This window comes from Staurois parvus, unplaced genomic scaffold (assembly GCF_062004578.1).
Source record: "Staurois parvus isolate SC_StPar_1 unplaced genomic scaffold, SC_StPar_1.0 ptg000054l, whole genome shotgun sequence".
Taxonomy (NCBI): domain Eukaryota; kingdom Metazoa; phylum Chordata; class Amphibia; order Anura; family Ranidae; genus Staurois; species Staurois parvus.
In genome coordinates, this window is record NW_028317850.1 from 5083257 (window position 1) to 5225000 (window position 141744).

The 141744-nt window shown below is 43.2% G+C and overlaps 2 protein-coding genes across 6 annotated transcripts in view; one reads left to right on the forward strand and one right to left on the reverse strand.

Moving 5' to 3' along the window:
* Positions 1 to 13302: 13302 nt before the first annotated feature.
* MNS1 (meiosis specific nuclear structural 1) lies at positions 13303 to 60220 on the reverse strand. Its single transcript, XM_089667994.1, has 10 exons — positions 60105 to 60220; positions 51614 to 51829; positions 46420 to 46547; positions 45589 to 45691; positions 40788 to 41017; positions 26228 to 26444; positions 24794 to 24901; positions 21933 to 22190; positions 17404 to 17529; positions 13303 to 14635 (listed from the first exon to the last, which is right to left on the reverse strand). Exons 1-10 carry the CDS (start codon positions 60108 to 60110, stop codon positions 14528 to 14530), a joined length of 1500 nt encoding a protein of 499 aa, XP_089524120.1. The 5' UTR covers positions 60111 to 60220; the 3' UTR covers positions 13303 to 14527.
* A 25503-nt stretch (positions 60221 to 85723) lies between these two features.
* The window catches only part of RAB27A (RAB27A, member RAS oncogene family), a 115706-nt gene continuing 59685 nt past the window's right edge, over positions 85724 to 141744 (forward strand). For 2 of the 5 annotated variants that reach the window (XM_089668031.1, XM_089668010.1), the window contains exons 1-2: positions 85724 to 85839; positions 108308 to 108420. Coding sequence is in view for 1 of the 5 variants with exons in the window: in XM_089668004.1 (XP_089524130.1) it covers positions 85785 to 85839 (55 nt within the window). In the remaining 4 variants the exon portion in view is untranslated. Of the gene's footprint in view, positions 85840 to 97885; positions 97933 to 99757; positions 99871 to 108307; positions 108421 to 141744 lie in introns of those variants that run through there. The other 3 variants (XM_089668014.1, XM_089668021.1, XM_089668004.1) reach the window with 3 other exon arrangements.

A 141744-nucleotide genomic window follows, 5' to 3' on the forward strand; every position in this document is an offset into this window, starting at 1 on the left:
TATGGGAGTTTCCTTGTCCTTACCCCCTGGGGGAGCTCTTTAAACCAGCAGACCCACTACTCTAGGACGGATTGCCATACCCTGAGGGTTGATCTACATATCCAGAGAGTTACTTCAGGTTGAATGTAAAGGAGCTTTAAAGGACGAGGACCATCTTTACCAACCCCATAACATCTAATCTGACGACCCACCATCTCTGAGAGGGAAGTCCATGTACTTAATACCTATCTGATGACATCTGGATTTTAACATAAGGCGCGATAATTATGTGCGTCCGGTGAGTGCGCATTACCTTTACCACTACTGCACTGATACCGGATCCAGAGTCATTAAGCACGAGAGTCACTGTATATACTATTTACATTGGAACTTTTTGACTTTACCTTTTTTATTTCAGATTGAATTATTTTATTATGTGGTTTTAGTGATTATATACACAGAGTCATTTGGATATTATATTTATTCTAGCGCTGCACTTTCTTGTTTATTAGCTATGTTTTAGGGTGCTATTGGTTACCTTTCTTGTGCACAGCAGCTTTTTTGTTTTATTTAAGGCGCTCGCACCTCCTTTGTTATATATATCTGGTGAACTGTCAACAGCAGTAAATGGCAGACAAAATTCCACTGAGGTTAAACATTGGTCTTGAGGCATAGAAGATCAACATTCCCCATAAATTCAGCATGTAGAACTAGGTGGAAAATAGAGAAATGAGAAAAAGGAAAAGAAAGGGAAGGGAGAAGAAAGAGTCTAGAGGTGGAAATGGAATAAAGGAAAAAAAAGAAGCGCAAATCAGAGAGACAGGTTGAGCTTCCGGCTTGACCCAATTGGGTCTATAACAGGTAGAGAATCTTTGTGTCAGCTGAATTAATTGAGCCACCTTGTAGTATCTCTAAGGCTAGATTCACACCTATGCAGTTTGCGTTTGTCCCGTTTCTGCGTTGCGTTATTGCACCTGCATTTTTTTACGTTTTTTTGCCATGTTTTTTCTGCGTTTTGCGTTTTTTTTCGTGTTGCTAGGCAGATTTAAAACGCATCAAAAATGTGGCAAAAATGCATTACATGCTTTTCTGCAGCATTTCCAAGGAAGTCTATAAAATCAAAAACACAACTTTGGTGTTCAAAAAAGTCCCTGACCCTTTCCAAAAAATGCACCGGGTGAAAACGCGGAGATGTGACCGTGTCCCATAGGAAATCATGTTAAATGGACTGTACTGCGTTTCTGCAAAACGCTGCGGATAACGCTTAGGTGTGAACCTAGGGTAAAGCTGTGGAACCCCCCCAACCACCAGACAATTTTGTAGCGTACAGAGCTTTGCGTGCCACTCTGCAACCCTCTGAGCCCCAAATACATATGAAAACAAGAGATTGGAATATTTTTAGACATAAAGCAAGAATAACAGAGGCAGAGTGAAAGTAGTATAACATTTTTGGAAGTTTTATAGCAGCAATTCTACCCATCCAAGAGAGCAAATACAAAGACTACATCCTTGTGTCCCTTTCCAAGGAATTAAAGAGGAGAGTATAGTTAGCCTGCTACAATGTAGATATATCTGAAGTGAGCTTAATGCCCAAGTAGTAAGGGAAGTTAATGTTAAGTGCTTCCGATTTTTGCAGCAGGCATAAGGCGTTGCTGCAAACAGTGGGTGTGGCTAACTCCTGAAACATATTGAGTGTTTTTTGTCTGATTAGAAATTTTAATTTTATTTTGTACAATTTTTACATTTTCTAATTTATATTTTTAATTAAATTTAATTTAATAATTTTTCTTTACATTTTTTTTTTACAATGTTTTTTGTTGGCTTTGGTGAGATGTCAGGGATTTAAACAGACCCCTGAAGTCTCACTTGTGAGGTAGAGGAAAGGACTGAGGACACATTCTCCAGTCCAGGGGCAGACTGAAAACTCATGGGGCCCCCTGGCATTAGGAGATCATGGGGCCTCCAGGTTTAAAGATGGCAGTCACATGGCAGCCATCCTTATAACGCAACATTAATGCGGCAGGCCTGCATTGAGGGGCACAGAGCTCGGCAACCTGCAGAGTGGCAGGAGACTTAAAGCTGGCAACCCACTAAAGTTACCAGGAGCCTCTCATGGGCAGTGCCACCTTAACAGCATCATGGGCCCCATGGCAAAGTAAAGCGCTGGGGCCCCTACCAGGGAGATGGTGACCTATGTTGCGCATAGAGTCCCATGGCACACGGTGGGTGTGAAAGCTGGCACATCCCTTAGTAACAGCACCACACAGTAAATACTTTGCGCTTGTGAAGCACACCGTTATCCTTTGATTGCCCAAGGTTTTAACCCCTTCCCAGCCAGTGTCAGTATATATTATTAGCACTGTTTTAGTGTCACTGGAGATGTACGTGTCATTTAACCAGTTCCCACAAAGTGTCAGCATCTGAATGCATGTTGTACTATCACAGTCCCACTATAATTTGCTGATCATCACCAGTACTAGTAAAAAATAAAGAAATAAATGCATAAATAAAAATTCCAGTATATGCCCCATAGTTTGCAGACACTAGAACTTTCACATAAACCAATTACTATACGCTTATTGGGATTTTTTTTTACCAGAAATAAGTAGCAGAATACATTTTGGCCTAAATTTATGAAGGAAGGTTATTATATAATTTTTTTTTTTATTGGATATGTTTTATAGCAGAAAGTAAAAAATAATGTTTTTTTTCATTTATATAATACAGAATAAAAACTCAGTGGTGATCAAATACCATCAAAAGAAAGCTCTATTTGTAGTAAAAATGTCATATAAATTTTGTTTGAGTACAGCATTGCATGACTGTGCAATTACCAGTTAAAGTAACGCAGTGCTGAATAGCAAAAAATGGCCTGGTCATAAAGGGGGTAAAACCTTCCGGAGGTCAAGCGGTTACGTTTTTAGGGCTGTGTTGCAGTGGATAACACAATTCTTTGAAAAGGTTGTATGCTATCAACGAAAGGCACACACCTGTGTGACTTAATCTGTTTTCGAAACTTCAGCAGAAGCACTTCCCATGCTCGCCTGTTATATTCAGTGGTGCTCATTCACACCAGAGTGTAGCATCATTTGAAAATCATTGCTCAAAAAAGGGCACGAGCTTCATTTAGAACAGAGTTGCACATCTTGGCTCTAATAGATGTCAATAGAAGCGCCTGAAAAACGTGTGTAAAGTGTTATTTTTTGCATGTTTTCTTGCCTAGTAACCAGCTTTACATTGGCTAAAAAAACTCAAGCCTGAACTGTCTGAAAAACGCCTGTATAAACTCTGAAAATAATTAAAAACAAAACTACCAAAACATTCTCAGGTATGAATAGGGCCAAAAGTCTTAATGACTTCACCGCGATACATCTCAATATTCCGCAAAGCATTTGGAAAGTGTATTACATGCATTCCAAAGCTTAAAGCGGTTGTAAAGGATTCCTTGTTTAAAATAATAAACATGTCTATACAGTACTTACCTGCTCTGTGCAATGGTATTGCACAGAGCAGCTCTGATCCTCCTCTTCTGTGGTACCCCCCCCCCCCACTGGTGCTCTCAGCAACTCCTTTATGTGTGTCCCCTAAGCAAGCTTCTTGCTATGGGGGCACACCTGTGGGCTTGCTCCCAAGCTGGGCTCTGCCCCCACTCCTTCCGCACTGGATCTGATTGACTATTGGCTCCTGCTGCTGCCTCTGTGTCTTGTGAGGAGAGGTACAGAAGCCAGCACCGCTGCAGATGGGCACTGGCTTGAGATAGGACTCAGGTAAGTAAATAGGTGGTGAGGGGTTGATACAGCTACTGGGACATATTTTACCTTCATGCAGGGAATGCATGAAGGTAAAAAATGTCTAGCCTTTAGAACCACTTTAAAATAACTTCCTATTACCACCTGTATAAATTAGTAGAATTAAAAGGCAAAACCTTTTTCTTTTCAGTTTGGATAGAGTAAGGGAGGGTTTATAGCCCCTGTAAGGTTTATTTTTACCATTTGTGTCCCATTGGGGAGATTTCATCTCACTTCCTGTCCCATAGCCATAACAGGAAGTGAAAGAAAATCCTTCCTTTTTGTTATACCTCTAAGGGTTTAGTCATATTATGGTTTAATAAGTATAAGCTCATGCAGGACAGCTGCAGTTTACGTCTAGGGTGATCCACGCTTATGCCAGTACATTTTTATAGGGGCTACAATTTGCTCATGGTTTATTTACCTTCTAAAATGTATTTCTAGGGAAGACTACAATAATGAAATAGTGAGGTTTTATCTCTTTACTTTGAGAATAGACATGAGATCATGCAAACTTGAAAAGTGGTCTGTGGGCAGTCTAAACAGCTGTCAGCCCTTATTTTATTTGTTTTTTTTTACCGGTTTACATAATATAAGGAGTTGGAGAACATTTAGGGTGATTTTCAAATAAAATGGCACTGGGGTGCCATTTTTTCTGCAGCCCAGTTCCAATGTTTTCCTGCATAGGACATGGAAACAAGGCTAAGCAACTCAACAATCCACAAAAACATAGGAACTGGGGTGAAAAAAATGGCAGGGGGTGCTATGGACTGATGAGTCAAAATTTTAAATATTGGCAGTTGGTTCTCAAAGGGCTGGAGAGTGGTACTATAATTCATTTTGCACATGGACACAAACAGCTACAGTGGGGAAAATAATTATTTGATCCCCTGCAGATTTTGTACGTTTGACCACTTACAAAGAAATGAAGGGTCTATAATTTTTATCATAGGTGTATTTTAAATGATAGAGACAGAATATTTACCAAAAATTCAGAAAAAACACACGATACAAATGTTATAAATTGAATTGCAGTTTAGTGAGTAAAAAAAGTATTTGATCCCCTACCAACCAACAACAATTCTGGCTCCCACAGACTGGCTATGTACTCATGTGGTATACAGATTAGTCCAGTCAATTTAAGAAGGTGCTCCTAACGACAACTCATTATGTGTATAAAAGACATCTGTCCACAGAATCTCTTGCTTCTATTCAAACCTCATCATCATGGGCAAGACCAAAGAGCTGTCAAAGGACGTCAAGGACAAGACTGTAGACCTGCACAATGCTGGAACAGGCTACAAAAACATCAGCAAGAAGCTTGGTGAGAAGGGGACAATTATTGGAATGATAATTCACAAATGGAAGGAATACAAAATAACCAACAATCACCCTCGGTCTGGAGCTCCATGCAGGATTTTGCCTCATGGGGTAAGGATGATCATGAGAAAAGTGAGAACGACATAAATATTAATTTTCACAAAGTTTGCTGCTTCACTTGTCAGATGTTACTATGGTATAATGAAGTATAATTACAAGCATTTCATAAGTCACAAAGCCTTTTATTGACAATTACATTAAGTTTATGCAAACTGTCAATATTTACAGTGTTGACCCTTCTTATTCGCCCTGGTATGCTGTAAATCAACTTCTGGGCCACGTCCTGACTGATGGCAGCCCATTCTTGCATAATCAATGCTGGAGTTTGTCAGAATTTGTGGGGGGGTTTTTTGTTCACCTGTCTCTTGAGGATTGACCACAAGCTCTCAATGGGATAAGGTCTGGGTAGTTTCCTGGCCAGGGCCCCAAAATTGTGATGTTTTGCTCCCCAAGCCACTTAAATATCACTTTTGCCTTCACAACAATTGAACCTCTCTCCTTGAAGTTCTTGATGATCCAATAAATGATTGATTTAGGTGCGATCTTAGTAGCAACAATATCCTTGCCTGTGAATCCCTTTTTGCGCAAAGCAATAATGACTGCACGTTTCCTTGCAGGTAACCATGGTTAACAGAGGATGAACAATGATTTCAAGCACCACCCTCCTTTTAAAGGATAAATTCACCTTTGGAACATGTTACATGTTCCACCCCTGTTAGGGTGGAACATATAACATATTCCCATAGCTGCAGCTGCTGCCCGCAGCCCCCCTCCCTCTGACAGATAGTACAGGGAAACTTCTTCCTGTACTGCCAGATTTAAAACAGTGTGGCCGTGCGGGGCTCCGCCCACAAGGCCGCGTCATTCTTTCACGGACTTCCATGAATTAATGAACTCCAAGTCCCGACAGCCATAGCAGTTGTCAGCTTGTAGTTTTCAAAGAACTACCACAGTGCTGTGGAGCACCTTTGTAGTTCATTGAAGCTTCCTGTCAGTATATCTGCTTGTACGTACATCCCATACAGCAAGCAGATATTCCTACAGGTCTGCAGGAGACCTGCATGGCATCACCGATCTACTGATCTCCGGTGCAATGCTCTACAGGCTCCTTTGGACAAAAAAAATAAATGCACATTTTTACCTGCAAAAAAAGTGCATTTATTATTTTTGTCCAAAAGGTGAACTTATCCTTTAAAGCTAACTCAATCAGCATGACAGAGTGATCTCCAATCTTGTCCTCGTCAACACTGACACCTGTATTAACGAGAGAATCACTGACATGATGTCAGCTGGCCCTTTTGTGGCACGGCTGAATGCAGTGGAAATGTTTTTTTTTTTTTGTATTAAGATTATTTTCATGGCAGAGAGGCACTTTGCAATTCATCTGATCACTCTTCATAACATTCTGGAGTATATGCAAATTGCCATCATAATAAACTGAGGCAGCAGACTTTGTGAAAATTATTATTTGTGTCATTCTCAAAACTTTTAAACCAGGGTTGTATATTTCTAAAAGTGCTATTGATGTGAAATTTTCACCACGTCAGTAACAACCCATGTAATCCATACATACAAAGAAACCAAAACAAATCAGTTCAGAAATGAAGTTATGTGTATAAACAGTTCCCTGATCGAATATGACATGTCCGCTCAGCTACACGTGCTGTATTCTATTTTACTATTTTTTACTTCTTTTTCTATCTTGTATTATTAACCACTAGCCTACAGGGCACTTATACCCCCTTCTTGCCCAAGCCAATTTCCAGCTTTCAGCGCTGTCACAATTTGAATGACAATTGCGCAGTCATGCAACACTGTACCCATATGAAATTTTTATCATTTTTTTTGTGACAGATAGAGCTTTATTTTGGTCGTATTTAATCATCTCTGGGTTTTTTATTTTTTCTTAAACAAACCAAAAATCACTGAAAATTTTGAAAAAAAAAAGTTTTCTTAGTTTGTGTTATAAAATTTTGTAAATAAGTGATTTTTCTCCTTCACTGATGTGCGCTAATGAGGCTGCAGTGATGGACACTAATAGGTGGCACTGGTAGGTGGCACTGATGGGCATTGACAGGCATCACTGATGGGCACTGAAAGGCAGCACTCATATATGGCACTGATAGGTGGCACTGACTGGCACTGATAGGTGGCACTGATAGGCAGCTCAGATGGGCACTCATATGTGGCATTGATGTGCACTGGTAGGCACTGAAATATGGCACTGATGTGGCACTGGCAGGTGGTATGGATGAGCACTGAGAGCTGGCATTGATGGACACTGACAGGTGGCACTGCTGGGGCTACACAGATCATCAGGGCACACTGATCTCTGATGATCAGTGCACATGTCCCCTCCGAAGAATGCCGACCGGCTCTCCTCTCCTCTCGAGCTGTCAACGTGACAGCTCGTGAGGAGAGAAATGCCGATAACCGGCATTTCCCTGTTTACATGCGATCAGCTGTGATTGGACACAGCTGATCACATGACCGAGCCGACATCTTCGGCTCTTTCCGTTGAACACAGCGCACCACTGATCACCACGTGCTCCCGGAGCCGTGCATGCACGGTTAGAATGGGAGGACGTCCTCCCAGAACGAGAGAACCGCCTTGCGCCCGTCATTGTACTATATGGCGGGCGGGAGGTGGTTAAAGTGCCATCTAGTGGCTAAAATACAGTATTTGTTTTTGAATGCCTCAATCCAGCACAAAAAGGATTTTCGGCCATGAAATGGAGTTTCAATCATATGACATTCATGACAACTTGCCTACTGCATATTGTGATCTGTGATTGGCTAAAGTTAATCACATGGTACAGGCTTCTGTGACGGAATCACAGCATCACTATAATAAGCAACCTCCGTTATTTTCTGAATCATGTCTACTATTTTTCCCCCAATACTCTTGAATGTTAGGACACTCCCTGAACGATGTGTGTATATTCACACACACATGGACTTGATAGAATAGATTGTGCTATATAATGTTGTGATACAATCAGAACCATTACAAGGAAACTGCAAGATTTTCAAGGATCTAAAATTACTGTTTAGGTTTTAAAAGGAACAATTAAAAAAAGTAAAACATTCTATAGTTATCGGTGGCGGAGCTTTTTTAGATATCTAAATGTAAATGAATAGAAATGTCCTTATTTCTGGAGTTGGGTAGCTCCTAATATACAAGTCAGCTGTTCTTTCAAACTATTACCTTTAGGCAACGGCTAGTTTAAAGCAGTGTACTAATGTACACTAGCAAATTCACAGAATATACACTGTAGATATGAATGGTTTTACCTGCCAAAAAGGTGAAATATTTTTCAACCAGCCTTATGATGCAGCCACCCCTGCTACATAGCAAAGCCAGGTCAGTAATCTCACTTTTCACAACTACAGTACAATTGAATCTGTAACTAGAGAAATAACAGAGCTGCTATTACTAACTTGTTTTTAGTCCTCATCAGGGGCGGACTGACCATTTGGAAACTCTGGCACTGCTCGAGGACCCGGGGTCAGTAGGGGGCCCTATGAGATGCCCCTGGTACCTTTTTAATAGGCTTTTTTGAGTTTGGGCAAGGACACATGGGCCCCATGTATTGTCAGTCTGCCCCTGGTCCTCATGCACATTTGACATTTTTACAGTTGCTGTTTTTGGCTTTTGATGTTTTTTTTCTACAGCTAGTAAACCCCCCAGCATGTTATCCTATGTGTCCATACATACATAGACTGTAACCAATGTTTTTTGGCTGGAAAAAAACCCAGGACTAGTGGGTTTCTAGAGGTTTTTTTAAACGCTCTAACGCTGAAAACCGCCACACAACTGGCGTTTTTGGATGTTTTTTTACCAAGAAAAAATTTTTTGGTAAAAAAATGCTTCAAAACACAAACACAGAAAAATGCTGCTAAAGGCAGCAAAATGCCTCTAAACACCAATGCAAAAAACGCTAAAAAAAACCCAAAAAACTGAAAAACTCACTTTTTTAACGTGACTTTACACAGCTAACATTACCAGCGTTATCAAAACGTCCCGTGTGTATGGGGGCTTAAAGTCATAGGCTTTGGAGCTTTATCCTTCCCTACACACTTAACCAACTACCCAGAATACAGTTCTACCTTAACAAAACAGGTCTCAACCTACTAGAATTCTTCAGTAAAATGTATCTGTAGCTGGAACATTTTGCTCATATTTCACCATAAAACATAGAACTTGTTAAATCGGGGCCATATTTCTCATTAAGCACATTAGGCCTTCTCCTATACTGTAGCAGGCAAAAGAAAAAGTTCTGCTGTAAAAAAAACTGTAAGCAGACAGGCTTTTACTGCAGAAGAGACATACACGGGTTTATTTACTAAAGCTGGTTCGCTCAGAATCTCGTGCACATTTGCATGGAAACCAATCAATGAAATTGCTAACTTCTCCAATACTTTTCTTCATCTTTAAATTTTCAGTTAAAAAAAATGCATGAAAAATGCTTCCCTTTAAATCCTATGGAATTCTTCACACTGGTCAGTTGTGTTTCAGTTGCATTTTTGGCTGTTTTCACACTGCTCTGTTGCAAAAACGCCTAATCTTCCACTTTATTGTAAGCGCTTGACCTATGGAAGACTTTACCCCCCCTTCATTATCAAAGGATGTTTTAGAGGTTTGGCACTGTGCTACTTTAACTGGCAATTGCGTGGTCATGCAACACTGTATGCAAATTACATTTTTATAATTTTTTTTTTTCATAGAAACCGTGCTCTCTTTTGGTGGTATTTGATCACCACTGGGTTTTTTTTCTTGCAATATACGTAATTGAAATAGGACAAAAAATTAAAAAATATATATATTTTTTACTTTGTTATAGAACATATCCAATAAAAAAATCAAGTTTGTTCATGAATTTAGGCCAAAATGTATTCTGCTACATGTCTTGGGTTAAAAAAAAATCCAAATAAGTGTATATTATTTGGTTTGCATCAATGTTATAGCATCTGGTAGAATATATATGAATTTTTTTTTTAATACTATTTGGCAGTGATCAGCAACTTATAGTGGGACTGTGATGGCGGGCAATCTGACACTAGCTGACTTGGACTGTGGGGGTGGGTACACTAACTGTCCCCACAATCTCTCTTCCCAATATAATGTCCACATAACTACCTTTGACAAATCCAAGGCTTTGAATACTACACCGTCTCCTCAATCAGCTCTCCATATCCAACAAAACATCAACTTCCAATCGCATCCCCTGTACCTCCCTTATCCAAGTATTAATTTAACTGCTAACTATGATTGTTTATATTTCGCCAACTATCCTCATAAAGAAACTAATCTCCTTTTTTACTTGAATGGGACATTGGTAAGGTTGAATAATGACACTGGACCAGCTTGTTCAGAGTGTGCTCCTGTGTCTACCATTTTACATATCCCTGTATATTGTGTTCGCTAAGATGCTCATCTAAAAGTGATTTAAAATTAACAACATCCCCTGTTAAAACCACCAATTGTGAAATGGAGTTCCACATTCTTACTGCTCTGGCAGAAAATAGCGCCCCACGCAGTTTAAGGTTAAACCACTTCTTGTCCAATTTCTATGAGAGTCTACGTCTTGTTAAGAGGCCTGATACTGAATAATTTTCTCCTTATGCTAGAATCACCATTTAGATATTTGTAAATTGTGATCTACTGGGACCCCCAGATTCTTTTCCATCCTTGATTCCCTTAGAGGATGTTCCCCTAGCAAGTATCTTCTTGCATTCGTATTTTTAGTCCCCAAGTGCATTACATTATATTTGTCAATATTAATCCTCATTTGCCCACTCCTCTGTTTTATCAAGGTTTTCCTGTAAACTTGATATATCCTGTTGTGGGATTACAAAAATCCTTTATCTTGGCTTGGTAGAATCTCAGCAGTTAAAAAGACTTGAATTCTTGAAATGAATTCTCCTCAAAATTTTTGTTCAATATTTGTTATTAACAAGAGAAGCGTAGAAAAGTATAACACATTGTTGAAAGATAGTGCTCCAGAGTGTAGTGATAAGCAGCGCAGTGTCCATTAACAAACCATGCATGTAATAGTTGGCATGGAAGGCTGTGTACATAGGATGTAAAACAATAGCTTCGAGGAGAAAAACAGCAGCTGCTAATCATAAATTAGGGCATCTGTAAGGCAAAGTCAACATAAAGGACACCTACTGAGCAAAATAATTTAAGGCAACCATTGTTGATGGATTCCTCTGAAAATTCTTCACTATTTCCACGTCTTATTCCAATCCTTTCCCATATCTTGAGAATGCTGCAACGCTGGATTGTTAACTTTATATGACACAACGCTAGGCCCAAATTTAATGAAGACGCTCTTGTGTGTAATAAATATCCTAGTGGTCTTAGTTTAACGTACCTCTCAAAATATTACTACACTGCCCTAAATATCATGCTACAGCTGAGATACTGCTATGGGTGGTAATTGAGGCAGCTGACTGTGGTCCCCTCCAGATAAATAACCTCTTTTGGCTTAACCTTGGCAATAAATGCCATCTCTCCAAACCTATCACTAAATTTACATTGCCGATATGGGATGCGGTCATATACCCCATGATTGCCCAGTAAACTCCTTTTGTTTTTTACTTATAATCCTGCTTTTGCACCCGGATCAGTCTTCTATCTTCTTTAAGGAATGAGCATATAGGAACCTAACCAAACTTAGACATTTTCTCACTAAAGATGGAGTCAAATCCTTCCAGTCTTTGCAACAAGCAACAGAGCTCCCTAATATTGAACTCTTCCATTACTTCCAAATAAAACTTTTTACAATCTAGTGTTTTCAAACCTGATGATTGTTCTTGGCTTACCATGGATGATCTCGCAACTCTGCTCCACCCTTTTCTCTCCTCAATCACAACAGCCCCTTACTGATAAAGAGACCTGGGTCTAAATTTGGATGTACAAGAATGCTCCTACATATTGAAAACAACCAAATCCTGCTCCCGAAATGTTCTGGCAGTAGAAACTAATTATAAAGTCCTAACACACGGTACCTTCTAGAATTGCCCACTGGATGCATGGATATCTACTATAATGTTTTAGGAGATGTGGACAAAGGGGAACTTTTCTCAATATATAGTGGACGTGCCCTATAGTAAGATAATTTCGCTACAAGTATTCTAGCTGATCCCCAAACTAACAGACTTCTCAATCTCCTTTTTTGGCCCAGCATGCTCTACTAAATCTCAAATCCTCCTGGCCTTTCTATAAAATAGTTTTACACTTCTCCTTCACATTTTTCAAAGCCTGGAAAGCACCTATTCTCTCCCTTAATGAAACAAAAGAAAAAAAAAAAAAAAAAAAAAAAAGACTCAACTCAGGTATGTTACATGAGAAAACTGAAGCCAAACTCAAATGATAACATGAATACATTTCTGGCCATTTGGCAACCCTAGAGCTCTAAATTTCACCATACTTGTTTCAACGGGAACATCCTTGAAATCTGGTCGGGAAGGTGTGTCTCCTCTCCCTTTTTTTTTTTTTTGCTCTCCCCTTTCCTCCATTCTTTTCCTTCCCTCGTCTATCCTCTTTGCCCAATCTACTTCTCTGACCTCTCCCATTATGGATGATGACCTCATTTATAGGTTTCTATCAGCAATTCATCCCTTACCTAACGTGTACTTCTTTATGAATGGCCTTTATTGTTCCTCACATAGTCCTTTGTGGGTAAAAAAAAAACCCTGTGTGCAGCAGCCCACCCTAATATTTACCCGAGCCCAATCTCAATCCAACGATGTGCATGAGAGCAGTGGCTCTCCAGGGTTTTCTCCTCCTGTTACAGCAGCAAGAGCCATTGGCTCCCGTTACTGTTAATCAAACCCAGTAAGCCAATGAGGAGAGAGCAGGGAGTGGGGCCGAATAGCAGTCCCTGTGTGAATGGACACAGAGCAGTGGCTCAGGTGTGCCCATGGCAAGCAGCTTGCTCTGGGGGTACTCGGCAGGGTGGAGGGGCCAGGAGCACTGGCGGGAGACCCAAGAAGAGGAGGATCAGAGCTGCTCTGTGCAAAACCATTACACAGAGCAGGCAAGTATAACATATTTGTAATTTAAAAGAAAATATCTGCCTTTAATATCACTTTAAGTTATCAATACCTTTTTTTGCTTTCATTCTCTTCAATTAACTCACAAGACTTGTATGTCATCTTTAAATTCTTGGTTTATTATCAATTGTACTTATCCCCTTGTGCAAACTCAAACATATTTAAACAAGAAAAAGATATGGTCAGCTTCAGAGTACATTAAGTTGCTATGTTAAATTATGCAGGTGTGCAAACCTGTTCTTTGTTACTGAACAATGTATACAGGAGGTGACCTACTCACCCTTTGTCTAAAACAGGGGTCTCCAAACTTTCTAAACAGAGGGCCAGTTTACTGGCTTTCAGACTTTAGGAGGGCCAGACTGTGGCCATTGGGAGTAGAAATTGTCCTGCTTCATTGGGAGGAAACAATGCATCTTTGGCATCAGGCATTAGGGGAGGAATAGTGCCCTATTCTTGGTATAAGTTAGATAGTTCCCCATCGTTGGTGTCAGTGGGTAGAATAGTGCCGTTGTTGGTGTCAGTGGGAGGAATAATGCCCCATGGTTTGTTTCAGTGAGAGGAATAGTGCCCAATTGTTGGTGTGAATGGGAGGAATAGTGACTGTTGTTGATGTCAGTAGCAGGAATTATGCCCCCTTGTTGGTGTCAAAGGAAGGAATAGTGTCTTGTATAAGTGAGAGAAAAAAAAGTGCCCCAAGGGCCGAATAAGGGCAAGAAAAGGGCCGCATCCGGCCCCCGGACCATAGTTTGGAGACCACTGGTCTAAAATAATAAAAATAGATTTCTATAGTTTTTAATGTATTTGCAAATAAACTTCTGGTTTCATTTGCCCTGATGCATTTTAATTTCAGTATCATGAAGCCTGAGAAGATGATTGGGATATAATATTACATTATATTATAGGTTTTTGCTATTGTTAACAAATGTATAGGGGGTTATTCTGTGCTTTAGCCTTTACAAAATCTAAAAAAATACATAGTAAACATTCTATGGATATTATGGAGCTTATTTACTAAAATTAGAGAGTGCAAAATCTGGTGCAGCTGTGCATGGTAACCAATCAGCTTCTAACTTCAGCTTGTTCAGTCAAGCTTTGGCAAAAATACCTGGAAGCTGATTGGTTTCTCTGCAGAGCTGCACCAGATTTTGCACTTTCCAGTTATAGCAAATCAACTCCCCTGTATCTGCAGGAAGATCTAGCGAATGGTCTTCATATAAATGTTCACACATCAACTATAAATCCATAAATGAACTCAAATAGAACATGGTTTATACAGCAATCGATTGCCATCTGCTGGCAGAAAAGTGAAGAACAATTTATGGATCCCAGCCATCATCTGCAAACATGTCTACACTCCTCTTCTGAAAAGTCTTGCGAAACTCTTCATCAAACATATTGAGATCTTCTTCACCTTTAAATATTCCCTGAAATGAATAAAGACAAGAAGTTAACATCTTAAAGCTGAACTCTGAGGTAAGCACATAATGTCTAAAAACAAGAGCCCTGTATTCTTATCTGAACCTTGGTGTGCTTTGTGTATTTCTTGCAGATCTGTGTAGTAATCCAGTGTGAAACTTTGCCTTTTTCTTTGCAGGAACCTCCTGTAATAAAGACCAGTCTCTGCTTCTCTATCTCCTTGTGCAGGGTGACTGGTCTTGTATCCACCCCCCTCCTGTAGTCTTCAGCATGCAGTCAGCAATGGATCGGTCTTCTGGGTCCTTTCCAAAGATCTGCTCAGACTATGCTATACTATGATCATTACGCTGTTACTTCTACAAGGTAATATTTGCATTTGCAAAGGCATTTGGTGCACATAAAGTGAATGTATATCCTTTGTGACTATTGAGGAAATATTTAAAAAAAAACAAACCAATTGTTGAGCTTTAGACCATATTTGGCAGGTTTGTAAATCTGGATGTAAGAAAACGGTTTCACACCTAGCAATTAAATTCTGGTACTCCTGCAGAGCAAACTAGAAAGAAACCACACACACAATACAGGCCATAGTGTTTTAAAGGATAAGTTCACCTTCTATAACATGTTATATGTTACACCTAGATTCAAGCTGTAACATGTTACTGATGCAGCAGCCCCCCTTGCAAGTCCCCATTGTCACAGTGGGACAATGATCTTCTCCCCACACCGGCTGTCACAATTTAAAATAGTTCTGTGAATGGGAGAACTACAACTACCATCAGCCATTGCCGCTGATGGCTTGTAGTTTTCAATTATTATTATTATACAGGATTTATACAGGATTTATATAGCGCCAACAGTTTGCACAGCACTTTACAATATAAGGGAGACAATTACAATACATTTCAGTACAGAAGGAATAGGAGGGCCCTGCTCGTGGAGCTTACAATCTAAAGGAAGAGGGAGGTGATACAAAAGGTGATAGCTGCAGGGGATGATCTGGTGGAGGTGATTCAAGTACAGTTCTTAGGTGGAGGTGGCATAGGCTTCCCTGTATAAGTGAGTTTTCAGAGATCGCCTAAAGGCAGACAGGGTGGGGGCTGACCGGACATACTGTGGTAGGGAGTTCCAGAGGATGGGAGACTCTGGAGAAGTCCCGGAGGCGAGCGTGGGAGGAGGTGATGAGGGAGCTAGAGAGGAAGATATCTTGGGAGGAGCGGAGTGGGCGATATCTGCGGATGAGGTTGGCGATGTAGCTAGGGGCAGTGTTGTGGATGGGTTTGTAAGCTGAACTACCAACTTACAAAGCCATACAATTTATTATTATTATTATACCGTATTTATATAGCGCTAAAAGGTTTGCTCAGCGCTGTACATTATAGTGGGGGACAGAACATGAGACAATACAGTAACAAAACAATACACGAGGGGGTCAAGGGCCCTGCTCTTTCAAGCTTACAATCTAGGTCAAAATGTATTCTGCTATGTATACTGCTTTATTGAACATAACCCAAATCAGTGTTTATTATTTAGTTGGTAGGAAAGTTATAGAGTCCACAAACTATGAAAAATGAAGAAATTAAAAATGTTTTTTAAAATTTTTTTTTTAAAATTTACAAACTGTCACCAATGCAGTATAGTGTTATCACATAACTGGTGTGGCGGTGATCATTGACACTGACTGCTGACAGTATGTAAAAAGATAATTATTATTTTTCTAAATTTTTTTTATTGCTTTTTTTTTTTTTTTTTTTTTAACTCCTGTAACCAGAGCAATACAATGTTACTATAATAACACTGTACTACTCTGGGCAAGTGATCAAGATTCAATCACATTATGATTGCTTATACCAGTGGATTTCAATGGTATAATTAACCATTTTTACTGAATGAAACAGATTCATTCAGTAGTTATTGTTGTGATTAGCCATGTCTGTATCATGTGATCACTGTGACCAATCACAGCTAGCAACAGAATTGTAAGCACTAAATGGCATGAAAGGAAGCCAATCATTGTTTACAACTGCAGTGTGATCTACTATGATTGGTCAGAATGATACAATATTCAGTCATCGGCTTTGTCCAGTGGACACAGCCGGTGACAGATCACGCCGGAGTGCGGCCCGTGGAGGGCACGTGAGGAGGAATCCTGGGGACATTAAATAAAGATGTTAAAAATGGCACAGAAAGTGGTTTACAGAGTGAAGTAGGTTATCAAGTTCTGCCTATTTTTAAAGGGGATTGCCAGTGACAACCTGACATTTTTGTGGGACACCATCTTCTTGCCATCTTGTCCCCTAAAAATAAAATCTGCTAGAAGCAAAAACACAGCGAAGGGCACAAACCATATGAGGACAGCAAACACCAAATTCTGTGATGTCCTGATCCACATATTGGGCATACCTACACAAAGGCGGACATTACATCATTAATTTTCGGTATGTATAGTGTCACAGCAGGATAAGGTGTACTTCTGTAGTAACTCTGCCTTCATTTTAGTGCAGAGTAACACCTTCTGCTTTGCTGCTCACTGTTTGCAGGACAATGGCAAACTTCTGCACTCCCTAAACTATGTGAAGCATTTAGACCAGAAGTGTGTAAGCCGAGGGTTCAAACTGCCCAAAACTACTCATACGGTTTTACTGATTTAGAAAACAAAAAAAAAACACACAAACACTTTTCTGGGTGTGAGAGAAGAGTGGCAAATAGATATTAGAAGACACATAAAATAGCATACATGAAAGTGCAAACCAGATCATAAGAGACAGGCACTTACTTTTGGAAGGTAGCCCAGTAACTGGGTAGCATGTTGCCTGAGAAGTTTCTGTCTCTCCTCCTCAATGATGGCCCGGCGAAATGCTTCCCTTTTCTCTTCCTCCTGTTTTTCCAGGAGCTCACGTTCCTGCACACAGTTAGTTATTAGTATATTTTGTATGTTTCTCAAGTATTATTGTTAGTAGGTAATACGTTGCATCAAGATTTTATTCTAAAGCTGGCCAATACAGAAAAGGATTATTTACAGATTTGGTACTTGCTTATGGATAAGGTCCCTTTCCCATGGGGTGGACTCCGTCCGACCAGCAACTGTTCAGAACACAGATCCCCTGATGATCAGAGAAGTGCAGGTGGATGATGCATCCGTGTCAGATCAGTCCCCTTCCTTTTTTAGCGGACCGGGGGTAGGCAGGTGTAAACAGACACAAGTTTGGTTACTCCCGCCTGTCCTTAGGAATGAATGGACCTTCCATTCAAAAAACTGGCGGACCCAATTAAAAATGCAATCTGAAAGAGGCCCAAATCTGAAATATCTAATATTTGTTCATCAAACCAGAAACCTGGAGTGAATAGAGGATAGTAAAAAAGGGGAAATATATACCTAATATCTTTCTAAGAGATTAACTGCCATTTATGAACAACCTAAACAACCTATGCAACAGTCTATTTGACGACAATAAACATCCTGTGTATGGGCATCTAGAGTACTTTAGCCCATTTGATAACAATGCACGGAACTTATAAATAGTGCATGTTTAATCTCCTCCCTACCGCATGGTCCAACGTTTATTGCCAAAAGCGAGCATGAACTTAATGCCCCCACTGAGGACTTTGACTGGGACAAAATACTGACATTTACTTATTCCATCTCTTCTGGAGCACAGGAGCGTAGCTATAAAATTCTCTCCAGGTGGTATCATTGCCCTACTTCTCTGCATAAAATCAACCCATCCTTCCCAAACACCTACTGGAGATGTCTGCAGACCCCTGGCACCATGACTCATATTTGGAGCTCTTGTCCACTCATAAATCCTTTCTGGGACAAAATACTCCACCTCTACTATGATTTAGTTGGGGACAGAATCGCTAATTCTCCACTTATTACTCCGCTGTCAATGGTGCCTGTCCCCAATATGACATTTGTTTTCACACAAATAGAGCTTTATTTTGGTGGTATTTAACCGCCTCCCACCCGCCATATAAGGTAATGATGGGAGGGCGGCGGTTCTCTTGTTCTGGGAGGACGTCAACTCTAACTGCGCAGCGATCGATGGTGCGCTGTGTCCCTGGGACACAGTGGATCATCGATCACTGTAAAGAGCAGATGACATCGGCTCTGTCATGTGATGAGCTGTGTCCAATCAAAGCTGATCACATGTAAATTGGAAATGCCAGTTATTGGCAGTCCTCTCCTCCCGCTGACAGCTCGTGAGGAGAGGAGAGCCGGTAATTGGCATTACTCAGAGCGGACATCTACACTAATCATCAGAGTACTGATGATCAGTGTAGCCCCATCAGTGTCACCTGTCAGTGCCCATCAATGCCACATATCAGTGCCTACCAGTGCACATCAATAACTTACATTCATTCATACACATACTAGGGCCAATTTAGACAGGATCCAATTAACCTACCAGCATGTCTTTGGAGTGTCCATTATTTACAATTGTCATGTGACCTGTTATGATTGGTCATAGTGGCCACATAGTACTGGCAACAGGCTGCTACACAGATCAGTCATCTGACGTCTGCCTGGATCAACGAAAGCCCCACCAATATTCTATTATGAGTGTAAGATTTTGATATATTTTTTAATAATAATTTTATGTATATTGGATTTTAGTATATATCATATAGGGAGCTCATTCTTTTAAGTACCTGGCTATCAGATTGGGCTGCATGATTTTTCAAAAGACTAATTGCACCCTATATTGATCTAATTTACCCATATCTCGTATATGTATTGTCTATAACTTCCATTTTTAATAGAGAAACAGAGAGGTGTTTTTTTTTTTCCCTTCCTCTCTATGTATCCAGGAAGTCCCCAATACAGGTCTGATCAGAACTGAGCTTCCAGAAAATGGCCGCCATTCGCATGTTTCACGCATGCGCGAACGGGCGGATATGACGTCAATGTCTGGTATTGCGCATGTGCGCAGTACACTATTTATGAGCTGTCACTGAGGGAGGCACGCTTCCTTTGAGAACGTGCTATTGCACGAAACATGTCAGGAGGCTGCCCTCAGTGACATACCACGTGGTTTCCTCGTATATGGCCGGCGGCCATCTTTAATACTGATATTCTACAACAAAGTGTGAGTTTATTTACTTATGTTTATATTGGTCATATCCTGATCCTATTAAAGCAATATTGCACTATGGAAATCTTTGTGCTTGGGCTCATTTTGTTATGAGCCTGCCTTTCTAAGGAGACCTTTGACGACATCTGCAAGTGTTGGCTCCCCCTGGTGTTCATTTGATTGTACTTCTGGTACCTGGAAACCCTGATGGTGCGCTGTAGATCCTGCTGATGCCCACCAGATGACCCGGTGCTCCAGATGCTTAGATGCGGATGACCAGGAGTTGGTTTAATCACTCAAATGCACATTACTGTGCGCTATCTGGTTAGTGCAATCTACATTTGTTCACCTATGTCACAGATGTCAACTAAATACTGATGATTGATTTTCACTTCACTATATGCACCTGTTCTAATCCCAGTGTGGCCGTTTATTAGACTTACTTGCTTAACGCTTTATTACGGTTTTGGGATATCTCACTCACCATAGAGACTACGATGCATTTGTGATATATTATCAATATCGCACTGAGATGTTTTGCTCTTTTTTTACATGGTTTTTAACATTGTCCTCTTTAGCGCTGCATGCTGAATATATATGTTTTCTAGAAGATTTAGGGGTTTGCCTTTCATGCCAGCTGCTTTCGCCATATACATCCAGCGCTCGTTCTACATCTGAACCATACATCTAATTATAGACCTGTTAGTTTAACTTCTATAGTTGGGAAGATACTGGAGAGTTTAATAAAAGACAACATAGATGAGGTCTTGCTGGAAAAAAAAATATTTTAAGCAACAGACAGCATGGATTCATGAAAGACAGAAGTTGTCAAACAAATCTGATTTCTTTTTATGAGGGGATGAGCAAAACCTTGGACAGAGGGGTGGCGGTGGACGTGGTATACTTGGATTTTGCAAAAGCATTTGACACGGTTCCCTACACACGGCTGATGTGTAAAGTAAAGTCTACAGGCTTGGAAAAATCTGTATGTAAATGGATAGAAAACTGGCTAAAAGATTGTATTCAGAGAGTAGTGGTTAATGATTCATACTCTGAATGGTCTAGGGTTGTCAGTGGTGTACCTCAAGGTTCAGTGTTGGGACCCTTACTTTTTTAATATATATAGGGTCTGAGATTATGAATACCATTTCAGTCTTTGCAGATGACAACAAGCTGTGCAGTGGAATAACGTCCTTACAGGATGTCTCCAATTTACAAGCCAACCTCAATGCACTGTTTAATTGGCCAACTATGTGGCAAATGAGGTTTAATGTTGATAAATGTAAGGTTATGCACTTGGGGGCTAAGAATATGCATGCATCATATAAACTAGGGGGTACACCTGGGGGAATCAATGGTGGAGAAGGATCTGGGAGTTCTGGTAGATCACAAGCTTAATAATGGCATGCAATGCCAAGCTGCGGTTTCTAAAGTGAGCAAAATCCTCTCTTGTATTAAAAGGAGGTATAGACTCCAGAGAGAGAGATATCATATTACCCCGGTACAAATCATTAGTAACACCTCGTCTGGAATATGCAATTCAGTTTTGGGCACCAATTCACAAATAAACATTGGGGAGCTGGAGAAAGTACAGAGAAGGGCAACCAAACTGATAAGAGGCATGGAGGAGCTCAGCTATGAGGAAAGATTAGAGGAACTGAATTTATTCTCTCTTGAGAAGAGGAGATTAAGGGGGGATATGATCAACATGTATAAATACATCAGTGGTTCATATAGTGAACTCGGTGTAGAGTTATTCACCCTGAGGTCATCACAGAGGACAAGGGGACACTCTTTACATCTGGAGGAAAAGAATTTTAATCTCCAAAACATGGAAAGGTTTCTTCACAGTGAGAGCTGTGAACATGTGGAATAGACTCCCTCAAGAGTTGGTTCTGGCCAGCTCAGTGGATTTCTTTAGAAAAGTCCTGGATTCTTTCCTTGATACACAGAATATAACTGGATACTAGCATTTATAGATAAAATTGATCCAGGGAATATCCGATTGCCTCACGGGGATCAGGAAGGAATTTTTTCCCCTGCAAGAGCAAATTGGATCATGCTTTGCTGTTTTTTTTTACTTCCTCTGGATCAACTGTGGGTATAGGATTATAACTTTTTTTTTATTATTTTAATGGTGGAAATGGATGGACGTTTGTATTTTTTCAGCCAAACTATGTAAATATGTAAATAAATTCTGCAATGAATGATTTAAAAAATGTTTTGTCACCTTATCAGCAATGAACTGTTGGCGGCGATCCTCAAGCAGTTTCTCCACTGCTCTTTTGTGCTCCAGCTGTTTCATCCTCCTCTTCTGAGCATTCATCTGCTCAATCCTGTCATCTTCAGCAAACTTTGCAAGCATAGCTTGTCTGAAAACCTCCTCTTCCTCTTTTGCTGCTTGTTGAACAATTTGCTTAAAAGCCATTTGTTCTTCAAAGGTTCTCTGCAACTCAAGACGCTGGCGAATTTTCTTTTCCAACTCTTCCTACAAAATATTAAGCAAATGGTTATCAGAAAATCTGGGTTCGTGTAAAAAAAAAAATTTTTTCTTTTTAAAAATCATGTATTAACATGCTGCAGAAATTAATGGAAACACTAAAAGATGTAGGAAGACTTTTTTTTCAGATTATGACTGATATTTTTTTCCATCCTTAAAGCGGAGTTCCACTCACCCTGTCAAAAAATAAAAGTCAGCAGCTACAAAAGCTGCAGCTGCTGACTTTTAAAAAAACAGCCACTTACCTGTCCCTCGGTCCTGCGGTATGTCCCCCGCAACCAGTTTTACCAGCCGTCCTGTATTCCAGGAGGCCGGCATCTTCAGTGTGGGCTCCTGGCTGTGACAGCTGGAATGGCTATGAATAAGGGTTTTTACCGAAACGCGTAATGTACTGTAACTTGCACACTGTACCCTTTATGAATAAAGTACTTTTTTGCCAGCTCTTCATCTTATACTCCTATGCAGTAACAAAAAGGACTCTCTTTGGCTTCCATCAAAGATTGGGTTTTGCCAGACTTAGCTCTAGGATTATTTTGGTAAGGTAGATGGGCATTCTTGCCATTGTTAACACCCTTAATGAGGACACTTAGGGTGGCCCCTAATAGAAGTTGTCCCTCAAAATGGCATACAGAGCAAGTGCTTTTTGCATGGGACCTCTCCAGACCAACACTGATTCTTCTTATGTTCAGTGACAGGGGCTCCTAAGGCAAGGTGGGAGACCTAACAACCTGTCCATACTGAAGCTTAAAGCTGTGGACATGGATTTCAAATGCTCTGTCACCAAGCGATCAACTACCATAGTGGTCAGGTCCCTTCTAATAGGCTTAGACCAGTCAGCTTGAGTTTGACAACTTAAGCTCACAGCCAAGACAGGTTGCAGTGCTGGGCTGCTAATGAGAACAGGAGTTCTGGGAAGGGTCTCCAGCCATCTGTCAGTAGGGTCCTTAAGGATAGTTGCACTCTCTATGGAGATGGTAGATGATTCGTTAAGACAGGATATTATTATTATACAGGATTTATATAGCGCCAACAGTGTGCTCAGCGCTTTACAATATAACGGGAGACAATACAGCAACAATACAGTTCAATACAAGAGGGATAGGAGGGCCTGATCCTGGGAGCTTACAATCTAGGAGACTATTGGATTTACAGAAGTGTCAGACCATGTTTTAACTAAGTTACCCTAAAATGGGCGCAAGGCTGGTGAATGCTTACTTGGGAGGTACAAAGCTTGTCAAGATTTTTTCAGTCAGATAAAAGAAGACTGCAAAAAGCAGGTGAAGCAGAAATGTTTAGGTGGTCTTAGGAGCACTAAAGGATCCTAAACTGCAGGCAGGACTGTTAATAGGCTACAGGAGTGGTGAGCTCCATGTCACCAAGAGCCGAGACAAATCGCTTTAAGTTTGGGAGTAATGACTGAAGGCTGCAACTGTTCAGGTGCAGGTTCGTGTTTGAGGAACATGAATGATTCAGCATTAGAGTCTTGGCAGATGAGCACTCAAAGGCTGCTAAACCAGTGGAAGATTTGAAATTCTGCAGGGGAAGGTGCAGCAGTATAATTATGGCCTCTGCGGACAGGGTCAGTAATTAGTAGCACTTCTTGATCATGTTTTAACACATTAAAAAGTGTTGTAGGAAATATAGTTTTTACTGTTGAAAAGTATGTTTTTAGTCCACCTAAAAGAGCCAGGAGAAGGTTCTGTCCAGCAGAATCTACTGGTGATTAAACTATGTAATTGAACTCACGTGGCAAAATTCCTAAATTAGAATTCCTTTTCTTTCCCCTTTTTTTAAACAAAGCCATTTAGTCTCACTTCTCCTGAATTTGCTTAATGAACAGTAAATAAAAACTCTGGCACACTGTATGACATTCCCTGCAGCACATGGGTATTGAGGTGCAAAGATATTTCCACAGGATCACGAGATGGATAAGAAGCAGATGGCCCATTCCTGTTTAAGTACCCATGCTTTGGAATGACATAAGTACAGACTTCCATAAATAATCTTGCCAAGGACTGTTACTGGGAATTTAAATGAACATGTTAGAAGATACACAAGATACAGTCTTGTTACCGGGCATAAAGGCAGCATTTGCACTATCCTCTTAAAGTGTATTACCTCCTTCAAGGCAAACATCCCTGAACAATAAATGCTTTAATCCCCTATTAGGCCTCGCTAATCTGAAATGGGTTGTTCACCAGGCAAGATCTTTAAATGTAGCAGATTTCTGCTACAAACTATCACTTAAAAAGAAAAATCAATGGATTCTTGCACAAATTAACAATGCACTACAGTAAAGAGGCCCATAAACATTTAAAGACATTTTCAGATGTTCTGAAACAATCTGATGACTGAAAGATATCCCTCAACTGACACTTATATTGCTAGTAGGCCTATAATAAGATAGCCTAGAATCACTATTATTGCTCACAGAGATGAGAAAAAGGTAAGCAAATGTCAGAAAACTACAAAAACAACATTTTTTCCCCAACAGTGGGAGCCTAGGGATGTCTGCCATGTCCCACAGATAGATTGCTGATAGCCTGCTCCAATTTACAGAAGGAGGTAATATCGTAATATCTGTCACTTACGATTTCCCGCTGTCTGGCCTGCTCAGCTTGTTCTTCCAGGTACAACTCTTCTCGCATTTGATCCAGTTCTTCTCTCTGCTGCTGTTCTTTATGAATGTGCTCTGCAAGCTGTTAATAAAACACAGTAAATGGTTAATATAAAAAAAGTACACAAGTATGAATTGATAAAATATCAGTCTCTTCTGTCATAAATGCTTCCCCTGCCTGTCAGCCGTAATGTACGCTGAGCCACGCATGTGCAGCTTAGTGTGCAATAATAGCATCCGATCTGTGCGCGTGTGCAAAAGGGATGTCATCACAGCTTGGCTTTTCAAGCGGCTGAAGAAATGGAACCCAAAAGCACCCAAGACACATGAGACTGGTGACACTGCAGCAATTGGGGGGGCACTTTATGAGAGGGAAGTCTGTCATAATGGGCTAAGGTATGGCGCATACAAGTACATTATGACTTAAACCTCAGGGAGACCAAATGTTTGTTCATGAGTTTACTACCGCTTTAAGGTAAGTGAAATGCTTATTTTAGCACTTGTGCACAATGGCACCAGAAAGTGCCTATACCATTAGGCAAGCAGTGATTACTTGTTTATTTTCAGGGTTAAATGACAGAGTTTTTACTAGTTTCCCATCTTAGTGATGGTGGTCACTGTGTACTCTCCAGCAGGGGTACAGACAGAAAAAAAATTAAGATTTAACCCTCAGTTTTGGCTGAAGTGACAGTTTGGTTCAGTCCCATCTCCTTAGTGTGCACACACCAATTTCTGAATTCCATATTAATTTGGTAACCTCTGGCTTATTATTTGACAAATCTTGTCTAATGACATCCTAAGCCAACATTCCTATGTGTTATGAAAAAAATCCCATTGAAAGTTTTTACTGTCTGATAAACAAAAATTCCAGCAAATTTTAAAGTGCTTTCTGTGCTTTGTAGCTATACATTCAGAGGCCTTTATCAAAACTGGAGCAATCAGAATCTACAGCATCTACACAAGCAACCAATTAGCTTCAATGTTTCATTTTCAGATTGTAAAGTGGAACTTCCCAGCGATGTGGCATTCTGGAGCTCCCTGCCATCTGCGGACATCTTTAAGCGGCTGGTTTCCAGGTTTCAGTTGCTGGCTGCTTTTATTGCCCGGGCCCATATGATTTTACCCCTGCCCATGTGTGAAAGTTCAGCTGGCTTTGGCCTTACCACATGAGCAGCTCACTGTACCGGGCAGACAGGCTGGTAGGTAACTTTAATGCAGAAGAAGAGACAAAGCATGTCACCTTTGCATTAAAAATCCTGTCTTCTGTTTTTACCTAAAGCTCCATTTTAACTGAACAAGCTGAAGAGAGAAGCTGATTGGTTTTCATGCCCAGCTGCTCCAGTTTTGATAAACTCCCTTCATTGTGCACTGTTAAATGGTTTTAAAAAGGTACGTCAGTAATTAATACCATGTCCTGGATAGCTTTCTTCTTCTCCTCCCGCTCTCTGATCTCGGCCACGCGATCTTCTTCTCTTCTCTGCTGCATGTTTGCAAAGGCCAGAATTCTCCGATTTTCTGCCTCCATTTTCTCTTTTTCCAATTTTCTCCAAGTCTTCTGCTGATCCTTGAATTCGTCAATGTATCTTTTAGTAGCATTCATTTTTTCCAGCTTTAACTGTCTTTCCCTGATATAGCAAATAAGTAAACACTGAAATGCTGGTCATTTAGCATAAAATCCATGTTAACTTGTTAATAAGTGCAATGTAATTTCATGCGGATTAATAAATGCAGAAAAAGTGTAGCAGGGCTGTCTCAGCAAAAGAACTATGAAATGTTGGACATGAGTGCAATGTTTAACCACTTGATTTACCCCTCTTCATGACCAGGCCATTTTTTGCAATATGGCGCTGTGCTATTTTAATTGACAATTGCGCAGTCATGCAACACTGCAAACAAAATAAATGTATATCATGTTTTTCACACAAATGGAGCTTTCTTTTGGTGGTGGTATTTGATCACCACTGGGTTTTTTATGCTATAAACAAAAAACAGAAAAAAATAAAGTAATATATATATATATTTTTTTACTATAAAACATAGATTAATTAATACAAATATAAGTATGCGGGAGGTGGAAATGAATTATAAATGTTTAGTAAGATGGTATATTACACTGAATGTGGCACATAGGCTGAGTGGGGAGAATTCACCATTGTGTTGGCGGGGTTGTGGAGGGAGAGGCACGATGTATCATATATGGTGGGAGTGCCCAAAAATACAAGAATTTGGGGAGAAAATAGTGCACCTGATTCGGAAGATTACAGAAGTTGACGTTATATTAGATCCAGAGATTTGCCTTTTTCACAGTACAGAGTTGTCAGTGAATAAATATAAGGAATCTGGTATATGGTATTATTTAAATGCAGCAAAGGGTCTGATACCCAAGTTTTGGCGGAGATGGGAGGTGCCGAAAGTAGAGGATTGGGTGGATAGAGTGGACCAGATATGTAGGATGGAGAAACTTTACCATATGAATGAAGATAGGATGGGGAGATATTATGTGAGATGGAACAAATGGGAAGAATTTAAGTTAAATGTGGAAAATATGGGGGTATAATGTAAAATATTATGAGTACACCTCTCTCTGTTATATGGAAGATGTAGGAAAACGCAGAGTGGGGAGGGGGGGATAGGAAAGGGGGGGTGGAGGGTAGATAGGAGGTTGGGGGGGTTTGGGGGGGTAGAGACAATTAGGGGAATGATAATTGTACTATAAATGTGCTAATGTTTTTAAGAGAACAAGGTTGTATAATTTGTTTGAAAATCAATAAATAAAAAAAAAAACATCTGGGGAAAATCAAAGGGTTAACTTTGTGCCTAACTATATGTGAGGTGTGTGCTGTTTTACTAGGGGACGTGACAGTTTTTCTCTCCCTGCCTCTGCGGGGAGACAAAAATTGCCACATCCCCGCTGTCAGTACAGAGAGCTGTGGTGCTTACCAACACAGACCTCTCTCCTGTCACTAGCTCCGATGATTGGTGGGTACCAGCCATGAATCACTGGTGGGGACCCCTGCGGGTGCCAATGATAGCAAGGAATGACAGGTGTGTGTGTGTGTGTGTGTGTGTGTGTGTATCTGTATACATATATATATATATATATATATATATCACACACACACACAGTATATATACACACAACACTGTATGACACCTAGCCTTGAAATGGAGTTTTAAAGCAGCACACCATAGACTGCTAGAGTGCAGTGAAGAAGAGGCTGCAGGGGAGCACCTAGCAGTGAAAAGAAGCCTGCAGGAGTGGAGGAGCAGGTACATTAAACTGCTGAACCTGGTCCCCTAGGCATAAACAAGCAGTTAACCCTAGCCATGCAAGCAGAGATCCACTGCAAGAAAGGACTTTTAGTTTTCTGAGTTTGCGTTCAGCTTTAAGTAATAGCAATCATGATAACTTTCAAAACTGTGTTCTCTTTATGGCAGGTGGTAAATGTAATGCTATAGGCTAATTCACAATTAGGCTACATTAATACTTTTTTTTTATTTGCACTAACATACAATTTTGCGGACAAGCTTTCGGGGGTAAGTCCCCTTCTTCAAGGTCCAGGCAGTACTATTTCACAAAGTTTTAGCAGAATGTTAGAAGAGATGTTGAAAGGGGTAGAAAAAAAAAAACAGTAAGAAACACACACAAACAAATGTACACAGCAATGGTTATTAGACTAGCGATAAGACACAGCAAAAGCAAAGACTGGGGGGGGGGGTCGTAACAGAGGGGGTCGTAAAACTGTTGGATAATGATTGAGGAATCCCATGTCCAAATTAAGGCCGTTATCTCTTGTATCAAATAGAAATATCATTCTTAGTTCAAAAGCTTTCATTTCCTGAATAGTTTTGAAATTTCCTGTAAGAACTAAAACATTGAGGTCTTCCATAGTGTGGTCCGGTTGTGTGAAATGGTGTCCCACAGGTGTGCAAAAGTCATCTTCTTTATGTTCCTTGATGGTATGTCTGTGCAAATTCATCCTTGTTTGCAACTTCTGTTCTGTCCAACCTCCTAGACACCACAGTATACATCAGGGATGATACGTTTCACACCTCAATATACAGGAAACCCACTGACAGATGCAACTACCTCCACAGTTCTAGCTTCCACCCCCAACACACGAAACGTGCCATCATACACAGTCAGGCCATGAGATACCACTGAATATGTTCTGACCCAAGAGACAGAGATGAACATCTCGGGACACTAGCAGACTCCTTCCATAAGAAAGGTTACAAAGGACAAAACAATCAACAACAGCATAAACACAGCCTTGAGAACCCGAAGAGAAAATCTACTTCAGTATAAAGAGAAAAAAACAAACAACCGTGTACCTCTAGTAACCACATACAACCCAGCACTAGAAGGAATAAGAAAAATAATCAAAGATTTACAACCCATCATAACAGGGGATGGAACTCTGAAAGAAATATTCCAGCAACCCCCAATACTGGCCTTCAGAGAACCCCCCAACCTCAGAAATAAACTAATCAGTAGGAAACTTCCTTCTGATTATGAGGTCACAAATAATGGATGCAAACCCTGCAATAAGAAACGCTGCAAACTATGCAACCAAATCAATCCATCAAAGTGTCAGACACTCAAAAGGGATCTTCAATATCTTCGGATCATACAGCTGCACCTCCAGTAATGTTGTGTACCTTATCCAGTGCAGAAAATGCAGCAAAGGATCTTATGTTGGCAAAACAGGACAGAAGTTGCAAACAAGGATGAATTTGCACAGACATACCATCAAGGAACATAAAGAAGATGACTTTTACACACCTGTGGGGCACCATTTCGCACAACCGGACCACACTATAGGAGACCTCAATATTTTAGTTCTTAAAGGAAATTTCAAAACTATTCAGGAAATGAAAACTTTTACGACCCCCTCTGTGAATGTTGTTCCCCCCCCCCCCTCAGTCTTTGCTTTTTATCTCTAGTCTAATAACCATTGTTGTGTACATTTGTTTGTGTGTGTGTTTCTTTCTGTTTTTTTTTTTGTCCCCCTTTCAACATCTCTTCTAACATTCTGCTAAAACTTTGTGAAATAGTACTGCTTGGACCTTGAAGAAGGGGACTTACCCCGAAAGCTTGTCCTCAAAATTGTATGTTAATGCAAATAAAAAAAATATCACATCAGTACTCAATTGTTTCTGTTGCAAGTGCACTAATACGGCTACAATCACTTCAAGCTACATTAATACACAATTTTGTGTATTGAGGCGTCAATTTATTAAAAAATGGGCACTCAACCCACCTCAGTGCACAAAAAAAAATAAAAACCCACACATTATTTTTGATAATGCAGTACACCACAGCACAATGACATCTGTGCATAGCGGTGTGCTATGGCACAGGTATGTTTTTGAACGGCAGAGCACCACAACTCATACACAGTACATAACAATGAATTGTAGTAAAGCCGGTATGAATCCAGCCTAAATTTATAGTTAATAATCTGGGTGATGGTCAATTTTCTTTTTCCCTGTTAATATGAACTAAGCTACATGATTGCTGCACATTTGATAATACAAATTAAAAAAAAAACCAAAAAAAAAAAACTTACCTTTTTTTTTTTTTTTAACATGCTCCATACATTTAACATGTGTTTTTATGCACTCAACACAGAGAGATTAATTTTTTTTTTTAAGGGTCATGTTTAACATCTAAATAAAGAGAAGAATATATTGTTGCCCCAAGATGCTAATTAGGTTACAGGCAACAGCTTTTTTGGAACTGGATTATTTTTATATAACGTTTTAGTATTTGAAAGTATACATGTAATAAAATCTAGAATAAAAACGCCACATGTGCCTGCTGCACTTGTGAATGAGCCCTTAGTTGCATTTGGCAGCAGCACCATTAGGGCTCGGTCAGACCACGTAAAGTTGGGGGCTGGTAAGACCTTATGGTTGGGTCACAGTTTTACCACCCCATTGCCTACTCCCTTTAGCTGCTGAGGCAGCAGCCAAAAGGTGTACACATGCCACAGCAGGAATTAACCCCCCTGTTGCTTTTGGTGGGTGCTGCTGCTTGCCAATCGCGATTCATTCAAGTAAATGGGGTCACTCTTCAAGCGCCCCGCAACTCCATGCTTCTGTGGGGTCCAAGGGGTTAAAGCAGGTGGTGAGAAAGAAACACAACGCTCTCATCGTGCATTACCGTGGTACACCACATATTTATTGTGTAAACAAAAAGATGTATACTCACAAACCAAAGGTAAAATAAAAAGCAGAATATGTAATCCGCAATGGCAGTCCATACAACGCTGTGCCCTAATTAGGGATAAGCGACACGTTTCGGGAGACGAATCCCCTTCTTCAGAGCTAAAGTGTGTGCCTGCTGGTCCCATGCTTATATACCAAAGAATGCCAAAGTGGTCAAAAAACCCTCTCCCCAACCACTCGTTAAGGACCAATCACAAGAAAGGCTGACTAGCTGGGATAAGAGGTGGAGTGCAGTTGGTATCACTCCGCATGGGACAGGAGCCAGCACTACATGGGAGGCATCGGCTTATGCGGCTCTTGCTCCCTACTACAGCTTTACAAGTACAACCAACTTTACAAGTAGTCCCTCTGCATTGCACTCTGTTTGATGCTTTGGCATGGCGGGACAGCAAGCCCAGACTGCAATATACCAGTCACCTGGCCACAATCTATGGGTAGATCACGATCTACAGGTTGCTGACCCCCGCACTATATCACAATTTTGGTTTTTCATAAGTAACTGCATTTTATCAGCTTTGTTTGGCAGAGCTATGACATTTGTTAATATGCATTTTATATTTTTACTGCTGCAAACTGGGGCAAAAAGCACTTCAGATGTAGCACTTATTAGTCACAGAAATGTTCTACGCTGTTGGGAAATCTCTAAAATTCAAGTCTGCCAGCAAACTGCAGGCAAAACAGTCGCAGGTCTACAAATGATAGGCAGGTCATTCTTTGGGACATCTACCTGTCTCGTTAGCCTTAAGCCAACCATAGAAGGTTTTCTATCCTGCTATTTCTTATTTTCTTTCCTGCAACCACAGCAAGGTCTCATTCACACCTGAGCGATTTGTAGCTCGAAGCTAAAAGAAAAATCAATTATTCTCAATGGAGAGGGCTTACATCTCCACTCCAAGTCACCTGAAGCCAAACAAGTTCTGGAGCTTTTTTTGTCCCTCAAATTGGGCAGATTAGTGGGTTTTGGAGTGTTTTTATTTCCATAGAAATGATGGCAAACTCGTGATTTGCGCATTTTGTTGTGCGTCTTAGCACGATTTCCTGCTCAAATGAAAAAAAATAAAATGAATAGAAATTATATATGAATACATGTAAAATAAATACACAAATAAAACATAAATAATATGTAATAAATAAAAATTAACCCCTAGCCTTAACCCCCTAAAAATATTTTTATATATATATTTATTAAACAAATTATTATTATTATTATTATTATTATTATTATTATTATTATTAATAAGCACCCAAACAAAATAGAAAACATTTATAATAATGCTTTTTAGTATTATCAATAATAATAAATGGATTTATTTTGTGTTTGGGTGTTTATTATAATTATTAATAATTTATTATTATTTTCAAGAGGTTAAGCTTAGGGTTTAGTTATTATATATTATTCATGTTTTGTATTTATTTATTATTTATGACTATATTTGTGTATTTATTTTACATTTCTTCATTTTTTTAATTATTATTATTAATAAAACACCCTAACAATAAATACAAATAATAATAAAAAATAATAACACAATAAATCAAATATTAACCCCTAACCCAAACCCCAACATAACCTAAACTCTAACCCCTTAACCTAAAAAAAAAAAAAAAAAAAAAAAAAAACACACACCACATGAATAATAATAATAAAAAAAAAATAAAGAAAAATATTAACAGCAAAGCTCAAAAATACCTGAACAAAGCTGTATGAACATGCATGAAAATCACATGAGAAAACGTTCAAGTGTGAATCTAGCCTCAGTGTGGATAGAGGAATCTCTCCTGAAGAGCTATTGTGTTCTCCTGGCAGGGACAGCTCCCGCAGGGAGAACACCATGATTACTGCTAGTGGGTAGAATAGCCACTAGCAATAACTGCATGTAAACCTGACAGGCTGGTTGTACCAAAGATGATGTATTCAGCCTTTGAACCCCAAAAATGGGGTTCAAATCTCAGCCGGTCCCTGCTGAACTTGCTGAGATTCGAACCATCTATGGCAGTGGTTCTCAACCTTTCTAATGCCGCGACCCTTTAATACAGTTCCTCATGTTGTGGTGACCCCCAATCATAAAATGATTTTCGTTGCTACTTCATAACTGTAATTTTGCAGTGGGAGGAGTAGTGCCACGTCATTGGTGTCAGTGGGAGGAATAGTGTCCCATCACTGATGTCAGTGGGAGGAATAGTGCCCCATCGTTGGTGTCAGTGGGAGGAATAGTGCCCCATCGTTGGTGTCAGTGGGGGGAATAGTGCCCCATCGTTGGTGCCAGTGGGGGGAAAAGTGCCCCATCGTTGGTGCCAGTGGGGGGAAAAGTGCCCCATCGTTGGTGCCAGTGGGGGGAAAAGTGCCCCATCGTTGGTGCCAGTGGGAGGAATAGTGCCCCATCGTTGGTGCCAGTGGGAGGAATAGTGCCCCATCGTTGGTGCCAGTGGGGGTAATAGTGCCCCATCGTTGGTGCCAGTGGGGGGAAAAGTGCCCCATCGTTGGTGCCAGTGGGGGGAAAAGTGCCCCATCGTTGGTGCCAGTGGGGGGAATAGTGCCCCATCGTTGGTGCCAGTGGGGGGAATAGTGCCCCATCGTTGGTGCCAGTGGGGGGAATAGTGCCCCATCGTTGGTGCCAGTGGGGGGAATAGTGCCCCATCGTTGGTGCCAGTGGGGGGAATAGTGCCCCATCGTTGGTGCCAGTGGGGGGAATAGTGCCCCATCGTTGGTGCCAGTGGGGGGAATAGTGCCCCATCGTTGGTGCCAGTGGGGGGAATAGTGCCCCATCGTTGGTGCCAGTGGGGGGAATAGTGCCCCATCGTTGGTGCCAGTGGGGGGAATAGTGCCCCATCGTTGGTGCCAGTGGGGGGAATAGTGCCCCATCGTTGGTGCCAGTGGGGGGAATAGTGCCCCATCGTTGGTGCCAGTGGGGGGAATAGTGCCCCATCGTTGGTGCCAGTGGGGGGAATAGTGCCCCATCGTTGGTGCCAGTGGGGGGAATAGTGCCCCATCGTTGGTGCCAGTGGGGGGAATAGTGCCCCATCGTTGGTGCCAGTGGGGGGAATAGTGCCCCATCGTTGGTGCCAGTGGGGGGAATAGTGCCCCATCGTTGGTGCCAGTGGGGGGAATAGTGCCCCATCGTTGGTGCCAGTGGGGGGAATAGTGCCCCATCGTTGGTGCCAGTGGGGGGAATAGTGCCCCATCGTTGGTGCCAGTGGGGGGAATAGTGCCCCATCGTTGGTGCCAGTGGGGGGAATAGTGCCCCATCGTTGGTGCCAGTGGGGGGAATAGTGCCCCATCGTTGGTGCCAGTGGGGGGAATAGTGCCCCATCGTTGGTGCCAGTGGGGGGAATAGTGCCCCATCGTTGGTGCCAGTGGGGGGAATAGTGCCCCATCGTTGGTGCCAGTGGGGGGAATAGTGCCCCATCGTTGGTGCCAGTGGGGGGAATAGTGCCCCATCGTTGGTGCCAGTGGGGGGAATAGTGCCCCATCGTTGGTGCCAGTGGGGGGAATAGTGCCCCATCGTTGGTGCCAGTGGGGGGAATAGTGCCCCATCGTTGGTGCCAGTGGGGGGAATAGTGCCCCATCGTTGGTGCCAGTGGGGGGAATAGTGCCCCATCGTTGGTGCCAGTGGGGGGAATAGTGCCCCATCGTTGGTGCCAGTGGGGGGAATAGTGCCCCATCGTTGGTGCCAGTGGGGGGAATAGTGCCCCATCGTTGGTGCCAGTGGGGGGAATAGTGCCCCATCGTTGGTGCCAGTGGGGGGAATAGTGCCCCATCGTTGGTGCCAGTGGGGGGGAATAGTGCCCCATCGTTGGTGCCAGTGGGGGGAATAGTGCCCCATCGTTGGTGCCAGTGGGGGGAATAGTGCCCCATCGTTGGTGCCAGTGGGGGGAATAGTGCCCCATCGTTGGTGCCAGTGGGGGGAATAGTGCCCCATCGTTGGTGCCAGTGGGGGGAATAGTGCCCCATCGTTGGTGCCAGTGGGGGGAATAGTGCCCCATCGTTGGTGCCAGTGGGGGGAATAGTGCCCCATCGTTGGTGCCAGTGGGGGGAATAGTGCCCCATCGTTGGTGCCAGTGGGGGGAATAGTGCCCCATCGTTGGTGCCAGTGGGGGGAATAGTGCCCCATCGTTGGTGCCAGTGGGGGGAATAGTGCCCCATCGTTGGTGCCAGTGGGGGGAATAGTGCCCCATCGTTGGTGCCAGTGGGGGGAATAGTGCCCCATCGTTGGTGCCAGTGGGGGGAATAGTGCCCCATCGTTGGTGCCAGTGGGGGGAATAGTGCCCCATCGTTGGTGCCAGTGGGGGGAATAGTGCCCCATCGTTGGTGCCAGTGGGGGGAATAGTGCCCCATCGTTGGTGCCAGTGGGGGGAATAGTGCCCCATCGTTGGTGCCAGTGGGGGGAATAGTGCCCCATCGTTGGTGCCAGTGGGGGGAATAGTGCCCCATCGTTGGTGCCAGTGGGGGGAATAGTGCCCCATCGTTGGTGCCAGTGGGGGGAATAGTGCCCCATCGTTGGTGCCAGTGGGGGGAATAGTGCCCCATCGTTGGTGCCAGTGGGGGGAATAGTGCCCCATCGTTGGTGCCAGTGGGGGGAATAGTGCCCCATCGTTGGTGCCAGTGGGGGGAATAGTGCCCCATCGTTGGTGCCAGTGGGGGGAATAGTGCCCCATCGTTGGTGCCAGTGGGGGGAATAGTGCCCCATCGTTGGTGCCAGTGGGGGGAATAGTGCCCCATCGTTGGTGCCAGTGGGGGGAATAGTGCCCCATCGTTGGTGCCAGTGGGGGGAATAGTGCCCCATCGTTGGTGCCAGTGGGGGGAATAGTGCCCCATCGTTGGTGCCAGTGGGGGGAATAGTGCCCCATCGTTGGTGCCAGTGGGGGGAATAGTGCCCCATCGTTGGTGCCAGTGGGGGGAATAGTGCCCCATCGTTGGTGCCAGTGGGGGGAATAGTGCCCCATCGTTGGTGCCAGTGGGGGGAATAGTGCCCCATCGTTGGTGCCAGTGGGGGGAATAGTGCCCCATCGTTGGTGCCAGTGGGGGGAATAGTGCCCCATCGTTGGTGCCAGTGGGGGGAATAGTGCCCCATCGTTGGTGCCAGTGGGGGGAATAGTGCCCCATCGTTGGTGCCAGTGGGGGGAATAGTGCCCCATCGTTGGTGCCAGTGGGGGGAATAGTGCCCCATCGTTGGTGCCAGTGGGGGGAATAGTGCCCCATCGTTGGTGCCAGTGGGGGGAATAGTGCCCCATCGTTGGTGCCAGTGGGGGGAATAGTGCCCCATCGTTGGTGCCAGTGGGGGGAATAGTGCCCCATCGTTGGTGCCAGTGGGGGGAATAGTGCCCCATCGTTGGTGCCAGTGGGGGGAATAGTGCCCCATCGTTGGTGCCAGTGGGGGGAATAGTGCCCCATCGTTGGTGCCAGTGGGGGGAATAGTGCCCCATCGTTGGTGCCAGTGGGGGGAATAGTGCCCCATCGTTGGTGCCAGTGGGGGGAATAGTGCCCCATCGTTGGTGCCAGTGGGGGGAATAGTGCCCCATCGTTGGTGCCAGTGGGGGGAATAGTGCCCCATCGTTGGTGCCAGTGGGGGGAATAGTGCCCCATCGTTGGTGCCAGTGGGGGGAATAGTGCCCCATCGTTGGTGCCAGTGGGGGGAATAGTGCCCCATCGTTGGTGCCAGTGGGGGGAATAGTGCCCCATCGTTGGTGCCAGTGGGGGGAATAGTGCCCCATCGTTGGTGCCAGTGGGGGGAATAGTGCCCCATCGTTGGTGCCAGTGGGGGGAATAGTGCCCCATCGTTGGTGCCAGTGGGGGGAATAGTGCCCCATCGTTGGTGCCAGTGGGGGGAATAGTGCCCCATCGTTGGTGCCAGTGGGGGGAATAGTGCCCCATCGTTGGTGCCAGTGGGGGGAATAGTGCCCCATCGTTGGTGCCAGTGGGGGGAATAGTGCCCCATCGTTGGTGCCAGTGGGGGGAATAGTGCCCCATCGTTGGTGCCAGTGGGGGGAATAGTGCCCCATCGTTGGTGCCAGTGGGGGGAATAGTGCCCCATCGTTGGTGCCAGTGGGGGGAATAGTGCCCCATCGTTGGTGCCAGTGGGGGGAATAGTGCCCCATCGTTGGTGCCAGTGGGGGGAATAGTGCCCCATCGTTGGTGCCAGTGGGGGGAATAGTGCCCCATCGTTGGTGCCAGTGGGGGGAATAGTGCCCCATCGTTGGTGCCAGTGGGGGGAATAGTGCCCCATCGTTGGTGCCAGTGGGGGGAATAGTGCCCCATCGTTGGTGCCAGTGGGGGGAATAGTGCCCCATCGTTGGTGCCAGTGGGGGGAATAGTGCCCCATCGTTGGTGCCAGTGGGGGGAATAGTGCCCCATCGTTGGTGCCAGTGGGAGGAATAGTGCCCCATCGTTGGTGCCAGTGGGAGGAATAGTGCCCCATCGTTGGTGCCAGTGGGAGGAATAGTGCCCCATCGTTGGTGCCAGTGGGAGGAATAGTGCCCCATCGTTGGTGCCAGTGGGAGGAATAGTGCCCCATCGTTGGTGCCAGTGGGAGGAATAGTGCCCCATCGTTGGTGCCAGTGGGGGGAATAGTGCCCCATCGTTGGTGCCAGTGGCGGGAATAGTGCCCCAACGTTGGTGCCAGTGGGAGGAATAGTGCCCCATCGTTGGTGCCAGTGGGAAGAATAGTGCCCCATCGTTGGTGCCAGTGGGAAGAATAGTGCCCCATCATTGGTGCCAGTGGGAAGAATAGTGCCCCATCATTGGTGCCAGTGGGAGGAATAGTGCCCCATCATTGGTGCCAGTGGGAGGAATAGTGCCCCATCATTGGTGCCAGTGGGAGGAATAGTGCCCCATCGTTGGTACCAGTGGGAGGAATAGTGCCCCATCGTTGGTGCCAGTGGGAGGAATAGTGCCCCATCGTTGGTGCCAGTGGGAGGAATAGTGCCCCATCGTTGGTGCCAGTGGGAGGAATAGTGCCCCATCGTTGGTGCCAGTGGGAGGAATAGTGCCCCATCGTTGGTGCCAGTGGGAGGAATAGTGCCCCATCGTTGGTGCCAGTGGGAGGAATAGTGCCCCATCGTTGGTGCCAGTGGGAGGAATAGTGCCCCATCGTTGGTGCCAGTGGGGGGAATAGTGCCCCATCGTTGGTGCCAGTGGGAGGAATAGTGCCCCAACATTGGTGCCAGTGGGAGGAATAGTGCCCCATCATAGGTGTCAGTGGGGGGAATAGTGCCCCATCATAGGTGTCAGTGGGGGGAATAGTGCCCCATCATAGGTGTCAGTGGGGGGAATAGTGCCCCATCATTGGTGTTAGTGGGAGTAATAGTGCCCCATCATTGGTGTCAGTGGGGGGAATAGTGCCCCATCATTGGTGTCAGTGGGGGGGAATAGTGCCCCATTATTGGTGTCAGTGGGGGGGAATAGTGCCCCATCATTGGTATTAGTGACACCAATGATTGGGCACTATTCCTCCCACTGACACCAATGATACTTACCTTGCTGACCCCTGCTCCAGCCTGGGCTCACTCGCTCCCTCCCTCTCCCTCTGGTACAGACACTTACCGGCAGCTGTCTTCTTTCTCCAGCCGCTCTCCTCCTCTTCACTGGCTCGATCTTCGTGGTGCCGCTCGGCTCCTTCTCTCCAAGCTCCACCTCCTCGCCGGTGATTGGCCGCCTGTGTGCCTCTCCTGAGCTACAGTTCCAGCGGCCAATCACCGGCGAGGATTGATCCCGGGGGTGTGTCCAGATGACAGGGGCGGCATGTCATCCTGCCCACACCTGGAGACGGATAGAGGAGCGGTGTCTCGGTTCCTAAGACCATCGGAAATATGTGTTTTCCGATGGTCTTAGGCGACCCCTGTGAAAGGGTCGTTCGACCCCCAAAGGGGTCGCGACCCACAGGTTGAGAACCGCTGATCTATGGCCTTCTTAAGTCAAATTAGATCAGCCTTTCTCAACCAGAGTTCCTCCGGAGGTTTCTAAAGGATCCTTGAGCAGTAAACTGAACTCCACCTACATTGACCACCAATGCAGAAGGGCAATTTTCCAACTTTCCACCAAAGCAAGGTGTTAACCATTAATGCTGGCTATTGTTTAATTTTGTTACAATTTACTGATTTTATTAATGTAACATGGGCTGTAATGGTGATCATTTTTAGTAGGGGTTACCAAAGACCTTATTTGTTGAGGGGTTCCTCAGGTGTGGAAACCATGTATGGTCAAAATGAAAAATCATATTAATTTCCACATTGTATTTCTAGCCTACTTCTTTTACTCTGAACAATCATGAAGTTGGTAAATGCACTTTGTGAAGATCCCCACACATTTACCGAATTCTGTGACGCATTTTTCCTATGCCCAGTTTATAGGCTCTGCTGTGTTACATTTCACAGAGTCCATCTTCTGAACTACAGAGGTGTTGAGGGGAGGAGCATCAGGAGGCAAAGTCAGTACAGGAATCACAGCTTGCAAGGTACTATGGGTTATGTAGTCCTTAGAAATTGTATGTATGCAGCAGAGGAGAAGTTGCAAAGCATGCAGGGAATCCAGGAAGTTATGGCAGAAGATGGCCAGAAAACAGTCATAACTCACAACATAAAAGAACAATTTTAAAGTAAGCTTATATTGGATTGTCAAAAATAACTATTGTTTGTATTGCTATTACAATGTTAATGCTAGAATATAAAAGTGTACACTGGAACCATTTAAAGTGGTTATAAAAGCTAAAAGGTTTTTTCTACCTTAATGCATTCTCTGCATTAAAAAGGTAAAAAAACTTTTTGTGCAGCTCCACATCCCCTGCCCACCCAAAATACTTGCCTGAGCCTGATCTTGATCCAACGCTGTGTCCAAGAGTAAGTGCTGCTCTCTCTGTCCCTCCTCACTGGACTTAATGAGAGCAGTGGGAGCCATTGGTTCCTGCTGCTATCAATCAAAACGAGGGAGCAGAGGGCGAGGCCCACATGAGTGCCCCCATAGCAAGAGGCAATGTTGTTTTTGTGGTTTGGAAATTTACATGACCTACACACCTACAAGGGATGGGGGGGATATGTAGGGGTTTCACTGGACAGAACTAGGTACCCCAGACAACCACATTTACTCTTCTGCCTAGAAATCAAACAACTGGCTATTATAATTTAGATTTATATTACTAATGAGGGCAACATGATACCTTGCAGTATTATTCAATTTGTCATAACTCTAGCACTTAGATACTAACAATCCAAGTGTGAGGGGGGTTGGGGGGGGGGGGGACATAAATGATTGAGGTGAATGTTTGTAAACATGTAAATGCTTGCTTGTAATAAGACAGCAATACCTATTTCTAAAAGGTTCTTTTTAGCTAAAATATATCAGAGACTAGTAAGGAATTGATTTGTAAATTATTTAGGATGCCAGGCAATAAAAGATAAAATTACACGTAAAATAGGTCAGTAAAAACCAAATTAGAGCCAGACCTGTAAATAAGATGCTAGCTGCTTGCTATAAATCAATCAAGGACAAGATTACCTCTCGTAAAAACAAAAATTAGCCTATCTTACCTATTTCCCTAATCCAAGTTAGAAACCCCCCACAGGATTTTTTTTCTAAAATAAGAGCTGATCCATGTTATATGGGCAGAAGAGGTGCATCTATTGCTTACCGTAGCGGTTCTTTACAGATAAGGTCATATACAATAATTTGTGAAGTTAGAAAATTCTACACATACACATAGAGTTCCTTTGGAAGGACCATCACACAATTCTTTTACACTTACGTTTGATCTTCTTCATAAATCTTCCTGACAATTGCATCTACCAGGATTTTCTCCCTCAGGAATTCCTGATAAGCTTCCTGCCTCTTCATCTCCTTTTCTTCCAGCTGTGTTTCCAGCTCCTTCTGGTAATGGAGCTTCTCATGATAGCGCCTGGTCTCAGTGGCCAGTTCCTCCTCTGAAGCCCTTTCATGTTCCTCCTTCATTTTGCGAGCTATTTCAGCTTCACGTTTCTATTCAATATGCAAATGTTTTGTAAGTGACAGGTTAGAGAAATAAAATCTCAATGACAAAAAACAAGATTTTTGTGCCCACTGTAAAAAACCTTTTCTTGGATTCCTTTGCAAGATACAGGGATTCAGATACTGTCAGACTATACTGCTGCCTACAGGTTTGCAAATTGGCAAACAAAAAATGAAGGTCAGCCCCAGAATAACCTATTCTCCTTTCAGCATGCCTCAGTTTGTAGTGATCAGCACCAAGAGAATGAACATAAGCACAGAGGGGTGGGACCTGCGTCCCATAATGAACTCACAGAAAAGGATTTTACAACACAACAAATCCTATTTTCTCTTTCTCGTCCACTGAAGGAGATAGGAAATGGGATAATGTCAGGAAGTAGTCCAACTGAGGGGTGGCCTAAACAGCAACATCCGCTAACATGCCAAAAAATGAGAGCTGGGGACCGCTTACAGCCCAGCGGCCACCTGAAGAAGCAAATGTCATTCACAGTATGCCTTAACTATAACTGATCTGGCAAACTTAAATTGATGGGTTTAGTTCCGCTCTAAGGGAATGAGTACAAGCGAGGCTCAGAATCATGGTATCATCCAGCTCAGGAACCTAACTACCTCTCTTGTCGCCTAAATAGCTTCTATTCACACTCACTTTCTTGGTGGTAAAAGGCACAGCAACACCTTGATGGTGTCAAATGGAGTATAAACCAGGAGACTTTCCCAGGTAAAGATTCCACAATACAGAAGGAACCACTTCTTCTGGAAGGCCATATAATAGCGCCATGGATGATAGTTCTCCAATAGGGGTAACTGCCCAATATGGGGAGAGGCATCAATTCCAGCTTCCGAGAGATGCTGTGTGATCACACCAGGGACTGCTTAGTCTATACAGACAAAGCCATTAGACTGCACAAGAAAAAGTCTGGGAAGAGCAGAGAAGGGGACTGAAACAGACAGACAACCCTAAAAGGAGGGTCACCCACAGGTATCAGACAGCTTCCAGTGCTGAAACCTGATGAAGCCAGATCCATCCAGGTGTTAGGCTGTTTGAGGAGATGCTGACCTCAAAGATCAAGAAAGCTGACTCCCTTTAAACAGAAGGTTGTCTGAGTGTCCCACAGTGGGGATGCCAGGAAAAGGCACTAGGCAAGAATCAATGCTCCCAGTAGTATCAGGTGTGCATGAGCAACAATAAGGATCCAGATTCTTATCCTGACAGAGAACAGTCAGAACTGGTCCCAGTCAAACTAATAGGTCAGGGGTCCCTTTGGAGAACAGAAACACTGAGGGATACCATGTACCATTAAAGGTTTTATATGTCCCAAGGACAGGGGATTTCCCTGAGAGGTAGTTTTGGCCTGCATGGGACACAGCTCCAGAGACCGGGTTGACACATGGACAGGAGTAAGAAGTGGGTGAAACTCATGTGAAAGGTACATTAATGTGTCCAATAGCACAGGGGAGATAAGAGGAAACAGATGGAGTGGGCACCAGAAGCAAGGGATTAGTCTGTGATCCTAACAGGGTGCTCTCTGCACCGGAATGCAACATAATCCAAGGACCTGCCAGGGTTCAGACTCAGTCCCCCACTTTTAGAAGTGGGAGCACACCTTCAAGCAGAAGGCTTTTTAAAGGGCCTAGAATGGGGGAAATATGGGACTACCTCCTTCATTGAGGCAGGAGTTCAAATTGTCCTTCCTTGGAATTCCCGATATAGACTATCATTTAACAAAAAAGGGGAACATCCAACACACCCTCTGGTGAGGCCAAGGACTCTTCACAGTGCTTCCTGTCCGCACAAAGATATACCCTGAATAGCGGGTGTAATGAAAAGGTCTTTGTGTACTGCATCAATAAGAGGCTAAACAATCCCTTGTAATTCTGAGGTGAAAGCAAAAAACTGCAGTGCTTCATAAACAGTCTCTTCGCAGATAAATTGTTGGAACTTTGGATGTGAGTCAGAGGTGGTCACAGCGACCGGTGGCCCAGCCTGTCCTAACCTCATAAATGGCAGACAAAGACTCTGCAGAGAACAGTGTTGGTTCATGCTCCGAGCCTCGGCAATCAGTACCTGCGAGAGATTGGGTGTATTTGGCCACAATATCTTCAGTGACTGCAGTAGAGGTCCCTGATGTCAGGGTAGGGGATTCAGCCTCATCTCACTGTATTCCAGATGACAGAGATGGTGCTTTCAGAGAACACAATGTGGATGCCCTGTAAGCTGTTTGCAAAGTTTTGGTCACCATAGCAGCAGGACTCCCCCCATTGTGTACAAACATGTTGTACCCACATGGAGGTGATGCATCTAGGACCAAAGTGTGAGGTAAGGCTTTAGGTACTCATAAAGCCAGGCAGCTGATGAGGGATAGACGGCTGGAGTAGACCAGGTTACTGTAGGCAGGTAGCAGGAACAGAATGGAAACTAGAGTTCTATGAGGTGCTTTGCAAAACAAGAGCAGCAGTGGACTGTTGCTTTCTCTACACTGAATGGCAAGAACTCAGTCCCTCAGCTTTAACTCTCTCCGCAATTGAACAAACAGTAGCAGGAAATCTGAAAAGGTGCCCAGCGGTCATACATACTGAAGTACCTCCCAGAGCTTAGCTTGATCAGCCTTCTCAACAGAATGAGCCTTCGTAAACAAGGCAAGTGCAGAGGAACTGCTACGGCTCTCACCCTGAAAACACTCTATGGCTACCTTTTACCAGCTTGTGATGTTTGTAAAGCGCCATAAGCAGAACTCAGCACATGATAGTCACATTACGGGATTGCCCTACAATGTGCAGTGTTCAACAGACTATGGCACAAAAGGCAAAGTGCCTAAATAGAGACCAGCTCGAGCAGGTATGTAGTGACAAATCCTGTTTGAAGGTAATAGACGTTAATAAAAGAAGAATCCAATAAATAAATAAAGGCTAGCAAAATTTTTTTGACTTTTCTCAGCACAGCTGAAGAAAAGATGTCTATCCTTCTAGGCCAAAAATTTTTTTTCCAGTGTCCAATCCTCCTGTACGTGACAGTATAGTCCAATAGTATCTGAATTCCTGAGTCCCTCAATGGATGAGAAGAAAAAAAAATATAAACATCCACATGGGTTCATTAATTCACATGTATGCTTAAAGTGTATTTAAATCCTAAACAATGAACTTTTCTTCTTCGCTCCATTTTGATCTGCTGAATATACAATTGAAAGCGTTACATTATGTTGGTTAAATAGGTGCAAAGAATACCCATTGATTTTGCAGGAATCTCATGAGCAGAGAACCTCCTGTGTTCTCTGCCAGTGCAGTAGGAGGGATCATAAAGTTGAGAGGAGACCTATATTCTTGGTAATCCATCATAAATTAAATGGGGAGGGCTGACAACATGCGCTTTGGTATTCAGAGCAAAAAAATACATGGTTGTCAGATCAATGAGGATGGTAGGAGCACAGTATTTTTCTGGCACATCAAGTTATTTTTCTTTGTACTTGCAGCATGGGAGGCAATGCTGAGGAATGTGCATGCATTGCAGATATGTATAAAACATGTTTTTTTTTTTTCTTGATACATGCTTCATGTATTTTTACAGGGCCGCTTACAGTTCTGTGTAGGAACAGTACATATGTTCAGGTTATTCTTCAGGTATGGGCAAGCCTCTGCACCACCACACTCACTAAAGGCTGGAAGCATTGCCATTGTGCAACAAGTGCTTCACAAAGGGCTTTTTACTAGTTTAGCAGTGGCTGAATTGATTTCTTCTGTGTTTGCCTTTAGCTAGGTTCTTTCACTGGTAGCAGCCATTTCTACTCCACTGAGAAATTTACAGCTGAAGGCAAAATATAGTGTTGATCAGACTGAGCTGCTCTGTAATATTATGTCAAGGGTCAAAAGATAAATGTAGCATTCAGGACCACCAGAAGGAAAAACGTCCTTCTTTTGATAAGCTGATAAAAATTGCCAGGAAAAAAATGTACAAGTACATTGGATATGTTGATCCAGAAATATGTCTAACTTTGTATTATAGTGTTACATATAGTCTGTGCACTGTATATACATTTCTATGTACTGTCTGCTTCTAGTCTTTACTTGCACACTGTACTAAAATGTTTTTCTTTGATTTCATTATCTTTGGATTTAATAAAATTGGACAACATTTGTTTTGTACGAAGTATAATGTTTTTCTCTTAGCAATCTAGGAGACAAAGGTAATCTTCAAAGTGAACAGGACAGGAAAATCTTTAAAGTGAACAGGAGATTATATGTAAAGTAAAAGTAAGGCTGTAGAGCAGGCACCCTAACATGATTTTACTGCACTTATTTTAACAATCTCAACCCCATCAAAATGCAGGACTCTTTTGCAAGCATTTTTGTTTAAATCTGTCTGGAGTTCAATTTTAAACCAGCAGTGCTGCTCTTATGAACACAACCTCTGGGTTCCCAGACTTAATCTTTGGAATTAATGACTTTCTAGAATAACTAACAAAAAGCAAAAAGTAAGAGTAATGTCTTTTAAATAGCCAATCATAGATTAGTGTTGTTCTTATCAAAAGGTAAAAAAAAAAGCAAAAAACAAAACAAAAAAAACATACCATTTTCTCATATCTGAAGACCTCTTTTTCTGCTATTTGTGCAGCCCGCTCCCTAGTTAAATAGGCAGACTTCAGCTTTTGCTCTAATTCTCGGAGCTCCAGGCTGGGAAAACAGTACAGTCATTATGAACAAGATAAGTGTAGGCATACAAAATGCAATTCTTATGCTTAAGCAGGTTTTTTAACCACTATCCCTCTCTCCCACCTGTATACCCCTATGGAAGACAGAGGTTTTTAGATTTCTGCTATGGGCCTGTGTATTCTACAACAACTTTGGATAACAAAGTAATACATAAATTGTTTTTCTAACCGACAAACAAGGCTTTCCTTTGCGATATTGTCTTGCAAATATTTTTATTTAATTCTAAAAAAAAACAAAGTAACAAAACTCAAAAAAGGCACTTTTTTTGCAAGTGTTCATTTAAAATAGTGTTACTGTAGAATAAAAATATACTTTTTATAACTTGTCCCATTTAAAAATGAGACAAATTTATGATTATGGTACAAGGCATTGTTAATTTATTTATACATGAAATAGATATATTTAAAAAAAAAAAAAAAAAAAAAAAAAAAAAAAGCATCCACAGATGGAAGTTTATATGAACGGTGTTGATAAACATGTCAGACAGTTCTTTCTTGACATCTGCAGCTGCTATGTATACAGCAACGCCTGGCGTTATGTTCAGAGCTGAAAATTGCAGCCAATCGGGAAGAGGAAGGCAGTAGCAAAGGTTCAAAAAGGACTGGAATTGCTACTCAACTCAAGAAAAAAAAAAAAAACACTTCTAGAAGTAGAGAATAAAATGGTTTGCCTTTAATTCAATGAACTACCTGTTCTCACGTATCTGTTGCCTTAGTTTTTCATCTTTCAGCTTTTCTTGGTTGATCCTAGCCAGTTCCTTAGCCATTCTTTCTTCTTGTTCCAACTGTAATTCCTTAAGTCTTTTGGTTTCCTCTGTCTATATTTAAAATAGAAATACATTGTGAAATGATGTATACATTTCATTTTGCAAAGTAACTTGGACATATTATTCACAACTTTACACTACAGAAAGTGTAAAGACATTCATTTTTGCCAACAAATCTGACAACTGAACATTTGTTGAAAATTGAGAAAAAAGAAAAAAAAAAATGGCATGTCTCAGCTGTCTACGGTGGAAGCAGACACAATCCACCTCCCAGTAATTGGCACACAAAATGCTCTTTGTGCTAGTGCATTCTACCACACTGTAAAACGCTAGTCACTGATGGGACACAGAAAACAATTGTTTTCTATGTGCCCTATTCAAACAGAAACACAGCCAAGAACTTTGCTGCAGTGATCTGCGATAAAATGCAGGAATGCTATATTTTATTACAGCGCACTGGATAGGATTGCATGCCACTGAACAGAAGTACAGAGCATCAAGCTGGTGTATAGCGACAAGAATGAAGTGTCACTTTTGTACAGTTCAAATAACATTAGTACAAAAAAAAAGTGAGCTGTGTGATGAGCTGAATTGAGCACCATACCGCCTCCTACTGCCGGCTCACTGCAACTGGAGCAGACAGCTGTTAGTCTAAACTGCTGCAGCTTACCTGTGCAACATCTGTCTGTTCAATGTGAATGGGCCCTAATGACATTAGATTATCAGCCAATTTACATACTGGAAGCTTATCAAGATCCAAAAATTGGACAAAATGTTTTCACTTTAAAACTGGACTTTAGTCAAATCAGCTAAATTCACAAATGAAGTACAAAATATGGGAAGCATTTTCGTATTTACAAAAACTGTATTGTGATCCAGGAATCCCTTACAGACAGTACAGCTAGATCTTAACCCTCCACTGCAGCATCAGCTTTGTCAAAACACCCCCCCCAACATGCTGAATGGACAATGAAACCAAAGAAGCTCACTGAGGAGGTTATACCTCTACTCACTGCTGGCACTGCAACAGTTCCTGGCTAGTTCCTAGTGCTGGTATCTTACTAAATATAAATATCTTCCTGTCCTTGTGTCATCAAGCAAACAGACAAACAAAAAAAAAAAAATTGAGAGGCCCTAACTATTTTTTTCATATTTCTACAAATGTCCTGACACAAAGTGAGGTGAAATCATCTCAACAAGGTCACAGATGGCAATAAACTAACTGATGAAAATGGCAAAATTTTACATTACATAAACTTGGGTGAACCATTTTATGACTCGCAATTTGACCGCCGGCTCCTTCATATATAGAATACCCCAACTTCCTATTCTTATTTGTGGTGATGGAGATTGTGAGTCCCGTGAATTAAGCCCCAGTTCACATATATGCAGCCATGCGGGCCGCGTTTTGCATGCGCATGAGAGCCTATTTATTTGAATGGACTCCCATGTCCGTGACACACATGGAAGAAGTCCCTGCACCTCTTCCGAAAACACAGCCCGCACGGGAACCTTGGTTCCCAGTACAGTTGCGTTTTCCAGTGAGAGCGGCGTGCCGTTAGAACTAATGGCACCCGCCCACGCGTCCGCATTTCTCTGTGCGGGTGGGGCGGCTGCACGGATTTTCGTGCGGATCCTCAGTGGCACCACTTGCACATATGTGAACCTAGCCTTCAAGTGAATCAGCTGCCATTATCTAAGGAGATCTAAAAGGGACCTGCTGCCACCTGCAGTCCTGTCTGGGAGATACATGCTGCTGTTCGACAGTCATGCTTTTAAGGCTACGTTCACACTAGCCTTGTGTGCAGGCGGCAGAGAGGCGTTTGGGAAGCGTTTTTACCGCTTCCCAAACGCCTCTGCCAATTCTGCACATTACAGCACATGGTGCTGTTCTAACGGGAGCGTTTGCGTCGCGTCGCGGCAAAACGGACGCCTCTGGACGAGTCAAGAGGCTTTGAAGCCTCCTATTCTCGTCTATGGTGCCGCTCCGCAAACGCCCGGCCGGCGTTTGCGGTGCGGTTGCGGGGCGTTTGCGGAGCGGTAACACCACTCAAACTGCATTATAGGCGTTTGTGGGGCGTTATTAACGCCCGGCAAACGCCTAGCAACCGCCGCTAAACCGCGCATGCGGTGTTTGCGGAGCGTTAAAAAACGCTCCGCAAACGCCGGACCAACGCTTGCCAAACGCTATAGGGGCGTTTGGCAAGCGTTGGCAAAACAGCCTAGTGTGAACGAGCCCTAAGACCTGTATATTTATATAGGTCCATTAGTTCAGGTGAGCGGCTACTTGTTCTGGTGGTGGTACACTTTTAAAGTTTGGTGAAGCACGTGAATATTGGTGGAGCACTTTCACAGGCAAGATGGGAGTGTAAATTACAAACGACTGTTATTTTGTTATATTTTTTTTTTTTTTTTAATTCACCTACTCTTTTTGATATATGGAACTGTGATTATTTTTGTGTATATGTATTTTACATTTCATTTTGTGTATTGATTTTGATTGTCACAGAGCAGCGCAACACTATTTATCTGATTCCTCCTGTATTCAATCATATTGTAACAGTACTGCTTGCCCTCACATTGTAAAGTGCTGCGCAAACTGTTGGCGCTATATAAATGCTGTATAATAATTATTATTATATAGTATTTATTATTGAGAATACCCCATCCTTTCCCTAGCCTTCCCTGTTAAAATTCATACCCCCAAACTTGCTCTGCTGCTTAACTGAACCTTCTGTCTTCATAGAAAATAGTTAAAAGTGTACAGTGCAGTCTGAATTAGATCTTAACTTGAAAAAGGGATGGGTGGGAAGAGGAGGGAGAATCAGGAGTGTCTTGCCATTCTAAACATCGCTTGGTATTTCTATTAATGCCATGCATGCAAGGGTGACTCCACAACACACTGCAAGATAAAGGAGCCACCCTGGAACAGGAAACCTGGGGCAGGGTGCATGGCACCAGTTTACACAGAAAAATAGGCAAGGATTAAATGATACAGAAGCTGCATACTCTGTATGTGATTATATCACCTGCTGAAAGTGATTAAAAACTGATGGTTTAATATCACTTTAAAGCAGAACTACACTGCATCTGAGCCCCACAAACCAAAAATGCTATTTAACCCTATTGCTGCCAGAGCCTTGTTTTGCACACCATATTACCACAAAGGTCTAGGAAATGCAAAAAAATTTAGAAAATAAAAAAATAAAAAAAAACACACAAAAGTGAATTGTAGGGGGCACAAATGCCCCCTTTTTTTGTAAAATATAAAAGACGAGGTTGCACCGAGTAAACAGATACCAAACATGTCAAACCATCTGTGAAATGGCAATGAACTTTAGTACCCTATATTTTCTATAGGCGACGCTTCAAAGTGCCCTATAGGTCATCAGTTTAGTGTTACGAATGAGGTCTTGTGCTAGAAATATTGCTCTCACTCTGGCGTGCGCGGTGATATGTAACGTGTATCTCAATCAATGTTTTCACATGTAGGTGCCCCCGACACATGAGTTTACGTTCATACATGCGTATTTTTTTGCTTAACCACTTGCCCTCCAGAGGATTTACCCCCCTTTCCTGACCAGGCCTTTTTTTTGCATTACAACACTGCGTTCGTTTAACTGACAATTACGCGGTCATGCAAGGATGCACCCAAATTAAATTTAGGTCATTTTTTCCCCACAAATACAGCTTTATTTCTATGGTATTTGATCACCTGTGCAGTTTATTTTTTTGTGCTGTAAAAAAAAAAAAAAAAAGACCAACGATTTTGAGAAAAAAAAAACAATATTTTTGACTTTTTGCTATTAAACATTTTTTTAAAAAAACAAAATTTCATCATAAATTTAGGCCAAAATGTATTCTGCTCCATGTCTTTGCTAAAAAAAATCCCAATATGTGTGAATTAATTGGTTTACATGAAAGTTATAGCATTTACAAATGGCGGTATATATACTGGGATTGTTTTTAACTTTTACTAATAATGGTGGCGATCTGCAACTTATAGCAGGACTGCTGCGGGCATTCTGACACTGGGGGGAAACTGACTTGGTGTCACTGACATCCCCACTGACACCAATACAGTGATCAGTGCTAATAAAAAGCACTGACACTGTACCAAAGGCACTGGGAAGGAAGGGGTGATCAAAGAGTTAAGTGTGTGCTATGTGCGTGTGTGCTTCACTGTGCAGGAGCTGACAGGGCTGAGAACTGTATTGTTTACATACAGTTCTCTCCCTCCATCGGTAAAGCTCCTCGATCCCTGGGTGTCAGCGAATAACCACCAGCTGGGACCCAGTGATTGACAGCCGAGGCCACGAGCAGCAGCGCGGGTAGGGCACGCCCCATACCCGGAAATGCAAAATCACGCATATACGTGATTTTGCGCACCCCTGCCGCCCTGTAGCAATATATCTACTATAGGGTGGCGGGAAAGCGGTTAACTTTTTTTTTTTCTTCATCACAAGGGAGACAAAAAGTCCCATATGTGATGACTTTTTGCGCTGTTACTAGGGGGTGTGTGGAAGCAATTGGGTGGACCTGGCAGCAAAAGGGATAATTCAGTTTTAATATTCAAAGCAAACTCACTCATCCATCCATGTCTCTATTCTTTATTTTGCTGAGAAAACACTTTGAAAAACACGCCCTAGCATTTCTGACCATGGCCATCTTGAGTAAGGGCAGATGATTCATGTAGCATTTACTTCCTGGAATCCATTCGCCCTTAGCTCAGGAATAAAGATAGGAGGGTGTACTTTGCCGAGACAGCCCCTCCTCCTCTCCTGAAGACTCTTGGGTTGCATGCCATCATTTGCCTAGGCCTGGAAACCAGGAAGTAACTGAAGAAATTAAAAAAAAATAAAAAAAAAAAAGAGAAAAAAAAAAGTTTGTTATGATATAATTTTCTATCTATTTACTAATGCTAGCAACAGAAGGATTAAAAATAGTCAATGTTGCTTGAGAGTGTGAAGTTCCGATTTAAGTCACAAAACCTAGAATAAATGTAATGCTTTTTAGATCTTACTAATTGTAAACAAAAAGAATACAGATTCCATCCAATCACAATCCTAAGCCACATGGTTATCCAAGTATGAAATAAAAGGTCAGCAGATTCTTACTTGCTGAATGGCATCCTCCATTTGTCTCTCCTGTTCTTCATCTTGCAGTCTTCTAAGATAGCGTTTCTTCTCCACACGCTCCTCACTTTTTAGACATGCTTCCAGCTGCTGCTCTTGGCTCAGTCTTTTTATCTGGTCTTCCCGAATAAATTCATGACGTCGAGCTTCAGCTATCTGCTTTTCCCTCTGACTGTACGTCATTCCCCTCTTTGAAACCTAATCAAAAAGATCAAAATTCACCAAAATTCACCAAGAGAATGCTAAGGAGGAGATAAAGTGTAAACCCCATCAATGATCTTCTCGAATGATCTAACTTTAGGTCTGTTAAAAATATACCATATGTGCCAAATCTGTTGATCCTGCCAGAAATCTAGTGACATAGGGAAGAAGTACCCTCTGCTGCACTGTTATCGGTTACCATTATTCCCTGCTGATTCTATGGACAACAGAATACTTCCTCCCTATGTTATGCAGAAATGGAGAGGGGTAAGTATTCTGTAGTCCTAATATACTTGCTGTCCTTCGGGGACAATACTGTTTCTCTATAGATACAGTACAGTCAGGGGAAGTCATAAAGAGTATCTATGACGCTCTTTAGTATTTCCTTTTGCCTCCATGTAACAAATGCTGGTGTGTGCGACAGATTCAAGTACCTGTTAGAAAAGGTACATGAATCTGGGGCAAGCACCATGTGCAGAGGCATACCAAGACTAGGGTGTCCCTACAGCACTCCCTTTGCTGCAGCCATCACACAGACATGAACTTTGCAGCTGGGTGTGGAAGGCCTGATGGGGATGTACACACACTTATGCAGGCCATACATGGTTCAAATTCCGAACGATTTTTCATCGGAAAATTGAAACACTGTTCGTTTTGTAATCTGATGGTGCCACCAATGATTTAAAAAATCTGTATTTTTTTCACAAATTTTCCAGCATGCCTGATAAACGAAATGGGGAGGAACCACCAAAAATCGTCCGATGTCATTGCCTCACTAACAGAGCTAACATCGGCCGATTATTCTTAGGTCCGATTTTTGTATGAAAATCGTTTGGAATTTGAACCATGTATGGCTTGCATAAAGCTGACCATACATGGGTCGAATTTTGAAAGAATTTTCTTTCGAAAATCTTTACTAAGAATTTTTGTTGGAATTTTACACCATTAGTTGGCCACAGCAACGGACGATTTTCAAGTGACCATCCAATTTGAGTGATTGGGCATGTTGCAAATTTTTTGGAAAAAAAACGTACAAATTTCTAATCAACGATGGGAGAATTGTGTGAGAAATGTAATTGAAAAAAGAAATGAGCATGAGCTGTGACCTGGAAAGAAAAGAAAATTATTGGCCACGAAAATTCTTTCCTGTAGCAACATGAGTTGATATTAAAGGCTTGGTTGGTCGAATTTCGAAATCAATGGTGGCATCATTGGATTACAAAATGCAGGAAATGTCTGATTTTCTAAAGCAAATTTGTTCAGAATTATTATTATTATATAGTGTTTATAAAGCGCCAACAGTTCGCTCAGCGCTGTACATTACAATGGGAGACAGAACATGCGACAGTAGAATACCAATACAATGCGATACACGAGGGGTTCGAGGGCCCTGCTCCTTGAAGCTTACCATCTAGGAGGGAGGGGATAGTGGTACAGGAGGAAATAGCTGTGGGGGATGGAGTGGTAGGAAGAGAGGAGGAGGTCGGGAATTAGCAGGGGGTGGGGTAGGCTTCCCTGAAGAGATGGGTTTTCAGGGTGCGCCTAAAGGAGAGGAGAGTAGGTGATAGTCTGATGGATTGGGGTAGGGAGTTCCATAGTATGGGTGACGCCCTGGAGAAGTCCTGGAGGCGGGCATGGGAGGAGGAGACCAGGGAACTAGAGAGAAGGAGGTCTTGTGAGGAGCGGAGAGTGTGTGTTGGGCGGTACTTGAATATTAGGTCGGTGATGTAGTTTGGGACAGTATGATGGACAGCTTTGTACGTCAGTGTTAGGATTTTGAATTTGATCCGTTGGGCAATCGGAAGCCAGTGGAGGGATTGGCAGAGGGGGGTGGCGGAAACGGAGCGGTTGGTAAGGTGGATGAGTCTGGCTGCCATATTCAGGATCGACTGAAGCGGGGATAGCCTGTGGCGCGGCAGGCCAGTGAGGAGGGAATTCAACCCATGTGTGGCCTGAATAAGTCCCCATCAGATTTGCTCCTCCTCCTTGTGATTGACAGCAGACAGATCCATAGCCAATGGAATCCACCCACTGCCTGCTGTCATTCACATGGAGACAGCAAACCTGATGGGGGACTATTGTCCATGAATCATCCTCAGGCTTCACTCACTGTCAGCATCACAGGTTGCTAGAAGCCTATTGGTTGTGAAGGTGACAGCGTCCTCAACAACCAGTTACAGGTGGGAAGGGGATAGTGGTGGCAAATATGCCGCTCTGCTACACAGCATACAGAGACAGACACCTTGCATGCAGGTGTGACACAGGGGTGCAAGACTTACAGGGTTAAAAAAGGCAGTGAGGTGGAGACACATCGCCTCTCAACTGCCTATCAAATACCTTCTGAAAATCAAGGCAGTGGGGCATGGCATGATCACCCTCTGAAAAGAAGGGCGATGATGCCATGCCCTGCCGCCTACTGAGATTCATCATTGTTTAAACGCTTCCGCTGCCAGAGCTGTTTTTGTGTTTTCTTTGCACGTTTAAAAAATGGTTTTAGGCCTGAAGATTGCATAAACCCCAAAACATGATGGATTTTCTGAAAGCAGAAACCCTGGAGAATAAAATAGTGATAGTCCCAATTGTTTATGCCACATGGTATTGCAGCAAAGGTCTAGGAAACAAAATTTCAGTAAAAAATACACTAAAGTTAATTTTATGGCACACAAATGCAATAAATTACCCATTTTTGGTAAAATATAAAAGATGAGCTTGCGCCGGGTAAATAGATACCCAACATGTCCAACCTTAAATATGTGTGTGTGTTGAAATAGCAAAAAACCTCAGTACCTTACAGGGGTGGACTGACAACTCATGGGGCCCCCGGGCAATAGGGGATCATGGGGCCCCTTTGTCCTTGCCCACACTCAAAGCACACCCAAAAAAGCCTATAAAAGGTACCAGGGGCATTTCATGGGGCCCCCTACTGACCCCGGGCCCTCGGGCAGTGCCCGAGTGCTCAAATGGTCAGTCCACCGCTGGTACCTTATATTTTCTATAGTAAACACTTTAAAAGTCCCCCATAGGTAATCAGTTTAGCATTATGGAGGAGGTCTGGTGCTAGAAATATTGCTCCTGCTCCGGCGTGCGTGGTGATATTTAACATGTATATCACAATCAACGGTTTCATGCATAGGCGTCCCCGAATCGTGCGTTTACATTTGTATGTGCATAAATGTGCAAGTGGAGAGGCTTCCAACCTTTTTTTGGTGGGGGATTTTATATGTTTGGGTGTAACTTTTATTTTTTACAATTAAAACATTTTTTTTTCTTAACTTTGATGAGATGAATTTTAGGTGACAGGTTCTGCTTAAGGAGACATCCGGGGTCTAGTTATGCAGAGGTCCTAGAGAATAAATTAGTGGGTGTTGCAATTTTTTATGTCACATAGCATTTGCGCAGCAGTTTTTCAAACGCAAATTTTTTGTATAACAAAAAAAAACACTTTAGTAAATCAACCCCATTGTGTTTTTTGCATTAAAATTCATTAAAGGTAAATAGTCTGTGTACTGCAAATGCAGTTGCTCTGTCTGAGGAGAAGCTCTGAAATGAAAGGCAGCGCTGCTGATTTCCATCATCTAATCATGTGCAAGCAAAAATTCAGTTTTTTTTATTTTCCTTGCATGTGATTGGGTATTCTTTTCAAAGAGAAGCTTTACTTCATTACTAAGCTCTGGAGCAACTGCACTTGCAGTGCACAGTATACAGGTGAAACTTGAAGAATTAGAATATCGAGCAAAAGTTCATTTATTTCAGTAATGCAACTTAAAAGTTGAAACTAATATATGAGATAGACTCATTACATGCAAAGCAAGATAGTTCAAGCTGTGATTTGTCATAATTGTGATGATTATGGCTTACAGCTCATGAAAACCCCAAATCCACAATCTCAGAAAATGAGAATATTACATGCAATCAATAAAACAAGGATTGTACATAGAACAATATCGGACCTCTGAAAAGTATAAGCATGCATATGTACTCAGTACTTGGTTTGGGCTCCTTTTGCAGCAATTACTGCCTCAATGCGGCGTGGCATGGAAGCTATCAGCCTGTGGCACTGCTGAGGTGTTATGGAAGACCAGGATGCTTCAATAACGGCCTTCAGCTCTTCTGCATTGTTCGGTCTCATGTCTCTCATTTTTCTCTTGGCAATGCCCCATAGATTCTCTATGGGGTTCAGGTCAGGCGAGTTTGCTGGCCAATCAAGCACAGTAATCCTACGGTCATTGAACCAGGTTTTGGTGCTTTTGGCAGTGTGGGCAGGTGCCAAGTCCTGCTGGAAAATGAAGTCAGCATCCCCATAAAGCTTGTCTGCAGAAGGAAGCATGAAGTGCTACAAAAGCTCCTGGTAGGCGGCTGCGTTGACCCTGGACTTAATGAAGCACAGTGGACCAACACCAACAGATGACATGGCTCCCCAAATCAACAAAGACTGTGGAAACTTCACACTGGACTTCAAGCATCTTGCAGTGTGTGCCTCTCCATTCTTCCTCCATACTCTGGGTCCTTGGTTTCCAAATGAGATGCAAAAGTTGCTCTCATCAAAAAAAAAGGACTTTGGACCACTGAGCAACAGAACAGGTCTGTTTTTCTTTAGTCCAGGTAAGATGCTTCTGACGTTGTTTGTTGTTCAGGAGTGGCTTGACAAGAGGAAAACGACATTTGAAGCCCATGTCCAGGATCCATCTGTGTGTGTGGTGGCTCTTGATGCACTGACTCCAGCCTCAGTCAACTCCTTGTGAAAGTCCCCAACACTTTTGAATGGCCTTTTCCTGACAATCCTCTCCAGGCTGCGGTCATCCCTGCTGCTTGTGCACCTTTTTCTTCCACACTTTTCCCTTCCACATAACTTTCTATTAATGTGCTTTGATACAGCACTTTGGGAACATCACCTTCTTTTGCAATTACCTTTTGAGGCTTTCCCTCCTTATGGAGGGTGTCAATGATGATTTTCTGCACAACTGTCAGGTCAGCAGTCTTTCCCATGATTGTGATTCCTACTGAACCAGACTGAGAGACCATTTAAAGGCTCAGGAACCCTTTGCAGGTGTTATGGCTTAATTAGCTGATTAGAGTGGGACACTTTGAGCCGAGAATATTGCACCTTTTCACAATATTCTCATTTTCTGAGATTGTGGATTTGGGGTTTTCATGAGCTGTAAGCCATAATCATCACAATTCTGACAAATCACGGCTTGAACTATCTTGCTTTGCATGTAATGAGTCTATCTCATATATTAGTTTCACCTTTAAGTTGCATTACTGAAATAAATGAACTTTTGCACGATATTCAAATTTGAGTTTCACCTGTATTTGCCTTTAGTAAATAAACCCCACTATAATATCCAATTGTTTGGTAAAATATAAAAGATGACGTTAAGCCAAGTAAATGGATACCTATCATGTCACGCTTTTAAATTGTGCACGCTCATGGAATGGTAACGAATCTCCAGAGGTGACGTTTTAAAAGCCTTTACTGGTTATCGGTTTAGAGTTACACAGGAGGTCTGGTGGTTGAATTATTGCTTTGACATTCGAGACAACATCTCGCATTTGTGGTATGATCACCATTTACATATGCGAGCGGGACTTACGTATGCGTTCACATTTGTGTGTGAGCTTGGAGGGACAGGGGGTGCTTTAAATTTTTTTAAATATACATTTTATTAAAACCTTTTTTTGCCCCCTGGGAGAGCCCGGGAAAGGCAGCAGCAGTGGAGGTGGGGGCACCCCCTTCCACCGCCTGAAGAAGTAATCGAGTGACTGCATAGCCACTTCTACAGAAAACAGCATTATCAGCAGTAAAGTTTGATACTGGGATGAGGTAGCTGCAGGCATCATCCTGGCATAACCACTTAAACCCCTGGACATATGATTACCACCCAGGGAAAGTGGTTTGGGGCAGTAAAAACAGAGCTAAACCATGTGTTTTCACTGCATCCCCCCCCCACACCTACCCCACAAGTTGCAAGTGTGATCAAAGCCTAAATGAGCTATTAGGCTGCATTCACACTTCATGATTTTGAATTGCAGACAGATACACCGCAATTCTCCCCGTGATCCCAAAATACACTGCAATCGTGGCAAAACGCAACATGTGTGTTTATCTGCCATTCATTTTTAATGGCACCTCAAAACGCAATCACTGCAAACCACATCGTGCACCGCTTGTCGCCTCAAGGAACTCCTTTTTGGGCCACAAGCATCACACACCATGTTTGTGTTTGAGGCGCCATTAAAAATGAATGGCACCTAAACACGCGTGTTGCACTTTGCCAGGACTGCAGTGATTTGGAATGACAGGCAGAATCACAGCAATTCTGCCCACAATTCAATATCACAAAGTGTGAATGCAGCCTAAAGGTCAATTCACACGGCATGCAAATGCACATGCGCTGACATGCATTTGCATGCTGCACTGCATTTTAAAATGCTTTTCAATACTTTTTTTCAGCTTCACAATTAACTGACTGGTTTGACTTGTGCATTTATGCGTTTTGTGTTTACATGCGTTGTGTTAGAAAAAAAGTAGTACATGTTCTGCTTGTTGTTAAGCACAGGACACTGTTGAAATATATTGAATTTTCTGGTGGAAATTTGCACTGACTTCCCATGGCGTCTCCAGGACAGGAAGTGATGGGAAATCTACCAGGGAGAGGAATGCGGGGTGTATGGCGGCGGTGGGTAGCATGCGAAGGGAGAGGAGTGCGGTGGGTATGTGTAGGGAGAGGAGTGCAGAGTGTATGGCGGCAGTGGGTAGTATGTGTAGGGAGAGGAGTGCGGAGTGTATGGCGGCGGTGGGTAGTATGTGAAGGGAGAGGAGTGCGGTGGGTAGTATGTGAAGGGAGAGGAGTGCGGGGTGTATGGCAGCGGTGGGTAGCATGCAAAGGGAGAGGAGTGCGGTGGGTAGTATGTGAAGGGAGAGGAGTGCGGGGTGTATGGCGGCGGTGGGTAGTATGTGTAGGGAGAGGAGTGCGGGGTGTATGGCGGCGGTGGGTAGTATGTGTAGGGAGAGGAGTGCGGGGTGTATGGCGGAGGTGGGTAGTATGTGTAGGGACAGGAGTGCGGGGTGTATGGCGGAGGTGGGTAGTATGTGTAGGGACAGGAGTGCGGGGTGTATGGCGGAGGTGGGTAGTATGTGTAGGGACAGGAGTGCGGGGTGTATGGCGGAGGTGGGTACTATGTGTAGGGATTGGAGTGCGGAGTGTATGGCGGCAGTGGGTAGTATGTGAAGGGAGAGGAGTGCGGGGTGTATGGCGGCGGTGGGTAGTATCTGTAGGGAGAGGAGTGCGGGGTGTATGGCGGAGGTGGGTACTATGTGTAGGGATCGGAGTGCGGAGTGTATGGCGGCAGTGGGTATGTGAAGGGAGAGGAGTGCGGGGTGCATGGCGGCGGTGGGTAGCATGTGAAGGGAGGAGTGCGGTGGGTATGTGTAGGGAGAGGAGTGCAGAGTGTATGGCAGCGGTGGGTAGTATGTGTAGGGAGAGGAGTGCGGAGTGTATGGGGGTGGGTAGTATGTGTAGGGAGAGGAGTGCAGAGTGTATTGCGGCGGTGAGTAGTATGTGAAGGGAGAGGAGTGCGGAATGTATGGCGGCGGTGGGTAGTATGTGAAGGGAGAGGAGAGCGGAGTGTATGGCGGCGGTGAGTAGTATGTGAAGGGAGAGGAGTGCGGGGTGTATGGCGGTGGCGGCGGTGGGTAGTATGTGTAGGGAGAGGAGTGCGGGGTGTATGGCGGCGGTGGGTAGTATGTGTAGGGAGAGGAGTGCGGGGTGTATGGCGGCGGTGGGTAGTATGTGTAGGGAGAGGAGTGCGGGGTGTATGGCGGTGGTGGGTAGTACCCTCTGCACCAAGAATATGCCCCCCCCCCATACCCCTTTGCACCCTCCTTCCTTCCTATCCATCCTATTCCCTCCTGCACCCAGCACTCCACATTCACAGCTCTCACATTCAGTGCTGGACGTCCCAAATCCCCTGTCAGGGCCCTGCTTGTCCTCCGTACAGAAGCCATCACGGCTCTGCATTGCCTGTTGTAAGGTGCAGGACCCAGATCCTAGATCCAGCTGTGGTAACAGCAGGAAATCGGGGCACACAGAGGGGAGGGGGCCGGGCACACAGGGGAAGATCGGGGCACACAGAGGAAAGGGGGCACTTCCAGAACGATGCCCTGTTTGTGTCTCTCCCTGCAGCAGCTATAATCCGGCGGGAGGGAAGAACTCAGCTGCTGCAGAGAGAGCCACAAATACACCACAAGTCTGGCTGTCGTCTTCTTTACCATCATGGCTCCGCAGACCCCGCGATTCCTCTGATCCTCTATACCGATCCTGTTTGCCCGCGTTACTCCGGTAACCAGGTTACCAAGGATGTGTCCAGCACCTTCCCGCCCACAGTCCCCCATGTGACCGCACTCGCCGCGCCCATCCCAGTACACCTATGCAGACTGGATGGTCGCTACACGGGTGCGGCCATCTTTTTGGTTTTCATGGTCATAAAATCACAGTGTCTGCATACAGAAGGCGATACTTCCAGTGTGTGGAATAAATGAAATCACTTACTAGTTATAACATAAAGCATGAGCCATCCTCCCAGAATGGGGCTGTATATATGTAGCCCGTCTATATGTATTTCTTTAAATTCGTGCCACACAATGTTGGTTAAGTTTCCCTACAGTAAATTGCAGTGTAAACAGAAAAAAAACACACTTTTTGTACAGGTAAAAAAATGTGCATTAATTATATTTTGTTGCAGGAGCCTGGAAAGCTTAGCAGAGATCAGCAGTTCGCTGGGGCCATGCAGGTCTCCTGCAGACCCGTCAGTATATCTGTTTGTCGTACAGGATGTACGGGTAAGCAGTTATACTAACAGGGAGAATCAATGAACTACCACACTGCTCACAGCACCATGGTAGTTCATTGAGAATGTAGCGCTACCCCCCAAGGAGCTGCTTGGCGATTTGGGTTTACTGTTCTGGTCCTCGATTCCAAGAACATCGTCAGCCCCTCAGGCACACCTAATTGAATAAATCACTACCAGAAAGTAAACTCACACATGGATTGGAGTAAACTGTTATGAAGTTTATAGCGAACTTCAATGAGACTTGGTTACACTGCATAAACAGGATAGGCATGTGCAGTCAGTTGTTACTTGTATCAGCTTCAACATCTTGCCCGCCCCCTATATTAGAAGTACTGCTATAGGGCAGCAGGCCTGCGCAAAATTATCTATATACATGATTTGACATTTCCGGGTAGGGGGTGCGCACAAGCTGCCTTACCTGCGCCACCATTGGCAGCTAGAGATGACAATCACCGGGTCCTGGCTGGCAGTTTCCCGCCAACACTCTGTGATCATCGGGGAAAGCTGACAGGGGAGAGCCCTGTATGTAAACAACACAGGTCTCTCTCCTTTCATCAAGGACATGCTGCTTTTGTATTTCTCTGCACAGCAGAGAAATACAAAGCAGCAAGTCTCCGTTGTAAAACAGCACACAGCACATAATGTGAAACACACACAGCACACAGTTAACCCTTTGATCGCCCCAGATGTTAACCTCTTCCTGCCCAGTGTCATTAGTACAGTTTCTTGATTAGCACTGATCACTGTATTAATGTCACTGGGGATGTCAGTGGCAGTTAGTTAGTTCCCCCCAGTGTCAGAATGCCCACCGCAGTCCCGCTATAAGTCACTGATCGCCTCCATTACTAGTAAAAGAAAAATTAAAATTCCATTATCTATACTGCCATTTGTAGACGCTATAACTTTCACGTAAACCAATTAATTTCCATGCATTGAGTTTTTTTTTTAGCAAAGACATGTAGAAGAATACATTTTGGCCAAAATTTATGACAAAATCTGATTTTTAAAATATTTTTATTGGATATGTTTTATAGCAAAAAGTAAAAAATATAGTTTTTTTTTCAAAATCATTGGTCTTTTTTTGATTATAGCACAAAAAATAAAAAATGCAGAGGTGATCAAATACCAATGAAAGCTCTATTTGTGGGAAAAAATTTCATTTGGGTGCAGCGTTACATGACCACACAATTGTCAGTTAAGTAACGCAGCACCGTAACACAAAATATGGAATGGTCAGGAAAATCCTCTGGAGGGCAACAAGAAAAAAAACAATACTTATCACAGAGTCTCAATTAGTGTTAGCAGGCCTGCTTTTCAGAAACTAACCCAATACCTTCAACCTGAGGTGGCTTTACAGTCCCCAGTGAGCAGTGAGAACTATCAAACAGGTAGACTAGCTCACTTCGGGCCCTCAGGAACCTGATGGCAGGGAGGTAGCCTGAAAAAAGAAAAGAGCTCTTTACCCCAAAACAACCAATGTTCTCTTGAAGAGTCTTCTGTGCACTTGATGGGGCCCAGTTGGTGCACAATGAAAGGAAGTGTAAATAATGGTTCTCTGAAGAACAATGCAATAAAAAAAGGAAAGAACAGCACTCCCCCTGAAAGCAGCAATTGACTGGTGTAATGTACCTTTAAAGTACTGGTCACTAATAGATCTAAAGCAATAAAATGATAAGCTGGCAGAAGTGATCGTTGACACAGGGCAACTCCTCTCTAGACTGCAAGACTATTGGCACATTAGGAAAAGGTCTCTTTAAATGGGTCAGTTGATGATGGTGGCGACTTAATTGTGGTTTGGCCTGCAGAATGGTTGTCCTGCTATCAGTGCAGATGATAAGGCTGTGTTGAGTGTGGTCAAACAATAGCGGCTGGAGGAACTAGGCTGCAACTTATAGTAATGTAGCGCCCTCCTAGTTTAGCTAGGGGGGAGCTATATCCTACTGGACAGGAACTGAATAGCAGCTCAGCTGTAACAGCCAGAGGGGTCAAATTGTGGTCAGGGCTGAGAGGCTCTGCAGGCCAACCCCTCTGGAATTTCCCCCTGCTCTGAAGCTTTTGGAAAAGGCCTTGTAGGCAGTGGGTGGATCTAAGGAGTGGTTAGATGCACTCTTGAGGGATCTCAGCCAATCCCCAACAGAAGGCTGGCTTGGCAAGTGACTGGGACTCCCTTAAAATTGTTGGAGCCTGCTCAGTAGCAGGAGAGGAAGGAGTGTGGAGAGTCTAGAGGTAGATATGAGGCTGTGAGGATGAAGGCTGCCAGGAGGCCTAGTGGGATGGAGCCTGCTTGTGAACCTGGAGCTGGAAAGGAGGAAAATTTGGAATTCACTGGCCCCCTGAGCAAAGACCACCTGTATAGCAGGGAAGGAGCAACCCAGCTGATAGGCCTGGTAGCAGCAGCCAACCCACAAGCGGTACAGGAGAGGATCTGAGTAAGTACACCTGTACCCCCTGGGTGGTTAGGGGAAGGAGCACTCTGGTGGGAAACCAGATTATCCCCCCAGCTAGTGACTGATCACCTATTTAAAGGGACAGGAGCCATATCCCCTGCTCAGGGAAATCTTCAGATTGCTGGGTGAAGAGAAGAGTTTCATCTAGGGTCTGGGGTGGTACATCAAGAAGATGCTGGCTAGCTCTCCAACAGAGACTGTGTTGTGGAACAGAAACCTGTGAATAGTTCCAGAAAGTTTGTCATCAGTTATCGGTTCTCTAGGGCATCCTAAACCCCCCTTACCCTATCCCAGTTCAAAATCCCCTCCATAAAACAACATAACAAAAGCTCAAAGACTGATTTCTGACTCTGGATGCAAGCTTGTGTGGAGAATGCAGATTGCTTGGCAGTGCAGGACTATAAGGGGACCCAAATCAACAGCAACTCCTAAGGGGGTAGTGCTACAGTAACATGTACAATGTGGAGCTAGTGTCAGTGTTCCCTTTGCTTATGTAACCCATTGAAATGGTGTTAGATGCAGTACTTTAAAATGGACACTATATGGCGTTGGCCTGCCATTCAGGGTCATTCACATTTTTCAGAACAGCCCTCTGGAACTTGTATGCTGAACAGCAGGAGTTGAATGGTGTGGTGTGCAGGATGCCCGGGGACCGCATTTCCCAAGGGAGGTAGCGTTTGGGCGGGCACATACTGTATAAATATTAAAGCCCGTGAGACTGGCCAGGAGAGTGAGGGGAAAGGCTGAGAGAGGAGGAAGTGTTGAACTAGGCTGTAGAGCCAGAGTTGGAGAAGGAGAAGGAGCAGATAGAGCCTACTGATAGCTGTCCAGCGAGCTCATCTGCCGGAGAAGACGGATCGCTATCATCTGCCAGACCACAACAATTGGGTGAGAGAGTCCAAAGTATCCACTAACTAAGAGAACACTGACATGGTTGTGAATATTACATATAGTTGCCCAGGTTGTGGCCTAGTTCCCCCAGCCGCCTCTGTTGGAATACATCTGCATTATAGTCTCATCATCCAAGATGACCACAGGACATACAGTTGTAGGCCAGAATACAGCAGTGCTAACTGAGACAAGTTTCCTTTTTCAGCAGATCGGGATTCCTACTACTGTTGCCTTTGGTCTTTGAAATTTGGAGAGAGAGTTGCCCTTGTTCATAGACACTTATGCCAGTTGTTACCCTCCACCACTTCAAGTCTGTCTTTTGTCCAGTGCTTTAAATGGAACCCTGCACTAATTTACCACCAGCAAAAGGAAAAGTGTTACATTCTTTCTTTCCTCCTCATAATTTATGTGTTACAGGAACTATTATCTACACCTTGATCCAATTTCATACCAACTTGGCCCCAAGGAGCACACAGAAGACTCTATAGTATTCTTAAAGGGACATTGATCAATTATAAATGAGAGCTCTCTTCATTTCACATTTAATCCCTGCTGTCTAGTTCTGAGGACCCACAGTGATCTTACCAGTTGATAGTTGTTCTTGCTCACTGGGGATTCAATAGTCTCCTCAGATTGGAGGCATTGGATTACTTCTCAAAGCAGGCCTGCTACCACTTATGGGTATTTCACTGCACATGCTGTTACTTTTATTTAAAATTGACAAAAGTGATTATCTTTGCTGCATATTCCCATGTTATTCTGTTCTTTTTGACCAAGTTATATTCAGTGCCAATATAAACTTCACATTAGTTTATACTGCCTTGTGTGTGAGTCCATTTGACAATCATGGTTTATTGTGATCACAAGAGTACGGTGGTGTCAACAGAGGGTGGGTCTGCAACAGGAGGTCCAGATTGACAGGGAACTCAAAAATTACTAAGCAAACCTTAAGGGGATAGTGCTACACCTGGTCAATTCTGGTGGTCTTTCTCTCCCTCCAGATGGGGCCACCACGCACATTTTTGGTCCTGCTCTTTTTCAGGCCCATAGGCTTTCATTATTACACTGGACCTCCCAGTCTCCCCCTACACCACAGATGTGGATTGAGCACATGGGCACAATGTTAAGGTATGAGACATCGACATATTAACACAGGGGCAGCTCCTCTAAGTATGACAAGGTTTGGGGAGGATGGCTGGCCACTCCAAATTTGGCCTCTGCCGACTTAGTGCTGAATAGGCTCCTAAAATGGTGCCTGTAGCGAAAAGAGAAAAAATAGAAGAATAACGGAGGGCAGACATTACTAGGTGAAGAGGGGTAGGAAAGACAGAAAAGGGTTAAGTTAAGATGGGATGGTCGTAAAACATGTAGGTCACCTGATTGGTAATGGGTAGTGTGGGGTGGGGTCTTCGGCATTTTTGGGAGTGGTGGGGGGTTGGACGATCCAGTGCAGGAGTTGCAGCTGAAGGGGAAACTTCACGGCCCCCCTTTGTGTGAAAACCAGTGGTGGCAGGGGTCTCTGCTTGGAAGATGTCAGATCTGGACTGTTTGCTGTCCCAGCTGCAGGAGGCAGCTGCTTCTAGGGGCACTGCTTGGCTGCAGGGCCAAGTCTCTGTTCTACTGGGGGACCAGGGCTTGGGGCAGGGGGGCGGGAGATCAGAACCCACTATAGTCCAGAACCCACCCCCGGAGCTTGGCGCCAACATGGGAGTCCAGTCAGGGACCCTCCGGGCCCGCCAGCAGGGTACTCGCCAGCAGGGTACTCTCCTGCCTCTGCTGGTGGTGTGTTTGGGAGGAATCCCCGTCTATGGCGGAGCTCGACGGACTGATCAGGATGATTCAGACTCCTCCCCTGACGAGGTGCCTGTCAGGGAGGAGGTCCTGCGTGGGAGACGTTCTGCTGTGGCCACTGGACTGTACCCTCCTGCGGCCGGCAGCCCCTCTGGTGCAGCAGGAGCCTATGCATGGATGGCAGTGAAGAGGAGCCCCTTCAGGGACAGATGCTGGCTTGTGTGTTTTTCTTTCCAGCTTGCGGGACTTGAGCGGGGCAGTGGGGACCGTTCCGGGCCTGTTTCCATGTGGACCTCTCCTAGTGGTGGGGAATCAGTTGGGGGACCGGAGCAAGGCCTCGGTGTGACTTGGGGTTTGGGGGGGTTTCTCCGTCGCGTGCTGGGTCAGGTGGGGTGTTTGCTCCCGTGGAGACTGGTGCTGCTGGGTCTGCGATGGGCGGCCAGTCCGCAGTTATGGGGGTTGGGCTTTTGGAGCCGGTCCGCCTGAGGACCTGTTTTGAGGGCCCGTTAGGTGCGCACTTGCAGCCTGATGTCTGGGAGAAGATTTGGAGAGATGAGTATGTAGAAATATTCACGTTCCTGTGCACCTTCTCAAACTGGTTGCAGGCGTTTGGGATTATGGCCAGTGTAATAGGTGAGAAGATTCCGGAGCATTACTCGGTGCTCTTTTGTTATCTCAACGCTATTAACGAAGCGCATATGATTTACGGGGGCGCTGCCTGGCTCCATTACGAAGAACAGTTTTGGCAGTGCAGGGCCGTCCGCCCGTCTTTGAGGTGGGGCCACAAGGACCTTGGCCTTTGGATAAGGCTTATGACTCTGGCGCGGGCTGCTAGTCCATTTTTTCAGGGGCGGTGGGAGCTAGTTCGTTTGCCCCGGGGCAATCGACCACAAAACACAGGGGTTTCTGTTGGCAGGGCAACTAGGGATCCTGTAAGTTCGGTTGGGCCTGCCAGTTTAAACACGAATGTTACGGTTGCGGTGGCTCCCATTCCTTGTCACGTTGTTTCAAACACGGTAGGGGCCCTGCCGGTGAGCCTGCGGGTAAGTAGGACTATGCCAGTGAGGGTGGAAAGGATGCGGCCTTTTCTAAATAGATATTCTGATCGGGAGGCTGCTTTGCTGCTGGATGTTGGTTTTTCTGAGGGTTTTTGGATCCCTTGTACTTTGGCTTCAATTCTGCTGTTGGCGCTGAATTTGCGATCGGTGTTGCAGCATCCAGTGGTAGTTTTGAATAAGTTGCGTAAGGAAGTGGCATGGGTGATCCATTTCAGCACGCGCCCCTGCCGGGTCTGGTTGTCTCTCCCTTTGGGGTGGTACCCAAAAAGGAGCCCAATGCGTTTCGGCTGATTCATCATCTTTCCTTCCCTAAAGGGGGGTCTGTTAATGATGCCATCGCTCCCGAGTCGTGTTCTGTGTTGTACTTATGGGCGGGGTGCTCTCATGGCCAAATCTGACATTGAATCGGCTTTCCGGCTGCTTCCGGTTCATCTGGACAGCTTTCGCTTGCTGGGTTGTCATTGGCAGGTCGTGTTTTATGTGGATCGGTGCCTTCCCATGGGGTGTTCCACCTGCATGTTGTTCGAGACGATCAGCTCCTTTGTGGAGTGGGTGGTGCGGAATAATTCTGGAGTGAATTCCGTGATCCATTATTTGGATGATTTTCTATGTGTGGGACTGCCCGCTTCAAACGTTTGTGCCGTTCTTCTGGCCACTCTACAACACATTGCCAAGCATTTCGTGATTCCGCTGGCTATGAAGAAGACAGAGGGCCCGGCCTCGGTGATCACTTTCCTGGGCATTGTGTTGGATTCTGGAGCTATGGAGTGTCGTTTGCTTGAGGATAAGCTGTTGGCCCTCCAGGTTGGCATTCATGGGGTCTTGAGTAAGCACAAGATCTAGCTTAGGGCCTTACAATCTTTGTTGGGAAAGCTGAATTTTGCTTGTCGCATTATGCCGATGGGTCGGGTGTTTTGCCGCCGGTTGTCGGCAACGATGTTGGGGGTCACCTCACCTGCTCATTTAATTCGCCTGACTTGGGAGCATAGGGTGGACTAATGTGTCTGGCATGGTTTTTTGGATTCATTTAACGGCCAGTCCTTGTGGATGTCCAGCTCGGTGAGCAATTTTGATTTGGAGTTGTTCATGGAAGTGGCCGGTTCCATGGGCTATGGGGCCTTATTCAGGGATCGTTGGAGTGCGGCTACGTGGCCGGCTTCTTGGCGGTCGGCTGGTTTTCTTCAAAGTCTGGTTTTGCTGGAGCTCTTTCCGATCGTGTTGGCAGTAGAGGTTTGGGGGGAGGAGCGCTTGCTTTAACTGCGATAATCTAGGGGTGGTTCAGTTCATTAATCGTGTCTTGGCTTCTGCGCAGCCAGTAATTTGCTTGCTTCACCACTTGGTGTTGCCTTCAATTGAATGTTTTTATCTATGCTGTGCATCTTCCTGGGGTTGATAATGCTATGGCTGACACTTTGTCTCGTTTTCAGTGGGACAGATTCCGAGAGTTGGCACCGGCTGCAGAGCGACCCGGGGTTCCTTGTGGGAGATTGCTTTGGGGTTGTCGTGGGATTGATCTGGCGTTCGGTGAGAGAAGCAACATGGTCCACGTACTCAAAGGTATGGCTTAAGTGGCAGGAGTTGTTGCAACAGGCTGGCCCTGATCCGTGGGGGCCAAAGGTATGGCTCACGCTCGTTTATTTTGTTGCCAGCAACTTTGAGCGGGGTGTGCCTGCGGCGGTTATGGATCGCAGTTTGGCTGGCTTGGCTTTTTCATTTAAAATGCAAGGCTATCAAGACTGCACAAAAGACTTTTGGGTCCGACAGGCTCTTAAGGGTTATCGTAGGGCTCATTGGCGCAGGGATACGCGCCGTCTGGTCTCTTTTGCATTATTGGTTACTCTGTTTGAGTGTTTGTGGGGTTGTGTTCCTCTGTTTATGAGGTTAGTTTATTTCAGGCGGCTTTTGCGGTGGCCTTTTTGGGGGCCTTGCAGATTGGGGAGCTCATTAGTCCTTCTAAATTGGTTCTCGGAGGGGTTTTAGTGCAGGATGTCTCATGCACTGCGGAGTGGGTTGAGGTGTGCATCAGCCGGTCGAAAACGGACCAGTTGGGCCTTGGCGCGCGATTCTTTGCTATTCTGACTTCTTCTTTGTGCATGCGATTCGGGGTTATCTCTCCCACCATCCAGCGGTGTCTGGGTCATTTTTTGTGCATGCTGATGGGTCTCCCTTGTCCCGTTTTCAATTTGTGTCTGTTTTTGGCAATTGCCTGTCGGCTGCTGGTTTGAATGCATTCCTTTATGCATCGCATTCCTTTTGCATCGGGGCGGCCACGGAGGCTGCCCGGTGGGGTTTGGACTAGGCAGTGGTAAAACGTATCGGGCGATGGGAATCGCTTAGATTTCGCCTTTACTTTTGTCCTCATTTATTGCCAGACTACGTGGGGGTCTTGTCTTTCTTCTGCTGGGTTAGGTTTTTTCTTCATGTGTTGTGCGATTTTCTGGTTGTATTTGTTGTCCTTTAGTTTTTCAGGTGGAACGGTGTGCCTGGTGTGGATCCTAGGTCACTTCTATGTGTTTTGGATGCCCGGTGAGCGGACGTGCGGCCCAATGGCAGGCAACTCGGTTTTTCTAGGCAGTCTGCCTGTGTCTGCTGGATTGGAGTGCCTGGCATGCTGTGGGGCTGTGTGCTTTCTGAGGTGCATCGTTTTGCTCACCTGGACAGGCCGCCTGATGTGCTGTTGCTCCATGTGGGAGGCAACAATTTGGGGGTTAGGTCCATGAGGGAGCTGGTTCGGGACGTCAAGTTGGATTTCCTTGGAATTTCTGGACACGGTTATAGTGTGGTCTGACATGGTCGCCCGCACTTCTTGGCATTTGGCTAGATCAGTGGCGTGGCTTAACAAGGCCTGTGTTAAGGTTAATAAGAAGATGGGTAGGTTTGTTATTCTTAACGGGGGGCTGGTTGTTCGCCATTTGTAGTTGGAAGTTGAAACTTGGTGATACCTTTGTGGCAATGGTGTGCACCTTAATGTGGTTTACAGGATGGCATCCAGTGAGCTGTTAGGGTGTGGCGTGGCATGCACAGGTAAGGGCTTACCCAGTGTGCTGTGGCGGTTGTTGGTCTTTTGAGACGGCAAATTATTTTAAGCGAAAGCATATGGTTGGGACCCATCTGTGGTATGGTGTGCCCGGGTGCATTCCGGTTAACAGAAGTTTAACTGGGAGGTAGAGGTTCTACACTGCGGAAGGTGTGTTTTTGTCTTCAAGCCGGTGCGTTGCGGTTGGAGGCCTAGTATTAATATTATGGTTAAGGTTCCTCATGGAGATATCGGTATTGTTTGGTGCCTTCGTAGACCAACAACTTATCCTGTATGTTTATGTTTTAAGGAATGTTTTTGTGATTGAAGTTCAACTGTTAATAAAAGGCCGTGAAGGCCATTTTTACCCCAAAGGTGTTTGGTCTTCTTTATTAGTATATTGAGACTTGGGGGGAGGGGGTATATCGAGAGAGTCAGGTTGGATATGGTTTATTAGCTATGGTCTTAACTAGCACATTTCTTCTACACTAGTCATGTAAAACATTGTATTCCTAGTTACTTATGCTTGGTCTCAGTAGACAACAGGGGACAGATTGCTATAATTATGATTGTAGTCCATAGCCTGGATGGATGCCGTGAGTTATGTATGCTACATGTGTGATCCCAAGGTACCTAAAAACTTTACCTTTTCTCTTCTGTAAGAATTTGAGAAACGTGTTTTGGAAATTGTATACTTTTTTTTTTGTGGACTCTCTGGAACTTCAGAGTTTTTCTTTTTTTGTCTTTGATTGTATGATTTGTTGAAATTTCAATAAACTTCTTTTTGATTAAAAAAAAAATAATAAATATAAAAACCCTTTTGCACACTTTTGCGTCATCAGTAAAAAGACATACCTTACCTACCAACCCTTTAGTTATATCACTCACAAATAGATTAAACAGAACAGGACCTATTACAGAGCCTTGTGGTACACCACTAGTGACTGGTCTCTGTTCTGAATGAACACCACTTACAACCACACTCTGATATCTATCCTTTAACACTTGCGTGGTTCAGTGGATATGCAGTTGGCTAAGTCTAAGAGTTAAGTTTCAGCTATGCTGAAATCATGATGTCCACACCACCACCCTGGTCCAAAACATTAGAGATAGAGTCAAAAAATTAAATCAGATTAGTCTGAGATGATCTGTTTTCAGTAAAGCCATGCTGCTTTGGTTCCTACAAGTTGTGTGCTTTTAGGTGATCAGTGATCCTTTTATTTAGGAGCGATTCCATTAACTTGACAAAGAGCAGATATTAAATTTACTGGCCTGTAATTTCCAGCTTCTACCTTGCTACCCTTCTTGTGGATAGGTACAATATTAGCTATCTGCCAGTCACAGGAAAATTCTTCTGTTAGAAGAGATTGATTAAAAAAAGATCAGTTAATAGTCCAACAACTATACCTCGAAGTGCTCTTAGGTGACTGTGGGATGAATACTATCAGGGCCCATTTCTTTATGAAACTTGGACGAGCCAGTTCCTCTGCTACCTCTGTCTCCAGAAATCCTGGAAATGAACAACCATTACTAGAACTAATAAAACAACTGGGAGTGCGCTCTCAGCATGGTAGCCGACAGGGGTTGGTAAGCTCCCAATGCATACTTACAATCGGGAGCTTTCTGATCATGTGACTGCTGTGACAGCCAAACAAAGCGGTCACATGATCAGAATGCCCGCCTCTGCCTGCTGCCCTGTAGCAGTAGTTCTACTATAGTGCGGCTAGGAAACGGATAATAGCATTAGTGGGAAGTGTAGGGTTTTCATCCCTAGTGCAAAAATTGGCACTTCCCTCTGTTCACGTTTAGTAAATGTGAAAAGGCCATCTGATAGAAAGCATATAGCTGTTTTTATGGTAAATAGGCAAGTGTTGGAATCTCTGTTATGTTTTTATTGCTCTCTGTCCTCTGACTTTCTCACTGTGGTCACCAGCACAGGACGTAAGGAATGATCATTCCAATAAGGAAGCAATAAAATATCACCCAGTCTCCCAATGTTATTTTTAGCAAATGATTTAAAAAATGTTATCATATAACTGGTTATTCTAAACAACGTTCCTGATTTTTCTCAATAAGCTTTATATCCGCCAATTTTTTCTCAAAACATTTTTATTGAATTTTACAATTATCTATTTCATATAAACAGTGTGAAAATTCCATAATGCAACCACGTCAGCAGTACATAAAGGTGGCCTAATGACACTTGTAACCAACATATTGTAGTAACGGTTAAAGCTGGCCATAGATGAATCAAGATATGTCCAGTTCAGCAGGGGCCTGCAGAATTTCAATCTGTCTACGGCCATTCCTGTTCATGAGAAGTCGATCTAATTATCCACGTCTCATGAATAGTCTTGTTGGAAAATTCTTGTTTGATCAGCAGTTCAGCCATCCAGTTGCAGCGCTGATCAGTATATTCTGGCAGTGGAGGAGTCCCCTCTGTCAGAATACAGTAACACAGCAGGGAGGAGTCCTCTGTCCACCTCGCTTGTGTGGATGGGGGAACCTGTTGATTTTTTTTTCGATTGTCCTTATGACTGGTCAAAATAAACTGCCCAGTTTAGGAATAGCAATCCTGGGGACATCCAGTCCCAGCAATAAAGGGTAAGGGATGGGAAATGACATTCACCAATTTCAATGCTGTTTAGTTCGGTTTCTGAGCTGTTTCAGTGATCGGTATTGTGCATATGTGGACAGGTTTTAAGAAAACCTTTGCTGAAAGTGTTGAATGCCTGGCTGCCAAATGATTAAATGGCATCCAGAATTTCTGAGTCACTGACCTGGAACAAGTTTGCAGATCAGGGATTCTGTTATCATTTGCTGCATACTTGTAATTGGTCAGTTGTAGTCTCTACCACCACTCTTGGATTTCTATGGTGAGAGCTCCTAAGTAGAGTTCACTGCTCCACCCACCTGTCCCAACCATGGTATTCAGTATTAGGAAAGAACTCAGGCATTCTTGGATACGAGTCTAAACCTTCCTAAGCTATCCCACCAGGAAGCTGTCAAAGCCAACAGCCAATCTTAGGAGGTGGTGGCATTTTCTGTCCCACAGCTGAACGTAACTAAGAGGCATGTGTACTTGCCTCCACCCCCTGTGATTGGCTGTCGGCTTTGACAGCTTCCTGGCAGGATAGCTTAGGTGAGTTTGGACTTGTCTCCGAACACGCCTGAGCTAATCCATGTTTAGTATCCATGCACCTGTGGGACTGTTTACTTTTCCTTGATAATTTCTCTAGGGATATTGGATGTTTCCAGTAATGGTACTTAATGACTGTGGCTATCTACAGTTCTGAAAAGCCTGAAGGATATTCCTTCCAACAGCATCCAAGCATAGTCAAGTAGTAGACATGCATGAATTATTTTTGGAGAATAAGGATATTGTTTAGTGTCACTTTAACATTGATCTTGATGGTAGGATCATTAGGTGTTATTTTGTTGAAATGTGCAGAGCTGAAGATTGAAAATTACTTTTGAAAATACATTAACATGTTAGGGCTAATATGAGATTTGAGTGATTGGGTATTATAAAATTGTAGACTCCTTTTACATATTTACGTTACAATACCATTCATTTTGAAGGTGCACAACACACTGTTACAGTAGTGGGCAAAGTACCAGCATTGCAGTGCAGCACAACATGCTGTGTTAAAGTGCCATTAGCCAGCATTGCCATACTCAATCCCAACATAAAAACATAGGACACTTTGGACATGTAGTGGTTGAAGAACAAATTCACTTAAAGTGGATCTATCTTCATAGTTTTCTTATGTTAAGTGCATCCATGCAAATTAATGTGTAAATCTAACACTTCCAGGTATTTACTGCCACTCACAGAGATCTCAGTACTACCTCCTGACCATGCCTTTGCCTGCATATCTCACCAAAAAAGACAGACCCATCTAGGTTCAGACAATATACATGGTTTGCATCACACACATTTTATTTATATACCTTCATTGTATGTCATAGGATTTTAGATTTAGTGATTCCACAGCACCTCATTCTGCATGCTAGGCTGTACATGCATGCATGCATATACATGCATATTCCTCATCTCATGCTGTACATTTCCACACCACCTTACTCTTTACGCTGCTTCATTTCTCCTAAATGGCTATGGCACATTGCAGATAAGTAAGTTCCACATGTTGGCCTTGTCTTCTTAAAAAGGGTTGGTTGGTGTTTTCCCCCTAGGCTAAAAGGTTCCCACCATGCTGGGATAGATTGCAAGCTCAATGGTGAATACCTTTGGACACACACAGACATACACAGAGATTATGAGCAAAACTATTTTACTGTACTTCCATTAGGTAAAGAGTCATTTGGTTCAATCAGCTGACCAAAAATGAATAACTCTACAGACAAGTGATCTTCTCTTCCAGTCAGTGACACACTTTTAGCCAGAAGATTACAAGCCTGCCCAACATGGCAAGGTAGACTCTTCAAGTGCAGGACCTCCATTAAGCAACCCTATTTGAGGCTAGTCATAATTTTTCTAGTGTTGCATATATGTATTTAGTATGCCTCATCCTATAATCTGTGTGTTATCTACTCTAACCTGATTTATCTGTGTAAAGTTTACTGTTACTGACCACAATATAGGGGGGGTGGAGGGAGGGTTAAATATCACTGCCTTAAATGCTGAGGGTTGTTATTGTCTCATGTCCCATGGACTTTCATGCAAAGTCGCATCCCATAGACTTTCATGGAAAAACACCCCCAAGTGACTTCAATGCAAAATTGCATCCCATAGACTTTCATGTAAAGTCGCGTCCCCATAGACTTTCATGCAAAAACGTCCCCTTGTGACTTCAATGCAAAATTGTGTCCCCATAGACTTTCATGCAAAGTCGTATCCCATAGACTTTCATGTAAAGTCCCATCCTGCAGACTTTCATGAACAGTTGTGTCCCATAGACTTTCATGCAAAGTCGCGTCCCATAGATTTTCATGCAAAAACACCCTCTAATGACTTCAATGCAAAATTGCATCCCATAGATTTTCAAGCTAAGTCACGTCCCCGTGAAATTTAATGAAAAGTTGCATCCCGCAGACTTTCATCCCATAGACTTTTATGCAAAAATTCCCCCTAGTAACTTCAATGCAAATTGCGTCCCATAGATGTTAATGCATAATTGCATCCCATAGACTTTCATGCAAAATTGCGTCCCATTGGCTTCAATGCAAAAATGGCTTCTAATGACTTCATAGCAAAAACGTCAGCCACATTAAATAACTAAGTTAAAAAAATTGAAACTGTATATTTCGGTTTTCTTCCAAGTGCATCCTGAATTTCCGGTTTCGGCACTGGAATTTTCATTTTGGTACACCACTAATTTCAATTGCAACCACCGACACCCATGATGGAGGTTTTTATTGTGTCCACTGACACCAATCATGATAGTTGTGATAGCATGCACTGACACCAATACTGTTTTTTTTTAATCGCATCTACTGACACCAATGCTGGGGGTTAATATTGTTACCACTGACACCAATGCTGAGGGTTGTTATTGTGTCACATCCCATAGACTATCATGCAAAAACGTTCCCTAGTGACTTCAATGCAAAATCGTTTCTCATAGACTTTCATGCAAAGTCGCGTCCCCATAGACTTTTATGCAAAAACGCCCCCTAGTGACTTCAATGCAAAATCGCGTCCCATAGACTTTAATGCAAAATCGCGCCCCCATAGACTTAATTGCAAAAATGCGTCCCATAGACTTAAATGCAAAAACGCTTCTCATAGACTTTCATTCATAGCTACATCCCATAGATTTTCATACAAAGTCGCATTGCATAGACTTTCATGCAAAACACCCCCTAGTGACTTCAATGCAAAATCACCACGCGTAGAGTTTCATGAAAAGTCATGTCCCCATTGATTTTAATGTAAAATCTCGTCCCCATAGACTTCAATGCAAAAACGCTCCCTAGTGACTTCAGTGCAAAATCGCATCCCATATATTTCAATGCAAAATTGCGTCCCATTGACTTCAATGACTTGCCATCCTTTTTTAGTTTTTGCTCTGTTCTTAATCAGAACTTGTTCACCAATGTTGTCTTTCTTGGTGCTTGATGTTTTCATTGTCCTGATTAAGGTCTGCCAATTGTCTAAAATTGCTAGAAAATTGCTTTGCTAAGCTGATGAAAATCGCTGGGCTAAGCTCAAGAAAATGCGTCCTTCCCACAGGAGTGACAAGAACGCACTGAGGGCTCCTGCCAGAGAATTCAAATTTAAAGCCTCAGCAGCTGTGATGTTGTAGTAGCAATTTTGGCAAACCAGAGAACTCCGGACACGGACTTGAGGAAAACAAAGGATTTATTAAAAACAGCGCTGTTTTGACTCAACAGATGGCTTGTGCTCTCATCTGCTAAGTGAGTTATAGAAAACTTCTTACAAGCATATATATACCAATGATTACGTCACAAGGCATACATTTCTTCTTTCACTTTATATTACTTTCAACAGGCTTTCTAAACTCTGCAGAATAACCTTGGACAGCAGCTGCAGATAAAAATCCCAGCTAGGAGCTGGTACTACATAATACTCACAGGAAATAAGGGAGGGGGGAAGATGAGCCAAAAACCTTGCTTTTACAAACACAGGCTGCTAGAAGTGTTAGTTTAAAGAGGAACTCTGCCATATCTGGCTGCTATCACGTTGTCATCAGCTGGGTCACATGACCAGCGAGTTGGTTACTTAGTTACTGTTGCTTAGATACCAGTCAGTTGTTTACATGCCAGTCAGCTGTTCATATACCAGTCAGCTATCAAAAAAGCAAAGAGAAGCAAGAGCACAGACTATCATAAAGCAGCTGGCATAAAGGATGAACCCGTATATCCTCAAAACCATGAAAAACGTAGAATGCAGCACTACTACATGTTATAAAAACAAAAATGCTACTGCATAAAGTGACAATAGTGACATACTCACAGTGAAGGCGCTGAATTGGCGCTAAAAGTGAATAGTATTGCTAGAGTGTCTTGCAAAATATCAGTGAGTGATATTTACAAATAAATATAAAGTGACATAAATGAACAGTCCAATATAAATAAATTGATGAGACAATTCTGATGAATGTTAAAAACATCCCAAAAATCTCCGTGATAAACGGGTGAAAGTGACTCTGTGCTTGAAAACTGCTATATGAATGCACTCACCAGAAGCGCATATTAAATGTGCATAGAAATATATCCAGCTCCTCCACAGGTATGGATAACTTCCATCAGGAAAATCATGGTATGGAGACAAGGAAAACACCAGCTTTCCAGGGATGACTCTGGCACCACCACTGGCCTCTCACTGCATTACAGGGATGGCTCAGAAAAACCATGGACAGAGCCAGCAGGAATATTGCAATCCACCTTGGAGAAAATAGCTCGCAAAAATGAGCCACAACAGGAGCACTTATAGTGTAATATTATTTATTAAAGAATCATCCATGTGGGTCACAATGGTATCATGAATAGTAAAAATGGCCGCCAGACCTTCGTGAGGATGCGGCGTCATGACGTCTGTACGGCAGGCTCCTCCCTGAAGCGTTTCGTGCACATGCAAATTATCAAACGGATGTGCCCACCACTAACATCATACAAGCCTTTATATAGATCTGGATCTGCATGCTACCCTGTATTTTATGCTAAGGCAAATAAATCTTCTTAAACATACTACACTATCTCTGGCACCTGTGTTCTTTCTGGGGCTCCTTTGTGGAGCTATTACCCCCACAGAAAAGGTGCCACTACCATTCAAAGGAGAGAGTCTCACCACCAATGTGAAGTGCCTGATTGACCTTAAAGGGGACCTCAGGATCCGGCTTTGACTCTTCGGTGACCCACCGTGAGAGGGATGCTCGCCATCTGAATGTTGGAGGATCTGACATCTGGAATGATTATTCCTACATGCGCATAACCCATGCGTTTCTGGTGAGTGCGCATTGCTATTATTTAAGGCCGCAAGAGCTTTGGAAGTTTGCACCCTCTATAAGAAACCACGGATATTATTACATTGACTTTTGATTGTTTTCAGTTTCATTCTTTTAGCGCTGCACCATATTACCTTCGTTTAAGCCTTTATATAGCCCCGAGCACGTGCGTGAATGGGCACCATTTTTAAGAAGACCAGCGATCACCAACACACTACCTGGAAGGACCGGAGTCCTGATGTACGGGAAAAACACCCCAAAAAGGGGGGGGATGATGACACTGAAGTCAATAAAACAATACACATGCCTCAAGGAATGTTTGAAAGTACCAAAAGAATATATTATAGTAAAAAATGTATATTATAAAGCTGCAGTCGCCATCTTGTTGTGGTCTGGATGTACCACAAGTAACAGCGCCATTAGGACTTAATAAAACCGGCCAAAAAACGTATCACAAAGTATTCATATAGAGAAAGTAAATACATCAACATTATTGAGGAGTCTAAAAAACATATTTGTGTATAAAAATCCTTGGTCCTAGCTGGTATGGGGGATCAATTGGTCAACAAACATATACCATATCAGAATCAAATGTATTACAACATAATAAATAATAAAATGGTAACTAAACAAATATAAGGTACAAAGGACCTGTAATGATCATGAAGTATGATAAAAAAGACATCGCCAGATCAAATAAATTTGCAATAAATAAAATAAAAAAAATATACAAATTAAAAAAATTTATAAAAAGATTTATAAAAATATTAGAAACGATTATACGGACATAACCACCACTATAGCCACAGGAAATTAAATCCTGAGGGACAATGGGATACGTCCTACCAATGAGACAAACGTATGAGTCCCAGATGTGGGGTGTGAATATAATAAAACAAAGGCAGCTGTTTACATAGCAGAATGTGATTTATATATATCTACAGGCTCCAATGCAAAACAATAATACATTGGCATTTTTGTATGATGGATGCATTTATTTCTTATTTATAATAATAGTAATCATGATTTTTTTTCTTCCAATGGTGTAATTCTATCAGTCAGCTAATAAATGGCGCCCCCTCCAGGTCATCCAATGTCCAGTACAGGATGGCTCTGTGTATTCTCTATTGGTGGAGAACATTCTCTGTAGATGAGGCTGTTCTCTGCCGATCCTATGGCTCCATCTAGTGGAGCACCAAAAGCCGAGCGGCTAGTGAACCCCTTACCGGCTACAAGCTGAAGCCGATCGGGAGGTCAGCACTGGGCAGTGGCCTATCCTCCATGGGTGCGGGGATGTCACTGTGCTCCGACAGACACTGCACCCATGGAGGATACATGGCAGGGGCAGAACTACCAGCAGGGCCAATAGGGGGGGACCACTGGTCCTCCTGTGGGGGGGCGCAGGTACACAGGGGGAAATCGGGCACACAGATGTCAGCAGAGGGAGGGGGGCAATTACAGAATGATGCCCTGTATCTGTCTCCCCCCTCCTGCAGGTACCAAGGCTACATCTGGGTCCTGCACCCATCAGCGGGCCATGCAGGGAGTCAGGAGTGAGGCAGGTCGGCACTGGGCTTTGTTGGATTGTGGAACGTGTCCTGCATACTGCCAGGGGTGAGCCCCTCCCCTCAGCCCGTCACTAGGCACAGCAACCCGAGCAGAGGCAGTGCCCGCGGGGCAGGAAAAAAGTCCTAGTGGGCTGCATGTGACCCACTTGCTTTAAAGTGTGAGGGAGTCTCCTCCCTTGTGGGCTGGGCTTCCAAGTGTACAGCCTGTCCGCAAAGGCTCCGCCTCCTTGGGGGTGTGTGTTCTGACAACGACTCAGGAAGTGATATTCCTCTATGTATTCTGTCGTATGAGTCTGGCTGCAGAATGGATCGCCATTTTCCACAGGAAACACGTGACCTCCATTTCCTTTTTTTTTTTTAAAGTGAACTTTAATGTAACAAACAAGCTGAGGCTGTAGAGTGGAGCGCCACTCGATAGGAAGCATGTGACCTCCACTGCACGTTTTTTATTTAATGAACTTTAATATCAAACAATAGGCACAACTCAAAGATGTGGAGGTCACACATTTCCTGTGACATATTTCTGGTGTATATTTTTGCAGATATGCTGTAGTCTTCCTGTGTACATTTCTGCAGAAACACTGTAGTCTGTATTTGTAGCAAACGCACAGAGCAAGTTTTTGTAATTATCACCCAAACCGTACTCTCCACTCCTCGCACGACCTCTTGCTCTCTAGCTCCCTTGTCTCCTCCTCCCATGCTCGTCTCCAGGACTTCTCCAGAGCTTCCCCCATCCTCTGGAACTCTCTACCCAAATTTATCAGACAATCGCCTACTCTGCTCACTTTTAGGCGATTTCTGAAAACCTCTCTCTTCAGGGAAGCCTATCCTGCCCTCAGCTAATAATGGAATCTTCTATTCCTCCTACCATTCCATCCCCCCCAGTTATTACCTTTTGTACCACTAGCCCCTCCCTCTTAGATTGTAAGTTCCAAGGATCAGGCCCTCCTAACCCTCTTGTATTGAACTGTATTCTTGCTGTATTGTCTCCCGTTATATTGTAAAGCGCTGAGCAAACTGTTGGTGCTATATAAATCCTGTATAATAATTTCTGTTAACTGCTACAGCTCTGCCCGAGAACAGAACTACTGCTACAGGGCGGCAGCTGTGTGCAAAATAACGTATATATACTTTGATTTTGCATTTCCGGGTAGGGGGCGCATGGCTGTCAATCATCGGGTCCCGGCTGGCGATTACTCACCGGCGCCCGGAGATTGCCAAGGATCTCCGAGTGGGGGGGGGGGTGAGGGAGAACTGTTAGTCAGTCAATAAAACAGTTCTCCTCCCTGTCAGCTCCTGCACACTGCTTTGCATGGCCGTGCACAGCAGTGTGCAAGCAGTGAAGCATAAACACAGAACATTGTGTAAAACAGCACACAGTTAACCCTTTGATGGTCCCAGGTGTTAACCCCTTCCTGCTCAGTGCCATTAGTACAGTGTCAGTGCTTTTTATTAGCACTGATCACTCTATTGTTGTCACTGGGGATGTCAGTGACACCAAATCAGTTCTCTCCCAATGTCAGAATGCCCACCGCAGTCCCGCAGTCCCGCTATAAGTCGCTGATCGCCGCCATTACTAGTAAAAATGCAAACACTATAACCTTCACGCAAACCAATTACCGTATTTGCCAGCGTATAAGACGACCCCCTACTTTTCCTGATAAAATATAGGGTTTGGGCTATACTCGCCGTATAAGACTACCCCTCTTCCAACGTACACCAAAAATTAAAAAGCATCAGATTTGATTTCAATATGGTATGGTATTCCAATGATGGGGCACGCTTCCTCACTCTGACACCAATGATGGGGCACTATTCCTCCCATTGACACCAATGATGATGCCCCATCATTAGTGTCAGTGTGTGAGGAATAGTGTCCCATCATTAGTGTCAGTGGGAGGAATAGTGCCCCATCATTGGTGTCAGTGGGAGGAATAGTGCCCCATCATTGGTGTCTGTGGGAGGAATAGTGCCCCATCATTGGTGTCAGTGGGAGGAATAGTGCCCCATCATTGGTGTCAGAGCAACGAATTGTGCCCCATCATTGGTGTCAGTGGCAGGAATAGCACCCCATCATTGGTGTCCATGGGAGGAATAGCGCCCCATCATTGGTGTCAGTGGGAGGAATCGTGCCCCATCATTGGTGTCAAAGCAACGAATCGTGCCCCATCATTGGTGTCAGTGGGAGGAATAGCACCCCATCATTGGTATCAGTGGGAAGAATCGTGCACCATCATTGGTGTCAGTGGGAGGAATAGCGCCCCATCATTGGTGTCAGTGGGAGGAATAGCGCCCCATCATTGGTGTCAGTGGAAGGAATAGCGCCCCATCATTGGTGTCAGTGGGAGGAATAGCGCCCCATCATTGGTGTCAGTGGGAGGAATAGTGTCCTAACATTGGTGTCAGTGGGAGGAATAGTGCCCCATCATTGGTGTCAGTGGGGGGAGGAATAGTGCTCCATCGTTGGTGTCAGTGGGAGGAATAGTGCCCCATCGTTGGTGTCAGTGGGGGGAGGAATAGTGCCCCATCGTTGGTGTCAGTGGGGGGAGGAATAGTGCCCCATAGTTGGTGTCAGTGGGAGGAATAGTGCCCCATCGTTGGTGTCAGTGGGAGGAATAGTGCCCCATCATTGGTGTCAGTGGGAGGAATAATGCCCCATCATTGGTGTCAGTGGGAGGAATAATGCCCCATCATTGGAATCAGTGACACCAATGATGGGGCACTATTCCTCCCACTGACACCAATGACACTTGCTGACTCCTTGCATATGTGGTTGCAGCAGCACCTGTGCACTGCACACTTACCCTCACTCGATTTTCGCGGGTCCGCTCGGCTCCGCCTCCTCGCCCGTGATTGGCCGCCTGTGTGCCTTTCCTGAGCTACAGTTCTGGCGGCCAATCACCGATGAGGAGGCAGAGCCGAGCGGCAGGAGTGAGGGAGTGGCCGGAGTGACTGAAGGAGCAGCGCTTCCTGGATGGATCGTCGTAGGAGCCAGGTAAGAGACTGCAGCCCTCTGCCCACCCCTGTACTTGGTGTCCCTTCCGTCGGAAGGGGGGGACGACGGCAGCACCGCGCCGCCCCCCTAAAAAGTGCCCCCTGACGTGTACCGGCGTATAAGACGACCCCCGACTTTTGAGAAGATTTTCAAGGGTCAAAAAGTCGTCTTATACGCCGGAAAATACGGTAATTTACACGTATTCAGATTTTTTTTTAGCAAAGACTAGCAGAATACATTTTGGCCTAAATGAATGAGAAAATTTGATTTTTTACATTTTTTACTGGACATGTTTAATAGCAAAAAGTCAAAAATATTATTTTTTTCTAAAAATTGTCAGTCATTTTTTTTTATAGCGCAAAAAATAAAAAACGCACAGGTGATCAAATACAACTGAAAGAAAGCTCTATACGTGGGAAAAAGGACATAAATCTCATTTGGGTGCAGTGTTGCATGACCGCGCAATTGTTAAAATAACACAGCGCAGTGATGCGAAAAAATGGCCTGGTCAGGAAGGAGGGTAAATTCTCTGGAGGGCAAGTGGAGTGCTAGTAAAGTGCGTTTTTTTACTTTTACCTACAGGTTAGCTTATAATAAATGTTACCTATAGGAAAAATGGATGTTTTCTAAATGTGCAACATTACTGTTCAAACCACATGCAACTCAGACAGGAATCGCACCGAATTACTGTTCAAACCGCACAAAATTCTTTTTAGTGCGATTTGAGCCCGTTCATTTTGTATGGGCTCAAATTGCACTGCAAAGGTATCGTTTTCATTATCAGAAGCATTCCGGTATAGGTATAGGTGCATCCCGACTTATAACTGCATGTCATGCTGGTGCTGAAAACGTTTCTTGCTTTGAAATTTGTAATGTGAATTGGAACTTCAAAGCCTGCTAAGGACATGGCAGAATTTGTAAATATATTTTGTTAAGTGCAAGGCATAATATTTGTACCAGTAAATTTATTATTTGCAAGAAGATATCAGCTTAATTCCAACATACATATGAAGTGTAAAAAGCTTTTTACATGGGAATCCATGTGTGTCTCAATCTAGGTCCTGTTAGTTGGCATGAAGGTGGGACAAAAAGAAGACAAAAGACAACAAATCCAGAGTACAAAGTTAACTTAAAGTGGTTGTAAAGCTTCAAGGATTTTTACCTTCATGCATTCTATGCATGAAGGTTAAAAAAACCTCCTGTGTGCAGAAGATAAAAATATACAAAGTGGGTTTACTACCACTTTAATCCCTTACCCACCGCCCTAGAGTAGAACTACTGCTACAGGGCGGCAGGGCTGTGCAAAATCACACATGCTAGCCATGTCAATCACCGGGTCCCGATCAGAGATTCCCCGCTGGCACCCGGTGATTGTTGTGCAAACTGACAGGGGAGAGATTTGTGTGTAAAAAACACTGGTCTCTCTTCTGCCAGCAAGAACATGCTACTTTGTATCTCCCTGCACAGCAGAGAAATACAAAGCAGCATGCCTCCCTAGTAAAACACACACAGCACACAGTTAACCCTTTGATCTCCCAAAAGTTAACCCCTTGCTGCCCAGTGTCATTAGTACAGTGTCAATGCTTTTTAGTAGCACTGATCACTGCATTAGTGTCACTGGGGATGTCAGTGGCAGTTAGTCAGTTCCCACCCAGTGTCAGTATGCCCGCCGCAGTCCCGCAATAAGTCTCTGATCTGATCACTACTAGTATAAAAACATAAATAAATTTCAGTATATATACTGCCATTTGTAGAAGCTATAACTTTCACGTAAACCAATTAATTTACATGTATTGGGATTTTTTTTAGCAAAGACATGTTGCAGAATACATTTTGCCCAAAATTTATAACGAAATTTGATTCTTTAAATTGTTTTACTGGATATGTTTTATAGCAAAAAGTAAAAAATATTGTTTTTTTTCAAATTTTTTTTTTTTTTGTTTATAGCGCTAACAATAAAAAACCGCACAGGTGATCAAATACCACTGAAAGAAAGTTCTATTTGTGGGGAAAAAAGAACATAAATTTCATTTGGGTGAAGGGTTGCATGACCGCACAATTATCAGTTAACCACTTGCCCTCCAGAGGATTTACCCCCCTTCCTGACCAGGCCATTTTTTGCGTTACGGCGCCGCGTTACTTTCGCTGACAATTGTGCGGTCATGTAACGCTGCACCCAAATTAAATTTGGGTCATTTGTTTACACAAATAGAGCTTTCTTTTGGTGGTATTTGATCACCTGTGCGGTTTTTATTTTTGTGCTTTAAACAAAAAAAGACCGACAATTTTGAGAAAAAAAATATATTTCTGACTCTTTGCTATTAGACATGTCCAATAAATAAATGTAAAAAATCAAATTTCCTCATAAATTTAGGCCAAAATGTATTCTGTGACATGTCTTTGCTAACAAAAATCGCAATACGCGTAAATTAATTGGTTTACGAGAAAATTATAGTGTTTACAAATGACAATATATATACTGGGCTTTTTTTTTTAATTTTTACTAGTAATGGCGACGATCAGTGACTTATAGCGGGACTGTGGCAAGCATTCTGACACTGGGGGGGGAACTGACTTGGTGTCACTGACATCCCCAGGGACAGCAATAGAGTGATCAGTGCTAATAAAAAGCACTGACACTGTACTAATGGCACTGGGCAGAAAGGGGTTAACATGTGGGGTGATCAAAGGGTTAACTGTGTGCTGTTTTACTATGTGGGCTGTTTCTGTGCTTCACTGTAAGCACACTGCTTTGTATGGCTCTGCTATGCAGTGTGCAGGATCTGATGGGAGAGTTCTGTGTTGTTTATATACAGGTCTCTCCCCCGTTGGGGATACTCAGTGATCACCGTGTGTCGGCAAGTAATCACCGCCTGGGACCCGGTGATTAACAACTGAGACCACGTATGGCAGCGCAGGTAGGTCGCTAGTGCCCACCAGAAATGCAAAATCATGTATATATACATAATTTTGCGCACCCTTGCTGCCCTGTAGCAATAGTTCTGCCATAGGGCGGAGGGGAAATGGTTAAAGTAACGCAGCGCAGTATCACCAATAATGGCCTGATCAGGAAGGGGGGTAAATCCTCTGGAGTGCAAGTGGTTAAAGTTCACCAAAACAGAAACAAAGTTGGAGTGGAGGTCACATGTTTCTTATACAGAGTGGAGCTCCAATCTTTAGCCACCCCCTCTTGAAAAGTATACACAGAAAGTATCTGACAGGAAACATGTGACCTCCACTTCCTTGGGTTTTGTGGAGGAGTGGAGGTCACATGTTTCCTGCGAAGTGGAGCTCCACTCTGTCTTTCCTTGTTTGATACATTAAAGTTCACTGAAAAAAAAGAATGGAGGTCACGTGTTTCCTATCGAAAATGGAGCTCCATTCTGCAGCTAGACCTCTCGTATGAGGAGCCGAAAAAGGCAGAGCGGAGTGTGCGGGGAGCGGGATGAGGATACAGGTGAGAGCGGGGGGGCAGGGACTCCTAGAGGGGGGCTCATCACTGGCCCGGAGCGGGTGTAATCTCTGCTCCTACCGGGGATGCTGGTGATCGCACAGTCCTAGGTAGGAGGGGGCGGAGTTCTGTCATTTTCCTGATAGTTTTGGATGATTTCTAATCGGTTTCCCTGGTGATGGAAGTCCCGGGGGGATGACAGTGAGTGTTGCAGACATGGGGTGTATTATGGGATGTTTGGGTGTATGTATTCCTGGAGATCAGGTGTCTGTCTTCCATTGTAGAAGTGATCTATAGTGACATTGACAGGGGTGTGGACATTTGTGAAAAAACTACTTGCCCAGGGACTGAACCGGTGCCCCAATCTACTTGTCCAGGGACTGAACCGGTGCCCCAATCTACTTGTCCAGGGACTGAACCGGTGCCCCAATCTACTTGTCCACGGACTGAACCGGTGCCCCAATCTACTTGTCCACGGACTGAACCGGTGCCCCAATCTACTTGTCCACGGACTGAACCGGTGCCCCAATCTACTTGTCCAGGGACTGAACCGGTGCCCCAATCTACTTGTCCACGGACTGAACCGGTGCCCCAATCTACTTGTCCACGGACTGAACCGGTGCCCCAATCTACTTGTCCACGGACTGAACCGGTGCCCCAATCTACTTGTCCAGGGACTGAACCGGTGCCCCAATCTACTTGTCCACGGACTGAACCGGTGCCCCAATCTACTTGTCCACGGACTGAACCGGTGCCCCAATCTACTTGTCCACGGACTGAACCGGTGCCCCAATCTACTTGTCCAGGGACTGAACCGGTGCCCCAATCTACTTGTCCAGGGACTGAACCGGTGCCCCAATCTACTTGTCCACGGACTGAACCGGTGCCCCAATCTACTTGTCCACGGACTGAACCGGTGCCCCAATCTACTTGTCCAGGGACTGAACCGGTGCCCCAATCTACTTGTCCAGGGACTGAACCGGTGCCCCAATCTACTTGTCCAGGGACTGAACCGGTGCCCCAATCTACTTGTCCAGGGACTGAACCGGTGCCCCAATCTACTTGTCCAGGGACTGAACCGGTGCCCCAATCTACTTGTCCAGGGACTGAACCGGTGCCCCAATCTACTTGTCCAGAGACTGAACCGGTGCCCCAATCTACTTGTCCAGGGACTGAACCGGTGCCCCAATCTACTTGTCCAGGGACTGAACCGGTGCCCCAATCTACTTGTCCACGGACTGAACCGGTGCCCCAATCTACTTGTCCGGGGACTGAACCGGTGCCCCAATCTACTTGTCCGGGGACTGAACCGGTGCCCCAATCTACTTGTCCGGGGACTGAACCGGTGCCCCAATCTACTTGTCCGGGGACTGAACCGGTGCCCCAATCTACTTGTCCGGGGACTGAACCGGTGCCCCAATCTACTTGTCCGGGGACTGAACCGGTGCCCCAATCTACTTGTCCGGGGACTGAACCGGTGCCCCAATCTACTTGTCCGGGGACTGAACCGGTGCCCCAATCTACTTGCCCGGGGGCTAAATCGGTGCCCCAATCTACTTGCCCGGGGACTAAATCGGTGCCCCAATCTACTTGCCCGGGGACTAAATCGGTGCCCCAATCTACTTGCCCGGGGACTAAATCGGTGCCCCAATCTCCTTGCCCGGGGACCATGTCCTGCCCCAATCTCCTTGCCCGGGGACCATGTCCTGCCCCAATCTCCTTGCCCGGGGACCATGTCCTGCCCCAATCTCCTTGCCCGGGGACCATGTCCTGCCCCAATCTCCTTGCCCGGGGACCATGTCCTGCCCCAATCTCCTTGCCCGGGGACCATGTCCTGCCCCAATCTCCTTGCCCGGGGACCATGTCCTGCCCCAATCTCCTTGCCCGGGGACCAAGTCCTGCCCCAATCTCCTTGCCCGGGGACCAAGTCCTGCCCCAATCTCCTTGCCCGGGGACCAAGTCCTGCCCCAATCTCCTTGCCCGGGGACCAAGTCCTGCCCCAATCTCCTTGCCCGGGGACCAAGTCCTGCCCCAATCTCCTTGCCCGGGGACCAAGTCCTGCCCCAATCTCCTTGCCCGGGGACCAAGTCCTGCCCCAAACTCCTTGCCCGGGGACCAAGTCCTGCCCCAATCTCCTTGCCCGGGGGCCAAGTCCTGCCCCAATCTCCTTGCCCGGGGGCCAAGTCCTGCCCCAATCTCCTTGCCCGGGGGCCAAGTCCTGCCCCAATCTCCTTGCCCGGGGGCCAAGTCCTGCCCCAATCTCCTTGCCCGGGGGCCAAGTCCTGCCCCAATCTCCTTGCCCGGGGGCCAAGTCCTGCCCCAATCTCCTTGCCCGGGGGCCAAGTCCTGCCCCAATCTCCTTGCCCGGGGGCCAAGTCCTGCCCCAATCTCCTTGCCCGGGGGCCAAGTCCTGCCCCAATCTCCTTGCCCGGGGGCCAAGTCCTGCCCCAATCTCCTTGCCCGGGGGCCAAGTCCTGCCCCAATCTCCTTGCCCGGGGGCCAAGTCCTGCCCCAATCTCCTTGCCCTGATAAAAGAAAAAATAAATTTTAACCAAAACCGTATTTAAATCTGCTTCAAGTAATGTCTGGGGCTTTTAAAAACAAAGCGGCTTAATGGCGACTTAAACGTTTAATATTCGTAACATTGCGCTGCTTATCTCCTCCCCCCCGCCTGTCTCCAGCACTGCACTCGGGGACTAGCAGGGAGGGGAGAGACCGTGCAGTGTAATGAGCACCGATTGGCTGCTGCTTAGAAAAGGGGAGTGTCCTGCTTATCCTTTATCCCTTTCGCCAGAGCCAGTTTTTGGGTTTTTTGGACATTTAAAAAACCATTTTAGGCCTGAAGATTACACAAAACCCCCAAACGTATATTTTCTGAAATCAGAGATCCTAGAGAATAAAATAACGGAAGTTCCAATTTTTTTATGTCACACAATATTATCACAAAGGTCTAGGAAATGCAAAATTTCAGTTGAAAATACACTTAAGTAAATGTTAGGGCACAGAAAGCAAATTACCCCATTTTTTTTTTTTTTTTGTAAAATTTAAAAGATGAGGTTGCATCAAGTAAATAGATATCCAACATGTCAAACCTTAAATTTGTGCGCGCTCGGGAAATGGCGATGAACTTCGGTACCCTATATTTTTTATAGGTGACTCTTTTAAAGCCCCGTATAGGCCATCAGTTTAGCGTTATGGAGGGGGTCTGATGCTAGAATTATTGCTCTCATTCTGACCTGTGCGGTGATATGTGACATGTGTATCACAATTATTGTTTTCTTGTCTAGGCGCCCGAGCGTGTGCTTTTACGTTTGCACATGTGTACATATGTGGGGGGCCTTCAAAAATTTGGGGGAGGTTATATACTTGGGTGTAACTTTAATTTTTTAAAAATAAATTTTTAATTTTTTTTACTTAAAGCGGAGTTCCACTCACTCTGTAAAAAAATAAGTCAGCAGCTACAAAAACTGTAGCTGCTGACTTTTAAAAAACAGCCACTCACCTGTCCCATGATCCCACGTTGCCCCGCCGCAGCCCGGCCATCCTGTATTCCAGGCGCCGGCATTTTTAGTGTGGGCACCCAGATGTGACAGCTTGTGGCTTCACAGCCAGGTGCCCTCTGCGCATGCGCGAGTAGCGCTGTGCTTCCTGAATGGCCCCGTCGTCTTCTAGGACCTGTCACTTGTTCCACAAGACTTCTGGGAGGGTAGGAGGACAACTTCTGTTTCCGATCGCCTAGGCGATCGTAGCGGGAGTGGGAGCGGGTATCCGTTCCCCCTCGTTCATCAAAGGTGCAATTCCTTAATGGGCAGTGAGGACCAATCTTTAAAGCTGAACTTCCCATTTTGGCTGGAACGCCAATTTAAGGCTCATTCACAGAGGTAGTCAGGGAGGTGATAAAAGCAGGCAGTTGAGCCACAGACTTACCACCCACTGGGAATGGGGCTGTGCTGTAACTGCATTTATCGAGGACTCCCAAAAATCTGTAGGGCCAAAATGTGCAATTCTGCTCCTGTACAATTGAGAGTGCAGCAACCCATCCAGCAATATAGCGGTGCTGGATAAGAAGGGTGATCAGTCATCTGCCTGTCATCCATTCATAGATCTTGTTTAATTCATAGAATCTGTAGTTTGACTTCTGTGAATGGTGGAGCTTGGCAGAAGGGGCGGACATAGTTGGGCACTCTTGATGAGAGCCTGTGACAGCCTGGTAATTGTATTAGCCGCTTCCTGTTCAGCAATGTAGCAGTGCATTGCTGGATAAGGAGGGTGATATCTTGAGGTATCAGTGTTTCCAGCTGGTGATTGCGAAGTTGGTAAAAGTAATCCAAACGGCTAAAGAGCTGCTAAATTATTACAGGTGGTGGAAGGGAGTCCCACCTCTCTCCTGCATCTGCCTTCACCAGAGAGTGATCGGGGAGCCCGCTTAGGATGCGACTGGCGGCATCTGGCTCCAGGCACACAGTGAGAGGAACTCATGTTGACCCTCTTACTTTGTGATGCCAGAAACCGGAAGCAACGATGATTTTGCAACTTCCGATTTCGGCTCTCTGTTTACCTGGCTGTTACCGGCTAGGGAAGCAGCCGATCAGATTGCTCTGTGTCTGGCTGCATTGGAGGCCAGAGAAGAGGTCTGGAGTCTAAAAGATGCCAAATCTCTCCATAAAGAGGACCTGTTACGGCCCAAGCTTATACAGTGTAAATATTTTTTTTTTCCAATAACATTTTTGTTTAAAGAACCCTAATCTGCCCGTACTCATGCACAAATGTGAATGCATCTCCTTTTCCTGCACGCATCTGTAACGCCGATAGCACCACACGTGAGGTATTGCCACAAAGGTTAAGAGCGAGAGTAATAATTCTTGCTCTAGCCCTCGTGTGTATTCCTAAACTGGTAACCTGTAAAGGCTTTTAAAGTGTTGCCTGTGGGGATTTTTAGATACCATAGTTTGGCGCCATTCTAGGGGTGGATGCAATTATAATGCGTGACATGTTTGGTATCTTTTTACTCTTTTATATTTTACCAAAAATGCCAATTGGGCATTTAAATTGTGTTGTTGTGCATTAAAATTCATTAAAGTGTATTTCTTCAAAAAAAATATGCGTTTGAAAAACCACTACGCAAATACCTTGTGACATAATTATCCGCTACACCCACCATTTTATTCTCTAGCACCTCTGCTTAAAAATATATATGTTTGGGGGTTTTAAGTAGTTTTCTAGCCAAAAAATGTTGTATAAATGTAGGAGAAGATTATCAGAATTGACTTTGAACTGGAATTGATTAACCCCTGCCACATTGTAAAATGACAACGGTGGGGGGAGGGGGTCAGGATGGAGGAAGATTTTTACTACAGAAGAGGAATCGGCACAAGGAACATATCCTACTGACTAAGTTATTTCCCTTGTGCTGATTTTACTGTTTGATTTTGGCCGTACTAAGGCTTTAAATTGGAACTACTGTAAAGGCAGTTTGTACTCCCTTTCCTCCAGTGGTCCCCTCCCTCCTGGGCGCCGACATCTTATTCTGAGTGCTGGTTGTTGGCCATCTTCGTTGTCCAGCAAGGGATGACCACACTCTTGGGCATGCGCAGGAGGCCATTCTTCCGGCACATGCGCAGCTCGCTTTACATGCAGGGGATGCTGTGAACAGGCAGGTAAGGTATATTTTATTGTGGAAGAGACAAGGCAGCCGAGACTTGTAGGCACTCATTCACAGAACTCTGTGAATGAGTGATGCGGCCGTGTGGGTGGAGATGTTTTCAAATCTGAAAGCTAGGAGAAGTTTTCCTGTACCTGCATATGACTTGGTATCAGCCTCTTGCAGTCTGCTGTACAACAGAGCTTATAGAGGGGGAGGGTGAAGGGGCACAAGGAGCTAGTCAGGTCATTTTTCTTTGCAAAGTTTAATAAATAGCTAATCACAATTATTTACACCTTGGAGGAGGAGGTACCTAATATGTGACAATGGCACTGTCAGCCTTCTCCTGGACAGAGATTTTGCAGCTCATGGAACAACAATCCAGGCTCCAGACTGAGAGTGACTATCACTGGGATTGATTAACTCTGCAGTTAACCCTTTCTATACACCAAGAACAAGTACCAGCATGTGTTTTAACAGAAACATGTACCATTCACAGTATTTCCTGTGACACTTGCTGCCACGCAGACAGGGAGGTTACAGAATTTGAACTGTGGTTCTATATTGTGTGCCCGTGTGGCACAGGTGCAGGGTCCAGCCCCTCTGTCTGCAGCTCACCATAGCTGAACGCTTTACTGGGTGGTAATCGCTTTTAAGGCCGTATATATGTTAAGGGATATATGGCCCAAACACAGGTATTCTGTGTTCCATTTCTATGTCCCTGAACGCACACAGCCCTAAATGTGGGCACCGCCTGGCACTGAGTCCCAGCTGCTGCGTCATTGAGAAAATGCAAAGTGTTCCCTGAATGGGACCCATGTGGAGTGAGCAACTTCCTGTGTTCGGGGCAGCCACTCACAACGGGGCCCTGAAGCTAATGAAGATCATTGTAGTCTCTGTGCCTACTACAGTAATTTCCAGCTTGCACGGGGACCCCACACGTATGGCCCATGCATACGTACATCGATCCAAGATGGTCCAGTGAAGCCTTGTAAAAATTGCCATACCTAAATTTCATCTTTTATAGTGTTTAGTTACAATATATTTCCATTACAATATATATATATGACTCTACACACTTCTAGTGCCCCTAGGTAAACCTGAATTCCTGGTTCAGTTGTGTCATTTACTACTTAGTAAGGTAATTACCGTCATTTTGATATTTGCTGCTAATGCAAACTGCACTTAAAAGCAATTAGAGACAATAATGGGCTCCTGTTATCCAGATGTCCTTTAGATATTTCAGCTATTAAAAGCAGTATTTGAAGACCAGGAAAAAACATGTATGTACACACAGTGGGGTTTATTTACTAAAGTTGGAGAGTGCAAAAGCAGGCTCATTTCTGCATAGAAACCAATCAGCTTCCAGGTTTTATTGCCAAAGCTTAATTGAACCAGGTTCAATTGAGGTTAGAAGCTGATTGGTTTCTGTGAAGAAGTGAGCCTGATTTTGCACTCTCCAGCCTTAATAAATAAACCCAATGTCTCATACATGGAATAAATGAGACACAAACCTTGATGTAGAGTCATGGCCAAAAATATTGGCACCCCTGCATTTCTGTCAGATAATGCACCACTTCGCCCACAAAATTGTTGCCATTACAAATGTTTCGGCATTCTCATGTTTATTTGTTTTGTTTGTATTAGTATAACACAAAAAAGTGGAGAAACAAAAAGCCAAATCTGACACATTCCATGCAAAACCCCAAAAATGGACTGGACAAATTGTTGGCACCCTCAATTTATTATTTGGTAGCACACCCTTTGGAAAAAGTAACTGAGATCAATTGCTTCCTGTAACCATCAATGAGTTTCTTATACCTCTCTACTGGAATTCTGGACCACTCTTTTTTTTTTTCACCAACTTCTCCGGGTCTTTCACCTGGGAAGGGTTCCTTTTTCCAACTGCTATTTTGATATCTCTTCACATGTGTTCTATGGGATTGAGATCTGGACTCATTGCTTGCCAATTCAGTACTCTTCAACGCTTTGTCTGAAACCATTTCTGGGTGCTTTTTTGACGTGTGCTGCTGTAAGACCCATGACTTCTGATGGAGACCCAACTTTCTGACACTGGGCCCTACATTGCACCCCAGAATTCTTTGGTAGTCTTCAGATTTCATAATGCCATGCACTCGGTCAAGACATCCAGTGCCTGAAGTAGCAAAGCAACCCCAAAACATGATTGAACCTCAACCATGTTTGACTGTAGGACTGTATTCTTTTCTTTAATGGCCTCATTTCTTTTTCTGAAAACAGTAGAATGATGGACTTTACCAAAAAGCTGTAATTTTGGTTCATCTGTCCACAGCACATTCTCCCAAAAGGATTTTGATTCCTCAGGTAAGTTTTGGCAAACTCCAATCTGGCATTTTTATGTTTCTGTGTCGGCAGTGGGGTCCTCCTGGGTCTCCTACCATAGAGTCCCTTTTCATTCAGACGATGACCTATAGTGTGAGCTGACATAGATGTACCCTGTGCCTGAAGGGCAGTTTGAATTTGTCTAGAAGTTGATTGAGGTTCTTTATCTGCTATTCGAACAATCCTTCTTTGCAATCTTTGATCAAGGTTTCCTCTTTCATGCATGTTCAGGGAGATTAGCTACAGTGCCATGGCCTGTAAACTTCTTGACAATGTTGTGCATAGTGGACACAGGAACATTAAGATCTCTGGAGATGGACTTGTAACCTTGAGATTGTCCATTTTTTCCACAATTTTTGTTCTCAAATCCGCAGACAATTCTTTGCTGTTTTTCTCTTCTCCGTGCTCCATGTGGCACATAGAGACACATAACAGAAAGGTTGAGTCCATTTTCACCATTTCAACTGGTTGCTGGTGTGATCCCTATATTGTGAGCACCCGGTAATTGAATTTAATTACAGGAGTATCATAAACTTGGAATGCAATTATTTCTTACAATTTTGAAAAGGTGCCAATAATTTTGTCCAGTTCATTTTTGGGATTTTGCATGGAATGTATCAGATTTGTCTTTTTTGTTTCTCCACTTTTTTGTGTCTTACCAATACAAACAAAATAAATAAACATGAGAATGCGAAAACATTTGTAATTGCAACAATTTTCTAGACAAAGTGGTGCATTATCTGACAGAAATGCATGGTTGAGCCCCGTTTCTGGTGCCTGCCCCCTCTCTTAAGCTGCAGTAGACATCTGATGAGAATGTTTGTGTCGCAGCCAGAATGCTTCACTTCATGCCTGCAGCAAAGTTCTCCCGACATGTAGCGATCAGCAGACTTGCACAGTCCAGCAAATGGGGAAGCGCTGCAAATGCCCCACAACCCTGTGCAATGGGGTTAGACTGCCTTCTGTCAAATGGTCCTTCTTGAAGACCGGCTTCTGTCAAATGGTCCTTCTTGAAAACCGTCAATCGATCAGCACATGCAGACAGTCGGCTGCAGCGCTGAACAGTGTATTTTGATGGCGGAGAGGTCCGCCTGTCAGAACTCAGAAATACAGCAGGGAGCCTTCCTCCACCCACCTTGAATGTGTGGATGGGGAAATCGGTTTCTTTTTCTTTTTTTTTTTCTTCAGCTGGCTGACTGAACAAAAAAACTGAGGCATGTATGTCCAGTTTTACTAAACATGGGATGGTTCAGAATTAATTTGTAAATGTGCTGAAATACCAGGTCTCACCAATACTGCAGCTCCAGGAAAAGCAGGGCAGATGTAGAAGTTGGGGGGAACTCTTTTTACTACATAGGCGGTGTCAGAATTCATTTTTAAAACTGAACTCCAGGAAAATAAAAATCTTCCATTGTGATGGGGCTACCCATTCACTGTGAGAGTTAAATGGTTATTTGCATATAGGAGACCATAAAACAGCATTTTTACTTCCCTGATCCTCTGCTGCTGCTGGCTCTCTCTGCACTGCTAGACAAGTCCCTGTAGCCTCATCTTCTCTATGCTCCAGTGGCTGCAAGTCCTTGAAATGGGCATCAGGATGCCAGAACATTAGGGGAGCAGGGATCAGATAAGTACAAGTGCTTTGTTTTTTTTTTTTGGGTCTCGAGGATGTATGTGGGCATTTATCGCATGCCATACAATGTGGGAACAGCCCCACTAGAAGGGTGGATTTTTGTTTTCCCCTGGAAGTAAAATGATTGCATAGTGTCTGTGGTCAGTAGGATGAAGATTAGTGCCCCATCATTGGTATTAATGGGAGGAATATTGCCCCATCATTGGTATTAATGGGAGGAATATTTCCCCATCATTGGTATTAATGGGAGGAATATTTCCCCATCATTGGTATTAATGGGAGAATTCGGGCGCCATCATTAGTCCTAATGGGAGGAATAGGGCCCCATCATTAGTCCTAATGGGAGGAATAGGGCGCCATCATTATTCCTAATGGGAGGAATAGGGCGCCATCATTAGTCCTAATGGGAGGAATAGGGCGCCATCATTAGTCCTAATGGGAGGAATAGGGCGCCATCATTAGTCCTAATGGGAGGAATAGGGCGCCATCATTAGTCCTAATGGGAGGAATAGGGCGCCATCATTAGTCCTAATGGGAGGAATAGGGCGCCATCATTAGTCCTAATGGGAGGAATAGGGCGCCATCATTAGTCCTAATGGGAGGAATAGGGCGCCATCATTAGTCCTAATGTGAAGAATAGGGCGCCATCATTTAGTCCTAATGGGAGGAATAGGGCGCCAGCATCAGCCCTAATGGGAGGAATAGGGCGCCATCAGTAGACCTAATGGGAGGAACAGGGCGCCATCAGTTGTCTTAATGGGAGGAACAGGGCCCCATCATTAGTATTAATGGGAGCAACAGGGCCCCATCATTAGTATTAATGGGAGCAACAGGGCCCCATCATTAGTATTAATGGGAGGAATAGTGCCTCATCATTGGTGTCAGGGGGAGGAATGTTACCCCAGGAGGCCAAATAAAGTCAAGCAAGAGGCCACATTTTGGAGTCCACTGTACTAAAGAATGTTCACTTTTTAAAGTGTTCGTTAACTTTGCAAGTGGATGGTAATCTAGCTAGGTAAAAAAGTGGTATTCATGCCATAGATTCATTGGGCATATTTATAAAGCCGTAAAAGTGACATTTACCAAACATTCACTACAGGTGAATCTTTCTGCCGACTGTTTTATTATACAGTTAATGATTGGTGAATATCACATTAATTGTTTAATAAATATACCCATTGGGTATGATACACTGGTATTGGCGCATGATACACTGGTATTGGCGCATCAGCACTGTTTTCTCCGAGCCCAAACCATCAGCTGTGTGTTGAGCATGGCTGCTGGTGTGAAGGAGCCTCAAACCTTTACTTAAAGTGGCAATAAAGCTGAAAAAATTGCAAACAGGCAGGCGCTTTTTTAATATTAATTTTTATTATATGCAGTACACCTAATCCCCTGTAAGGCCCCGTTCACAAGGGTCGGATTCCATTTTTCCCCATCTTGCTGACCACTGGATCTGTCCGATGATCCAACACTGAACGGAGCGGACGGGTGACCGGTCTAACACGGACACAGCCCGCTCTGCTGTATGGGCACTCGGATGTAAACAGACTGGCTGTCTGTTTACACCTGATTGCCTTCCAGTCTGATCCGGCCAGATGGAGGGGAACAGATTCCCTTTCGTTTGTTTTTATTAGATCGGATTGGTGGTAGCCGGGTGTAAACGGTCACAAGTCCTCTTACATCCAACTCTCCATAGAGGAGAATGGAGGGTCCGACTGTAAAACAGACAGGCGGACCAGACTGGACCACTCGTGTGAAAGGTGTATAAGATGTACACAGTTGATGTTGGCTACACATGATTGAATTTACAGTACGAGTCACTATTAGGAAGGGGGGAGGGGGGTGATTGATTTTATTTTTACATTTTTTTTCCTGACATGTTGGTGTTATATCTTTCACTTGGATGTTATAAGTTGAGTAAATACAGCTGGATAAAACAAAAACTGTGTCTGTCTTCATGTCCGGCTGCAAAGCAACAAAATCTGATTATTTTAAAGGGGGTGATTCTTTTCTATGCCCACTGTAGATTTTATACAGTAAATGTAAAACTTGTTATACGAGTAATAGGCGTTACAGCATTTTGCATTTCCTCATTCGGCAGTAGAAAGCTTTGCACAGTCAGTTACCTAAACATTAACAAATCAGATGTTCCAATCAGCTTTGCAATACTAGTTCAGGACCAAATGCTTTATCGCTTCAAACCGCCTGTGGCGTAACAGGAAGCTGTGGTGCTGAAAGGACAGCCATGTGCTCCAGTTGTAGATAATATCTAAGTGACTTGTTTGCTTTCAATAGCAACAAACTTCCTTGTGCATACAAGGGGGAGGGTTATGAAAGACCATCGCATTTCCTGAGAGTTCTAACTATATTTTCCCTGTGATGAAGTGTTCTTTTTCATCAGAGTCTTAGGCCCCATGTACACGGGATACTTCTGAACGATGGAAACTGACTGCTTGAAAACGTAGGTTAAAAAACGTCTGTTTAGCTGCATTTTGTGTAACACGTTTATGCGCGTTTGCGTTTAGAAGCATTTTTTAAAGATAAGCACAGGAGAACCTCCCAAATTCCCAGAATGACTGAAAAGTGGTAAATTATTAACAATTTCAGACTGTTTCAGAGAAATACAGAGAGTAGAAGCAGACACAGAAGGATGTATTGAGATAATTAGGTGTGAGTTGCTAATTAACGTTTCTTTTGTTTCCAAGGGTGGGAAAGGTGTCTGGTGGAGGGAGTCATTAAGCTCACCTGGCAGGGGGTCTGCATGAGGAATTTGAGGTGTGAATGGTCATTAACATATCTTTTGTTTCCAAAGGTGGGAGAGGTCTGAAGTGTGAATTGGTCATTACAATGTGTGACAAGCTTGGTAGGAACATCCTGTGTTCAGTGTTTTGTCCATCTGAGTACCCTGAAAACGCTTGCATGCATTTTTCGTGATGAAAAAAGGCTCTGGACAGTATTGGGAACTGGAAGAGTTAAAAAAAATTTCAAATGCAAATGCTTATAAACACAATTTGCCGCGTTTACAAGTGTTTGAAACGCTGATAAAATTGGCTGCTGAACACAAATTTTCTGCGTTCAAAAAAATACTGTAAACTCAAATGCCTGTAAATGACATAGTGTACATGGACACATAGGAAAACATTAGGGAGAGTTGATGGGCTGCCGAAAAAAACTCTGAACAGCTCCTAAACGTGAGTTTGTCAGCTGCAATGTACATGAGCCCTTAGATTTTTATAGATTGCAGATCCTTTTTTTTAATGTTGGTATCTGAAGGCTAATAAAACAGTTTGTAGGAGACCCACATTATGGGCTCATTGTCATGTGCGCTGATGTGCATTTGTCCGCACTGGATAAACAGAGGTCACAAAACTCACCACAGTGCATTTGTGTTGTGTTAAGTTGCAGCTTTATGCCTGTTAGCATGCGTTTTTATTGTGGTGTGAACAAGGCACATAGAAAGATCTTGCAGTGACCTGCGTTGATCTGGTGCAGAAAAATGCAGCTCATTGCACATGGTGCTGAATGGGTCTCTGTATAGAGACCAGGTTGTCCTTTTATAGCCTCATAGCTGCTGCAACCTTTTTAGGGCTCATTCACATGGATAATCAGCCCCATGCAGCGTGAAGAGTCATTTATTTACTTTTCTATCCTAGCGCTGAGCTTCGTGCAGGCAGCCCATTTTAGTGAATGGTCACACATCGGCTGTATGGACTCAGCTGCACAACTGATTTTGACAGGTAAGGAGGGTCGGGTGCACCACTGTCCATTAGGGCCTATGACTTGTCACTGCAGATCTGTCAAATTCAGCTGCATAGGTGAGTTGATACAGCCAGTGTGTGCCCACTCACTAATATGGGCTGCCTGAACGCAGCTCAGTGCTAGGACAGAAAAGCAAAAAAATGGCTCTTTATGTTGTTCGGGGCTGAGTGCATGTGTGAATGAGCCCCTTCATAGAGCCCGGTCACACTGGGGCATATTGGACTGCAGTCATTTTAAAGGCACTGTGCACCTGCAATACCAGGAGAGTAAAGGAAGATTATGAAAATGGCAGCTACTAGTACAGTTTTTGTTGTATTAAATATTTATTTCTGTGTCTTCCATGGGGCTAATAAGAGAACAATGATGATATCCCAATGGTTACATCATTCCTTTTTTTTTTTTTTTAATTGATTGTTATGGTTACTGCACATTCCATATCATCATCATCATCGCACTGCCTTATTGAATGAGTCTGAATGCCCTTGTTACATACCTGTTGTTCCTTACTATGACATCATCCTCTGCAGGATTCCCCTTTTATTAAAATCGGAAGAAGTAGAAGTCAAGAGGCAGGACAGACATACAAAATCATTTTGTCCTTCAGATCTCTGAAGAAAAAGGCAAGATTTATAAAGGAATGGTATGACTAACTAGTCTGTGGTTGTGCTGCTTGGAATGTGTGAGAAATGATGAATTTAAAAAGACGAGAGGTACAATATGAAATCAAAAGTAATTTGAATTTGTGCAGAAAGATACAACTCTAATTGGAGGAATAATTTGGTTTAAACCAGATATGTACCTTTGAGACACATTGGGACGATTCAGTAAAGCGTTTGCAACACTTTCTTGGCATTTTGGTTTTATTAGAAAGTCCTGCGTCAAATTCATGAAAACCATGCAATGGGTTTCTTGCTCCATATTTCCAACATTTACACTTTAGCACTATGACAAACCCACTAAAATGGAACTTTACCCAATATGAACAGGCAAGATTTTGAATACAGAAGAGACATGCAGAAATGCTATGTCTCCTCTGCATTAAATTTATTTACCTGCCTGTCATGCGCAGCTCAGTGTAAGAATTTTGGCAATGCTGGGATGACTGAAGTCCTGTGTATGTATGGGAGTGACATCATCTCAGTCCGGCCAATGGAAACAGCTGGGAATTGATACCCAGAAGCTGCTGGGCTGAAGATGTCAGCAACTGGTGGGGAGCTCCAGGACATTGTGGCGCTGAAGAACAGGTGAGTATACTTCCACTTTAGGAAATATCGCTATGTTGGTGATAAGAAAAATGGAGGTAAAGAAGACCGCTTCCATGTTTGGAGTAAATTGAGCTGCATTTGTAGTGTTCTGTCTGAGGCAATTCTACAGCAGATTTATACACTCCTTACTGACAGATACACAAATGTGTCACAAGTTGCTCCATTTGTTGTTTGGGAGGCAGATTTCTAGTGACGGCATGCCTTTATGAATTACAGGGATTATCTCCTGATATATCTGGAGATAATAACAAAACAAACCAAAAATACCTCCTTACAATGGCCTCCTTCACACTGCTGTATTAAAGCGTACATGCATGTAAAGGATCATGTTTGCCCGCATAAGATGCACAGGATTTCCATGCATCCCCATGCAGGCAGCCCCATTCATGTCAGTTGGGATATACACCTTCACCCACATGGATCTCAACTTAGGGGCAGCAGACGCAGTGTCCACATTCCCATGCAGGCAGCCTCATTCATGGTAACTCGAAGAACATCTGTGTATCCTGTGCATGCAAATACAGCCCTTGACATGGATGTACACTTTAGTACCCCTGTGTGAATGAGGACTTAATCCCTTCGTTCTCTGTGCTTTATAAATAACCATTCCCTGCATAGTAACAAGTTCTTTTAATAGTACACCCCTCCCTTGCTCATATTTCCTGCCACCTCTTTCATTCTCTAGAGAAGCCTTTTTCGACCTTTTTACCCTCAAGAAACCCCCTAAAATCATTTTCGGGTCTTGGGGAACCCCTGCTAAAACCAGTTTGGAAGTAGGTGGGAAAAATGCCCCTTATGTTAGTGTCATGCTACTGGCTCTCTTAAGTGGCACTGGTCTCAGAACCATTCAGGCACTATCAAATGGCCAGGAAATCATCCACCGCTCAAACTCCTAGCAATCTCTCAAGGAGCCCCAGGTTTATTGGAACCCTGGTTGAGAATGGCTGGTCTAGAGCCAAATTAATAGAGGGGGAAAAAAAAACTTGTGTAAGCTCTAAGTTGGCTTAGTCAGAGCTTACACAGTACTGATTTCCCCTCCCCCCACCCCTGCTGACCACTAGTCATTCAGGCACCCGGTACTGCATTTTGTGAGGGTTGGCAGAGTGTCACCTCCCCCCCCCCCCCCCCATCTGCTTTGGTAGATGAATGAGGTGGCAGTGTAGTGGTTAATGCCCTAAGTAGGCACTTTTTTAAAAGCTGTTTTTCAAGTGCCCAGGCCATTAAAATGTTGTTTAGTTAAACAAGCAAGGCATCCTTCCTTTGTTTATGTTCAGTCTGTCTGCAGTCTTCACTGTTTAACCCTCTTGTATTGAACTGTATTGTTGCTGTATTGTCTCCCGTAATATTGTAAAGCCCTGAGCAAATTGTTGACACTATATAAATCCTGTATAATAATAGAGAGAACTAAGTCTGTAGAGGAGGGCTGAGAATACCAAGGACAGTATTTGCTGTCCCTTTTTGCATTGTTCTTTCCACATTTGTCTGCCTGGAATTGTGTAGCAAGAGAAAGATTTAGCCAAGCTCTTGCAGCTGTCTTTTTAGCAGTTCATGATCTATTTCTCCAGTAATTATAGGACTGTAAAGGCTTCATGTACATTGCTACTCCTAAATGTGAGTTTAGGAGTTTTTGGCATTTTTTTTGCCAAAGCCACTGAACTCAACTCCAATAAAAGATTTTGTCAGTGTACACATAGGCTTTTACCAGAGTTTAGGAGCAGTTAAATGTTCCTCTTCCGAACGCGATTCTTTTGGCCAAAAAAGCTTGTAAACGCATTCATTGATGTCAAGTGAAAATACCTGACCAATCAAATGAATAAACTTTCAAGTGCGAAACACGGTACCGCATTTACACGTGTTTTTGCAGCGTTTAGCGTTTTTCTGCTGCCAGGAAAGCTAAAGGTCTAGGGGAGTTCCTGTGTACATGAGGCCTAATGCAGTAAAAAAAAAAAATTCCTCTATATCTTCTGCCAGTAGGGGCCATTGATGCTACATTTCCAAAGTTGCATTTCTACACATTGCATAAAAATTGCAGCCTGTGGTAGTTTTCATTGCACTGCAACGCAATGCAATAATACAAACTAGTCTCATTGGAAATCATAGCTTGGGAATGCATTTGAACGAGCTCTAAATCTAAGTTGTATGTCTAGCAGGTGCTTTTCTTGTCATTTTTAGTGTTGGTCTGCAAACATACGTATTTGCAAAGTTGCTTGGTATTTCTGAGTATAAAAAGAAGCTAATGACCCTGATTTATCAATCTGTGATAGCACCTAAAGTGATATTAGGGTATATTCAATATTCCAGTGCAGTCCCACTGCATGGACAAGGCAGAATGTCTTGTCTCCTATGTGCCTGGTTCACATCATTGCATTGAGGTGAGGTGCAGGCATGGCGCTCTGGTAAATTTTACTGCATGCAGAACTTTATATCAGTGCAGCATGGTTAGGGGCAATCCACTGCCTATCACTGCTCGGCTAGAAATGGAGCTTTATGGGATGTCTTTATGACATCCCAATAATGTCTGTTTAAAGAAAAAAAGAAACAGTCCAATTCGCCAAGCTCAAATCTACACTATATTGCCAAAAGTATTGGGACACAACTCCAAATCATTGGATTCAGGTATTCCAATCACCTCCATGGCTACAAGTGTATAAAATCAAGCACCTAGGCATGAAGACTGCTTCTAAAAACATTTGTGAAAGATCGAGTCGCTCTCAGGAGCTCAATGAATTCAAGCGTGGTACCGTGATAGGTTGCCACCTGTGCAACTCAGCCACAAAGTGGTAGGCCACGTAAAATGACAGAGCGGAGTCAGCACATGCTGAAGGGCACAGTGCGTAGAAGTCGCCAACTGTCTGCAGAGTCAATAGCTAAAGACCTCCAAACTTCATGTGGCCTTCAGATTAGCACAACCGTGCATAGAGCGCTTCATGGAATGGGTTTCCATGGCCAAGCAGCTGCATCCAAGCCTTACATCACCAAGTGAAATGCAAAGTGTCGGATGCAGTGGTGTAAACCATGCCACCACTGGACAGCAGTGGAGACATGTTCTTTGGAGTGACAAATCACGCTTATCTGGCAATCCGATAGACGTGTTTTGGGTTTGACGGTTGCCAGGAGAATGGTACTTGCCTGACTGCATTGTGCCAAGTGTAATGTTTGGTGGGGGATTATGGTGTGGGGTTATTTTTCAGGGGTTGGGCTTGGCCCCTTAGTTCTAGTGAAGGAAACTCTTAAGGTGCCAGCATACCAAGACATTTCGGACAATTTCATGCTCCCAACTTTGTGGGAACAGTTTGGGGATGGCCCCTTCCTGTTCCAACCTGACTGTGTGCCAAGCAGGGTCCATAAAGACATTGGTGAGCGAGTTTGTGCAGGCCAGTCAAGTTTCTCCACCCCAGAGTCCTGACCTCAACCCAATAGTACACCTTTGGGATGAAATAGAGCTGATTCTGCGAGCCAGGCCTTCTCGTCCGATATCAGTGCCTGACCTCACAAATGCGCTTCTGGAAGAATGGTCAAACATTCTAATTGACACACTCCTAAACCTTGTGGACAGCCTTCCCAGAACAGTTGAAGTTGTTATAGCTGCAAAGAGTGAAGCAATTCAATATTGAACCCTATGGACTAAGACTGGGATGCCATTAAAGTTATGTGTACGTGTAAAGGCAGGCGTCCTAATACTTTTGGCAATATAGTGTATCTTCACTGTGCTGATCTCAGCTAGTGTGAAACAACCCTTTACAATTTATCTATTTGACAATTGAATTAGATGCGTTTAAGTGCCTGGTGAGGATGACCAAGTCATAAGTTGACCCTTGACATAGACTTGCAGATGGCCACACAAATATGCCTTTTATTGAATAAACTGTCCTGTGCATTACTATTTTGACTGGCCTGGTGTCCTTCAACACCAGGAAACTGAGGGCATCTTGCTGGAGAAGAGGCATTGTGAGTGACAGTTCTGGAGAGGACTTCTGTTACTACTGATAGGGAACCATAATACATTTTTTAAAACACATGATATATATGTACTGTATATGCATACTTTTTTTTTTATCGTGTGTGTGTGTGTATGTATGTATATATATATATAGATAGCCTGATTATCCTTCAGACAGTTTGAGATATTATTATAGCACTGATAGTAGGATTTTTTGCAGCAGTTTTTCTTTCTGCCTATGCCATTTTGATCTTTCTACACCAGTGTGCATCTTCTAGAACAGCCTTTCTCAAACTATTTAACATGTAGAAACCCTTGAAATAGCATTTTGCCTATATTTACAGCTTACAGTACATTAGTATGGTGGGCAGTGAGAGGAATGCCTTTTACATTTGTGGTCATTGGGAGAATCCCTCCTTTACAGATGGCTAAATATCATTGGTGTCAGTGGTTACTGATCAGAAAAGCAGAAATCTCTTTCCCAATGAGCCCTTAGTAACCTCTGAAGGAACCCTGGTTGAAAACCCTGTTCTAGGTGGTTGGTGTATTAGAGGGGGGCTATCACTAAGTAGTCCCTTTTTTTTTTTTTTTTTTTCTCTTTTTTTTCTCTCTCCAAACTTGGCCCTTTGAAGACACCATCAAGAGAAGTAGAGAGGATGTGACTATGATGATATCACATTTCTGATGGGCTTCTTTGAGGCAAGATTGGGTGCCTAGTCACTGCCCCATGTCATGTATGTCATGACAGGAGAGTTCAGGCGTATACATGGAACTTCGGTCTTAGTTTGGAAATATCCTCCTAAAATCTGCATGCATTGTTTTCTGTTGTTGACTTTTTCCGTATTTGTGAATTTATGCAATGAAATAGCTCAGTGTTTGGTTGCCCTTCCTCATGCTCTGGTTTTGTTTTGTTTTTTCATCATATTTCTTGATTCTCCTCCTTACTGAATGAATAACACAAGAATATCCAGTTATTATAAATAAAATCCTGTATTTTATGGTTTACATGCCAAATTCCTTGTGTAATGAGAGAACATCACATGATTTCAGCATGACCAAATATCCACCTTTGGGGCAGTGTTTGCCGAAGTTGTGCTCACCCTGGAATACTACGGAGATTTTCCATTAGCTCAGAATGTTAATGGTGTCAGGAATGTCATATAAAAGAGAAGTATAATAGACCATGGTAACTGGGGGGTGTCCCACTAATGCCTGCAGTTATATACATGTACTTTTGTATGAATTGGTATAGCGTACAAGGGAAACTTATGGTTTGGGGTCAGTTGTTTGTGTATAAGTCTTTTGGAACTCATATAAGTGTGTATGTATTTATGTATAGTGCTTGTATGTACAATGCCTTGTAAAAGTATTCATACCCCTTGAAATTTTCCACATTTTGTCATGTTACAACCAAAAACATAAATTTATTTTGTTGGGATTTTATGTGATAGACCAACACAAAATGTGGTAAATTTTAAGGGTATGAATACTTTTTCAAGGCACTGTATGTACAGTATATGCACATGCTGTGTCACGTTTACAATAAAAATGCCCCACCTGCCATCTCGCAGTATTCTCCGATGCATATGCTCAACTCTGCTTGCAGCTCTGGGCTGGTCTCTGTGTGCTGGAATGAAAGCCTCCTGTGCTAGTGTAGGAGTGACGTCATCGTGCACCATCCAATGAAGATGGCCAAAAACTGGCACACAGAAGAACACGCGGGCACCAGCGAGGAACTATTGGAAAGGGAAGTTTTTACATATTTCTATGAATAAGGGTTTGGGTACCAAGGGAAGTGTAATGGTTTTGCTATCTGACCTGTAATTCTAGTTCTGTCCCCGGTAAAGGTACATGCAGCCTACAATATGACTGCTGAGTGTATTTATTGTGTTCTCCCTGACACACATTACTGTAGTGAACTAGTTTAACATGAGTGTGTACATGGCCTAAATGTTTAACCTTCCATCAGTGATTTTGATACTGGTCTCCAGATTTGTCCTGAAAGCTTGCATTATGATATTGCTTTTTTTTTCTCATAATTTGATTAAAGGGTAAGGTCTCCATTTCACAAAAAACGAAATGTGAACTATCTCCATGTATCCTGGCCTCCCCTCCGGACCCCAATCCACTTAGCACCCCTGATGCCCTGTGCTGTCAGTTTAGCAGTCAATACACTGTCATTCACAGCCCCGGAGTGAGTATCTATCCTAATGCGTGCAGTGGCAAGTGCTCATTGGTCACAGCAGCCATGTGATCTTGCTGACCAATGAGAAGCACATCTGTGGCTTCTTCTTTTAGTAAGGTGTCTCACAAGATGAAGCATTTCTGATTGGTCAGCACAATGGATACACATTCCTGGTCTGTGTATAGTGGTGTTTGGACTGCTTTACTAGCAGCACAGGGCATCACAGTGCTATTTTCAGAGGGGTCAGGAGGGGTGGACAGGATATTTCCTCTTAGTTCACTTTTTTTCATTTTTCGTGAAAAGATAAATTTGCCATTTAGGCCTATGCAAAAAAAAAAAAAAAACATTCCTGAATGCATAAAAATGTAAAGTAATTTGTGGACATGAAAAGTACTTTTTATATGCGAGAAACATATGTGAAAGTGGCTCAAATAAGAACTGCTTGAATCTGTTGTATGTGTTGGAACTGTTAAAGTGTATCTAAATGCAAAGCCAAAATGTAATATATTGTATAATTACTACTTCTTGGTGTGGTAGCTGCATTCATTTTTTTTTTTTTCAAGCTTCCTCTGCTCCATTTTCACCTGTTAATATTGCAGATAACATGTTTCCTGTCCCTGGGTGGCTACTCCACTCCTCCAGTGTTACTATGGAGGTCATGGTTGTCAGCCTCGGCTGCTTCCCTGATATGGAGTACAAACATGCTCATATGTACATGTTCATATCTCTTCATCTCCATTACATTGGGCAGGGTAGCTGGAAGTTTACAGAAGATAGCTAGGAAGGAATATATTCTGTGCAGTTCACAGGAAGTGACAAGGAAAAGGCATTTCTGGCAGGATCTAGATGTATTTTCTGTATTTACTGAAAATATTCTTGCTTTGGAAAAAAGAAAACTAATGCAGCCACCACACCCAAGGACTGTAAACTGCAATATATTAAATTTTTGTTCTTTGATTTAGTTATCCTTTTTTCCCACCCAGTGACCCTTTAAACTGATTGGAACATCCGGGGGGATGGCAAGGATCAGCGATCCACAGTGGTCACATGATTGGAAGCTGCCAAATTTTAGCCCGAACTGAGAGCAGCCTTCGATCGCTCGGTCTTTGTGCTGGGAGCGCACTGAGCGTGCTGCGTGCACATAAATATAGTCTGCCCAGCGACACACGTGTGTTAAATGATCTTGAGGGGTTAGCAAATCTATGACAAGGCCTTGGTGAACTAGGTACGGGAATTCCTAATTGGGCCGTTACACAAGAAAAGTGTTGCAAACGCTTTATTGAATTCCCCCCCCCCCCCCCCCGAGGAATGTGTTGTTGTCTAGTATGTTGCGTTTTAAAAACTTCAGTATGATGTGATTAGCCCCCCACCCACCCACATACAGACAGAATGTTCTTTCTTTTTAATTTGTATTTGTTGTTTCCAAATTGCAATAAACTTGAGTTTGGTTGGGATGTGGCGTGGGCGCTCATGGAGGAGGCTGCACGCTGGAGGAATAAAGGGCAGTGTTGCTAAGCTTGTCAAAGGAAAATCATTTGATCAGTCAGCAAGACCACATGACAAACAGCTGAGAGGAATTAGATGGACTTTTCAGTGAGAATGGCTTTTGTAAGCGCCTCAGTGCTTCCTGCGGACTCCAATCAGATGCTCTTTATATGATAGTTTTTGCTTCTATTTTTTTCTCCAGCAACACAGAGTTCACATTTTGGGTGCTGATATGTGGAATGAATAAGGTGATCTGAACAGCTGTGTCTACCTGAGCCTTCAGACGGAGAAAAGAGCACATTTCTTCAGAGCAAGGTATGGTCACCTTCTTGGGTTTGTGTTTTTGCCAGTTTCTTTCAATTGATTTGTTGTTCTATCTTCTCAAACTGAAAACTCCATCTATGGGTGACTTGTCAATTATCTGCGGTCAGTGAAAAGGCAGCCATAGATGGATCAAATCTCGACCATTTCTGTAGGAACCGGCTGAGATTCGATCAATGTAAGGGTAACTTGTTGTCCCCAAGTTGATCCATTGATTGACTTGGGTACAACCAGCCTGTCAGATTTTTTACATGCGACATACTGCCTGCAGCTATAGTCTCAAGCAGTAATCATTCTGTTCTGCTGGAAAGGAACGGAGTTTGGAGGAGGCTGAGAGCTACCCACTGGCAAAACGCAATATTGCTGCGGGAGGGATTGGATTAATGGGCGAATTGAGCAATTTTCTGTCCTGCAGCCCGTGGTTGCAAGAAAGAAAATCGAATCATATATTGCTTCCCTAAGGCTACTTTCACAGGCAGATCTGATTCATGTCATTCTATGATTATTATTATTATTATACAGGATTTATATAGCGCCAACAGTTTGCTCAGCGCTTTACAATATAACGGGAGACAATACAGCAACAATACAGTTCAATACAAGAGGGTTAGGAAGGCCTGATCCTGGGAGCTTACAATGTAAGACGGAGGAGCTGGCAGGCAAATGTAAATGGATGTGTGTCTGTTTACATCTGACTACCTCCGAGTTCGTCTAGCTCTGAAAAAAACCCCAGAAAAGGTCTGCATGATGGATTGGAGGTAAAAGGATGTCCCCACATAGATAGTAGGTCCATTAAAGGATTCGTTCACCTTTAGGGGCATGTTACCTCCTGCCACTAGAGCTCTTCTTTCTAAGACAGTGGATGGAGGTTCTTCTCCCCACACCCATTGTCACAATCCAATAACAGTGTGTCCATGCTGGGCTCCGCCCACATGTCCATGTCCTTCATTCATTCACAGTTTTCATGTGAATGAATAGACTACAAGTACCCCCTGCATTTGCGGTAGACAGCCTGTAGTTCTCAATGAACTGTAAGGGTGCTGGTGAGTGCTTTTCTAGTTCATTGATTCTTCCTACCATTCAGTAAATGCCTGCCCCTATGGGAGGTATGGGCAGACAGCTGACTGAGAGTCTGCAGGATCCTGGCATTGCACCCACGATCTGCTGATCTTGAGTGCAATGCTTTACAGGCTGCAATGTAAAAAAAAAATAAATGTACAATTTCTTACCTGCAAAAAGATGTATGTTTCTTCGGCTCCAATTCAGAAGCGGGTCTGTAAATGAATCACATGCTGATCGGAACAGATGCCCCCCATGTGAAAGGGCTCTAAAAAGAAAAACAAATGCAGCTCTCTGTGTGCGTTTCACATAGGTTTTCACTATGATCACCTAGGACAATGTTTCAGGATATATGTATGTGGTGTACACATTAGGGCTAGTCTGCATGGGAGATGCATTAAGGTCAGTTTCAAAGTAGTTTGTGCTTTGTTTCAACTTGGTCTGTCTTGATATTGTCCTTATGTAGTCCCATGCTTGACAGGATGGAGATTAGAAGAAGGGACAGCATTATAAGTCAAGCAGGCTATGCACAGCTCAGGCATGACCTCAACAGTCTGCTGTTGCTCCTCTATTATCAAATCACAGGCAGGGGCAGGTCCATGACCAGTTTGTATTTCTTTTTATTCTGTGGAAGCTGTGCCCAAAAATCAAGAAGATGGGAAATGATTTGTCACCAGTGTTTGTGGTCTCTCTCTGCAGCTAATTTTTTTTTCTCCTTGTTCTGAGTGGTGTCTCTATATGGCAGTGACCAAAAAGGTGGACGAGTAAAGCAGCCCATAGATTATACAATTTTCTTTCCTCCCACCATGGTTGGAAGGAAAGAAAACAGTTTGATTCTCCCATCAACACAGACTGTGTTGATGGGAGAATCCCTCCCGCAGTGGTATTGTATTCTGCTGATGGGAAGCCTTCCCTAACGGCAGAACACAATGATCACTTCCGGCTGCTGTAGCTGCTGGCAGTGATCGTATGAAAAAAAATCCGGCAAGTTGGTTGTACTGAAATCGGTCTATGGATCTACTTCAGTTCACTTGCCTGCCCATAGGTAAATGGAATCTCAGCTGGTCCCTGCTGAAGTGGCTGAAATTTGATCTCTCTATGGCCAATGTAAGGCTTTGTTGCCCCATGTCAGTCCCACCCTGATGAATAGTGAATGGAGACACTGGTGACTGGTGGGGAAAATGGTCAGGAAGCAGCAGGAGAGGTGGATAAGCCCAGATCCATAGAATGAAGGAGCAGGGACATATTTGATCTTCAGGTCTCCTGATACAGCTTCCTTATCTATAGGCCATCTGTAGGGAGTCATGAGGACAGGAACCTGGCTTTGCTGTCTAGCAAATGTGAATGGAAAAAAAGCAAAATTTTGTTTGCATAGTTACATTGATCCTTGTTCGATCAATGTAAGTATGTATATCTAATAATGGAGACATTGTTGTGAAAGTTGGAAATCACTGTAGTAGTCGCCGCTACTAGAGTGATCGCCACTATCTTTTGGGTATTGTGTTGAGTGGCTTTTCTTCTTCACAGTGACTGCACAGGCCGCTTGCTCAGCACTGCTTCCATTCACAGACAAACTTGTATTTTTCAATGAATTTAGGGCATTCTCTGATTGGAAGAGGGGGAGGTCATGACATCACCGCTCCGCCTCTCCACTCTCAGAACCCAGAAGATCGATGCGTGGGCTACTAGACTGATTCGCATCTTCCCTAGCAATTGCTTGAGGATAAGATAGCATACTTACATTGGTCCAAGCTGGCCCTATGCAATATAAATCATACCTAGACGTCATCTTTAAGGCTGGCTGAGCAGAATTACAGTCCTTTGGGCTGATAAAATAGTTCACACATATGTATTTAGATTAGAGTTTTGCTGTAAACTAATAGCTCACATACAGTTGTGACCAAAATTATTCAACCCCCACTGAAATTGAGTGTTTTGGCCAGTTTGACATTGCTTTTGATCATTCAGTCATCTTGCTTACATTTACATTAAAGAGGCACTTGTAGGTCAGACAAATATAACATAACAGTTATAATGAAATAACCACAAATGTCTTTTCTGTGCTCACAGCATTATCAGTTTTATTCAACCCCCAAGTGACATTCAATCTTAGTACTTAGTACAGCATCCTTTTACAGTTATAACAGCTTTTAAACGTGAAGCATAGCTTGACACAAGTGTCTTGCAGCGATCTACGGGTATCTTCGCCCATTCTTCATGGGCAAAGGCCTCCAGTTCAGTCACATTCTTAGGCTTGCGCACTGCAACTGCTTTCTTTAAGTCCCACCAGAGGTTCTCAATCGGATTTAAGTCTGGTGACTGCGATGGCCACTCCAAAATGTTCCAGCCTTTCCTCTGCAACCATGCTCTAGTGGACTTGGAGGTATGCTTGGGATCATTGTCCTGTTGAAAGGTCCAACGTCTCCCAAGCCTCAGGTGTGTGACGGACTGCATCACGTTTCCATCCAATATCTCCTGGTACTGAAGAGAATTCATGGTACCTTGCACACGCTGAAGCTTCCCTGTACCTGCAGAAGCAAAACAGCCCCAAAGCATGATTGACCCTCCACCATGCTTCACAGTAGGCAAGGTGTTCTTTTCATCATAGGCCTTGTTCTTCCTCCTCCAAACATAGCGTTGATCCATGGGCCCAAACAGTTCTAATTTTGTTTCATCAGTCCACAGAACACTATCCCACAACTTTTGTGGTTTGTCCACATGGCTTTTGGCATACTGCAGTCGACTCTTCTTATTCTTTGGAGACAGCAAGGGGGTACGCCTGGGAGTTCTGGCACGGAGGCCTTCATTACGCAGTGTGCGTCTTATTGTCTGGGCTGAAACTTCTGTACCCACATCTGACAAATCTTTTCTCAGTTCCTCAGCAGTCACACGGGGACTTCTCTCCACTCTACGCTTCAGGTAGCGCACAGCAGTCGAAGTCAGCATCTTCTTTCTGCCACGACCAGGTAGCGTTTCAACAGTGCCCTTTGCCTTGAATTTGCGAATGATGCTTCCTAAGGTGTCTCTTGGTATGTTTAACATCTTTGCAATCTTCTTATAGCCATTGCCCTTCCTGTGAAGAGAAATCACCTCTTCTCTTGTCTTCCTGGACCATTCTCTTGCCTTCACCATGTTTGTAACCACACCAGTAAATGTCTAGAAGGAGCTGAGTATCACAGTCATTTTAAAGCTGCCTAATTGGTGCTTATTATGCTTGATTGCTGCTCGGTGACATCCACAGGTGTTTTCAATACCTGATGGAAAGCACCTGTATGAACCTCTGTTCTTCAGAGTGGTAGTCTTTAAGGGGTTGAATAATTGTGGCAATGAAGAAACCACATAAGAACCATTTACTACTGTATTACATAAACAATTGATGTCATTTTAGTTGCATTTGGGTAGTTACAACGTCCTTGTAGGATTTGATTCTGAATACAATTCCAAATGTACACTATAGTCCCTAAACCCCTTTACAGCATTGGGGGTTGAATAATTTTGGTCACAACTGTATAATATAAAACTGAAATTTATTTTTTCAACAAAATCTTGTAAAGCAAAAGTCATAATACAATCATTTACAGTGGGGCAAAAAGGTATTTAGTCAGCCACCAATTGTGCAAGTTCTCCCACTTAAAAAGATGAGAGGCCTGTAATTGGCATCATAGGTAGACCTCAACTATGAGAGACAAAATGAGAAAAAAAATCCAGACAAACACATTGGCTGATTTGGAAAGAATTTATTTGCAAATTATGGTGGAAAATAAGTATTTGGTCACCTACAAACAAGCAAGATTTCTGGCTCTCACAGACCTGTACCTTCTTCTTTAGGAGGCTCCTCTGTCCTGCACCCATTACCTGTATCAATGGCACCTGTTTGAGGTTGTGGACAGGTGTCTTTTATACCGATAAGTTCAAACAGTCACACTCCAAACTCCACTATGGTGAAGACTAAAGAGCTGTCGAAGGACACCAGAAACAAAATTGTAGACCTGCACCAGGCTGGAAAGACTAAATACTTTTTTGCCCCACTGTATATAAAAAATGCTGGCAAGAAAGCATGTCATGCCTTATTGATTTGGATGGCAGGCCTCCCCCAGGGGATTCTAGTTTGGGACAGTTCCTTTTTGCATGCTGTCATTGAAATAATCTCCCTGTCATCATGTTGTATTCATTATATGAAAGTAAGCAGATCACATTGTGTGTGTTTTTGTTTTTTATTCTATTCTAGTGCAGTTGCAATATTTCTGTTAAAAGTCAAAACTATTTAGCAGCAAAGTAGCAGATGTAAATTGTTGATCATCCTTCCTCAGAAAATAAACAATAAATAAAATTGGTGACAAGGACCATAAAGGAAAACAGCCACTTGTGACCCTAAACAATATTTTTTATTCTCCAAAAATAATCCATACACATCACCTACATAATGGCCCTGTAATCTATTTTTCATTAAACTGTGATTTTAATGTTTCTTCTTCTTGTAACGTCCTCCTTGAACTCCCAAACCTCTCATTTTTCCTCTGTTTACAATGTGCAATGCACATTAGCGGCATTCATGTTCACTGTTCTATGCACATTACAGAAACCATAGTCCATATTCTGTCTTGGGAGGAGCAGGAGAGGGTGGCTACATTCCTACATACAGTGGGATCATGGAGATTAAGCGTAGCCACCCTCTAACAGGAAGTCAGATCACAGCAGAAAACAAAGGAGTTTGGAGGAGGCTGAGAGCAAAAGAAGGAAGTCTTCTGAGTTAATAATACATACTTTGATAGATTTTTTTCTTTAACCGGAGTCTAGTATGACTTTTGAGAATATTAATTTTCATGACAATCTTCATTTTTAGATAAGTGTTTTTACTAGAGCCTTTACACAGCTATTAAAAAACTGATTATGATATGTGGTTATTACGTAATAATCATATTCAGTATATAAGTAAAGCAGACCAAGCTGCAAATACTGTCAGCACTGCTCTGAACATTACATAGCAGGGACTTTTAGATGTTAGAACAGACTAAGGGCTCATTTAGGCTCCATGCACACTAGCATTTTTTAAGATCCTAGAAGCTATCTATTATCAGCATTTTTTTTCTGCTCCTAGAAGCTAAATAGTGTTCTATTATGTGCCCATATACACTACTTAAGGTTTTTAGCATTTTCTAAGCTTCAGCATCTTGGAGCAGAGAAAAAATAGTTTTTTGTAGAGTTTTTTGGAGCCTTTTTCCAGCAGGCAAAAAGCTAAATGCTCCTAACCGCTTTTTTTCTAGCTTTTTGCTTTTTTCCTCTACATGCATTGTAAAAATGCTAATAAAACGCAAATGTTCCTAAACACTTCTGAACGCTGCTAAAAAACACTATCCACAGCGTTTTCTATCCAGCATTTTTCACAGCCTTTTTTGAGCTTAAATTAAACACCAGTGTGCATGGAGCCTAACACCACAATGTCAGGGTTGAGAGCGCAGTTCCACTTGCATGTTTACAAGCATTTATAATGCATTTGCATTGCGTTTGCTGTGCATTCTTATGCTGGCAATACATGGATTGAAATTCAGCCACTTCAGCAGGGACAGGCCAAATTTCGATCCATGCATGGGCTATCTGGTTGTACACAAGTTCATCTATCGTTTGATTTTGTACAACCATCTTGTCAGGTTTTTCCCAAACAATCACTGCCGCTCTAGCAGGCAACACTGATCATTGTACTCTACCAACAGGAAAGGCTTCCTGCTGCCAGACTACAATAGCTCAGCAGGAAGGGTTTTTGCTCATTTTTTTTTTTTTCGTTCAACCAACTGAACAAAAAAAAAGAAAAATTGTGTGTCTTCTTTGCTGAATTTTATTTACAGGTGGTTTCTTGTATGTGCATTCTTACTGCATTTTTTTGTCTGCATCTGGTGTAAACAAGCCCTAAGCCAAACCAAATTTACATGTTTTTTTTCCTGTTTAGTTTATTTTGTGCCATTTCCATGTTACAGTATGTATACTCTTTCTTTTACAAAGAATTTTATTATAGAATAGGAAACAGCAGAGAATCAGTCAAAAACAGATGCAATGACCAGCAGGAATATAGCATAGAAAGGATTCGATGAGTAATACAAAATATGTACTGATGAGAAGACATGAAAATAAACTGCGTACACAAGTGCCGTGTATATGTGTGTGTGTGTGTGTGTGTGTGTGTGTGTGTGTATATATATATAGTAAAATTGTTACTGTATCAGCATACAGAATGCGAGAAGAATAGGAGATGGAGCAGTATGTATACTCTTTCATAGATGTTGTTGCTGCTATTTTTTTTAATCTCTTTCCTTGTACAGGAATAGAAAGCTCTAAGCCATTGATGTCAGCCTGCTTGAATCGCAGGGTTTTGGTGTGGGAATAGGCTAGTAAAGTCTGGTTTGCTGCCAAGTTGTATTATGGGAGGAATACAGAGGAGCTGTCTGGGGTATGAATTCCACAACCATGTGACCTAATGCCACTTGCCTTCAGTTATCCTTCTGTTAATTCTATAGTAAATCTCAGGATTATTATTTAACGCTTAAAATTAAAGTTGGGAACCCAAAGACAGAGCTATAAATATAAACTGCAGTTTTTTTTTTTAATAAATAACTGAGCCCAACTAAGCAACTTGTCATGGGCCCTGATCAATCTCAATAAGAGGGGCGTAAGGCTGACTTTTGAGTATTTTCAACGCTGTCCTCACCCAGGCCTTGCTTGTCTTCAGGTCCTCGGTCTGTTTACATTGGAAGGATGGGTGTGATTCCTTGTTGCTTTGCAGCCGGCTCCCTACTGCACATGTGAATGGTCCTGTAGTGTTTTGGTATCTGTGATATGTCCCAGAAGGCTGCAGGCAAAGGGGGGGGGGGGGGGTTGGCTGAACTTGCTCTTGAATTGCCTAGGTGAGCTGAGCAGAAGCCGGAGCAGGTACGTATCAAAATTAGGTACCCTTACCCTTTTGGGAGAGATTGTGCTTTAAAGTGCTATTACAGGGATAAAAACTGACAGGGGTTATAATCCTTGCTTTCTTCATCCAATATAAAAAAATGTTTTGAATTCTTTCTTTAAACTCGGTAGCTGCATTTTGTTTCCTTTTTGCATATTTTTAACTTTTTTTTTTTTTTTTTTTTAACCTGGTGATCCTGTGAGGAAGTCTATTCACTTTCAACTTCCATTAATAGACCAAGCTGACCAGAAAAAGTGACACTAAGAGGGTTGAAAAAACATTTAACACTGACAGCGGTGCTTATATTGGTCAGTGTTTTATTTATGCAACACTTTTATTCTAAAAAGGGGAAAAGAAAACAGTTTCCTGTAACTGCTAAAAAAAAAAAAAAAAAAAAGTATCCGCTGGAGTTTGGCTTTATTTTGTTAGTCAAGTCTATCTAAATCCTCTTGCATCCAACACTACCCTCTCCTCAGATGCTGCTGTCCAAAGGTGTCTCCTTTGCTCCTCCATCCAGAGTGTAGATACCCTAAGCAGGAAATGTGTTCCTGGCTGTATCACCTAGTGAAAATAAAGGAAAAAAGCCTACAAACAGAAAACAAATGCAGCTACCACATTTGAGGATTACTAAGCTGAATATAGACTATATTTTTGTATTTGGGTTTAATACTGCTTTAAGTTTTCATCTTGATCTTCCATAAATTGGAGTATTTGGAGTATACATTTTAGAATGTGGTGGTTTTTTTTTTTTTTTTTTGAGGTTTCTTCCAAACCAATTCCTCCAATAAACCTCTCCATGTCACTTGCTGATGAGTCCGATAAGTATACCTTGAGATAAGATAAACTGCAGTGATTAGATTATCAAGGAGTCACAAAGTCTGTTGTTAGCCCAGTGAGGCAGACCTTCCTTATTACTGTATGTTAGTCCTGTTCTTATAATTACCTACTGTGAGCTGTACCTATTTTCACTGTTCTTGTGTTAAGTGGTTAATGATGACTTTTTTTAACTCCCCTATAGTCAGCCATAGATGGATCGAAATTCAGCGGAATCAGCAGGGTCCAGCCAAACTTCGATCCATGTATGGGTTGGCTGGTTGTACTGAAGTCAATTTATTGATCAACTTCAATACAACCAGCCTGTCCTTCTTCTCTTTTTTTTTTTTTTTTTTTTATTACTTATGGCATAATACAATAGTGCAGCGGGAGGGATTCCCTCATCAACGCTGACTGAGTTGATGGGGGAATTGAGTGATTTTCTTTCCTTCAACCAGTGGTTGAAGAAAAGCAAATTGAATTATGTATGGTCAGCTTAATGGTTCAGCAGAGACTGGCTGAGATTCGAACCATGTATGGGCAGGCTGACTGAACCCAAGTTGATCGATCAACTTGGGTACAGCCAGCCTGATGGATTTTACATATGATTATTGCTAGTGGATGGTATAGCTGCCCGTACCCCAGTTGATCGATCAACTTGGGTACAACCAGCCTGATGGATTTTACATATGATTATTGCTAGCGGCTGGTATAGCCTCTAACAATCACTGTGTTCTCTTGGCAGGGACGGCTCTCCCCCCTAACCCTTCCCAGCAGGAGAATACAATGTCTGTGCATGAGGGATTCCCCTTTCAACACTGTGTTGATGGGGGAATCAAGCAAATTTCCTTCCTGCAGCCCATGGTTGCAGAAAATAAATTTGCTCTGTGTATGGCCTGCCTAAGTTACAATATTTTAGAGCTTTTCCTACTTTGTGGTTGTAGAGAAGTGTGTTGCTATGTTTGGGTATGTGCCAGTGGTTCACGTACAGGAAGCATGTTACATCACCAGGAAATCACACCATGAAAAGTGTAGATGAACCATCACCTAACATTTCCTCATGTCCTGATGCTTGTTTATCAGAAATAACCATGGCAAGAATATCTCCCTGAGATAATGTGATTCAAAATCATCAGAAGAGCTGAAAATCTGAAATGCAATTTACAAACTGATAGTGGGACACATCGTAGGTGTTGAGTTACTAAAAGTGGAGAGTGCAAAATTTGGTGCAGCTCTGCATAGAAACCAATCAGCTTCCAGGTTTTATTGTCAAAGCTTAAGTGAAGATGAAGAAGGTAGACTCTGATTGGATACCATGCACAGTTGCTCCAGATTTTGCACTCTCCAGTTTTAGTAAATCAACCCCCATGTTGTATTAGAAATACAATGCTTGATTATTTCTCCTTTTTGGTTTTCTTTGTTTACCTTCTATGATTTATGGTAAAATAGTACAAAAAACAAGAAAACTGAAGTACAGTTTGAAACAACCAATCAGATTTCAGCAATTTGAAGTCAAATTATATACTTTGGCTGCCTGGTTACTTAGTACTTTGACCTGCATTATTGAATAAGCCTGTATCTCCATTGGGTTTTCATTGGTTGCTTGGCCCCCAGGTGAAGTTATATGAAAACATATTTATTTTCCCTTGGCGTGGCTTTCAAATTTATTCTGGCTTCAGAAAGCCTTTCTTGACATCTGTGTATGCCTTCCAGTAAAACTGCGAAAGTAGTTTAATCAGACCTACGCAGCAAGCATTCCCAGCAGAGCTAAGCTGGGTATACACTGGACACATTTTGGGTGGCTCCTGCTGAACTGGCCAAAATTAATTTTATGGGTAACCCTGTTGGCACCCTCCTATCTGACATCCTTCAACTGAAAAATCAAACCTGGTCGGTTGGGTAGAAAATTTTCAGCTGCACAGTGGCTGCAGAATAAAATTACAAATCTGTCCATCCATGTTGTGTAGCATAATTGGCGAAACTTGTTAGATTTTTTCTTTTAGCCTGCTGCCTAGTAAACAATTATAGTGTATGCAACAAATCTATATGGAAATATATTCATTTCCGAATGAGTCAGCAAACGTGTGTGTATGTGTATGTATGCATGTATGTATGTGTGTATGTATATGTGTGTGTGTGTGTGTGTGTATATGTGTATATGTGTGTATATATATATATATATATATATATATATATATATATATATATATATTACACACCGGGGACATGACCTTAAACTAACTGGAGGGAAGTTCAAAACTAATCTCAGAAAGTATTATTTTACTGAAAGAGTAGTTGTAGCGTGGAATAAACTTCCAGCAGAGGTAGTGAGCCAGTCAACAGTAAATAGATTCAAGCATGCTTGGGACAAGCATAGATCTATACTCAGACAAATGGTTAACAAAACCAAAAAAATAAACTCATAAAAATAAAACAAACAGGCAAACTCGACAGACCACTCTGTATTTTTCTGCTTTCACTTTTCTATGTTTACGCGCACACACACACACACACACACTATAGAAAAGAGTCACCCCCACATTATACAATAATCACATTTTGTTGCTTTGCAGCCTGAAATGAAGGCACACAGTTTTTGTTTTATCCAGCTGTATTTACTCATCGCAATTTATAACATACAAGTGAAAGATATGACCCCAACATATGAGAAAACAATTTGAAAAAATTCAAAACGGAATCACTGAGTTGGAAAAAGGATTACCCCCTTGTGTCAGTATTTTGTTGAACCACCATTTGTTTTTATTCCAGCCTTTAGACTGTTGATATAGGTCTCTACTAACTTTGTAATATTTGCCCACTCTTCTTTGCAGAACTGCTCAAGTTCAGTTAAATTTGATGGAGACCATTTGTGGACTGCAGTCTTCAAGTCATTCCACAAATTTTCAATGGGATTTAAGTCTGGGCTCTGACTAGGTCATGCAAGGAAATTCACCTTTTTCTCCTTCAGCCACTGTGTGGTCATTCTCTGCTGTGTGCTTTGGGTCATTGTCATGTTGGAAGGTAAACCTTTTTCCCGTTGACAACTTTCTGGCAGAGAGCAGCAGATTTTCCTCAAGAATTTGACGGTATTTTTGCCGTCAATTTTTGCTTCTATCCTGACAAGTGCTCCAGTCCTTGCTGCAGAGAACCCCCCCCCATAACAGAATATTACCACCTCCATGCTTTATTGTATGAATGGTGTTTTTTGGATGGTGAGCTGTACTGGATTTCTACCAGACATATGATTTACTGTTGAGGCCAAATAATTACATTTTTTCCTTTTTTTGAGGAGTGGCTTTTTTCTTGCAACCCTCCCATACAAGCCCCATTTGTGGAGAATTTGTGATATTGTTGTCACATGCACACAATGACCACTCTTTGTCATAAATTCCTGGAACTGCTTCAGAGTTGCTGTAGGCCTTTTGGTAGCCTCTCTGACCAGTTTCATCCTGGCTCTTTCATCCAGTTTTTGAGTGACGTCTTGATCCAGGGAGGGTCTGTGTTGTACCAAATGCCTTCCACTTCCAAATAATAGACTTCACTGTGCTTCTAGGCATTGATAAAGCCTTTGAAATTTGTTTTTGTAGCCATCTCCTGACTTGTGCCTGTCCACAACTTTACAGTGTAGTGCAACCAAATATATAAGTGATCAAACAAATAAAATGTCCAATTCTCCATGTGATTGAGTCTCAAAATTCAAAATATACAATAAAAGTCTTCGAATCTTCTTTACAGATTAGCTGCTCACCTGAGAAAAATGACCATTGCGCCAACAGTAAATAAGAAGGGCTTTCCCTTTAAGGGCAAATAATATCAAGCTTGTTGGTGGTTTCTTCCCTTGTTTCTGCCGTTGATATGATATAGTATGCATCGCTCATGCAGAGACACAAGAAAGACAGCCCATAGTGTGTACCAATAGTAAAACTTTTACTGTATTTGTGAACAATACTGTGGTCTAGCTTGATCTAGAAACAAAGGCCTTGTTCAGCTTAGAAGCATGGTCAGGGAAGACCATGAATGTAGCTCATTTTTCTCTGTAGTAGAAGCAGAAAAATGGTTTATCTCAGAACACAGCTGAGTCTAACGTGTCTCTGGATGAGCGATGCATACTATATCATAGCGGAGGGAGGAAAACCGCCGACGAGCTTGATCTTATTTGCCCTTAAAGGGAAAGCACTTCTGACCTACAGTTGGTGAAATGGTCATTTTTCTGAGCTGAGCGGCTAATCTGTGTGATGGTTTGGCACAGTGGTGGCAATGAAGCTTCGAAGACTTTTTTTTTTATTGTATATTTGAATTTTGGTAATTATTCTTGTGGAGAATTGCTGGACACTTTATTTATTTGATCACTTATATAATTAGTTGCGCTACACTGTTATATTTGTTTGTTGAGGGTTATGCGGAAGACCTTGAGTGTATAGCAGAGCATCCATTTTCATTAGGTATTTTTTATTTGTTAAGATACACTATATCATTTGTTGTTTTGATGGCGCAGATTAATTTCCACTGATATGTCCACAACTTTATCCCAGAGATCTTTTGACAGTGCCTTGCCTCCCATAGTTGATTGTTTGCTTCAGTTGCACTACCAGGGACTGAAATGCTCCAGGAAGGGTCTTTTCATGCTGAGCTAAACAAAATGACCAAAGCTAATCACAGTTGAATGTCAAATGGCTTTGTGTGCCATTGAGAAGGTGATTAGCTACACCTGATTGAGTTTACAAATAATTTTTAGGAGGGGGTGATCTTTTCACCTCAGTGATTCTGTTTTTGAATTTTTTTTTTTTTTTACATTTTTTTTCCTGACATGTTGGTGTTATATCTTTCACTTGGATGTTATAAGTTGCCCTGAGTAAATACTGCTGGATAAAACAAAACTGTGTCTGTCTTCAGTCTTACCTGTCAACAGGCTTTTATATACATAATGTGATTAATGCTCAGTGTGCGCTCTCGCGTTCTTCCACCGCTGTGTGAAAAGGCTGGCTTCTGACAAAACAGGAATAAGATACAAAAGCCTCCTGTTTGGGTAGCAGACCCCATTAAGGGGGTGCACCCTGTTGGCATTGTCTTGTTGCAGTTCAGTTATTGGCTTGGATGAGCAGATGTTTTGTTTATTTATGCTATAGACTTGCTGTACAAAGTCCTCCTACATTACAAGAGAAGTAGGGCTTCTTATTTTTTCTCCCCATTATACTTACCTAGGTGAATGCAGTATTGGTCCAATGCTGCATCTGTCCTCCGCCGGCTCGAAGGGTGAGAACTCAGCGTTTAACATGACTGCTGATCGCTGAGTATTCACAGCCCCTCTGAGCAAGGAGCGGTGACTATCAGTCACTGCTGTCTGCTCTGCCCCTTCAGCGCTCACTGGAGAACTGGGCTATGGAGGGGGAGGCAGCGGCTGGCTCAGGCTCCCAGTTGCTCACTGAGAAGCTGAGCCAGGTGCCATTCCAGACACTGGGTGGATCTCGAACTTGAAGTCGGGATCTTTCCCCAGCATGGACCGACTGAGAGTGATGTCAGCCAACAGCGGCTGAAAACAGGTCACAGGAGTGCAGAACGAACCGCATTCCTGTGATCCACAGGAGAAGTACAGCCAAAAGAGGTTGGACTGTACTTCTCCTTTTAAGGCTCCATTCACATTTGTGTGACTCCAAACTTGCGCAACTTTGAAGTGAAACTTTGATGCAACTTTGGATGGGTGCTATTTTGGCTTTGACCAAGGATAATGCACAACTGTTGCATGTAAAACATTCAGGTGTGACTTTTATACGACTTTTAAAGGGTTAACATTTATGGACCTCAAGTCGCATGAAACTCTGGCAAAAGTAGTGCATGAACTACTTTGAAGTTACTGCGACTTGAAGTCGTAGATATGAACGATACTCATTGGAAAACGTGGGGTGTGACTTGTCATGTGACTTTAGTGTCCTAAGTCGCATGACAAGTCGCACAAGTGTGAATGGAGCCTAAAGCTGTGTTTGCTTCCAAACCTTCTTGGATTGTTTATGGGTGTTCCTTTCTTGTGCCTGGTTTACCGCTGTCAATACCAGTTGAGCATGCATGTCCCACTCACAAAATATGTATAAAATGTGTGTCTGTATGTATATTAGAGAGTACTGGAAGGAAACTGCATCTGCATTTTTAACAAATGAGAAGAGCTTGTTCTGAAGTCAGAACATACTGATTATATAGTGTGCATGCTTTCTGCCAAGACTTCTGTTCCCAGGATCACACTGTCTTGGCATCACTCTTGAAGGCATAACTGAGGTCTATCTGACCGTGAGAACAGAGCAAACCAAATATTATTGAATGGCATTGTTTACATCTCACCTTTCCATGGCCCATTGACTGTTCCAGAATGACAAGATCTGCTGTCAAACATTAATAGGCTGTATTTAAACGACAACTCTTCTACTATTAGCGTCATATCAAAACAAATAATTTGTATCCCTATTTTCATTGCATTTATATTTTAACCTGTTACCCCCGGTTCATATATATATATATATATGCGGTCGTGCGGGCATCGTTTTGCACGGCACGAGAGCCCATTCATGTGAATGGACTCCCATGCCCCATGACACGCAGGAAAGAAGTCCCTGCACTTCTTCTGAAAACGCAGCCTGCCCGGGAACCTCGGTTCCCAGTACGGTTGCGTTTTCTAGTGCGGGCGGCATGCCATTAGAACTAACGGCACCCCCATGCGGGTCTGCATTCCTCTGTGTTGGTGGTGCGGCTGCACAGATTTTCGCGCTGATCCACAGCCGCACCACCCATATGTGAACCTAGCCTTAAAGGTGAATTCCAGGTATGGTATATTTTACATAGTTACATTGGACCAGCTTTTACCAATCTAAACAAGTATATATTATGCCTGGCTGATGCCCCTGGAAACTGGAAATCACAGAAGTAGACACTGATACTCCCGCTTGATGCATTCAGAACATAGGAGGTTGGCCGCTCAGCATGGGCACCATTCAGAGAATGCTTTGTATTTTCTGAATGAATGCAGTGTTCTCTGATTTTGACAAGGTGAAGAGGGGTAGTGATCTCAGTGATCTCTGTACCTCGATGAGGACTTCAAAACCTTCTGTTATGCAGAAGAGGAGAGTGAGGTGTTTACAGCTCTGTTCCAGGGTGACAACGCTGCTACGGTACAGGGCAGTATGGGTGAGTGAGTGTTGTCATGCTAGGACAAGAAGTGTGTTACTGGCGAGATCACCAGGTAAAAGTAGAGGGGGGGAAAAAAGCTTAAAAAAGGGAAAAGAATGCAGCCGGTACATCTAAGGACTTCTAAGCTCCAATATATTACTTTCTTGTTTTGAAGTTTAGATCTGCTTTAGGGCTAAACTACTTGCTAACAAGTTATTTAAAGTACAACTAAAGGCAAAACGTTTTTTTGAAGTTTTGGATAGAGTAGAGAGGGATTAGAACACCTGTCAGTTTTTATTGCTGTCTGTGCCCTTGTTAGTGAGATTCCCTCTTTCCATTTGTCCTATTTACCACTATCATTAAAATTAAAACAAACTCCAAATTTTTGGTTGTCCCCAGAAAAATAAGAGGTAACATTTTCCAATGGGGACACTAGTTCTGGAGACCTGGGGGTCCCTAAGGAATTCTTTTAATTTGCAGGGATTTTCTCTGACTTCCCGTTTTGGCAATAGGACAGGAAGTGAAGGTAAATCTCCCCAATGAGACACAGATGGCAGAAAAGAAGCTGAGGGGTTATAATCCTCCCTTACTTAAAGTTTTACCTATAATTCTACTAATCTTTTGTTGGCAGTCATCTAATCTACAATGCACCTAAATCCATTTGCTACAACTGATATGAATTCCGACGGGTAATTAAATTACTCAGTAGTTCATGGTACTTTTGCTTTCTAGACCAATGCAAGCGATACTTCGGTCGAATGCTGAACAAATTTTCTTTAAAAAATTACAACTAAGAATTTTATTTGAATGTTGCCCTATTAGTGGGCCGCAGCATTGGCCGATTTTCACGTAGCCATCAAATTTGAGTGATCGGGCATGTTAGAAATTTTTTGAAAAACTAATAATTTCTAATCAATGATGGGAGAATCGTGCGAGAAATATAATCAAAAAAGAAATGAGCATGAGCTGTGACCTGGAAAGAAAAGATTCCTAGGCACGAAAATTCTTTCCTGTAGCAGCATAAGATGAAATTTAGGTCCTCATGCACGCTTGATGTTTTTACAGTGGCTTTTTTTGGCTTTTGACATCTTTTTCTACAGCTAGTAAACCCCCCAGCATGTTATCCTATGTGTCTATGTACGCATAGACTGTAATCAATGTTTTTTGGCTGGAAAAACCCCCAGAACTAGTGGGTTTCTAGAGGAGTTTTTTAGCTGAAAAACGCTCTGACACTAAATATGCGGTAAAACCGCAAACCGGCATTTTTGGACTTTTTTTGACCAAAGAAAAATTTTTTTGGGGGGGTAAAAAAAATGCTAAAAAATGCAAACGCGGCAAAACCCTAATGCATAAATGCTACAAAAAAAAGCTGAAAAGCTCACGTTTCTAACGTGACTTTACACAGCTAATGTTACCAGCGTTATCAAAACGTCCAGTGTGCATGAGGGCTAAGGCTTGGTTGGATGAATTTCAAAATCAATGGTGACACCATCGGATTACAAAATGAACAAATTTTCAGGTTTTCTAAAGAAAATTCGATCATAATTCGACCTATGGTATGGCCTGCACAAGGCTGAATTCACACACTTCCTGCACCTGCAGCCATAACGCGATGCTCTATAAAAACATGAAGGGCTGCCTTCGTTCTTAACGGCACTACCACGCATTTGCAGATGTGGCAACAGCAGCCCATTCAATTGCAAGCCTGAACCTAACCTAAGGCTGTCCATAGATGGAGCAAAATCGCTCTGTTCCCCCATCAACACAGTCACTTCCTGAGCTGGTGACACATTTGTTATGTACATACTTTTTTCCAATCAGCTATGGAATCTGGAACTAAAATCTCATTGTTGTAACTTCATAGTTCATCATGTTTCACTTCTTTTGAGCTTTGCACAATATAATCAGGTAAATGGTTGATAAGCCAGGTCCTGCTACTGTTGTAATGAGGATATTGGAAGAAGAATGAACACATAGTTTGCAGCCCAGTTGTTGAGCAGCAAGCAAATAAATACAGTAGGATATGAAGAGTACATTTAGGTGACATCTGTGGTTTATAGGCGACCACATTCAGCTCACATCTAATCTTTGTTTATTTGTTGCATATACTGTATATTCTCCACCTAAATTTCTATATATATCTGTAATGTACTACTTTGGTTTTACTTATGGTTTTATTTGTGCCGCTTGTCTTCCCTTAATGTTGGATGTCGCAGATGGTACACACAATACTCTGGTTCACATCTGAGTGATTTAAAGGATAGGTTGCCTATCTGAAGATGTTACATCTGTATTGAGGGTGTAATATGTTCAGCAACCTCCCCGACCCCTTTAAAGCACGTGTCAAACATGAGACTCATGGGCTAAATATGGCCCCCCAGGCCATTTCATGTTGCCCTCACACCTCTCCTACAGCTGTGACACCCCCTTCATCTCTGCCCCACCTTGTCTCAGTAGTTGGGGGTGCTGTTTGATGTAAGGGGGGGAGAGGTACTCTGGACATCTGCTTATAATTATTATGAGAATAATACAATGCTATGCCAGCTGAAAAGGAGGGTTGGTATCCGCCACAGGAAACTTTTTGAAGATTGCTCAGATAGAACACCATAGCAGATTCATGTTCTGTCTGAGCAGTCTCCCGTAAAGCTTCTTGTGGATGATACCAGCAGTGTGCGACCCTCCTTTTCAGACTTGCATCATCTGCTACAGGAGCGGGCCTCATGCCAATCTGCACCTTCCCTTCACAACTTAAGTCCTAATTTAATACTCAAACCAGTAATAATCAAAAGCAGAGGCAATTATTTAACTTGATAAAGAGTAGAAACATTTTATAGTCTTAAGGATATAATTGGCTCTTTTGAGGGCAACCATAATGCTGATTGTTTGACAACCCTGCCTCAAGTATATTTTCTTTTTTTTTTTTTTTTTGTTTCCAAAAGCCATTCTCATGTGTATAACATTTCCGTTTAGAACATTATTGTTGAAACAATGTACTTGTAACTAGTTTCAGATGGTATATATAGCCCTGGCCAAATATTTTGAGAAATACGCAAATATTAATTTACATGCAAGGAAACACATGCAGTCATCATTGCTTTCACAAAAAGAGGTTCACAGACAAGGATATTGCTGCTATTAATATTGCACCTAAATGAAAATTCTGGTGCCGAAAATGAAAATTCAAAATGCACTTGGCCAAAAACCGAAATGCGCAGTTTTTAAAAATGAATATATATTTTTGGAAAAAAATACACTTTTAATAAAAAAAAAGAAAAAAATATACCCCAATTTTTTTGTAAAATATGAAAGAGGATGTTACGGCGAGTAAATAGATACCCAACATGTCATGCTTTAAAATTGTGCACGCTCGTGGAATGGCGTGAAACTGCGATACTTAGAAAATCTCCATGGGTGCTGCTTTTAAAATTTCTACAGGTTAGTAGTGTAAAGTTACAGAGGAGTTCTAGTGTGAGAATTATTGCTCTTGCTCTAACGTTCGTGGTGATACCTCACATGTGTGGTTTGAACACCATTTACATATGTGGGCATGGCCTACGTATGCATTCACAACGTGCAAACATGGGGGGACGGGGGCACTTTAAACTGTTTTTTTTTAATTATTTATTTTGCACTGTCCCTTTTTAAAACAAATTTTAATCACTTTTTTCTTATCACAAGATGCATGCATTCCTTTTGTTAGGAATAATTAGTGACAGGTCCTCTTTATGGAGAGATATGGGGTCAATAATACCCCACATCTCTCCTCTGCAATGTAAAGCATTGGATCAAAAAAAAGCATTGATCTAGTGCTTTAAAAATGTTTTTAAAAAAATGACATCACTCCGTTCCTCCAAGGGCATAGAGATGAGTGGATACCATCTTTCCTTCACTAATCTCTATGCCCAGTGCCGGGATTGTTCGATGGTTTTTCAGGTAAGGCTGGTTTCTCAGGTATGGCTGAGAACTATCAAGCGGCGGTAAGGGTCGGGCGGAGGTGAGGGTTTGGGTTTTTTCGGCACCTGTATCGGTGCTTTTTTTTTTTCATATCGGCTGACGGCCAAAAGGGGTGTTTTCGACCACCAAAAGTTTGGTGCATCCCTAAAATCAACCGTTTATCAAATCATCAAAAACTTCAAGGAGTTCGGTTCAGTTGTTGTGAAGAAGGGCTTCAAGACACTCAGGAAAGTCCTGCAAGCGCAAGGGCCGTTTCCTAAAGTTGATTCAGCTGCGGAATCAGAGCACCGCCAGTGCAGAGCTTGCTCAGGAATGGCAGCAGGCAGGTGTGAGTGTATCTGCATACACAGTCGGAAGACTTTTGGAGGATGGCCTGGTGTCAAGAAGGGCAGCTAAGAAGCTACTTCTCTCAAGGAAAAACATCAGGGACAAGGTACAAAAGGTACAGGGATTGGACTGCTGAGGACGGGTAAAATCGTTTTCTCTGATGAATCCCCTTTCTGTTTGTTTGGGGCATCAGGAAAAAAACTTTGTGCAGAGAAGAAAAAGTGAGCGCTAACATCAGGCTTGTGTCATACCAACAGTAAAGCATCCTGAGACCATTCATGTGTGGGGTTGCTTCTCAGCCAAGGGAGTGGGCTCACTCACAATTTTGCCTAAGAACACAGCCATGAATAAAGAATGGTACAAAAACATCCTCCGAGTGCAACTTCTCCCAACCATCTAAGAACAGTTTGGTGATGAAGAATGCCTTTTCCAGCAGGATGGAGCACCTTGCCATAAGGCAAAAGTGATAACTAAGTGTCTTGGGGAACAAAACATCAAAATTTTGGGTCCATGGCCAGGAAACTCCCCAGACCTTATCCCATTGAGAACGTGTGATCAATCCTCAAGAGGGGGGTAAACAAAAATTTCCCCACAAATTCTGACAAACTCCAAGCATTGATTATCTAAGAATGGGCTGCCATCAGTTAGGATGTGACCCAGAAGTTGACTGACAGCATACCAGGGCATATTGCAGAGGTTGTGAAAAAGAAGGGTCACCACTGCAAATATTGACTTTGCATAAACAATGTAATTGTCAATAAAATCTTTGCCACTTATGAAATGCTTGTGATTATACTTCAGTATACCATAGTAACATCTGACAAAAAGATCTAAAACCACTGAAGCAGCAGACTTTGTGAAAATTAATATTTGTGTCATTCTCAAAACTTTTGGCCAGGGCTGTATAATACTGATACTACTGTCACATTGCATAGTCATTCTTCAGATGCTATTAATAACTACACAGACTGTGTACACATCTACATAATAGGCATATCCTGCAACTTCTTGTTATGGAGCTGCTTTAAAAATTTCTTCACATTTTACAAGTTTATCCGGAGATCCTGTTTCCCGTCACAGTTAAGATATGGAGAAACAAGCCGGTCTTCATGCTGCAGGAAAGAAAATGTCCTCATATGGCTAAAAGATTACCACTTTCACTTTTTGACCTGGAATCTGGAGGCTAAGGGGTTGTTCACACGTTTGGCTATGAGAAGGTGATATGTTTTCTTCTCGCTGCCTTGATAATGCTGATCCACTGCCTCGCAAGCAGTTGAGATGGTACCCTTTTAACTTGAATGGGTCACACTCGAATGCAGCATGCGGTTTCTTTTTTACCGCAAAGCATCATGTTTGCAGCATATGAACAGCCCTGCATGGATGTGTTTCTGTGTTTGGGTGGGGGGGGACAGTAAATCCGCAACTCAACCTCCTGCTTTTACTGCCCCTGGCCATGTGTGGGAACAAGCTTTACTCTACAGCTTTTTTTCTTTTTAAAGAATAAGTTCACTTTTCTAAAATAAATAAATGCACTTTTTTTTTTTTTGCAGGTAAAAAAAAAGTGCATATGTATAAAACTTTTTTTTTCTTTTCTAGGAGTCTGTAAAGCATTGCACCAGTGATCAGAAGATCACAGGTGCAATCTCAGGTTCCTGAAGACTCGGTGTATATGTTTGCTCATACCTTGTTCAGAATGGTCCGGCAGTTCCACACTGACAGACTCGGTGAACTACCTAGTGTGCTCACTAGTGCCCTGATAGTTCATTGAGAACTAAAGTGGGGATCAAAAGTTTGGGCACCCCAGCTAAAAATTTGTATTTAATGTGCATAAAGAAGCCAAGGAAAGATGGAAGAAATTGTTTAACCAAAACCGTATTTAAATCGAAGGTGATATTAGGAATGTTTTAAAAACAAAACGGGTTTTATGGCGACTTAAATATTTACATGTTTAACATTACGCTGTTTATCTCCTCCTCCCCTGCTGCCTGTCTCCAGCACTGAACCCAGGAACTAGCAGGGAGCCGAGAGACACCATGCAGTGTAATAAGCACTGATTGGGTGCTTGTCAGGAAAGGTGAGTGTCAGTCTTATCCTTTATCCCTTTCACTGCCAGAGCCGTTTTTGCACAAGATTAAAAAAAAAATAATTTTAGGCCTGAAGATTACACAAAACCCCCAAACATTATATATTTTATGAAATCAGAGACCCTAGAGAATAAAATAGCGGTAGTTCCAGTTTTTATGTCGCATGATTTTACAGCAAAATTTCAGTAAAAAATACAAATTAGATCATTTTAGGGCACAAAAAAAGCAATAAATTACCCTATATTTTTGTAAAATATAAAAGATGATGTTGCAGCGAGTAAATAGATATCCAACTTGTCAAACCTAAAATTTGCGTGCACTCATGAAATAACGTCGCACTTCAGTACCCTATATTTTGTATAGGTTGACACTTTTAAAGCCCCTTATAGGTGAGCAGTATAGTGTTACGGAGGAGGTCTGGTGCTAGAATTATTGCTTTCATTCTGACGTGCACGGCGATATGCAATGTTTATCACAATCAACGTTTTCATGCGTAGGCGCCCCAGCCTGTGCTTTTACGTTGGTATGTGCGTATATGTGGGGGGAGGGGGGCTTTTATGTGTTTGGAGTAACTTTCATTTTTTACAATTTAAAAAACAAAAAAAACTTTTTTTTTTTTTTACTTGTGTGATGATTTTTTGGTGACAGGTTCTCTTTATTGAGACATCCAAGGTCTGAAAGACCCTGGATGTCTCCCCTGTACTCCTCTGAATGTAATGCAGTGCACATCGCACTGCATTACATTCTTTCCCGTACTAAATTGCCGGGAATCTCTCAATGGGGATCCGGAAGTGACATCATAGCGTCACTTCCAGGTCCGGACAAGAAGGGGAGGGGAGCGGACATGTCCACTCTCCTCCCTCCCCTTTAGTCGCTGGCGGTGAGCTGGTCCTGGAGGCAGTGGGAGCTTCATGGGGGGGGGCTAGAGGCTGGCACTATGTGCCGCCCGAATGTTTCCACCTGACAGGTAAGCCCTGCTGCATATGTGCAGCAGGACTGAAGGTAAAAAAAAAAAAAAACTACCTGCCCGGCGCCCGGAACTACATGTCCCAGGCGTCGGGTGAAAGGAATTCAACATCCCTGAGTCAGTGTGGCCACCATGCAACTAAACTTGCTTAAGTTTTAGTTCTTACTGCTGCTTAGCCCCTTGCTGTGCTTTATATAGTCTCATGCACTCGGGTCATTTGCATTTGCTCTCCTGAATGCCTCTTCTCCTGGCAGCAGTGTTTTGGTTGTGTTTACCTGCATTCTAGGGCCCAGACCGGTGGTGAGTAGATGGAACCAAAACCAGAAAAAACGACCACCAATGTATTTAAAGGTTGTGCAGCTCCAAACAAGGCTGGGGAAGCCCGACCGATACTGCAAAGTGAAACAAAAAACAAGAAGCGCACCAACCTTGCGCATTACCTCAGTAACCAAATTTATTACTTGAAGAATGGTACTCACAAACCGTGAATAAAATCAGGCATGCAGTCCTCGAAGGGACTTCAGAGATAAGGAGCCAGCGCGAATCCCATCATGGGGGTAGACACTCGGTACATCCTGCCGCGTTTCGAAGGCCATGCTCTGAGGAAGAAGGCAAGGCCTTCGAAACGCGTCAGCTGTACTGAGTGCCTACCCCCATGATGGGATTCGCGCTGGCTCCTTATCTCTGAAGTCCCTTCGAGGACTCCATGCATGATTTTATTCGCTGTTTGTGAGTACCATTCTTCAATTAATAAATTTGGTTAATGAGGTAATGCGCAAGGTTGGTGCGCTTCTTGTTTTTGTTTCACTTTGAATATGTTAGGGACCTTAGATTGTACACCCCTTTAGGGCTAGGGACTGATGTGACTGTAATATACAGTGGGGATTGAAAGTTTGGGCACCTCAGCTAAAAATTTGTATTAATGTGCATAAGGAAGCCAAGGAAAGATGGAAAAATCTCCAAAAGGCATCAAATTACAGATTAGACATTCTTATAATATGTCAACAAAAGTTAGATTTTTTTTTTCCATCATTTACACTTTCAAAATAACAGAAAACAAAAAAATGGCGTCTGCAAAAGTTTGGGCACCCTGCAGAATTTATAGCATGCACTGCCCCCTTTGCCAAGCTGAGACCTGCCAGTGTCATGGATTGTTCTCAATCATCGTCTGGGAAGACCAGGTGATGTCAATCTCAAAGGTTTTAAATGCCCAGACTCATCTGACCTTGCCCCAACAATCAGCATCATGGGTTCTTCTAAGCAGTTGTCTAGAAAACTGAAACTGAAAATAGTTGACGCTCACAAAGCTGGAGAAGGCTATAAGAAGATAGCAAAGCGTTTTCAGATGTCAATATCCTCTGTTCGGAATGTAATTAAGAAATGGCAGTCATCAGGAACAGTGGAAGATAAAGCAAGATCTGGAAGACCAAGAAAAATATCAGACAGAACAGCTCGCAGGATTGTGAGAAAAACAATTCAAAACCCACGTTTGACTGCACGATCCCTCCAGAAAGATCTGGCAGACACTGGAGTTGTGGTACACTATTCCACTATAAGAGATACTTGTACAAATATGGTCTTCATGGAAGAGTCATCAGAAGAAAACCTCTTCTACGTCCTCACCACAAAAATCATCGTTTGAACTTTGCAAATGAACATATAGACAAGCCTGATGCATTTTGGAAACAAGTTCTGTGGACCGATGAGGTTAAAATTTAACTTTTTGGCAGGAATGAGCAAAGGTACGTTTGGAGAAGAAGGGGCACAGAATTTAATGAAAAGAACCTCTGTCCAACTGTTAAGCATGAGGTTGGATCAATCATGCTTTGGGGTTGTGTTGCAGCCAGTGGCACAGGGAACATCTCACGAGTAGAAAGAAAAATGGATTCAATAAAATTTCAGCAAATTTTGGATGGTAACTTGATGCCATCTGTGAAAAAGCTGAAGTTAAAGAGAGGATGGCTTCTACAAATGGATAATAATCCTAAACACACCCGAAATCCATGGGGGATTACATCAAGAGGCATAAACTGAAGGTTTTGCCATGGCCTTCACAATCACCTGACCTCAACATAATTGAAAATCTATGGATAGACCTTAAAAGAGCAGTGCGTGACAGACAGCCCAGAAATCTCAAAGAACTGGAAGACTTTTGTAAGGAAGAATGGGCAAAGATACCTCAAAAAAGAATTGAAAAACTCTTGGCTGGCTACAAAAAGCATTTACAAGCTGTGATACTTGCCAAAGGGGGCAGTACAAGATATTAACTCTGCAGGGTGCCCAAACTTTTGCAGACGCCATTTTTTTGTTTTCTGTTATTTTGAAAGGTGTCCTTTGATGGAAATAAAAATCTAACTTTTGTTGACATATTATAAGAATGTCTAATCTGTAATTTGATGCCTTTTGGAGATTTTTCCATCTTTCCTTGGCTTCTTTATGCACATTAATACAAATTTTTAGCTGGGGTGCCCAAACTTTCGATCCCCACTGTATATATATGTGTATGTATGTGTGTGTATATTATTTATTTGTGTGTGTGTGTGTATATATGTATATGTAAAGAGCTGCATAAATTGACGGTGCTATGTAAGTACCTGAAAAAAAAAAAAAATAAACTTTAATTTTAAAATTATCAGTATTGAATAGAAAGTGTATAGGAAAAAAGTGAATGAGCTCTCAACAGCAGCAACCAAGTGCTTACTTTCTTCCATATGTGTATGTACGGGGTGTACTCTTTTCTGACTGTATTGGTTATATGGAGTTGTAAGCAACAATACCAGTAAAAAGACTCAAACTATTTTAAAGGGTTTTCCCTCCTAAGGCAAACAATACACCATCTTGCCTCATTTTACAAGCCCTTAGGTATTCTGATGACATGACTCATAGGCTTCATACAGCCACACAGTGTTCAGTTTTTGTTACGCCAGAGCAGTTTCAAGCCATGGTTTACTGTAGATACTGTTAACAGTTCTATGACACAAAACCGAGTACACTGTACTTATATACTCGCAGTGGTCCCAATTACATGGACTATTTTGATTAATGCAGATCTATAAAAAGTTCCGTTATCCGATCACATTGTGATCACATTGACTTTATTTTTTGTAGGATAACCTGAAAACTGGGAAAGTACTAATATTTCACAAATTTGTGCAGTATTCTTCTGGGCTAATTTAATTGCAGACATTAATACTGTATTGTAGACCTGATCATTTTTGTTTTGTTTTTTTCCATTGTGCCATTTTTTGCCTTCCTTTAAGCAAAGCTCCTGCATTTGTTTAATTCATACACAGGAGAAATTGATCTGAGAAGTATAATCAAACTTTATATTTTTCAAATCAAATTCTCATGCAAATAAATATACATGCATTTCCATGGGTTTTGATGTTTTATGGTATCTAATCTACAGTTGTGCAGTCAGGTCAAAAAGGCAAGCAGTATTTGTAGTGCATCTCAGTGGCTAAATTATTATTATTATTATACAGGATTTATATAGCGCCAACAGTTTGCTCAGCGCTTTACAATATAAAGGGAGACAATACAGCAACAATACAGTTCAATTACAAGAGGGATAGGAGGGCCCTGCTCCTTGGAGCTTACAATCTAGGCACTTCCGCCTGGCAGTACTAGGGTCGTTGGTTCGAATCCCAACCACGGCACCACCTGTCTGGAGGAAACCCACGCAGGCACAGGGAGAACATGCAAACTCCAGATACTCTGGTTTCCTCCCACACTCCAAAGACATGCTGGTAGGTGAATTGGTTCCTGTCTAAATTGGCCCTTGTATGTGTATGTATGAATGTGAGTTAGGGACTTTAGATTGTACGCTCCTTGAGGGTTAGGCACTGATGTGAATGTACAATATATATGTGTAAAGTGCTGCGTAAATTGACGGCGCTATAGAAGTACCTGAAATAAATAAATAATCTCAATTTACTCCATCATGTACCCTTGGAAACTATGCATTCCACATCATGCGCCCCACTGCAATATACACTATGCACATAGTAGTATGTATACCAGTACCCTCAGCACACCCCCACAATGCACTCCAAATACATGTGACATACTACACCACACCTCATTACGATTGTACACCGCAGAATGCTTTCCAATTACACTGGGAAACGACACCCTTCACCACAATACACTCAAAACTTCCCAACCTACATCTTCTTACATTTAACATAGAATGCATGAAGGTAAATAAACTGCAGCCTTTACAACCACTGTAAAATTCTGCACTATTGCTTTCAATATACTCAACACAACACAGCAGACACTTGGCACACCACACCATGCACTACAGTCCAATAAGTGCTCTACACCAGTGGTCTCCAAACTGCGACCCTGGGGCCAGATGCAGGCCCTTTGCCTGCTTTTATTTGGCCCTTGGGCCCTTATTCCCTCCACTTTTGGCAACAGTGAGACATAGTTCCTGCCACTGACAATGGGGCCCTATTCCTCCCACTGATACCAATGATGGGGCACTATTCCTTTCACTGACACCATTGATGGGGCACTGTTCCTCCTACTGACACCAATGATGGGGCACTATTCCTCCTACTGACACCAATGATTGGGCACTATTCCTCCTACTGACACCAATGATGGGGCACTATTCCTCCCACTGATACTAATAATGTGGAACTATTCCTCCTACTGACACCAATGATGGGGCACTATTCCTCCCACTGATACCAATAATAGGAAACTATTCCCCCCTAATACCATGTTCTGCTCCCTCTGGTCACAGTCCAGCCCTCCTAAAGTTTGAAGGACCGTGAACTGGCCCTTGTGTTTAGAAAGTTTGCAGACCCCTGCTCTACACCATACAAATCAATATAATAGGTACATACACCCGATATACATGCTATTAATGGCTGTTATGATGGGGAGCTCTGCCCACATCCTCTGCATAAGCACCCCACCTGTCTTCCCCATTGTGCTGCTAGTACTGTCAAAGGAGCCTGCAATAAGTGCTAACCATATAATATACCAGCCCAGCACCTACGTCCCTCTGCAGTAGGCTCTAGAGCCCTACAATAGAATGGGGACCAAAGTTAATGGCCCTGCTATACCCCCCAAATGCTGACTCTGGCTGGATGACCCTGTGGAGATCTATGCTATGTAGGTGTGCTGGTGGGTCTTTATTGATAAAAGAAAGGTGTGTTATCTTGGATGGCCCTCTGCGTGGGCAGGTGGGCCACAGGCCATAGGTGACTTTGCCTCCTTTTATGAATTTTAGTGCTACAAGCAGGTTGATCAACTTATACATGCTGGCTTCCAGCCATGAAGGTGTTTGCTTCCAGTTGCCATGGGCGGACAAGCCGACTGATGAAAGGAAAGTAACCAGCCAGCTTTATCCAGACAGTGTAAATACATTACTGACAACTAAATGGAAAAGATTATAATAATAGAACAATTTATTGGTAGTTTGTCTCTGCCACATCAGGAGAATCCTCCATCTCTGAGCTTGTAGAAATAAATTGATCCCTATTGTATAAGCAATGAGCAGAACTAATCCATTATTTAAAAGATGAGGTTTACGCTCATTGGATATACTCAAAGCTAAAAAAAAATAAATACTAATGTTGGCTTTTGATTGATTGTTACTCCACAAGACAAATGTTGTACTAATATCAACTATTAATTCCAGCATTTATTTTAGCATAGCCAGTGGCTTTTAACCCCACTGTGCCAGTAGCTATTAAACAGTGTGGAGAAGCTATAGTCATTACTATGCACAATGGGAACCAATTCATTGCCACTGTAAGGTATTAGTTAAAGAAGAAATGACACTGTCCCTTTTTACTCAGGAGCAGCTAGCTTGTTGCATTTTATGACATAACTGTGTTTTTGTACAGAAAGACAGACATCAGTTATTGATTTAGTAACTAATGACCTATATGTGATTACAGGAATGAAGTGTAAATAATTCTGTCTGCAGAACATCTTCTATATGAGTAGAACAGTGTTTTTCAACCTTTGTTCAGGCAATACACCCTTTAAAATTAGGGAGAATTTCAAGGCACGCTCTAAAATTACGAACTGTCCTGAGCCACCCTTTAAAATTATGGACAGTTCTGAGGAACCCCATTCTAAAATGTAAAAAACTATTGTAATAGTTTTATATAATGCAGTAACATTCACACATGTAGGACACCCAACATTAGAGGTGATTTATTCTACCAAAGCAAATACACTTTTGCACACTGGTACTGACTAGTATTCCATCTTTTTTCTTCTCCCTTTGTTTTTCTCTATCACTGAGCTAATGTGACTTCAGTACTGATAGAGAGGGGTAATGAAGGGTCAAACAGGGATGCAGGCAACCGACATCCTCCTTACCTTTGCAGGTAAAGAATGTGCATTTACAATTTATTGTTTTGGAAGCCTGCAGCAGATCGCTGGTGTCATGCAGGACTCCTGCAGACAAGTCAGTGTATCTGTGTGCTTGTACCTTGTATGGGCAGGCAGATGCACACTGACAGGAAGAATCAATGCACTACCACAGCACTCAACAGTGGAATTGAGAACAGACGCAAAGGCTGTCAGGACTTGTAGTTTTCCCATTCACAGAATACTGTGAATGAGTGCCACGGCCGAGCAGGTGGAGCCACGCACGGCCACGTTTTTTAAAAATTGTGACAGCTAGCAGGGGGAGAAGATTCCTCACTAGCTGTCACAACGGGGGAGCAAGGGCCGGTCCTTTCGTAACATGTTACACCCGGAGTATGGCTGTAACATGTAACGTTACGAAAGGTGGACTTCCTTTACGCACCTCTTTTCTAAGGCAGGCGATACATTATGCAAATTTTCTTTCCTTTAACCACAGGATGAACTGAACTGCATACTCACAATGAGGCTGAACCAGTGTTTGTAGAGGGGTAAAATATTCTAGTCTGGTTACCAGTTGTCGGCGATCTTTAAAGTATACTTTTCTGCTGATACATAGCAAAAAAATGTGTTTTGTGGCAGGGGGTGGTGCAGGGAGTCACAAATACTTCTTTTTTTTTTCTATTAAGTTTGAAAGGAATTTTGCAATGTTTTGTTATCATTTAAGCAAGGTAAGCATGAACCTATGGCATGATTGCAGTAAGATTTATCAATTCTTTGTTTCTTATGTATACTATGGTTGATAACTGCAAAAGTGATTTGGAGTAGACTAGAATGAACTTTGTTAGATGTTCAGTTAGTAGTGTAAAGTACAATTTAAATAAATTATATTAAATATTAAAGATTCAATTTTTTTTTTTTTTTATAACAAACATGTCATACTTACCACCCGCTTGCTATGAAAAACAATTGCACAGAGCAGCCTTGATCCTCTTTTTCTCTGGTCCCCCACTGGCAATCCTGGCACCTCCCCATAGCAAGCTGCTTGCTAGGGGGGCACTTGTGCATGCTCACTCTTGAGCCCCGCTCTATGCTTCCATAAGAGCACAGAGCTGTGGCCTGGCCCCCCTCCTCCCCGCTCTCATCTCTCTGGCTATGTCTCCCAGTCCAATGGCTCCCGATGCTGTGAGAGACCCAGGGCAGCTGATGCTTCTGTGCACATCAATGAATTGAGAGGTGGCTTGGGTGAGTATTGGGGGGGCCGTGGGGGGAGCAGCACACAGAAGGTTTTTTTACCTTCATGCATAGACTACATGAAGGTGAAAAGTCTTCAGCCTTTACAACTTTAAGCCAAACCATTTTTTCTACTTTTGGATGAAGTGAAGAAGGGTTATATCCTATGCCAGGTTTTTGTTGTTGTTTGGAAGATTCACCCTTGCGCTCACTTGTTGTACCAGTGAATCTTGTCACCAAGACAAAGTTAGGAGTGATTCAAAATTGGAACAGGAATAGAGGGAAAGTCTTCCAGTATGGACACCTGTCGCAGGACAATTTTAAGGAGATTTCTCATTTTGATGTTGTGTCTTTGGCAAGTGAACAAAGGAGAAGACTTTTCAGTGGGAGCACAGCAATAAAACCTCAGGTTTTAATCCTCCCCCACTCTACTGTAAGATTTAAAGCGGTATTAAAGCTTTTTTTTTGTATTAAAACAACAAACATGGTGTACCTACCTGCTCTTTTCGCAGAGCAGCCCCTATCCTCCTCTTTTCTGATTCCCTGCTGGCTCTGCTGGTTTGTCCTCTTCAGTGAGTGCCCATAGCCTTTCTTTGGGGACACTTATGTGGGCTCGCTCCCGAGCCTCTCTGTCTACGTCTGTTGACACACTCAGGGTGTCTTGGTCCCGCCCCTGCTCCCCCATACAGAATACGATTAACAGCAGCTGTAGCAAATGGCTTAAGTGAGTATTGGGGGGGGGGGGGGAATCTTCTGCAACACAAAGTTTGTTTTTTTTGTTTTTTTTATCTTAAAGTGGAGCTTCACCCAAAAGGGGAAGTTCCACTTTAAGTATTGTTCCCCCCCTGGTCCCCTTAAACAATTGGCACCTTTGGGGAGTGGGGAGAGCAGGTACCTGAATTTGGCAGATGCCTGCTCCCACTTCCACACCGACTGCCTAGGCCAGGGGTGTCAAACTGGCAGTTCTCCAGCTGTTGCGAAACTACAAGTCCCATCATGCCTCTGTCTTTGGGAGTCATGCTTGTAACTGTCAGTCTTGCAATGCCTCATGGTACTTGTAATTTGGCAACAGCTGGAGGGCCGCCAGTTTGACACCCGTGGCCTAGGCGATCAGAAGCGGAAGTTCACCTTCAAGCAAACACCCACCCCCCCTTTCCGCAGTCTTCTGGGACATATTACAGGTCCCAGAGGACTACAGGACCATTCACAATATGCAGCACTACTTGAGCATGCGCATTGGGCACCCTCTATTTCATATCCTCCTAATGCTCAGGCGCTGTGCGAAATAGTGCTGAAGAAATGCACACTCACCAGAACGCACAGTAAAATGAGCGTTTGTAAATATAAATTCCCCTTAGAGTCATCAGCTGGTCAGGATAGGGTCTGCAGTATGATAGCCTCCCTCCAGAGATCCTGGATATTCCTGTGCAATCCCTTGGTAGGTGGCCTGTGGACTTCTCCTTAAAGCTTATATACGTTCCTTACCCAGCAGAGAGATGAGTAGCTGCAAATTGATACTCCCCAAGGGAGTCAAGACAGAGACGTATCCATAGTGTAGTAGGTAATTAAAAAAGGATTTATTAACAAATCAAGTTATCGGTGATACACAGCAGTGTGTATAAAAATGTGTGGACTGACCGTCCAATGGTAAAGATGGCCGGGAATATCCAGGATCTCTGGAGGGATTTGCCAATCAAATCCCCCCAGACGACGTGCGTGTGCACGAAACGCGTAGGAGGAGCCAGGAACGCCGTGACGTCACGCCGCCGGAGCATCGTGGAGCTCCGGCGGCCATCTTTACCATTGGACGGTCAGTCCACACATTTTTATACACACTGCTGTGTATCACCGATAACTTGATTTGTTAATAAATCCTTTTTTAATTACCTACTACACTATGGATACGTCTCTGTCTTGACTCCCTTGGGGAGTATCAATTTGCAGCTACTCATCTCTCTGCTGGGTAAGGAACGTATATAAGCTTTAAGGAGAAGTCCACAGGCCACCTACCAAGGGATTGCACAGGAATATCCAGGATCTCTGGAGGGAGGCTATCATACTGCAGACCCTATCCTGACCAGCTGATGACTCTAAGGGGAATTTATATTGACAAACGCTCATTTTACTGTGCGTTCTGGTGAGTGTGCATTTCTTCAGCACTATTTCACACAGCGCCTGAGCATTAGGAGGATATGAAATAGAGGAGAGCACTTGAAGTCACCTTATTCTATGAACTGTTTCATTTATTTAGTCATTTATTTATTTGATCCATATATTCGCCTTTACATAGTATTTTGTTTCTGTAGCGCTGCACCTTATGATTTATATTGTTTTTAGGGTGTATGGTTACCTGGTGTTCAGCTGCTATTTGACATTTACAGGTGCGCTCGTACACAATTTTCCTAGCATTGGGCACCCGGCTCTGAAGCCATAAGCTGTCACAGCCGGGT

Coding starts and splice junctions, on each gene's coding strand:
- MNS1 (XM_089667994.1), bottom strand. Junction 45,692..46,419: donor CAACAGATACGTGAGAACAG/GTAGTTCATTGA, acceptor CTGTTTTCCCAG/CCTGGAGCTCCGAGAATTAG. Junction 41,018..45,588: donor TCTTCAGATATGAGAAAATG/GTATGTTTTTTT, acceptor CATATTGAATAG/AAACGTGAAGCTGAAATAGC.